The sequence below is a fragment of the Zeus faber genome, assembly GCF_960531495.2.
Source record: "Zeus faber genome assembly, chromosome: 9".
In the NCBI taxonomy this organism is placed as follows: domain Eukaryota; kingdom Metazoa; phylum Chordata; class Actinopteri; order Zeiformes; family Zeidae; genus Zeus; species Zeus faber.
In genome coordinates this window covers 19,926,936-20,071,114 of record NC_137197.1, presented here as the reverse complement: position 1 = coordinate 20,071,114, position 144,179 = coordinate 19,926,936, and the positions used below count along the sequence as shown (strand labels likewise).

Here is a 144,179-nt window from a genome sequence, read left to right as displayed (position 1 = left end):
CCTGTGTCTTTGACAGTTCTCCAGTGAACTTATTATGCCCTTTTCATTGTGAAGAAATTCTCCTCCCGCAGTCGTCTTTTATCAAAATCATTTCCAAGCTCAGAGCAGGACGAGAGAGAGAGAGAGAGAGAGAGAGAGAGAGAGAGAGAGAGAGAGAGAGAGAGAGAGAGAGAGAGAGAGAGAGAGAGAGAGAGAGAGAGAGAGAGAGAGAGAGAGAGAGAGAGAGAGAGAGAGAGAGAGAGAGAGAGAGAGAGAGAGAGAGAGAGAGAGAGAGATGGAAAATTGAGCTGCTCCGTCATGCAGCAAAGAACAATGCAGCCATTCTTTCAACCTTCACTCCTCCATCACTCCAAATGTGAACAGATATAAGCTATTGATTAATGCCTCTCAACTATTCTCAGCCTGGGAAATTTAAAGCCTTCACATTGTTGTTTAGGGGAGCGCAGCTATTTATATATATATATGTGTGTGTGTGTGTGTGTGTGTGTGTGTGTGTGTGTGTGTGTGTGTGTGTGTGTGTGTGTGTGTGTGTGTGTGTGTGTGTGTGTGTGTATCTGCTAAAAGGCCGACAGCCATGCTCTCTGTCGTGTATTTCTCAGCGTGGGGGGCAACCCTCCTCCAATTTATGCTCGGGTCTCTTAACTTTCCGCAACGGGCTCTTCCAAAACCTCATGACAGGATATTTTACAGCCTGTGAACTCTCTTTCCAATTGGTGGGGAGTGTCGCGTGTCTCGCTGTTAATATATCTGCGCTGAAACTTTATTTTAAAAGTTCAATCTTTTTCAGCCCTGGAGCAGTTGTGTGGTGGTGCATAATATGTAGAGTGTGTAGCGCTGAAGAATGCCTCGCTGTGTTATAAACCATGCGGTCTGTTGTGAACGTGAGTACTTGTACACTGTGTTTATTTATTAATCACTGAAAGTATAATAATGTAAAAATATTCACTGCGTTATGAATATTGTTGATCATATTTTGATTATGGAATTCACATGGTATGGGGAAGTGTTTTGAACTTGCTACATATATAGCATATATACATATATAGTTTATTTACATATTAATAAGCAACCTATTCAGCCTTGATATTTAAAGAATAGATAGAAACAATTAGATAGATAGAATTGGATGGAAACGAATCATAGAATATGCCATCCAAGAAATTGCATTACTCTCGGAGGGGTTGTATTCAATTGTAAAAATGTAAATGTTTAATATTGTTTCTTAGTCCTCGTGATTACTACCATGTAAATAATGTAAGACACAATTGCAAAAAAGCCAAATTTGGAGCTGGCGAGTGTTCCGCCTCCTGAATGTGTGTGATATGAAGCACATGAGAAGTCTCTCACTGTGCCTCTATCAAGCTGACGGGCGGCGGCGTGAAGAAGTGATGCAATAGCTTTTTCGCGGATAAGGATTGGACGCTTCAAATTTCCTCTGAAGTGCCGTATTCATTTATTCACAGTAAGAAGAAGCGCCTTCTCCCCACAGATTAAATGGGAGAGCACTTCATTGTTTCATGCTCTCTGGTAATAAAGAAAAAGGTGGAAGTGTGTATCTATGTGAGCAGGTCATTCCTAGTGAGACCATTCTGCTCATTGTGGAAGCCTATAGTCTTGAAACAAACATACATTCCCGCTGAAGGCAGGTAGGGGATGCTGTGGCAGAAGCCGTGTGTGTGTGTGTGTGTGTGTGTGTGTGTGTGTGTGTGTGTGTGTGTGTGTGTGTGTGTGTGTGTGTGTGTGTGTGTGTGTGTGTGTGTGTGTGTGTGTGTGTGTGTGTGTGTGTGTGTGTGCGCGCGTGTGCGTGTGTGTGTGTGTCTGTGAGATGTACGAAAACAAGGCACAAATTATATTAAGAATGGGATTTGACAGCAGGTCAATGTGGCTTTCATTGACTCTGATGCCCCAGTACATAGATGCTGTGATTGAAGCGTTAGCGTAGCATCTTACAATGGATGGATGGGAAGATGGATAGATAGAAAGATGGATAGATAAGTAAATAGATAGATGGGTGGATGGATAGTTATAGAGATAATGATAGATAGGTGGATGGGTAGGTAGGTACTGTATGTAGGTGGATGGATGGATGGGTAGGGAGAGAGCGATGGATTGGTGGAGAGAGATGACGGATAGAGACGGCTGATAGAAGGATAGCGAGAGAGATAATAGATGGATAGAGAGAGAGATGATAAAGGGATAGAGAGAGAAATGATAGAGGGATAGAGACAGATAATAGATGGATAGAGAGAGATAATAGAGGGATAGTGAGAGAGATTGTGGGAGACTACCCACAGACATGGGTTCAAGGTGGGCGACGGAGACTTTCGGGCAGTGAGGTGCCGACACGGCAGGGTTTTTATTCAAAATAATAAACAAAAGGCTTGTGGGCCATAAATCAATGTTAGTAATAATCAGCTTCTGGGTCCATCTCGAAGTCTGGTCCGCAGGGACACATCTTGGCTCCACGGCATCCTCCCTGCGAGACAAGACCACTCATAAGAAAGCTTTCCCAGCCGTGTCTGGCTAATCAGTGCTGATTAGGGGGACCCGGTACAGCTGTGTCGTGGCGGGAAGAAGCCAGCGCTGTCACCCGCAGACCGTGGCTTAACGCCCCTTCGTCTGCCACATACCCTCGCCGTCCGGCCGCCAGCCCCCCCCCATAGCGGGAGAGGAAGTCGGCCACCACCACCATCTGCGCCCCCGTCCTATGAATGACCTTGAACTTAAAGAACTGCGCCTGCATGCTGCATGTGCCACCCCTAGGTTTCAGTTTGAATGATTACGTCATCTAAGTCGGCGGTGCCGGTCCATGAGTCCCTGTAAGTCTGTGTCTGGTGGCTGGGGCTCCGAGCAGCCCAAATGGAAGCATTACAAATTGGTACGGTATTGGTATTGGTGTGGAGTAGAGAAAGCCAGTTTTTCCTTGGACTCTGGCGACAAGTGAATCTGCCAGTAGCTTTTAGTTAAATCCAGTGTCCAAATTCTAACCATGCCTAACCTGTCAAGGAGTTCGTCGACCAGTGGAATCAGATATTCATCAAATTTCGACGCGTTCACCGCGACACAGAAGCGGACCGACCCATCAAGCTTACCTACCAGTACAATGGGGCAACACCAGTCACATGTAGACTCCTCTATCAGCCACATGTCCAGCATGGCTTTCAATTCTGCCTGCACGACTTTGCTTTTATGTTCGTGCAGGTGGTATGGACGGAAGCGTACTTTCACCCCCGTCGTCATCTCCTTGTGTGGTGTATGAGGTACGTGCGTTATGGCAGGGGGGAGAAGACATCAGAAAACTGCCATTGTAACATTGTCTGGCCGGATGAGAGATGGTTACTGGAAAGAGCCGTGGTGGGATCGGTCGTTTTTACCTGAGCTGAGCCCCCCTGCCGTATAACCGGCGCTGACATTCCTGGGCCTGGAGCGAATTTTCCCATGACAAGCGTCCCAGCAGGTGTGGATTTGCTCACAGGTCCATAACATACTGAACTTCGTTCTTACTGGTGCTCGGCCCTTCCTTCCAGTTTTCCTTAGTTAGGCCCAGCACCCCCTGCTCTCCTGCTGAAGAGGAGTTCAAAGGGAGGAAATCCTGCGGAGGCCTGGAGAACCTCCTGCACTGCAACAAACAGAGGGTCCAATTATTAGTCTCAGTTACGGCTATCGTCTTGCACAAACTTACCAACCATGTTCTTCGGAGTGTTATTGAACCGCTCCACCAGGCTGTCGGTCTGGGGATGGTAGACGCTGGCCTGAACTGAGCGGCTGCTCAACAGCTTGTGAAGTTCCAAGTGTATGTGCCATAAAGGACGTGTCCTGGTCTGTCAGGATTTCCTTTGGAATCCCAACTCGAGAGATGACCTGAAACAGCGCTGCGCCACCCTTTTGGCCGCAATACACAAAACAATACCCGCAAGCAGTGCGGTCTAACAGCCCGATGAGGTCCATATCGAGTCTTTTGAACGGCACCTTGGCTAAGAGGAGGGGCCTGAGCCGGAGTAGTCACTTATTGGCACTTGGGAAACGTGGCGCAATATTTACCCACATCTGCCCAAATGCCCGGCCAATAGCAAAGGGCCATTAACCACAGTGGTGTTTATCATGTCCAAGGTAACTGGCCATCGGTTTATGGTGCCTGGAAAAGCATTTCCTGGCAGCGTTTTGGAACCAATTACTGGGTGACTTTTCCTGACTGTCACAGCTCACTCGATAAAACCTGTCCCTAAGTGCACCAATACACCATCAATTTTAAATACCTGCTCAAAGGCCACACCTAGGGTACCATCCAGCGACTGCTCTAGCAGAAAATAATCCGTAGAGGAGACCACTGGGACCCGGAAAACCCCTCTGCTCCCAACCCTGTAGCAACCCCTCACGACCCCTCAGCTTCACCGGGCACCATGCAACAAAACATCTCCCTACCAACCATGAGCCCACTCCCCCAGCCCTCCTCATTAAAGTGTCAAACTCTGGCCAATCCGTACCCAAAATCAGGGAGTGTGACAGGCGGTAACTAACTCCAGCCTTCACCTTATGCCTTTTCCCCTTGTAACGAATTTCAAGCCACACCATCGGATACGTATAAATATCCACATGCACACACCGAATCTCAACCCCTGACACCTCCACCAAAGCCCCAGGTCAAACCAGGCATTGCTGCACCATCATCTGAGAACAGTCAGAGTCCGGCAAAGCATGATGTCTACCCTCTTATACTCTTACCAGTATGTTGTAGGTCCCTTCCCAACTGTGGGAGGGGCCCGGCAGACCAGCGACCCAAACCACATGTCCAATCTCCATCATGTGGCAGCCCCGCCGAATGTGGTCGGGTGGGCTGCAGTGCCAGTACCCTAGCCCAGGTGTTTGAGTAGCTGTCTGTGGGCATGCAGCAGCGCTGCCCTGTGAGCTAAAAGGGGACAGAGAGGTGACAGCACAGGAAGGGGAGACAACATCCCACGGCACCACAGGACACTGCTAGGTGTCCACCCTCCCCTGTTGGAGTAAGGGGAACCGAGCAGGAAAGAAAAGGGGCGTCCTGGGACACCCCTGGGTGCGACTGAGCCCTGGACATTCCCGAGGACCCACACGGGTTGGACGCAGCGGACCCTGGACATTGTCCTCCGGGGCGCCGGGACGGGCGAAGCCGGCAGTGGGTCCCTGGGGTATACGCTGCACTGGTCCTACGGCCAGCTCCCCGTTGGCGGCGGCAGGTCAGCTGTCGGATGCAGTGACCCCCGGATATTGTCCTCTGGGCCACCAGGACAGGCGAAGCCCGTGTGGGTCCTGGGGCCAGACGCGGGGCTGGTCTTCTGGCCGGCTACCAGTTGGTTGTGGCAGGCCAGCTATCGGTCACGCAGTGCTCGGGCACCTCCTCCTCTCTGTGGCGGCACCTCCAGGCACCGGGCCCATGCAGGCGGGGCAGGGCAGGGACTGATCCGGTCCTCCCGGGAGGCCGAGGAGAGGGAAACCCCGCACCACCGCCACCGCGGGTCCTCCCTGTCATCACAGGAGCTCACACCGGTGATGACCGGCTCCATTTGGCAGTCAGGGGAAGTCACGCTAGTTCTCCAGCTCAGCGCAACCGCAGCCGTTCATATCCGGCGCTACTTCCGTAGTTGTTTTTATTAAAAATAATAAATGGCTTGCGGGCCAAAACGTGAACATAAATCAATGTTTATGTCCGTGTGCCCCCCAATCTGGTCCGCAGGTATAGGTCTCCTGCACCACGCCATCCACATTGTAAGCCCTCCCAGCTAGGTCCAAACAATCAGCTCTAATGAGGCTGATCGGCGGACCCGGTACAGCCGCGCCGTGGCAGGGACAAGCCAGCACTGTAGACTGTGGCTTAACCACGCCCCCTTGTCTGCCACAAAGATGATAGAGGGATAGAGAGAGAAATGAGAGGGATAGAGTGAGATGAGAGGGATAGAAAGAGAGATGATAGATACTTTGTTTGTCACCAGAGAGAAATTGCGGTGTTCCAGCCGCTCATATCAAAAGGCAATAATAATAATAATAATAATAAAATAAAAAAATGAAAACCCTCAAAATTAATGAATAAATAAACAAAAATTGGCATTAAAACAATAAACCAAAAGGAAGTAAAAAATTTGATATCACATCTAAACTTTTTGTGACCACTAAAGCCGGAGCTAAGATACGTAACATGACATTAGCGATGATTTTTTGGGATTTTGGGTTGGTGCTCCCTAGTTGGGTGGGTGAGACCCAGTTGGGCGATAGCACATTTTGGATCCTCCTCTGCATGTAGCAAACTGGGGAACATCCCGTTCCAGGTGAAGGTCTATGTGTGAAGCTTTACCACTCGGTGATGGCGTGTCCTCCATCTTGTTTTTTTTTTTTTGCTTTCTTCAGACTCCAGAGCGGGCGAGGGGGCGCCACAGAAGATCGACCACGCCGTCATTGGAGGCGTGGTCGCCGTGGTGATGTTTGCCATCCTCTGCGCGCTCATCGTTCTGGGACGATACTTCGCCAGACACAAAGGTAAGGATGGAGATGCAAATATCTGTTTGTCTGTCTGTCTGTCTGTCTGTCTGTCTGTCTATCTATCGAGATTTGGTACACTGATATTCATGGCTCAGATGCTCTGATGACCTACTAAACTGGGGGTTCTCAACCTTGGCTTTGGTTTGACAAACGAGGCATAGCTTTCAGGGCTGGTTCTGTCAGACAACTTGACAGCGCCACATGCTTCCACGGCCATAATGGGCCGGCCTATTTAAGCAGTCATGATGATGGACTCGTCATGATGATGGAATTCCAAACCCATCCAAATTCCAATGGGTTTGTTGTTACCAATGGAAGTTGTTACCAGTTTTTTACACCTTATGAGTCGGTGGATTCTAATTCCTGGGTTGATTTGTTCTGCGTAGGCACCTACTTTACCCACGAGGCCAAGGGGGCGGACGACGCAGCGGACGCGGACACGGCCATCATCAACGCAGAGGGCGGACACAACAACACGGACGAGAAGAAGGAGTACTACATCTAACATGGAGAAGCCAGATTAGGGCAGTGGGCAAGCAGGCGTGTGAGAGAGAGGGTCCCGTAGGAACATCTGTGTCTAACTTTGGGTGAGGAGGGAGGCGGGTGAGAGAGGGGGTGAGGGCCGTAAAGAACACAGAGAGAAGAACGGAAGATGAAAGTTTAAAAAAGAGGAGTGCTGGCAGCAGAGCAGAGTGTTTTGAGTGCAAAGTGTTCAAAGTGTCGTGGGTTTCTCCTGTTCCAACCTTTCCTGGACTGCCAGGGCCTATTCTGTACAGTTTGGTTATTTTACAGACTATTTTGTGCCTTGGTAGATTTCTTTATAGTTCTTGTTGTTTGTTTGTTGGTTTTTGTAGTTTTCTTTCATCCATCTTGACCTTTTCCCACAGATGTCCACTCGATGGTTTGTTGCAGCTGCTTTGGAGGAGATGCAAGGTGGTGCTTTCTCTTCATGTTCTGCTGCTAGAAACAACTAGTTAAACAGAGTAGATGCATTTCCACAGTTTTCCAGTATGACACACTTTTCCCTTTTCCCCCCAATTCAGCCATCTTTCCAGTGTCACATAGTCAATTTCTTCCTCTGGTACCTAGAGATGTACGGAGCTTCTGAGCTGTATCGAACAGAATTGTTGACGTTGACGTTGGCACCCATTGTCTTCAACCAATGAACCATTGTGTTGAAGTCCGGCGCTCCCCTTTTCCTAAGTCTATCAGTGGTATTTATAGGTATTGAACTATAATCCTATAAACTATAATCATTTTCCGGTAAAACACATTGGTTTTTAGGACTGCAGTGACCTATCGGCAATCTCACATAACAGATTATTTGCACTTTTGGCAATAGACCAGATGAGCGAATTGGCCTCGCAGATTTCTTTAGAGCATTTAAATTAATATAAATGATTGAACGTAGCAGCATCATTTTTAAAGGGGACCTATTATGCTCTTTTTCAACAAGTTAATATAGGTCTCTGAGGTCCCCAAAACTAACTGAAGTTATTGCTGTAAAATACCTCTCAGATTATGCATTCTAGCCATTCTAACATGCCTCTATAACCCCGACTGTTCCTGACGTGCTGTTCCACTGTGTGTTGCTTTACGCCATGCCCCAATCCGGAACGGTCGGACCTGGCCAAGATGGCGGCACGCATAGACACTTGACGCTTGACGCTCTCCTATTTCGGTGCTCTTATGCGTGTGTTTGTTTATTCGTCAGTTTGCCAATGTTTAGTTTAGTCGTGCGAATCCCACCTACAGCCGCCAAGATCTTCTGATCGTAGGATTACTGTGTAACCGTTACGGCCCTTGCGAGTGAACTGTTAGCGCTTGCTTGTGCTGAACGGCAAAAGAAGAGCACAGCACAATTCTTTATTTAAGTACTTTACCTTCCCCTCCTCTGCAGTTTTGTCACGGACATTTGGTATTGATTCCTCTTTCTTTTAAAAGATTTGTGCTGGTCCAGCCATGGGTGGAGTGGTTCTAATGTTACTGTGGGCCCATGTGACGTAGGAAGGGGGAGGCAAATCTGAACGGCTCGTTGAATCACATGTTTGCTGAAATAGGCAGCTCACAACAAACAGACTGGGTTGTCTCATTTTACAGTGTGTGTGGGATAGTAGGCCCATCAGAGACCCAAATGTAACACTGAAAAAGGTCCCCTTTACTATCAAAAACGATGCATGAACCAAAACCATTGCAGAGAACACAGCCCCCTGTGATGAGAACTTTTTTTTTTTTTTTTTTTTTAATCCGATCGGATAAAACGTCGACGCTGCCTTTTATTTTACATTTAAAATTTTTCACACAAGCGTGGACATCAATTGCAGTTCTGGCAACACGCACGTCACAATTGCACTTTCATACAGAAAGGCAGAAATGGCAGCAACTTTGGCTTTTACAGATTTCCGTCCGTGAAAACACGTTGGACCAATAAAATCCATTGTGACTAAACGGAGGGGCAGGAGAGTCGGCCCGCACAGGAAATGAAATCTCTCTTTTCATTGACTTAATGGATAAAATGAAGAGGTGAAAACACTAAATGTGACATTATTTTTTTAGCCAGCGGCTCCTTCGGTGGCAGCCAGACTCTTATGGGCTCTGTGCTTCTTCGTTGCAATTTTATTTGGGTGTCACTATGAAAGGGAAGGAACAATAAATGTGAAAAATGAGCAGCAGATCCAGTAGTTTTGAATCTTACGGAAATGTAGACTGACTGGTTCATGATGCATTAAGTTATATTTGTGTCAGTTTGACGTTGTTTTCTCCACCATGACTGTTCATAATCTTACAGTCGACATGACTTTAGGTCGAGAAAATACGAAATATGATATGAAGTAACTCCAAACACTATGTTCCTGCTTCACTTCCAGCAATTTTGAAATGAACACACTCCTCCTCTGAATTGATCCGTTTAGTTTTTAGTTTTATATTATTATGGTTTGTTATTATTTTAGTCTTTTTGGAGACTTTGGAGAAAGGAACTATCTTTTGGGTTGAATTTAATATATTGCAACATTTATTTCAATCGACCTTGGGTGATCATCATTTCTTGTTTTTTAATTATTTTACTTGATTGTCAAACGTGCTTAATGGGGAAAAAAGACAATTGTGACTGAACTATTTACTTTCAGCAATGCTTAAGACATTTATTTTAGTTTTAATACGAGGGACAATTTGCCGGCTCATTAGACTGCTTTAATGTTTCATTATTTGTTTTCGTTTGTTTTGTTTTTCGCCCTGTCTTGCATATACAATTACACCCAAAACAATCCTTAGATATTAAAAAAAAACAAAAACATTTTTTCTTTGTGCTCTCTGTAATGACAAGTTACCCTATTTCCAGGGCTTAACAGGTCATTATGTGCAGAGGTTTCCCTAGATGTGTGTAGAGCTTTAATGTTTCATTTTTATAACGCTGAAACCTTTATTAAGCACCGTAGACCCCCAAAAACACATGAAGATCGCACCATGTAGGAACTCCGTGCATGCTTAACGTCCCTGACACGACCATAATAAATATTAACATGAAACCCTAATGGAGTTACAGCTCTGAAATTAATATGTGAAGTGTAGAGACAGCTTTAAAAGGTAAAATAATCATGATAAAAAGATAAGTTTATTATCTTTTTGGTTGAATAAAAACAAAAAAAGGGGGGGGGGGGTAATTGTCGCCTTAAATCGCCCGTTACAACAAGAGCAAAAGACTGAAGGACTTTAATGAAGTGCCTTCTTTGATTTTGGAAACCCGTGCTCATTGTCATTTCCTCCTCCACGCTCTACATCTTTCTATTTCTACACTTTAATTTCGGGGGTCGTCTATAATAATACCACACATTACTATCCGCCAGAATAATTTGGATTTGAATTATTTCTGATTTGATTTGATGCTTCCATGGCACCACACACGCACACACAGACACACACACACACAGCTAAATCGGCATTCACCACTGTGGGGCTTGAATTTATATTTATTTGGTTATTTTTGGGGCTTTTATATCCCCTGGAATAACACCACAGAGGCAATTACGGTTTCTAAAAATAATTATCAAATAAAACATTACATTGATTTTTATCTTTATTTTCTGAGAAAACAGTCCCACACAGCAGAGAACTGCATAAAATTCAAAAAATAAAATGAAACGAGATATTTCTCTTGAAGGTCAAGTCAGCGGAGGGTGCAGGTTGGTTTGTTGGTGGTCCGGGAGCCATTCTAATCTGTTTTGTTTTGTTTTGTCTTCCGTTGTTGTTTTGGGAACGTGGTATATTTGGTATGTTTTATTTCCACTCTCTCAGGTTCATGAGTGTTAATAGTTGTGTTTTTGCATCTCAGGTAGAATGCAAATCCCCAAAAAAAAAAAATAAAAAAAAAAATTAAAAAAGACCCTAAAAACATAATATACTGTAGTGTAGTCTGCCACACGCTACTGGAAAAGTGACAAAAAACCAACAAGATGTACATGTTTTGTTTTGTTTCTTCTTTCTTTCCTCAGTTGTACATGTTTATGTGTTAATCTTAATATGGTGCACTGTTACGGTAAAAAAACGTTGGATATTATTATTTTGTATAGACCTAGCTCACGAGAGAGAAAAACCTAGATTTGTTAAAAGCAGACGATATCAAACGATTGTACAGTGGGTGTCGACTTCTTCCATCGTAACACTTTGCTTGTACGTTTACAGCTGTTTCTCCGCCGTACTAGAATGTGAGCGCGAAAAAAAACAACTAAAAAAAAAAACTAAAAATGTTAGAACATCCGTTGGCTCTTTAAAAGTTTGTATCCATTGGAAAAATAAATCCGTCCATTCCTCCATCCATTCGTTTTTTCCTTAATTTTTTTCCATAGATGATGATGATGATGATGAGAAGGTGTAACTTTGTCTGTGACATTAATTACGTTTTTATGATGAAGGATCAGTAAACATGTCTCAAAATATTTGGGTCAATCCATATTTTTCTGCCCAGGAAGGGGGGGGGGGACAAAGAAAAATGCTTGGTCGTTTTGTTTTTGTTTCTCCTCGATTATTATTTTTATTTAAGCCCAGACAAGAGTTTTATTTTATTTTTTTATTTTAATTTCATTTTAATTTACATTTTTTTGTTTTGTTTTGTTTTGGGGTTCTTTTGTCGTGAAGACAAACATTCCTCATCTTACCTTCCATATTTTGTATTGGTTCACAAACACAAACACATTTTTACAAAAAAAAAAAGAAAAAATCAGAAGAGTTCTTGTCTTAATAAAAAGCTATCAATGTCTAAAGCGTTGGCGTTGTTGTTGTTTTGATTTTGCGGGTGGTGAGAAATAAATACATAAAAAGAAAACACCTGACACGGAAGGGAAATTGATTTAATATCGGCTCGGATCAGTTATGTGGAAGGACGAGTCAAAGTGTTGATGTCATCAAAGATATTCTCACTTAGTATTGAAGTATTGATGTGTTCTTTAATGCAGTATATATTTGACAAAGTATAACAAAGAAACTAACATAAGTAAAATATCAAATACCTCAATAATGATCATTTGACTATTGGTGCTTTAATAACACATTTTACAGGACGTATTTGAGAAACGATCATTATTAATGTGGATATTACTGTATGGCCAAGCAGGGTTGCATTATTATTATTATTATAAGTTGCATTATTCTACTATAATGCTCCTTGAAGACAACATGTCACTATATCTTGATATTACAATAACCAAAATCCTCATATTGAAAACATCTGGTCTCCCATCAAAATATTATTCTAACGATATATGGCCCGACTGACTATTCATTAAAATATTGGGCCAAATGTGTTAAAATTTGCATTTCTACTCAATCTGGTTCATTTTGTTTTAATTGACTACAATTAAAGACAGCATTTGTCATTGTTCTGGAAGAAGCAAATTTGAAAATATTGCTTTAAAATTATATTTCCTGAACATCTGAGTAGATTTCCCACAGTGGGATGTGTTTGGCCATGAGCTCCTGGTGGCCCATCCCGGGGGCTGGGGGCTTTGGGCTCGGGGGGCGGGGGGGATTTTCTTGCAAACAGGCTCCTGGTTTGGTCCACATTGGGAACACGAACACTTTCAAAAAGCTGAAACGGTGCAGGACGAAGCAGCTGAAATCAGTTTGACGCGTTCGGTTCATCTCCTGCCTCCGTGCGCACAAAATACATCCCGATGATGGATCCTCCTCCACACACACCTGCTGCAAATTTTGCTTCACACAGTTTAATGTTCCACGTGAAGGGAGGTTGAACTGATCAGCAGCCGGCCATCCCTGCGCCGTTTCGGAAACGAATTCACTTTGATTTGATGTACGACTCGGATTGTAAAGACGACCAAACAGAACGCGTAACAAACTTAACATAATTGAACGACGACCGCTCCCGTCGTTTACCTTCATTTGGAAAAGGTCCGTTCCAGGCAAAAGCCAACGACATCATTCAAACCCAAGTACGGCCCCGAGTTTAACCTTCAAGGCCAAGCACTTTGTCTCTTCCCTTTTTTTTTTTTTTCGGAATAATTGAAATGTAATGTTTGTACCTCCGGAGACGCCAGACTTCACAGGCGTCGACTGTATTTATTTTGGGGCATTAAGGGAGATTAACCGGCCGAGAGGCGCAGGGACGCCGCTGCCGCCGCCGCCACCGCCGCCGCCGCCTGCGCTTGTCAGGGCGCTAATGAATCGAACGTACGTGGAGGTGTGACGTTTCAGTTTGATGCCATTAATTACATTAAAACGTTCAATTTTGATTTAGAATGCCATGTTTAAGGGTAATTAGCGCGAGGCGGCAAAGCGGGAGCGAGTGAATGTCAGAGCGCGGCCGGGGCTGAGTCGCTTAAATGACGGATAGAGATTGATGGCGTGGATCACTCGGTTTGGCTGATGTGTAATTCAGTGACGCGGGCGGTAAATGGCGAGCGGACAAAGAGGGAAAAGAGGCGTCCGGGGACGGTGCAAAGGCAACGGGCGGAGGAGAGCGACAGAAGCGGGTTTGGGGAGGGGAAGCGGGTGGGGTAACGGGTCATTTCCCACTGAAGGTGTTGAAGCGGTCGTATCTTACGGTGACGTTGGTCTCTGAGTGCATTTGGGTGGAGCTACAACAACAACGCCTCACTTCCCTGAGAGACAAACGCCTCCGGGCACCCCCTTCACCGCGGGTTCAACCCTCTGCTGCACCCAGGACACATCCCTCCCCTTCCGGCTTTTTGTCAAGGCTTCACAACGTCCTCCATGCTGGGTGTAGGAACACACAACCTCAACTGAAGGGTTGGTGGTTGATGTTTGGTGTTGGGTGGTTGATGTTTGGTGGTTGGTGTTTGGTGGTTGTTGGGTGGTAAGTGGTTGATGTTTGGTGGTTGGTGGTCGGTGGTTGATGTTTGGTGGTTGGTGGTTGATGTTGGGTGTTTGGTGGTTGGTGTTGGGTGGTTGGTTGGTGGTTGGTGTTTGGTGGTTGGTGGTTGATGTTTGGTGTTTGGTGGTTGTTGGTGGTTGATGTTTGGTGATTGTTGGGTGGTTAGTGGTTGATGTTTGGTGGTTGGTGGTCGGTGGTTGATGTTTGGTGGTTGGTGGTTGATGTTGGGTGTTTGGTGGTTGGTGTTGGGTGGTTGGTTGGTGGTTGGTGTTGGGTGGTTGGTTGGTGGTTGGTGTTTGGTGGTTGGTGGTTGATGTTTGGTGTTTGGTGGTTGTTGGTGGTTGATGTTTGGTGGTTGTTGGGTGGTTGATGTTTGGTGTTGGGTGGTTGATGTTTGGTGTTGGGTGGTTGGTGGTTGATGTTTGGTGGTTGTTGGGTGGTTGGTGTTTGGTGGTTGATGTTTGGTGTTGGGTGGTTGGTGGTTGATGTATGGTGGTTGTTTGGTGGTTGATGTTTGGTGTTTGGTGGTTGGTGTTGGGTGGTTGGTGGTTGATGTTTGGTGGTTGGTGGCGAGCCGAGCCGACCGGGCGCGTGAGAGGAACAGGCGAGCGAGGCGCCGTGCAGCCCACACCAACACGGCTACGTCACCGACTGAAGAAACCTGGACCTCCACTCGTCCTCCTGGAGTTCCAATACCTCTATGTTTTCGCATTTAGTGCTTATTTTTCATTGCAAAGTTGTCCGTACATTTTGTTCAAGTGCCATTTTGAACGGGGAGGCAGGACACGGGACTAAATCATTGACATTTTGTTAAACCTTGACATTAAAATGTTTTACATTTTGAACGGGGCCTGCACTAGTTTTTGTTAAAAGATTAAAATAATAATATGAAATTGAAGTTGTAGTTCCCCCTATAGGCCACCTGGGATGAGAAGGGTCATTGAGTTCCAGGGGCATGTCAGGAACCCCCGAGTCCAGGAGGCTTTGATTCCGTTGGTTTGTTACTTTTTGAGGTCATTTCATTCAAATATGCTCTTTGTTGCAAAGGCCTATTTTCCTGGTTTTCCTTGTTTTGGAATTATAAATCAGGACCTGGATTGACACATCTACGAGAGCTGTGACAGAGTAAGTGAAAAGCCACGACATTCACATTTTATTTATTCAAACATTTAATAATTAAGGGAATGAACCAAAAATGAGCATATTATCTTAATTTTTATATATTTAGGTGGGATTCCGAAGCTACCACAGCAGGAGGGTTAGATAACATGATTTTGAGGCAAATAATCAAATTTGGAGAAAAAAAAAAGTAATGTGAGATACTGTACTAATGAGAGGAGGTGGGGATTCAGGCATGAGACCATCCGATACTTTGAATTCTTGGGCGTGGCCAATCGTCTAATTCTGGGAAAGGCAGACCCCGCCACCAAAAATGTGAAACAGCCTATCGAGGAGCACCTAAATACATTGAATGACAGTTCCTTATAAAGTACCAGCCCAATAAAGTATAAAATCTGAGATTTTCTAACAAAATAATCGAATGGATAACCACTTAAATGATTGTTGGAGAGAGTTACAGCTGTTGGTTAACAAAATGTTATATATATATTTTTTATTATTTTTAAAGGGGACCTATTATAGTCCATTTCAACAAGTTAATATTGGTCTCTGAGGTCCCCAAAACATGTCTTTGAAGTTTTTTGCTGAAAATACCACTCGGATGATGCATTCTAGCCATTGTAACATGCCTCTTAATCCATCATGCTCTGTTGAAGTGGGCGGTGCCACCTACCTCAACAGAGCGTAGGAGGGGGATGCAAATGTGAACAGCTTGTTGTATAACATGTTTTCTGAAACAGGCAGCCCACGACAAACGAACTGGGTTTGTCTAATTTCGCAGTGCGTGTTGGTAAGTCCATCACAGACCCAAACCTATGTGCACAAGCACCGAAAAAGTACGTTTTTCATAATAGGTCCCCATTAATGTTAACTCCACACGTCAGCTGTTTTTGTTTCTCGTTAATTAATGAATATATTTTGCCATCTCGACAAATATAGGGTTAACCAAAATCTATAAACAAAAGCGATAACCAGAAGAACATTGTCTTGGTCCACTGTGTCGGGGGGGAAGTGGGCTTAATTGAAATGCGTCGCCGGCCTGTTAATCTGGTGTGAGAGCGGTGTTTGTGAGGTGATTAAGTCTGAGCCTGAAAGATGCTGCGAGCAGCACCACGGGCGCTGGAAGCAGCGGAGGCAGCAGGATTCAGATTCATCACAAACGGAGCTTCACTTTGGGGGAGTTGGGGCGGGGGGGGGGGGCGTGACTCCTCAGAAAAACAACAAAATGAAAAATGAGCGGTTCTCCTCTTCCTCTTCTCCCAAAAAATGATAAATGACGGACTGGACTGATGACTGATGTGCTGGGACAGAGCTTTCCAGCGACGTCCTCGTCCGTGTTTCTCGGTGACATGTTGAGGTGACTGCTTCCTGTCCGTCTGCACCTTTGACTTCACATTTGGACACATTTTAGAATTCTACATGCTTTTCTAACTACATTCACAACAGAATCTTCACGTCTTTTGCTCTCATCTTTTCCCACAAAGTTGAATGATAATAATAATATACATACAATAATAAACATAATTACTTTTGTTTTATGATTTTTTTTAATTTACAACCCTTTTGAGTATGGAGGATTGTTTTGTGCCATGGCTCGTGTGGGATACAGATGTCCTTGTTTAAGGTGTGAATACATCAGATTGTCTGTCCCAACATATCCCAACATATTTTGAGAGGGGACATTTTTACTCACATCCCGACTTTTTGCGATACTTTTTGCACTCCAAACAGGAGTTTAGAAGAAGATTCATTCTCATGGCTACCGACACACACGCACAGGCACGCACACACACACACACACACACACACACACACACACACACACACACACACACACACACACACACACACACACACACACACACACACACTTCCCTGTTACAAGTGTCCATCGCTGGTCAGACGACGATGTTCTCCATGTTGTTGGTGGTGCTCCTTGATGACTGATGTTATATGGAGGACACCCCATGTGAGCACGGGGAGAACATGCAAACACAGAAAGGACCCTAATCAGGAGATAACCCACCGGAGCACGACACCAATGGCGCCCCAGGCGGGAATCGAAACCAGGACCTTGCTGTGAGGCAGCAGTTCAATGCACCGTGCCCGCAGTGAGACGCATGGGATATTTTTTTTATTTTTATTTTTTTTACCATATGATTTTGAGGGTTCCCATATCTCATTATTTTTAATTTGTACAACTGAAGTGAATTACACCTCTCACAAAAGTAAAAATGCTGCTTTTAATGGTGGAACATGTAACATGTTCGAACAGAGTTAGTAACAGCAATGCATGGACATTTATAGCTTTTTTGGGGGGTAATAAAATGCTGTGAGTAGCCGTGGAGAAGCCAAGGTAGTCTAACTGAGGGAGACAGTTGCTCGGTGAGCATTACCTCCTCAATAATTAATCAGTCTATTTCTACTTGTTTAATTACTTAGTTAGGTAATTAAAAGTTACATGTTTTAATTAAATTCACATAAATTGAAACTCAGCAGAAAACAAAGGCATAAAGGGATGTAATTCATTAGCTACCTTGAAAACTTAAATTGAATTCCATTTGCGAGTAGGTGGATGAGTTGGGGAAAAAAACTGAAGGGTTATATTCTCTGTAGAGTTATTCTCGCTCAACAATGTGATTGCTACGATGTCACTGTGCTTAAGTATGAATTCCAGTTCAGTTTGCGCTACAGTGACGATACCAAAGCTTTGCTATTGTTTATTTGATATCATGTTTAAGTTTCGAGTTCCACATGTAATAACAAATATATTTATTTATTTTCAAAGCAAACACGTCTTTAATCCTCTCAGTTCATCTGAATTAATGTAGTTGTATGCATTTATATAAATATAGTATCAGAATCAGAATCAGAATCAGAAATACTTTAATAATCCCAGGGAGAAATTACTTAATTAGTATGCTATGCTACACTGCACTACTATATGCTATTCCATACAATGCAATATTATGCTAAATAATACCACACTATGCTATACTATACTATACTATACCATGCCATACTATACTATGCTGTATTAAACCCAAGGTGGGTCCCACCTACCTTTGGCTACAAAAACTTCTCAGAAGAAAATACCCCCTGAGTCAGCGAGAGCGGGGGCGGGAGATGACTCATCGGCAGACAACCCGGCATCTGACACCGGAACAGAACAGACAAGTTGGATGTTGAGCAGACCTGAGGCTGCAACAACTGCAGCAGGACACAAGCTCCATCGTTGCATATGCGGTTGGGCAAAGGTTACCTCCACCACGGGCCTGAAAATACATCACAAGGGTTACAGGGGTGCCTGAAGGAGGGGCAACAGGGATCTCGCATCAACAACTACTTCCTGAGGAGCAGGTCGAGTCAGTCGACTTAAGTTCAGCAGCAGGGCAAAAACCAAAGTCTGCAGGACATCAACAACCCTGTCCCAGCAGAGGAAGAGCCGGGCAGCCCGAACCCAGCACATCGTGAGCTGCAGCGGAAAAGAATACCCAAGGGCGAAAGCCACTGATCAAGTGACCAAAGTCCTGCGAAAAGGCAATTTGGAAAGAGGTCAACCCTGACCTCTACAATATCAATATGCTCAGAGGCACCACCATGAAGAAGTCAGAGAGAATAGGGGAATTAATTTACAGCTATGGGGTGGTTCGGTTTGGAACGGTAGAGAGGAAAAAAAACGACACCGATCCCCATTAAGTCCGGGAGGCAGAGGGAAAATAGATTGTGTAGTCAGAAAGAAGAGGCAGCCGAAGAACCAATAGAGGAAGCCACAGAGTAGGAGTAGGAAGTCATAAACTTGTTGCAAGCAGACATCCGGAGCCGGCTTTGCGACACTGAGGAGACCTGAGAACCTGGTTAAGAAACGCAGAAAGATGGAACGGACGAGGACAAGCTTCTACAAAGATCCATTCAAAGTGTCTCTTCACAAAGGAGAAGAATGGAAGTCTCTGTGTCAAAGGCAGACCTGAAAAAACATCTGCAAAAGTCCTGCACAGACAAGCGACACCACAAAGAGATCACCCTCCCACCATCTCTAGTTGATGCTCCGGTGAATGGATTGGTGGCATAGCAATCCATTCACCAGAGCACCAACTAGATATCAGCTCACCCAGATGGAGTGAACTGGAGAAAACTGTGCATAGAGCAAGGACCTCATCAGTTTCAGGTCAGAATGGAGTTCCATACAAGCTCTAAAAAAATGCACCAGATGTCCTGCCAGTCCTCTGGATGCTCATGAAGGTGATATGGCGCAAGCAGGAGATACCAACATCATGGAGGAGAGCCGGAGGAATCCTGAATTCCCAAAGGAAAAGGATTCATCAGAAAATGGCCAATTCATGGCCAGATCAGTCTCCTAAATGTCGAGGGCAAAATCTTCTTTAGATTGGCGGCTCACAGGCTGTCAGGATGCCTGCAAAGAAACCATCTGATTGACACATTAATCCAGAAAGCAGGGATCTCATGATTCTCTGGCTGTCTGGAACACACTAGCACCACCTGGTTTCAGATCCAAGTCGCCAAGAAGGATGGAACAGATCTTCAAGTGGTGTTCCTGGACCCCGCCAACAGCCCTCGTGACCTCCTCTGGACTGCTTTGGACTTCTTCAGGGTCCCCGTGGCTCTCACAAGGCCTACTTCCAGGACGTGCAGCTATGCTTGACAACAGCAGACTACACCATAGTGTAGCTGGAAATGGGAGTTATGGCCGGCTGCACCATCTACCTGCTGGCCTTCACCATGGCCATGGAGGTGATCATTAGATCATCTTGATGAGTGGAAGGAGGACATTGCATAAGTCCTGACCTGAGGCTGCCGCCTGTCAGAGTATACAGTACATGGACTACCTCACAACACTCACCACCACCAAGGCTTGTACTATACGGCTGTTGAGAAAGCTTCAAGGGAACATCGAGCTGGCTCAGAACAAGATCAAGTCGAGCAAGTTCAGAAGCATCTCAATTGTCAAAGGGAAGCTGTCAGATTAACACTTTTACATTGGCGATAAAAAGATTCCAACAGTCTCTGAGAAGGCTGTGAAGTGCCTAGGCTGGTGGTACAACGCATCCCTCAAAGACATGGAGCAATTCGATTAGGAGGGATGCCATCAGTGGCCTGGAGCGCATTGACAGAAACACACTCCCTTGCAAGTTGAAGCTCTGGTGAATGCAATTTGGGCTCCTTCCACGCCTCATGCAGCCACTAACCCTATATGAAGCTCCAACCTCGAAGGTGGAAAAGCTAGAGAGACTGATCAGCTCATCCACAAGGAAGTGGGTGGTCTTTCCAGATGCCTCGGAAGCATAAGGCTCAATGGCAAAGGAGTCCTAGAGCTACCTATTTCCCGTCTCTCTGAGGAGTACAAGTGCACCAAAGTGAGACTGGAGATGATGCGAACCAAGTCTAGGGATCCATTTGTAGCCCAAGCTGTCCCCATCCTGGCTACTGGGAACGAACTGAAAACCATTAAAAGTAAAGCAGCAGGCAAAGGCAGGGCTCAAGCACAGCAAGATCGTGGGCCGAGTGCAGCAAGGGTGGAGTGGTCTAGGTCTTGGGGCCAGCACACCAGCCTGGAACGAGGCTACTAAGTCTCAGAGACACAGGCTTGTGGTTCAGGAGGAGATACGTCAGCAGGACGCAACAGCAAGGTGCGCAAACGCCGTTGCTTAGGCAAGGCAAGGGATATGGATGAGATGGGAGGGAGTGGAGAAGAGAAAGATCTCCCTGAAAGAGCTGTGGGAAATTATGACATTTAGAGCGAGCTTTACCCTCAAGGCTGTCTATGATGTCCTGCCATCTCCAAATTATCTCAGCCAGTGGTACGGAGAAGATCCCACATGCCGACTCCAGCAACACTGAACACATCCTGGTGATCTGCAAGACCAGCCTCACTCAAGGACAATACACCTGGCAGCACAGCCAAGTGTTACAATGTCTTGCAACAGTGCTGGCAGGCCAGCGGATGTGTGTCAACGCCTTTCCTCTTCCTTCATCCCCAAGGCCGGCAACAGAATTTGTCTGGGAAGGTGAGGGTCAAGCCAGATTCGCCACATCAAGACCAGACAATGGGCAGCCACGCAGGGCACGTAATTGGAAGATGGTGACAGACTTAAGCCAGAGGCTCTGCTTCCCAGCTGAGATCGCTGAGATTGCATCAACCAATCTCACACGGGACTTTGTGCTATGGTTGGCATTACTCCATCTTGTTTACATCATCAGGCTCATAGTGCCCTGGAAGGATGCAGTTGAGGAGGCCTAAGAGCGCAAGAAGCCGAGGTATATTGAGCTAGCAGCTGATGCGCAACAATATGGCTGGAAAGCAAAGGTCAGAGCGGTCAAGGTAGGCAGCAGAGTGTTTGTAGCCACATCAATGTCAAAGCTACTCTGGGAGATGAGTGTGTGGAAAGCCCCACCAGCAAGCAGTCTCCAGAACTGCTGGAAAGGGTGAGAAAGGACTCATTCTGGGCCATCAAGTGATTAGATGGCATCTAGGGGGTGAGTTTGCGATGCCAAGATTCACTGCTGAACCCTCTGGAGGTGTCATGGGCCTACCAGCGAAACATCAGTGAAATTGGGCACCCACTTGATAAGCCAGAAGATGCCATCACTCTCTTGACCCGCAGAGTCTAGGTAGCATGTCTCACATGTGCAATTAATGATGCAGTGTGTAGAATTTCGTGGCATCTAGTGGTGAGGTTGCACATCACAACCAACTAAATACCTTTCGCCACAGCGGTGCAACATGGCAGCCTCCGTGGAAGAGACGGTGGCCGCAAAACTTGCAAAAAAGGCAAAAGTGCATCTCTAGAGCCAGTGATTTGTTTGTCTGTTCCGAGCCACTGTAGAAACATGGCGGTGAAACATGGCAACCTCCATGGTAGCATAGCCCCTCCCTATGAAAATAAAAACAGCTTATTCTAAGGTTACAAAAACACAACATTATAAGTAATAATTATAAGTCCATTCCGTAAATTCTACACACTGCACCTTTTTAGGGATATTAACATATAGTCCTATATAACAGACTATACTATACCTTAGTAGTCCACATTTCTAGTATACTATACTGTACCATGCTATACCATACTATATTGTACCACACCATACTATACTATACTAAGCTATACCATATTATACTATGCTGTACCATACAGGACCATACTATACCAGATGTTACTATACTAAGCCATGCCATACTGTACTATGCCATACTTAACTATAATATACTATACTATATAGTATAGAATGATCGAAATCTGTTCTATGGTATTTCTGCACAAAATTCTTTAGTAATACTATGGTGCATTTTCATGACTTAATGTAAGAAAACCAGCAACACTTTGACCAACTTCAAAAGGAGCTGAAGAGATTTTTGTTTTGTTCTGTCAGGCACTAGATCAGTATGTGTCCCAGACATGTTAAATCTGAGAGCGGCACAGCAGTCTGTTCAGCAGTTGGTCGGCAACTAATCGATTGATTAACGGCAAGTACTCGAAAGTTAATTTAATAACTAGAGTCTAAAAAGTTCATAAATTAATAGATTAAAACTGCGATTGGCAGTTATCCTTGCAACCCATCTTCCTTTTCTATTTCTAAGTTCTAATTACTTATTCAATCACGCTGCATTGTCTCGCCGCTCTTCTGCGCTGCCGTTGCAACGCCGTTCAGAAAGGTGACTTTTTTTCTTCTCTATTCCAGCATTGCCGAGAATTGCCGCAGAAATAGTGACGTCTAAATTGTAATACTGTTTCAAATTAAAAAAGAAAATAAGTTTTCCCAGGTCTTCCCTTTTGACAAATTCATTCAATTCAGGTTCACATTGAAAGCTAATAGCAGTTTTTATGCAGTAATTTAAGAGCACTTATTGTTCGTTTTCCATTTTAATACACTACATTTTATATGTCGTTGTTGAGTGGTTCAGAGAGAACTGGGTGCTGGTAATTCTGCTGTATTAAAATATTCCCATCTATTGAGAGCATTTCCAATTCCAAAAAAAATGCGACTCAATATATTACATTTTCTAGGAAACGCGCCTTGTTTTCTTATAATATATAAAACATGGCATGTGGCTCATAAATGCATTCATCAAAGGCTTGAGAAATTTTTTTTTTTTCTTAACTTGTGATGTTTTGGGGCGGCGGATCAATCCACTCCTTAGGATTTTCTTTTCTCCAATGGATTATTGGATTAATGGATTAATTATGTTAAATGCACTAACGTGAGCCTTCAAGTACTGCATACTTTCTGTAAATTTACAGAATGACTATCAGCCTTTTTCTGCTTAGTCACAACAACTCTGCTCTGAAATGTGTCGCTTCTAACAGTGACTCATCGCATCCCCTGTGCTACAGACTAGAATCTGACCTAGATGACATAACCAGGCTTTCCAAAAATGGTGATGTCCGACCAGATTCCGCAATTCCGCTCTATAATTTCTATCCAGAGCAGAAAGTGACTCGAGAACTCCACTGATCACACAGTAATGTTAGATGGCTCCCTAATAGTGGCAAAAAAACATTAAATGGGCAATCCATAACATTGTCTGTGTTGGGTGGATTGTTGTTGTTGGACTTTTTTATTTTTCATCTCCAACATCCAGGCTTACCCTTGCATAGCATAGTATGCTATAGACTGGTATGGTATATTATGGTACAGCATGGCATAGTATAGTATACAGTAATATGGCAAAGTACAGCATGGTATTGCATAGTATAGTATACATAGGTATGGCATAGTATGACATAGTATGGTAAGGCATGGTATGGTATAGTATGGCATAGTATTGTACAGTATAGCCGAGTTTGCTACAGTATGGTATGGCATAGTGTGGTATCGCATGGTATGGTATAGTTTGGAACAATATGGTATAGTATGGAAAGGCCTAGTATGGTATGGCATAGTGTGGTATGGTATAGTTTGGTACAGTATAGTATGTAATGGCCTAGTATGGTATTGCATAGTGTGGTATTCCATAGTATAATACAGTATGGTATAGTTTTGAACAGAATGGTATAGTATGGCAAGGCCTAGTATGGTATGGCATAGTATGGTACAGTTTGGTATAGTTTGGTACAGTATAGTATAGTATGGCATAGTATGGTATTGCAGCATATGGTACAGTGTGGTTTGGTATGTCATAGAATGGTATAGTATGGGATTGGGCGAGCTATGCCGTGAAACAAAGAAATCACTCGAGATGGAGCGTTCTTTATGAACTACCGCCCGTCTCCCATACACTGCACGACAAACAGCAGATTCCATTTATTTTTCATCAGAATTCCTGAGGCCATAACCCGCTATGTCAGTCTACGTCATGGTCCTGTTGTCATCAGTAAAGGTAGTCTATGTAGTCCGTCACCCCCCAACACAAACAACACAATCGAACATAAACAGAACATCCCAAACAACTGAAAACACATAATAAAACTAAAATGGCCACACAATAAAACACGATATCCAGACCCATAATCCTTTGCAGTGAACAAAACATAATGCCGTGGCCCACCTCCTTGGGTCGCTACATAGCCCCCACCTGAGGGGTCAGTCACCCACGACGACCCCATCACCCAATACAAAGTCTGTGAAATGTCAGTTGGAGGCGCTGACAGACTGGTGGCTGGTGTTCCACAGAGGATGCCTCTGTGGGCGCAGTCTCAGGCTCAGGCATGTCCCCAAACACCAGGTCCACAGGAGTCCGAAGTTCCCGCCCGAACATGAGTGCCGCAGGTGTATATACCGACTGGACGACCACAGCTGTTGTCCTTCTTTCTCACTAGGATGGCCATTGCTGCCCACCGGCTGTCTTAAGGCTTGTCACTCCCGCAACAGCCATCTCCTGGATCTTTTCCTCCCCTACGCGATGCTTGGCCAGGGCCAGACTGTGGGGCCACAGGGGGATGGGTAGGGATGAGCCAGTGTCGATGGAATGCTGGACCAACCCCGTCTGCATGCAGTCCTTATCTTCAGCGGCATCGAGGTTGACGTTGTCGTCGAGACCTTCAGCTTCTTACACTGTTGGTGATCGAGTCAATCATGGCTACGTTCCCACAGCTGCTGGACGGCCGCACAGGTCTCAGTAAAGGGAAGAGAGGGAGGCGGCAATGTAGAGGACCCCCCCATGGCTGGCGGTGATGTAGGGGACACCCTGGCAGCTGGCAGAAATGTGGAGGGCCCCTTGGTGGCTGGCAAAGATGTGGAGGGCCCCTTGTTGGCTGGCGGAGGCATAGAGAACCCTCTAGCGGCTAATGTGGTTCGGGCAACAAGATACCGGCGGTAGTGCTCTGGCCGGGGTTGAGCTTTACGGTCTCCGAGCCGATAGTGAGCCGATAGGGGGCATCTTCACCTGGACGCCCCAGCAGGTCAGCAGGTCCAGTCCAATGATGCATGGGTCCTGGATGTGAGCTAGCCAGAACTCATGCACCATCTCCTGGTCTCAGACGCGGGTCCGCACTGGTTTCAAGCCCTTCATGCTGGCTCTTTCCCCCATCGCATCGTCGTCTGGACAGCAGTAGGGGACCAGGCTGAAGAGGGTACCCCCCCCATGGTGCCCCCAGGATTCCTGGATTGACAAGGGTGATGTTGGACCCGGTGTCCCCATGGCTTGGTAAACCTGGCCATTGGGCTACAATCCACGTAGAGGCCCCTAGTGTGGCCAAAGCAGCCCACCAGGGTGCATCGGCCTTGGAGGGGAGTAGGGTTTTGCGAGCGGGTACCTACACTCAATGGGCTGCTCTCCTGTCGTTTCCGGTGGTTGACGGAAACAAGGCTCGGGTGCCGGTGCCGGGGAGTCACAGGCTATATGACCCGGCTTGTAACAGGGATAGCAGCGGTTGGTAGTCATTGCTGGGACTGGGGTACTAGGGATGACCAGGTAGACTCTCTCCATCGTCGCCCTCCAGCTTGTTACCGTTGTATTCTGCTTCTCTGTGTGGTCGGGACGAGGGTGCCATCGGTGGGGTGGCTCGTCCGCCGGTGGGTGAAAGTCATCTGGTTGTGGTGGGTGTCGACTGGCCCATCCGGATTCTTCTCTGTACGGCTGGTGGATTTTCAACAGCAGCTGACGGCGTTGCAGTATCCCCCCTGGCTACCGGCCAGTGACTGATTTGGGGTTTGCTCCCATCTTGCACTGGAAACTCCCTCTGACTCAGTCGAGATACACTGCCGCCGTGGGGCCGGATGACCTGTCAGCCGGTCCATCTCCCGTGTAGCCTAAGCTATTCTGTGGGGCTCTCAATCAATTTGTTCCTTCCCACTTTTGACACCAATGTGGCGGGCTATGCCGTGAAACAAATTAATCACTCAAGACAGAGCATTCTTTATCAACCACCACCTGCGACCCATACACCGCACGACCAACAGGGGCAGCTTCCATTTATTTCTTACAACCAACAACACGCATCAGAATTCCCGAAGCCATAACTGGCTACGTCAGTCACTTGAGATGGTGGAGATATTTTTTCATCCCAATTCAAATTCATTCATTTTTAACAACATAACTAAATAATATTGATTTCCATTTAAAGATTAATAGAAGTCTCCCCACCTCCACCCCACAACAGAGTTCTTATTTACTCCTCAAACTCGCCCTGTAGTTCAAAATGTTTGATCTTTAACTCGGCTTCACAGGTCATAGAATTGCGCCCAGGAGTCGGGTGTCTGAGCGTATTAAATAAATAAAGGTCCACATCGGGCCGTTTGCATTTGAGAGAGCACATTGAACTGGTGATTACTTTTTAAAGCACCTGTAGTCTGGGCCACCGCCGCATTCTGCTTCTCAGAGTATTATTCATCAGCTAAAGGTCAAGAGCATTATTTGCAACACAAGCTGAGACTCCATTGTGCTGCCGAGCAGATTTGGGCGCGCTCGGCCGCTCTGATGTGCATGTGAATGTCAAATTAGAAAAAGCAGGCGAACATACGGGTCCATTACTGCAAGTGATCTGTGTGTGTGTGTGTGTGTTTGTGTGTGTGTGTGTGTGTGTGTGCTTAAAATTAATATATTTTTTTTATGCTGCGGTCTAATCACTTATTTAATCAATAGGCTTTGTGTCCCTGCTGTTCTGAGGCTCAATCACTGCACTCAGACCTGAGCTGATTTCTTTTCAGGAAACACTCATGTAAACATCTATCTCCCGCCCCCTAATTGTCGATTTTAAGTAAAAAACAAGGTCCTTTGGGTTGCCCTGGTTAAATTATATCAGTAAAAGTATGTTATATAAGTAATTATGTGATGTTTTGTATTTTTGATTGTTTTCTTTTTCATTGCTTATTGGCTACAGTACAAACTGTACAACCTAGTAAATACATAGCATTTTTTATAACCATAATTTATGCAATTTGTGTATGGGATCTCATTATATATTCTGTATATTTTACATATTTCACTATTTTGTTTTACTTTTTTCCGCTTTTTGTGTATATTTTGCAAATTCTATTAATTTTTTTAATTTTTACTTTTACTTTTTATTCTATTTTATTACTATTATTCCTTTATCCGAGACTGTTGAGCTTTGTTGTATTGCTAATCATATCAATAATCCATTAAAAACTCCTAGTACATGTAAATACACCTGGAGAAATAAAGTCAATCTGATTCTATTTAAAGAATCCTGTGGAGAGCTTTAAAGTAGATATTGGCATTTATTTATTTCACTCTTGTATGAATGGCTTCCACCGGCATCAACAACCTGGACTATTATCTATAATTTCTGTGTCTGGTCTATAAACTCATGGTCTTATCGACTTCTTTTCCTCTGTCACAAAACGAGGCAGTGGCGGAAATTCACTTCAAAACTGAACCTCACTTTAAGCCTTAAATTTTAGTTTTGACTGATTTGATAATTAATGCGCGGGAACCCTATTGCTTTTGCTAATGAAAATCTGACGTCAGTAGTCTTTGGATGTCATTGATCCGCCACACTCACAAACAAGATGAATAAAATGTGTATTCGGGGCAGTTCCGACATGCCATCGCCCAAATTTGATCAGATAGTTTAGTACATAACTGTATTGGTTTTTTTCGCTACAACATGCGAGCATGTGCAAACGACAGCTCGCACAGGTCACATGATAGCATTGCAGTCTAGTGATTGGTCAACAACCGGGTCCTCACCAAAACGGCGGTTACGGCGTCAGAACTCTATGGATGTCATTGATCCGACGAACCAACAGACAATCTGAATAAGATTTGCATTCCGGGCAGTTCCAACATCGTCATTGAAGTTTCATCCAGATCGGTTGAGTATTTTGGATGGAGTTTGTGATCAGCAATCGCCACCTCACCAAGATGGCGCCACGTACAGCACGCACGCACGAGTTGATGGAGTACACAGATCAGGTGATAGCCATGTAGTTTACCGGGAAACGGGGCTCTCCGTGAATCGTTGTCGGCTCCAATCGGTCTGCTGGCCGACTGGACTTTCAGCTGAGTGTAATTTGTCCTTGTTTTTTGTCTGATCGCAATTATCCATGTGCCATGGTAATAATCTGTGCGTACATGCGCCAGAGGGAGCCGGCTGTGGGCTCCGAGGACACGGGACACACCGGGCTTTTTTTGTGTCGTTCAATTTGCAAAAAGGAAATACATCTAAAATAATAAAAACACACAGTTTTTATTTGTTCCATTTGGAGAAATGTGAAAAGGAGCACGCGCAGCGGAGTGGAGATGCGTATTGGAGTCTTCGCATTTAGTTTATTTTCTTGCAAATAACCTGCAGGTGTAAAGCAACTGACTTCTTTGGATGTAATGTGTATACTGTATATAGCCTTAAGAAGACTGAATTCACGTGAAGAAAGTCCCATTTTGATCCAAAGACTTGAGGTTATTTACTTATAGGTTTATAAAATACATTATTATTGCGAAGGCAGTTTTCGTGTTGATTTACAAAGTGAATCCAAGAGGTTCCCCAAAATAGATTCATAATCGTGCTAAATAATTGTGATCACAATATTGACTAAACTAATTGTGATTATCATTTCAGACATAATCATGCAGCCCTACTTCAGAATGGTAACCGCCGTTAGTCGTAGTCGTAGGAAACGCACCCACAGCCACAAAACACCACCCGATCATAGAATTACACTGTAACCAGGACGAAGGAACCTCTGCAGTCACAAAACACCCCGCAACAGAGAACAAAAGCACACTCCTCCATTTAACTTTAACGAAGGGGCGACTACCCTGGACCCTGAGTATTGCTGCCTGCAGCCATATTTTGTTTTTGTTCCGTTCCATGTGGCAATTTGTTAATGCCATGAGTTCATAATCACTTTCGGAAGTCTGGAAAACTCTTAATTTGTCTCAACAGGAATCATTTTCAGTCGGATATATTAGACTGAGAACATCAACGATTAAGAAAGGTCATGTATGTGCTGTAGATCTCTGGTATACAAACACGGTTTTTATGGAGAAAATGGAGAAGAGAGAAATAATGAACCATGGTGTTATTTTTTTGTATAAATTGAAATGTGTTAAATCCATTTGCTTTATATAGATTTACAGTACGAGGGTGCTTTCCTCTGTTCAAACTGTTCTTCTGTATGTGGCCTCCTAATTATCAGCACAGGGGTTTAACATCAGATCCGGTGTGGTGTTGTGTATGTGTTACCATGGCGATGCAGCTTCTTTGAATCGGTGTTAATGCGCACAGAACAAATTAATGTTTGGAGGTGGAAATGTACTCCTTGCTATGAACCATCATAGCAACACCAGGGATTTTCAACTGCATTCTGCTGTTGGGCAGATTTTCAACTTGGCTTTTATTTTTTCTTATGTTTAATTTTCAACCAGTTTGGGGTTCCAACCAATCAACATGTTTTTTTGTTTTTTTTGTGGCTACATTTGCACAATCACTTAAATATTTGAATGTTACCAAACTGTATTTTTGGATATTATTCTCTCAGGTTGTTTTGTTCTGCTTCTGCATACCCATTATGTTCGGTAGCCTTTTCTCACTTGAATAGAACTATGAAAGAGAAAATGAGCAGATTGTGATTGGTTGAGACGGCAGTGGGCGGGGTTACAGGGAAAACGGACTCTTTTTATTGGAGGACTGAAACATAAGTTTATTGCCAACCATTTTTTTTTTTTTTTAAAGGGCCCTACATTTTACAGCCTTTTTTCAGTTACTATAAATAAGAACACAAGCGGGCGGGGCTACTCCTTTTATTGGAGAACATTGGGGGAAGGACTTTTTTTGGTTTATTGCAACAAAAAAAAGGGGGGTAGTTCCTAGGTTCCATACTTTTCATAACCTTTTTTTCCAGTTTATACATTAGGTTTGTGGTGGATTTCTTTTTGGTTCATTGCTAACCTTCCATCGTGTTCAAAGAGTCTGCATTGGTGTGCAGGCCACATTTGGCCCCCGGGTCACCGGTTGAAAACCTCCACCTGATCTACTATTGCAGGACTGTACAAAACTATTTTTTACCAATGTGTTTAATGGGACTACAACAAATGTTATTCAAAGAGCAGTGATTGCTTGTGACTATACTTGTATTCCTGGGTTTTATTTACATTGCATACAGTGTTTTCTCTAAATGGAACCGTTGCAGGGCCATTATCCTGCAGAGGGAGTTTCCTGCAGCAGGTGTTCCTGCATTATTCCACATACAGGTGAGTTTCCACCCTGCGCAGTTCCACTCGACATGATCTAATGTTGGATGGCAAACTGGAAGGGACAGAGTTGGGAGAGCCTTTCCTCCCACAATTCATTGACAAATAAAGACTTTGCACCTGAAAGGCAACATGTCTCACATGAATTACAATGTGAGAAAAGATAAATAATAATAATAAAAGGCAGGTGGCTGTCTAGCAGCAAAAATAAAATGCTGAATAATACATGCATGTGTCTGTGATCCAGCAGATGCGATAGCACTATCGAAGGATTGCTCAATTGCTTCAATGTAAAAAAAGCATTTTAGCGGGCGGCCCTTCTCCCTTTCCTCAGGTCCAGTCTGCCATAAATAATTTTTCTTCCACCTTCACATGCATAAAAATTGCAACTTGTTGGTTATGAGAGCGAGCGCAGCCTGAATGGCAATGTGGCAATGAATATACAATGGCTGACAGAGGGGGAACGGGGTTCACAGGCCTTCTAATGGTTTTAACACAGAACGGATACTTCAATATTAAATAATGATGACTGTTTTATAAACCACAAGCATTGCTGACAACACCGGCGAGATGATTTTTTTAATATTAATCCAGTCAATTAACTAATTTTCAAGCCACCAATATTATGTCAAAAAGTGAGATTATTTATGTGTCACTAGGGTCGGACCTCTTTTAAAGTTAAGGAGGGATTGAGGATGTGTAGTAGAATAGCATTTGTTTTCTTATTTTTTTGCACATTTACAGACAAGTACTTTGCAAATACAGTTGATAATTACCTTCCCCCCAAAAACTCAATAGGAATATTTTTTAATCAATTGGCGGCTCAAGGTTTTGACGAAAAAAAAAAAAAAAAAAAAAAAAAAAGAAGTTAAATGGTCATTTAAGATGCTAATTTAAAAATCTCAAGCCCATTTGGAACGAGGAGGAAATCTGATACTGGCGTAATACTGCCCCCTGCTGGTGGATTCAACAAAATGCCCAACCATGAGTGCGTTTAATAAGATCTCTTTATTGTTCTGTTAGACTAAAATAAAACATAAATATAGCTTTTTTTTTTTAAAGAAGATTCTCATTTTACAGGATTTGATTTTCAACACGTATAATCAATAAATACATCTAAAATACCATTTGTTAGAGGGACCCCCCCCACCCCGCCAAAGGAAGAACGTATTTAGTGACAAACCACAAGAAATACAATTTTGCCAATGAATGAAGTTAGTTTTATCCACGTCTCCAAAAAAAACAAAAAACACTCATTCGACATTGAAAAATACCAGATTTTTAAGATTTACTCTGTATTATTCAATGTCTCCCGTGGGCTAGATAAGATCACTTCCCTAACAGTTTACCACCAAAAAGTGCATCCACAAAAATTGAAAGCAATGTGCATAAAAAAGTCTAAAATTATCGTCAAACAGGCAATTCGTTTAAGCATGGGTTGTCAATGCAAAAAAATACAGTACGTTAGGCAAATAGATTTTGTATGGATCATTTATACAAATATGATTTTTATTTTACACACTGATTCCGTTTTAAAATTATACTTTGAACCCAGTCTTTACAGTTCCTGGTCATTTCATATCGCTAATACACAATATTTAAAGATGACTCATCATCGTCACCCCCCCCCCCCCCCCACCAAACACGGTGCTAACAGCAACTCAAGAAAAAGCGCTTTAAGAATACCTACAAAAGATTAGCACATTCCTTCTGCGTTTCGGCAAAAAATGATTTACCACTCACGACAACTTAAGTGCTATTGAGGGTATGAATTCCCTCCATTTACACATCTTTTCAGTAGTTGCCCTGGAAAGGTTTGAAACAAAAAACTATATAAAAAGCTATAAACACAATTGTACGGTTGGATGTGGCAGGGATTAATAAAGTGCTGTTCTGGTTTTTGGCCCCAAAAAGACGAGATGGGTTTTCGGGTGGGTCACTCGTAGACCCCGGCCTCGGGGCGGACTCCTCCGGCCTGGTACAAAGCTCCGTGACCCAGAGCCCGGGACAGAAGTCTGTGCTGCTGGGGAGACATGCAGCCGTGGCCGGGGAAAAACCCGGCGCCGGACCTGGAGGGTTTTGGGGAAGCGTAGGAATAGCCGTCGTGGCCGAGGTGCGTGGGCCGAACCTTGGTGCTCTGCGTCCGTCTGTGGGGAGGGACGTGGGAGGGGAAGGAGCCAGGCTGCGGCTCCGGATCCAGAGGGGATTTGGCGTGGGCATGGTGATAGCGCCGGTTTTCTTTAATGCTCTGCGATCGACAGGGTCTCCTGGCGACGCCTGGCGGTTTGGATTGGCCGGTGGAGGCGGTGGTCGGTATGGATACGTTGTTGTGCTGCTGCTGCTGCTGCTGCTGCTGGTGGTGCTGCTGCTGCTGGTGGTGGTGCTGCTGCTGCGGCTGCGGCTGCTGCTGCTCGCGGCGTCGGGAGCGGCTCCGATTGTTGTGCTCGGCGTCCTTGGGGTTCGGGACGCTCCTTTCGGGAAGCGACGGGACTTTGCGGAGCTGTGGCTGATGGTGCAGCTTCTGGGTGAAGGAGAGCTCCTTCATCTGGACGGTCCTGAAGACGCTCTCCTTCCTGGGCGGGGCCGCCACCGGCTCCGGAGCGGCGCTCGGTTCCTCCCGGCGTTTGTGTCGAGGCGCAGGAGACGACGCTAGGTCTTCGCGTTGGCCGTCCACCCGGTCCACAGAGAGCAGGCAGGCGTTCCCCGGGTCGGACCTGCTCCTGGTGTGCAGCACCTCTCTACCCCTCACGTCCACCGGGGAAGATGGGTTCTCGTACGGGGACGTGGTGGGACTGGTCGCTACGTGCCGGTACCTACCTTCCTGTCTGACCGGCGGGCAGACCCATCTGTCGAAGCGCTCTAGGGAGTCTCTGGCCTCGTAGAAAGCCACGTCCCTGTCCTCCAGGAGAATGTCCCGGTCCGTGGGAGACGGGTGGAGGTAGTACTCCGGCCTCCCGCCGTCCCTGGTGGAGCGTAGGGTGTAGGACTGGCTGTGTCTGATGCCGCTCGGCCGGTACGGGTCGACGTAGTAGTGAGAGTCGTCTGCCGGACCGACTACGTCAGAGTAAGGGCTGTAGTGGTACTGGACACGCCCGTTCTCAAAGTACGGCTGAGGAGAAGGGTGGAGGTCCGACTGGACCAGCCAGCGGTACCGCGGCGTCCCTGGGGTGGACGGCTTCTGGATGTAGAACATGGCGTCTGGGGGAAGGACCTCTGTGTGGCTGACGTGAGGAGCGTGGAAGGAGCGGGCCCTGCGCATGGCCGGGTGTCCGGCCGGCCTCTCGGGACCGGACCTCTCCCACCCGACCGGGCCCTGGTGGTGCCGGGGACGCCTGTCGCCCTGGCAACCCTCCTGGTACTGAGGCGACAGCGGGTGCTTCAAGCCTAAAGTGCTGTACCGGCTGTCGGATGAAAAGGTGTTGGTTGAAAGGTGTAAGGGCAGAGCGTCGGGCCGGGGGACGCGAGGGCCCGGCAGAACCGACTGACGGGGAGCGGTGTAGAGGACGTCCTCCACGGGGACGTAGCGCTGGACCGGGGACGGCCGCGGGAGAACCTCCTCCACCGAGGCCGGCACGGAGGTCTCGGCCAGGACCGTCCGGAAGTTGAAGACGTTGACGTGGTCGGTGTTGACGTAGACGGCCGGCGCGGACGGGCTCTGGGCGGGGCGGAGCCCGGGCTGCGCGGGAGCGGAGACACCCACATTGTGGTAGGCGGGCTCCGTCCGAGGGGCCTCCGGCGCTCCCTCCCTCTCCGTCCCCCGGCAGCCCTCGTCCGGGCTCCCGGACCCCAGCGGGCTGACGTTGGGGCTGAAGTTGCTCACCGTCTCATGGGCGTCGCCGAGGTTCGAGGCGGCCGAGAAGTGGGCGGGGCGGGGGCCGCGGCGCTCCTCCTGCCGGAGGTTGAGGACAGAGGGCCGCAGCGGGGGAGGGGGCCCGTCCCGGTGGCCGTGGGCGCTCCTCCGCCGGCGGGAGCGCTCGCTTTCGCTGGCCTTCTGGGCGGACTGGGCGAGGGCCAGCGCCAGTTGGCGGGCGGCGCTCGTCAGGGGAGGATGAGGAGGGAGGACAGACACTGAACTCATAAGTCTATCTGCTCCTGGGGGGGGATAAGACAAACAACGCTACAGTATGACAGGACAAACAACGCTATGATAACACACGATGGGACAAGACACGAGAGCTGGCATAAGAAACTAGAACACAAATATTTACTCCGCTGCACAAGGACGCGGCTCCCGAGGTGAACGCCCGGGGCCGATGACTAGGCTTTCTGTTCCGCTTGTAAGATAAACACTCACAACGACACGTGAACGGGGAGTCCGCAGGGGTCCGAGAGCATTTAAGATTACAAGTCATCGCTCTCTTGTCCAATAAAGGCAAATATTATGAATTGGGTAGAAATGTGTTGGGATGCGTATTACAACACTTTCCTTCATGCCACGCAGCCAGACAGCATGAGGAATTATATTATTACACCAATAATTCATATAATTATTTACTCTCCCCAGAATATTTCTCTCCACGGGTATAAAGTGAGTTCTAGGGTTTTATTACATAAGAACATTTCCAGAGCTAATAAAAACCCGATGTGATAAAAACCCTAGAACTCACTCAAAATGAGTCAAGCTGTCACCAGAGTCAATGTAAAATGTTGACTCTGACGACAACTCGACTCATTTTGACAAAAATAGAATATGGAGGAATAAAAGCAGCCAGAATGTTTGTTGAAATTGAGACCTCATAAATTAACGTTTAATACAATATCAGATGTATAAAATTAAATATACGTTAAATACAAAGGTAAGGCCAGGCATGTGTAAAACTGATTTTTTTTTTTTTACTTATATACAATATTACATATAAGTTCATTCAGTGAGAGCGGTTCTGACCTGGGTCGGGGAGGTTCTGTGCAGACTGGCTGAGCTCGCTGAGGGCGGAGGCCTGGCTGGGGGGGCTGCGGGGCTCATGGGACGCCCCCCTGCCGTCCACCTCCCCCGCCGAGCAGGGGCCGGGGGCAGATGGCGCCCCCCGGAGGCGGGACGTCTCGGCATCTGTCGGCACGGAAGCGACCTTCGCGGACCTCCTCCTGAGTTTGGGCGACAGCGCCTCGTTGACCTTCCTTCCGCTTTTGGGGCTGGAGTCTGGAGACGGCGAGCAGCAGATGGCTTTGGCGTCGCCCGGCTTCCACCGCCCACCGTCCTTGCCGCGCTGCAGCCCGGGCGTGGCCGTGCACTGGAAGGACATGGGGTCGAAGTCCAAGCTGGAGATGCCCGGCGCCGGGGGACAGAAGTCCAGGTCGTCCTCCGGGTGCCGGGGCGGCGGCGGAGGGGAGGCGGGCGCGGGGCGCTTGTCGTTCTGGGCGTGGCCGCCGTGAGCCGTGGCTTTCCTCGCCCCCGCGGCGGCGTGGCGCCGGTGGTCCTTGAAGGAGGCGGAGACGGCCTCGCTGGTGGAACAAGGCCGAGGGGGACGGAAGCGCCGGGCCCCGGCTGGGATCGAGGGAAACCAAAGCGTGGGCAACGATCAGATCAACTGTGCACTCACCCAGGCACTTAGAGTTAAATATTCTACTTTCAAAAACCTTTTTGAGACAAATTGAAAGAATCGTCTATGAATTACATGATTTTATGAACTGAACATTTTTCCGCAACTATTACGTTCAGCGGTAGATTTTTAAGGTTTTATAATGACGGAAATGTAAAAAAATATATATATATAAATACAGACAAAATATTTACGTTGAAATTTAGACCTCATAAAAATCCAACTTACTGACCTCAATTTGTCAAAATTGAATTGAGTACTTTTGAAGGACCTGCAGACACCCTAGAATCACTAAGCACACTGATCAGGACGGAAACACAGGGTGCAGACTCCTGCTAGGGAGATAAACAACTATAAAACAGTAAGTGTCGTGAGCTGGGATGCCTATCTAATGCAGTCTGGCGTTTTTGGAGCGGGTTCCTCCTCCGGGTCCACCTGACCTTAATCCAAGCTGTGGGGGAGTTTGGATTAAGGCTCCACGGCTCCTTCTATATTTTAGAAAAGTCTCTGCTTTCCGGGGACTGGAACCGTGGAGGCAACACTGATGCAGCTGATTACACCCGTTATGATTCACTAAGACGCTAAATCACCATTAAGACCTCTCACCGTCCACTTTACTATCCAAGATGCTCGTCCATTCGTGTAAAACATGAACCTGCTCCAAATGCCAGGATGCATGTTTTATACAATTATATCCAAAAACAATACTATTACCCCCCCCCCTCCATAAACCATAATAATAATATAATTACCTTCCATATTGTGCAGCGATGTCAGCGACTCTTCACTTTTGGTGGAGCGCAGTGTGCCGCTATCTCCTCTTCCACCTGGAGAGGATTGGAGGGTCATTCATTATTTTATCTAAAGGAGACTTAAGAATTCTGGAAAGTTGGAAGAATTAAAAAAAAAAAAAAAAAAAAAAGCACTTTTAAAGTCAACGACAGTATGAAGGACATAGAATAACATTGTAGAGACGAATCTAACGACAACATAGTAATGCATAGTTATACCTACCTGTCCATCCTCCGTGCCTATGTTACTGTATACCCACAGACATACTAACACTGCCCCAGATATACATTTTCAGCTTAACGCATCCTGTTCATAAAATCATTCTGTATATTTTCATGTATCTTTTAAAAAAAACCGCTTTATAGCCTCTTTTATGTTAATTGTCCATCCTTCCCGCGACAAATTCCTCGTATATGAAAATGTACTTTGCAGAATAGATAAGACTCATCCCTGGAGGGAAATCGCAGCGTCTATTGTTTTTAATAATAACAACATTGGAATAAAATAAGGCAGGATCACGGGAAACAAACCTGAAGGACCGGTAAATCAGAATAATGACAGTAAACCTCAAAACCCCAAAGGAACAGTAAACACACATCTCAGTATTAACACATTGGTATTTTGGGCCGACCTGGCAGCGGGATGCTCTTTATCTCGTTGGGTTCGCTGGGATGACGCTTGAGCTTCCGCTTGGACACGGAGTGAGACTTTCCCAAATGGAAGAAGGAACGCCAGTTCCCAACGGGAGACTTCTTCCCCCGAGCAGGGGCTCGCTTACTGCAGACACACAGGGGAACACGGATATTAACCGCAAAGTACAGCCATCACTAAAACAGACAGATATACATTGAGGAAAAAACAAAAATGTTAACATGATGAATTATGGCTTTTCATTCATTATTAAGATTAGAGCGCTGACAGTGTTTATCCATATTTAACTTTTTTTTTTTGGATTACTTTTGTCGTATGAAATATATTGTAGAACTTATTATCCAAAACATACAATCATATATTAATAATAATATATAGTAATAATATTGTAGATAGGAACTATATATATCAAATTGTATTTTCAAAAATAAGCATCATAAGTAATATTGTGAAAGATCTACAATGTGATATATTGCGGCTCTCATCTCCAATATATTACTTGTATTAAATGTACAAGTGCTGTACCTGTCGGTGGGGAGCTCTATGACGGTGTGGAACTTCCCGAGCAGAGCCCCGGGTCCCTCCCCCACCTCGATGTAGTCGCTGTTGGGGGAGTGAGGGGTGAGGCAGGGTGTGGTGGCGGGTGTGGCCAGCTGGGCCTGGGTGCGGGCCTGGGCCTCCTCTAGGGACAGCAGCTTGGTGGAGGGGGACGACACCAGCAGGGACTTGGGCCGAGACAGGGTGTTGCTACCTGGAGGCGATGGAGCCGTCAGGTCATTTCTAAAACTGATGCATTTGTAATAATAATTCAATCCAAAAATAAAATTAAAATATGATTAATTCTGATATAATCAGTAATAAATATTGCATGTATTTATACCCACAGCCAAACACCAACAACCCCTGCCATAGCCTCGATGTATTTTGTATATTTCTTCTAATATTAGGCTGATAAGCTTTTTTTTAATGCTACTTGCCTATACAGCAACGCACCAATCCTTACCAAGGAAAATGCTCTTGGCCAAAGAAAGTTTGAAATATATAATATGCAATGCTGAATATCTGCACTTTGACCAGTAATGCACAGGCAGTTTTGAAAGTTCACTGAAAAAGATTCATTCTTAGTCTCGATCTGTTGATTTTTGACCTAAATGTGAATTGTAATATATTTTTTTACTATTTTCTTCTAAATTTTGAGGTTTATTGTATATTTCCTCTTTTTAAAAATTTTATTTTTATTTTGTTCTATTACTTCATTATGCTGCAACACCACTGTTTATCCATTTTTATATTTGTGGCTGGCTCCAAAATAATATTAATAAAAAATCTGAAAATTTGTCACTGTCTCATTGAAAATGTGGAGACCTGATCTAATGGATGATGGTCAAATGGACCTAATGGATCCAAAAAGCCCATTTTTCCGTTTCCATCCTATTCCTTTATGAATTAAAGCGCTGAGGCCTACCTGTGCTCTCCCGTATGATGGCGTTGAGTTTTGGGCTGAACAGCGCCTCTGTGTTGTTCAGGATGAACTCCACCACCACTGACTGGATCCGCACCTCCATGAACGCTGCCGTGCCGCTGAAACAGGCCGACTCGATCTGCCTGGACCTGGAACACACACACACAGCATTCTGACCCAGTTCACAGCCTGGAATCCACTGGGAAATAACCCAGTTCTGTGTCACAGAACCGGCCCCCAAGTGGGAAACAACATGGCCGGTGCTAATTTTAAACGAGGCAAAAAAAAAAAAAAAAAAAAAAAAAGTAAAAAGGCCTGGTGATACGGATGCGGTTCGGCGCTCACCTGAGCAGGTTGGGCGCCCAGACGATGGCCAGGTTTTTCGTGTGCATGTTGGTGACGGAGCTGAATGTGGCCAGTTGGGACAGATGCCTCATGAGGAATTCTAACGTTCTGTTGGGTAACAAAAAGAAAATGTGATGAAGGATGTTAAACTATCCATTTCTTGAAGATACAACATACATTGGACAATGTGTGAGGACTGATCAGTCTTTGAGCGCGTCTGTACACTCTTGAAATACACAAATGCAGATGAAATACCTTCAGTTACACTAGTGCCCCTATTTTTCTACTTGGTATGCAAGTTTTTTGTTGATATTTGACTATCATATTATTATTATTATTATTATTATGATAAATTAATCAAATAATTAATGTCACTAATGATGAAGTATTCAACTCTAAATTTCACATCTAATTCAGAGTGTCAGGTGCTGGTAGAGACTGAAATGTAATATTTTTTAAAGACGAGCTTTAATACAAGCTTTGAGTTTTTTTGTCTCAAGAATTATGTTCAGCGGCAGGCTTTACGTTTTTATTATAACAGACGTTGGCACTTGTAAAAGCGGAATTCTCTATTGTTGATGGAAACGGCTGCAGAATCAAAATATAATATCACTGGTCCACATTTCAATGCAAATGGTGTCAATATGTAATTTAAACGTGTATATGAATAAAATAGTAATAAGCAGCCCTAGTTAGTTCCTTTAATTAAATGTATTTTAATGATTTATTAAATTACTGACTGCAATGCTGTGACGCCTGAGTTTACTTCCGGGGATTAATTAGGCTTTATTTTAAATAATAATTATTTATTAATTGTTTATAACATAAATAACTTAATAATGGCACAATATCAATATTAAACAGTATCAAAGTATTGTACATCATCAGATGAGCTAGTTGTAGCTGCGGCCACCAGGGGGCGGCGCCGAGCAGACCTGTAGTGCGGCGGCGGCAGCTGCTGGATGACGTTGTGGATCTTGACCAGCCTCTCCTCGTCCGTGGCTGCAGACACCGCCTCCTGCATGGACGAGATAAGAAAAGATGGCAGCTCTCGTATATGATGACACCAGAATTTACCTGCATATATATATATATATAAATAAATAAAACACACGTTCACATCAATTTGAGAAGCAGATGAGTTGGGAGTCGAAAGGAAAAATAAAAGCCCTTGGAGGAGCAGGTTGGGCTCCTCGTCCCCACCCCCTCATTTGAACACCCCCTTCTTTTCGGAGGACACTGTTTGCTTTAATCCCCTGCTTTGTTTCAGCGTCACATGGATCCCTGCTTGTTCCTCGAAAGCTCAGCTTAACGCCACTGACCCCATTTTTTTTTTTTTTTTAGAGAGAACAGCCACCTAAAATCTTCTCCACTGAAAAAATAAACGGCTCAAAAAAGAAAAATAGGTTTAATAATAATAAAGCACAGTTTTTACAATTGATCCAACTTCTTGATTGACAGATTTTTGTTTGACCACAATTTCTTGCATTTCTTGCATCTGCATCTAGGTATCTAGCTGGTCAAGACGTTTTTATTTGGAGGGGGGGGGGGGTCTTTCATCATCAGTTGATAATCAAAAGTCTTTAGCTCAGACTTTTTTCTCCCATTGTGAAGTAGTTTTTGTGTGTTTTTCCCCAGTGTTAAGGTGTTGTAAAGAGTTTTTTCATTGAAAGGTTGTTTATTTAGTGTACAATTGTTGTAAAGTGCAGTTTTTCCCCAGTGTAGAGTCGTTTTTCCAGTATAAATGTGTTGTTAAGTGCCCCCCCAGTGTAAAGTTGTTGCAAAGTGTGTTTTTTCCAGTGCAAAGCTGTTATAAAGTGTGTTTTCCCCCAGTATAAAGTTGCTGTAACGTGTATTTTCCCAGCGTAAAGCGGCTGTAAAGTGTTTTCCAGAGTGTAAAGTTGTTGCAAAGTGTGCCCCCCCAGTGTAAAGTTGCCACAGGTACGCTTTTTAGTGTACAGTTGTTGTAAAGTGTGTTTCTTCCCAGTGTAAAGTTGCAGCAGAGTGTGTTTCCCAGTGTAAATTTGTTGTAAAGTGTGTTTTCCCAGTATAAAGTTGTTGTAAAGTGTGTTTTTCCCCCAGGTCTTCAGTCAGTAGTTAACAGTTTCCCCTCAACAGACATGTTGCTCTTGCTCACCGAGAAGCGCTCGTAGAGCTGGTAGGTGAGCAGCGGGTTGGGCAGCTCTCTGAAGTAGAGCTTGCACAGGGATCCCACAGAGTGCATGTCCTGCCTGAACCACTCCCTGGTCAGCTCAGGGACCTGCTCACTGTCAAACTCGTGCCTGGAGAGAGAAAATAAACAAAAAGTACCATAAAGCCCTTTACTGCGTTGTTTTGCACTGATTACTGCGAAACTAACTGAGGAAAAACACCACGTAAACCAATGCAAAGAGTTTTAAACCAAACCTCAGGACACCTGCAGCTTTTGGCTTCACCCGACTTACTTTTGTTTGCAATTTTCTTAATTTATGTTTTTCACTCCTTTGCTGCAATTTACCTGTAATATGTTATTATTAGTTATTATTTAATCATTATTTTAATTATATAAATTGTATTTATTTATAATTCATTATTTTTTGTAGTTTATATTTTGAAACGGACGGCTTCTGCCACACCAACTCAACACATTCTGGAGTTTACCGATTTTATTTTGAAATGAAGGCACAGTCACGTCTCCTTTAAATGGAGATCAACAACAACACTACAAAACCACCTAAAAAACATCCAAAACTTTTTTTACTTAAAAAAAAAAAAAAAAAAAAAAAGTTTCGGAAGTAGCTGAGAAACATCTGACACGATGAACCTAAAATCTACCGATATCTAATACATACAGAGAAATGGGGCATAATCTTGCCAAGCATTCCTTAAAAGATCACACAAAAGGAAATATTGAAGTTAAAACCATATATTAAACAAAACCCCAGTTTCTGATGCTGGTATACATCCGAACACAAGGAAGATTTTTATTATTATTTTTTCCTGTTTCATCCTGACATTTATAATTTGGGACGTTAGAGCCGCGCGTCATCAGTCTCCCATAACAAATATCTAGGAACCAAAGGGAGCCTGCACGGAGCCTCAAGCGACCACGGGGCAAAGGGAATGCCACATTCCAGCGTCATCATTCTTATTTGACACCTAACGTACCCATGTTCATGAAGCTCCAATCAAAAGCGCTGATCAGGGAGAAAATTAATGAGAAAAATAAATATCAACCAAGCTCAGTCAGGCGTGTGAATGGGCCAGTGAAGCACTGTTTGAAATAATTTTTCATTAGGATCACTAATTGCTTAAAAAAAAAAAAAAGTGCGTATCCGCCTACAGCCTTCAGCATTTATGAATCATTAAAATGTTAATACTTGTTCCCACTGTGCCTCTGTGTATCCCCTGAGCACTAGATATTAATATTACACACAACACAATATTCAAAATAAGCACAACATTTTATCATTAAAGTATTCTGTCATAACAGTTTTATTTTATAATAATGAATATTAATTTCTAAAAAAACCCCAAAGGTTCCCAAACCTGAGTTTCTGGATGTTGGAGGAGATCCCAGAGAGTCTGTAGATGCCGTCGACCACGCCGTGCTTCTCTATGAACTCAGCACAGCTCCTCACCACCTGGGGCACTGCGGAGCAAAAAATACAACATAACATATAGTAAAATTTAAAAGAAATTCAAATACATATATTACAATATGCATTGGTGACCCCACCCCAATCAAACCTAACGAGGATCATTTGAGCCGTCTCAATGTAAATTCCACCACATCCACTGACTCCCTTCAGTTGTACACATTGACAACTAAGAAGAATAATGAAATATTAAAGTGGAAATCCCTAAGATTATTTTGGTTTAAAAAAGATCCCATATTTGATCATTTTTTTAGCTGGCACTTCATAAGAAATGACCATTCAATGTGTTTACTTGATGCATGTGCTCCTCTATAAGCTGCTTCTACATTGTTGGTGGCGGGGTCCGCCACGCGCAAGAAGTGACGGTCAGCCACGGTGAATTTGAATATTTTAGAGTCAAGTCAAGAGAAAAGCCAGATGTTGAAAAAATCTAAACAAGTTTCAATGAAATTCTGAAATGTATCTGAAATATATTTATTTTAAATTTATCTTTGGGCTATTTGTGCATATTTAGCAAATATTATTGTATAATTATATATATAATTAAAACAATTATTGTACTCAATAATAAACCGATTTTATACCCAACACAGAGCGACTTACGGTTTTACACTTTGAAACTACTCGCACCTCAGGACCCCACAGATATCAACAATTTCAAAAGAGTAGTTCCGACCTTCGTGTCCTGAGTTGAGCAGGTACTCTCCCAGGTCGCAGCCGAAAACGCGCTCTTTGAGGATCCCGCGCTGCCGCAGCTTCTGAGGCGGAGGACGAGACTTCATGAAGGACCTGAGGAAGGTCACCAGCTTCCCATGCTTCTTACACACTGAGGGAGGGGGAAAGAAGGATAATACAGTAATGAGAACCAAAATTAAAAAAAATAATAATAATAAAAATGAAATATGCAATACCTGAAAAATAAACAAAGAAATAAACTACACCCAAATAAATAATAATTATATAAACCTAGGAATAACTGGAAGATGGATGAAAACGGCAATACTGTATATAATAAAGTAAAACCCCACAAAAAAACAGAAAATTGAACAATAAACAATAGGAACTCTGTACCACCAATTCAGTCATGTATTGTTCACTGTACATTTTAACACTACAGGTTTATTGTATATTGCCAATTGTTTCTTGTTTTTCATGATCATTTATTGCAATTATTGAAAACATTAACGCTCAGTACCTGGTTTTGGCACCGAACTCTGGACTCCAGGAGGGATCTTCTCATTTATCAGCTCAACACAGTCACACGGGAAGAAACCAACCTGCATGGTTGGATGGTGAATGAATTACAGAGGAGATTGGAGCGAAGGGTTTGCATTTAACTCCATTTAATAACAAAGAATACGATGCAGTCATCCGCACAGCGGGGGGTCCCAAAGTAATTCTCCCCAATTTCATGTGTTTATAAGTGGTCCATGGTCATTTTTCCCCTGAATCAGTTCTATTTTCATGCTGGGAAGAACAACCTTTTTCGGGAATACACTAATTTTAACACATGATTATGGATTTTGTTCCAATTCATATTCATGTGGATTTTTTTTAACCAAGATTTGACTTTTAGGAAGCTCATGCCTCGATCGCGACCGCCCCCCTGTGATCTCCGGCGACCCCCCGTCGGGGGTCCAGCACCCCGTGTTGGCAAACACTGATATACAGCAACATGACGTGTGGTTAACTGTTTAAAGCCTGGTCGTTTTGGTGAGACATGGACCTGAAAGCCGTGCTTCCCTCTCCACCAGCCGGTGTCTTCTTTAGGAGGCATGTCGATGACCGACACGATGTCCCCCACCTGGATGCAGAAATTACATACACATAAACATAAAATCTATTAAAACAACTGCCCGATTCATTACATAAATCGGGTGTCGGAGGGTTACATTTAGTCATTTTTAAGACAACGTTTAACTAAAAATACGACAGATTTTTCTTTTTTTTTTTTTTTTTTAAAACAAACCGTCTCTTTTATTATATTAAAACGAATAAAGTCGTGCAGGTGAGGAAAGTATGAGGTGCAGGCTTGGGGTTTTAACACATCAGAAATATTGACTCTGAGGCAGAGGAACTTCACTGATTTTGACAAAAAGACAAAACATTTATATTGAATAAGTATACATTTGATAATTGATGAAAATTGATGATTAAAGGACTTTTATGGCCCGATACTTAAACCCCATAAAGATGTAAGAAACATAAAGCCATAAGCCCTGGCCCAGTGGCCCCACAGTGTATTCGGAACTGAGTAACAAGTTAAATCCACAACTCTCAAGTTAGAGCGTCGCTCTATTATCTCAGGGCCGCAGGTTTTAAAGGCAGCACCCGGCCGGGAGAGACCGTGGCAAATTTTAACTTTGTCAATCCCCCGATACAGTAAACGGCGTCAAATCAAAAATAACGATCAATTCGCTAAATGTTTGTTCTCTAGTTTCGATGTCGTCACCTCGAAGGTGAGTTCGTCCGGGGCCTGGGCGGTGTAGCGCTTGGTGACGTGGGCGGCGGCGATGGCGGGGACGTTGATGGAGGCTTCCTCCGAAACCAGCAGGTGGTTCCCCTTGTTGTCGATCTGGAGACGAACAAAGTTGAATAATAAATAATAAGAACTTTTTTTTTTTTCTTTTTTGTAAATAGCTTTGTAAACAACTTCAATGGTATTGTGGATATTTGTTTAGTATGATTCACTTGTACGTATGTTGACTATTGATTTGTGGATAAATAAATAAATATAAGAAAAATAATAATAATCATCATCATCATAATAATAATAATCACAATAATAATTATGATAACAATAATAATGATATAGAACGACTGGAAGTGAGTGTGATCAACCTCCATCCAGGTCAGGACGGGACCACAGTTGATCTTGTTGTCGGCGAGGGAGGAGAAGTGGGCGAGGTAGGCGGCCAACATCCTGCTCACACTCTGCAGGAAAGGGAGGACATGGAGCAGACACGGTTGAGGGCCAAAATTATCACCTTAGTCTAGGACTTTCTAGTCAAAACTAGGTAGCGCCAACTAATTAATCTTTGATGTAGCCCCTTTATCTGCTTACATTTAGAATTTTTCAACAATTCAACTTTATATAATAAAGAAATATATAAAGGTAAAGGGCTTGTGCACTAAGTGCCACTGCTGCGGCTCCACCAACCACGTCAGTCGTGCAGGGTCAGCTCGGAGCCACGCAGCATTTCTCTGTTTTTGCTTTTGCTTTTTGATATTTTTTTCAACTGCGCTCTTTTTTAATAGGAACACGTGATGGAGCTGTTCTTTTTTTTTGTCAAGTTTTACAGTTTTATGTTGCGTTGTTTGTTTAAGTTGCCGTCTCCTGCCACTGGAAAATGTTTCCCCCTCCATGTAAGAGATAACCTATGCTCCTCCCTCGCTGGGAGGTGCCGTGACTGAAAAGGTTCACAAAGCGAAAGCACACAGGCACTGCACTGATTGTGAGGTTTTATTTCAATAAGTTATTTTACGATTATTATTCATGTGTGAAATATACTGTTTATACCTGTTCTATGCAAAAATAACTAACTATAGTACTGTTTTTTTTTAGTTTTTTTTATTGTGAAACGTTTTTAAAATATATATATAAAAAAATGTGTATTTCCTCCCCTCCAATCAGATAAACTTATGCAAATTATAACAACCCACCAATGTGGTGGGTTATCCTGGTCATTTGTGGCAGACTACTATAAAAACATTTTTTACACCTTTAACTTTATTATTAATCTTTTTTTCTTTAATATAAAGATACCAATACCGTACCGTTACCGTGGCAATAAAACCATGATACATACCAAACTGTGAGCCCACTGTACTGTTGCATTCTGGCGAGTTTACCAAGAAAACAGACCTGACGTCACGGCAACACGTGGTGCGTTCCCTTTGTATATATATATATATATATATATATATATATATATATATATATATACACACACACACACACACACACACACATACACACACACACACACGCACACACACACACACACTTTGGGACCCCCCACTGTGCGGATGACTGCATCGTATTCTTTATATATATATATATATATATATATATATATATATATATATATATATATATATATATTTTTTTTTATGTCAAAAAACGCCTGTCTTCTCTTTCGTGTCGTGTCCACAACCTAAAGAAATCCCCCATCCATGACCAATGTCATGTTGGCAACGCCGAGCCGTTCACCATCGCGGCTTGTGCATTCTGATCATAAAAATGAAATAGTGCGCTCCGACTCAAATATGATCAATTTTGCAATGTGTCCAGTTGACATGTCCACTAGAGGGCAGAACAGACATCAGCAGCTTGTGAAAAGTGCTTGTCGCAGATAAATAGTACCAAACAAAAGTACAAAACAAATAAAAAATAAAATAAGTACAAAAAAATGGTTAAAGTGACTAAACAACCAACGAACGTGACTCCAAGTGTTGTTTAGTCACTTACATTATTTCCATATTTCTTGTAATTGTTTTTCCCAAATTCTTTCTTTTGAACAGACATACAGACAGACAGACAGATAGATAAGAGTTATGTAATATATAAACATTTTATTTTTTAGAACCAGGTGAACCCGACTCCAATACAATCAAAAATTATATATATACTGTATATGAGAACTATTATTAATACATTTAAATATGAATACATTAAGAGGTAATACTATATAAGGAAACTTGTCGAAAAATGTAAGATAAAGTACGATAATAAGTAGTATAATGCTAACACACCTGCTCGGGCTCCCTGAGGGTGTGGCGGCGGGGCAGCTCGCTGAGCTGAGAGAAGCGACGGTCGAAAATACACAAGTGCAGATGTTTGTCCAGGACCCGGAAGTCCTCGTACGACCTGGTCACCAGCCACGACCGACCCTGGAGCGGGGAGACACCCCGTGAGGACACATGCGGGACGTCCCGTGGGACTCTCTACACAAACAAACCATATCTGACGGAATGTGATGTCATTTCATGGACCTGGCAGCAGATCTGGACCAGGAACACCAGCTCCTTGGAGTCCACGGACTTCTGTCCCTCAGCCTGGTCCTCTGCAAAGGACAGCTGAGAGAGGGGGAGGGAGGGAGGGAGGGAGGGAGGGAGAGGGGGAGGGAGGGAGGGGTGGTGGTAAAGCTAAATGCAATATTGAGGGGAAGCGTATTTTAAATAATGGACAAGCCTCTCTGTACGGCACGTGACCTAGTCAACAAGGAGGGCGGCATGTGCAACTTTTACTTTTTCATGAACCTGTGAAATCACCGCTCTGTTAAATAAATAAAGAAGAATAAAGTACATGGTCATTTATATCCTATAAATCTAAACCAATAATAGTAATAATAATAATAATAATATTATATAGATTGGTTCTTTAAAAGTGCAGGGAGATTGCAGTGTCCCACACGGCTCGCATCAAAGACATCAGGCAGTCATAACAAACAATCAAATAAAAATGTGAAAATGAAAAGCGGCAAAACAGTATCTGGGAGAAAAAAACAAAACAAAAAAAAAACTGTTTTATGGCAGAATAATGGAAAATAAACCTGAGGAATTCAAGCATTAAAACAGGATGTTGACAATAAAATGAAGACACTAAAATGCACAGTAAACAAAGATTAAGGTTTGTATTAACACATTCAACGTTCTGGTTGTTGTAAAAATAGAGTTGGCTCAATAAAGTGCGTTTCTCACGACTCAAAGCACTTTGCAATCTCATAAAAACCGATCATAAAACAACAAAACGTAAAAAAAATCAATTATGATTTACGAATGCATAGAAAGTCAAAGTAAGGCACAAAAGATGAATGAAAGAAAATGTAAATAAATAAATAGGAACCAATTTGTCCTGTGCGTACAGTCACACTTTGTGTATTCTGTATATTTTCATAGTGTTATTTTTGTCCATTTCAGTTTTGCATTACTGGTCGTTTTAATATTATTTAATTATTTTACTTTTCAGACCATTTAAGCTTTTATTTCCCCCTCTCTCCAAGACAAATTCCACGTATATGAAAACGTAATTGGTGGAATCAACTGATTCCGATCAAAGAATAACAAACGTTTAAATGAAAAAGACTCTCCATCAACATTTTGGATTGTTTTGGCGTCTAGACTTCCTCCATCTTGGAATCATCATCTTGCTGCATCTCTCTCTCTCTCTCTCTCTCTCCCTCTCTCCCTCCCTCCCTCCCTCCCTGCAGAATTAAATGAATAATAAATAAACTATGAGCTGCTGCGAAAACCACTCCACATTCTGGTAAAACACAAAAAATCTATATTGCATCTCCACCTTCTCCATGATATTCCACAAACCCCCAATACAACAGATCAAAGCTCATAAAGTGATGAGGAAGGGGAGGGAAAGGGGGTTCAAAGCCCCAAAAAACCAGAGGGGAGCTGTGGTTTATTTCTGAATCGGGAGACTATGTTACACAACACATAGCGACCTAGTTTAGCAGAATATTACCCAAAAACCAGCATCAGACTCTGAACACATTTGGACAAAGGTCCCGACAGGACAAAGTATTATTATTATTATTACTGAGCAAGATGATTTAAGTGCTTTAAAATAAATGACTCCGCCAAAACTACAATAATTCGTTATTTAGATCCGTTTAAAAGTCAAGGTCATGAATCAGTTTCGCATAAGAAACAGGAGCACATTAAACATGGAAATGACAGAAAGAAAAAAACACCCCCACGCACCCCCAAAATGAAGAGCTTAAAAAAAAAGAAAAAAAAAATACCCTGCATACCATGACAACACATTCCTCACTCCACAAAAAAAAACAAAAAAAAAAAAACGCAGACGAATCCAATGTTCCAGTTACCTGCCATTAGAACATCCACCCACAGCAGGACGAGCGGGCGGAGCGGCTCCATCGCCCCTCAAAACTCAATAACCCCAATTCCTGTTCCGCTCATCCTGCCGCCAGAGTCAGGAGCGAGGTCAGAGGGAGAGATGAAAAGAGAGATGGAGAGAGAGAGAGAGAGAGAGAGAGAGAGAGAGAGAGAGAGAGAGAGAGAGAGAGAGAGAGAGAGAGAGAAGTGCCGCTGCTCCGTCCCTCCATTCAGCGCACAAACTATTTTTATACAATAAAAAGAGGGTTCGCTTCCCGCTGTTTCTTACAATTCTCTCTCTCCTCCCTCTGCCTCTCTCGCCCTCCGCCCGCTCCATCCACCCCCACCCCCACCCACCACCACCCCTCTCCCCCTCCCCCATTGAGCTTTTAAAGACGCTCAGCCCGGGGACTCCCCTCGCATAAAGTGCAGCCCTGTTACGACGCCGTTATTGTTTAGCGTTTTTTATTTATTTATCATGATTTTATCATCATTACATAACATTACATAACGTCATTTAGCTTTTGTCCAAAGAGACAGAGTACATTTCATGATCAAACTTCATATCACAGTCACAGCCAAGCCTTCTCGAGGAATAAGCCGCATTAGTCGAGTCAAGAGTCATTTTTCATTTCAATTTTCACATCTATATGTATTTTTCCCTTGGTTTCTTTTTCCATTAATTATTATTATTTTTGTCTCTTATTGAATTCCGCATTTGCTTTCAGGGTTTTGTTTTCCAGTACATCAATGTATTAATTATCATACACAGACCGTGTTTTGTGAGGGATTTTTTTTTTCTTTGATACTTGGAGTACTTCATACTAAGTCATTACATGATTAAATGATATAATACATATATATAATACATACAATATAATACATATACATATATATATATATATATATATATATATATATATACACATATACATATATATAATACAAAATGAAAGAATAGGAGGCGTGCTTTATCTCCCTGCGAACCTCAAACCCCGATTCCTTCCTTTCGTTTTCATTGTTGAGTCGAGTGATTTGTATGGAACCACCGTTTGGATTTTGTTGTCATTATTTTGCACATTTTGGGACGGTTCACCCTTCAAAACAAACGAAAAAAAACACGGGGACTTGGTTTATCGGCAGCAGCATCCCGTCGCTCTCAGGTGGAGAGGTCTTTGCGTTCATGACAAGAGAAGGAGAAGAGGCAGAGAAACCACTGCGCCCAGGACACATGAGACCCGATCTGATCCCAGACCCTCCATGCCGGAGCAGACACGACGTGGGCGTCGCCACGGGAACAAAGAGCCTCTCATTTTTCCCCTCAGGGTGAAGTCAGGAGGCAACCAACAAACTCCACAAAACAATAATAAAATAAATAAACCTTCATGCATTTTACACAAAGATAATGTGCAATACGGGTCCTGATGGAAGAACTTCTGCAAAACCCTGCTGTGTGTGTGTGTGTGTGTGCGTGTGTGCGTGCGTGCGTGCGTGCGCGCATATATGGCGTCGATACAGCGCGTGCAGCGGGAAAAGCGGGGTCATATTCTCTCCGGGGATGTGTTTCTATCCCGGTTCAGCCAGAGGATCTTCTTCCTGCAAAGCTTTTCAAGGTCACGGAAAACGGCTTAACCGCTTCGCTCCCTGATGCCGCGCTGCACGACCAAAAGCAGTCTGGGAAATTACGATAGGATGGTCCGTTATCCCACATAGAATACAGCAACGTTGGAATTCATTATCTGCACTGCTGCAGTCCAAGGGAAAAATACATAAATAAATAAAAATATGTATATATGTGTGTGTATTATATATATATATATATAGAGAGAGAGAGAGAGAGAGAGAGAGAGAGAGAGTCCTCCTATGGACCACTGTTGGTAGGTTCTAACCACTGCATAATGGAACACCCCACAAGACCTGCTTTTTTGGATGCTCTGACCCAGTCCTCTAGCCATCACAATTTGGTCCTTGTCAAAGTGGCTCAGATCCTTACGCTTGCCCATTTTTCCTGCTTCCAACACATCAACTTCAAGAACTGACTGTTCACTTGCTGCCTGATATATGCCACCCCTTGACAGGTGCCACTGGAACCAGATGATCCATGTTCTTCACTTCACCTGTCAGTGGTTTTAATGTTGTGGCTGACCGGTGTGCATATCATAGAGGGCGAACGGCTCACTGGCTCCCTCTGGTGGCCAGTCGCCCACACTGCACCGAGAACTTAACCAGGCGGTAAACACACTTTCACAAATGACTGACTAACTAATTCTGCTCCATTTCTCCTCTTTATTACTGTGGAAAACAAACTCTTCCTTCCCTGCCAGCAACTCCATAAACAAGTCATTCATGTCCCCCATTTCTTTATTTATTTTTCGCGAAAGGACTCACTAAATCCAATAACAGCACATGGAAGTTTTTACACAACTAAGGAAATGTCCACATGTTCAGCAGGTCAGATGATTATGAACAGAACCATCAGTGAATGGTCCGTGAATTAATTAAAAAATCACTGTGGAAAAGTTAAACCAGCAAATATTTTGAAAGGAGGGAGGCTGATCCAAGTAGGTAAATAATTTTAAAATAGCCTTTTTAATGCCAAACATAGCAATTTTGCCGGCAAAAATGCTTTGATTAAGTAATATTTTTTTATAACTATTTACTATTAATTTTATAGTATGCTTGAGTATTAGAATCTGCCCACCTGCCTTGCCAGGGAATAAAGGAAGTGAGCTGTGACGTGTGGAGTTCTTCCATTTTTATATTTCACCCAAAATGCTTGAAATTCTTAATGCAATACACTCTCTCTAACATAAATGCACACACACGTCTGCATCATGCATTCACACAACAAGAAAAGCACTAAATTAAGATATGCCACTACAAACTGACTTAATCTGCCCAAAACTCCATAAACAACTCTACAGGTGATTAACAGAGATGGAGAATGTTCTGTGCATAGATAAAAAAATTATGATACGGCACAAACCTAAGCATATATTGAAAAAGCGGGAGGTTGAGCCAAGAAAATTATTTCAAATAATAATAAATGTAAAAATTGACATATAATTTTAAAAATAATGTATTCAAATTTTTTCCTCGTATATTTTTAATTATAAAATATCCATTTTTGACAAAGAAAAGCCATTCGTCCTGTAAAACAATTAAACAAAAGTGGTCAGCTTTCCACTTGCAGTCATTGTAAAAGATTTTGTTCATAGTATGCTCAAAAGTTTCTTTATTTGATGCATTCTCACTCTCACACCCACACCCACCCACACCCACACCCACACACACACCAAGAAAAAGCCAATATCAAGCTAACTACGCCAGTGACCCAAGAAAGGACTTTCTAGAGTGGCTTTCACACATCCGCTTCAACCCTGAAATGATCTGGACATTAACCCGGAGGAGCTGTATGTGTGAACGCAAATGTCTGAATAATTTGGACCGGACATCGACCGGACTTCACCCAGCCAGCACCCTAGTACAAAGCCTGTGTAACGTCCCATTGAGCGGTACGTGTGAACAGAGCAGGCGATTGTCCGGCTCATTCACAGCGAGCGAGTGTGTCGCGCGCTGTTGACGTCTCTATCATGCGCCAGTTATTTACCTTCGCGCGGATCTCGGTGCACGGAGCGTAGCTGCTGCGTACTCCTTTCTGCCTTCTTTATCATTCCTTTCCACTCTCATTTATATTACGTCCAAATACTTAGTATCGACGCAAAAACACTCCTGATAAGTCGGTAGCCTCGTCCGCCATCTTGGGTGCGCCGTAAAACTCTGCAGCGTCACTGCATCACGCTCGGCCTCCTGCGCACTCTCCCCAGGCTCCGCCCACATCGTCTTAACCAAACGGATTATCTCCCCGGTGGCGTAAACGCGTCCGACGCGGACAGTCTTCGCCCGCGTGCTACACGTGCGAAAGCAGCTTAGGAGACACAAAAACCCTCCATCCCATCGAAAACCTGCTCGATATCATCATCGGCTTTAATCCAACTAATAGACGGGGATCTGGGTTTTACACTGAGCGGAGGCGGGCGCGGGCGTTAAAAAGTCGGCGGATTAGCCCGAAAGAAAACAAAAACAAAACAAAAAAACAAAAAACTGAATGAAACTAATGAATTGCAATTCATAAGAAAATAAAATAAAATAAAAAACCTCGTCAAAATATCAAAATGCCGATCCTGAACCAGCATTTTTTACCGCTCGTAAAATTCATGGTGGAACGCCGAACTGTGTGAGTCGAACCGAAGAGGGGGGGGGCGGGGCGGCGCGGCGCTCACCTGGACGGAGCCGAAGTCCACGGTGTCATAGTGGAAGTGAGCGCACTCGGCCAGGCGGGGGAAGTGACCCCTGGGGAAGGTCAGCCTGGAAACACACAGAGGAGCCGCTCATCAGTATTCCACTGGAGGAGGTGGGGTCAGCACGGGAAAACTCTCACACACACACGCACACACACACACACACCAGGGAGAAAAGAGAGCAAGAGAGGGGGATTAAGAGAAGAGGAATGAAAAGGGAGAAAGAAACAGTAAAAAGACTCAAAGAGAGAGTGTCAGAGAGAGAGAGAGAGAGAGAGAGAGAGAGAGAGAGAGAGAGAGAGAGAGAGAGAGAGAGAGAGACAGCGGCAGAGCTCCTCCCTTCCCTGCCCTGGATAGCAGGCCTGGTTTACAGCCCATAATAGTCCCCGGGTTGTCATGGGGAGCACCTACTTCTTCATGTTCTTGACCTTCATGCTGGCCGTGCTGCTGCAGGAGCGCAGGAGGGGCTCGGCCGGGTGCTCGCCCAGCTCCTCGTCCCCGTTCTGACGGATAAAAATCAAAAAACAGAGCCGACGTCAGACAGAGCCCATTTCCTGGGGAGCCTCGTCAATCCTCCCAAATAATATATCCAGAGTTACGCTTAAGTGCCTTAAATGCCACAACAGCCTTTAAACATGTTACAAGCTTTGCAATCTCAGATAAATTTGATAAATGTCGATGGGGTGGATGAATAAGTGTGTTGCCCGTGCCCCGGCAGCGGATGTCTCCCGTGGCTCCTGCGCAACGTCAGCGCTGGTGGCTTCCAACGAAGGCTCCTCTTTGGTCGCTTCAGCAACAGGCCGCGCGTCTCTGCGAGATACAGAAAGGGAAACGAAAAAAAAAAAAAAAAGAGAGAAAGAAAGAGGGTCTTGTTTCGTGTTTTTGTGGAGCCGATGACATTGTTCTCTTATTTTCCAAACTGCGTGTCATGCCGTGGAGAACCACCAGAGGGCGCAGGTGAGCAGAACAAAGGCTTTACATTGTGGGCCGTGTCTGGAATCGTGACACTGCACCAGTGTGGCCCAGAAAAAAATATATGTAGATGTATGTATGTATGTATGTATGTAGTCAGGTTTTGGTATGAGGACGCGGGGCGAAAAACTAAAAATAAATATAAACACAATTAAATATATCCTATTGTTCGATTCTATTGAAGTGGTCACCAGGAAAGAGCGTAGGCCTGTTTGAGCTTGACAAACATGGCTTGTCACATTTATTGGCAGTGCCACGGTGGCTTTTGTGTGTGTGTGTGTGTGTGTGTGTGTGTGTGTGTGTGTGTGTGCGCGCGCGCGCGCGCGCGCGCGTCAGTTAGAGCAAAGCCGTCTCCTATTCAGACACACATAAAGGCATTTAATCCACAAGGGAGTGTTTTCACTAAAGTTGTGGTTGAAATGTGAGTCGGCGCAGGAGGGCGTGGAGCGGGGGAGCCGAGCCCGCTCAGCCCAAAGTTTAAACAGCGACGAGGCAGAGAGGAGGAGGAGGAGGAGGAAGGTTTAGATTCAACACCACACCGACTAGTGCAATGTAGCTGTAGATTTAAATATAAAATGGCTATAGTGACCTAACCTACATTCTCTGTTTCCCCGTCCAGCATGAGGAAACAGGGAAACGCACATACCCCATAATCCATCCGTGCACACAGGTGAGTGTGCACGCGCACACACACACACACACACACACACACACACACACACACACACACACACACACACACACACACACACACACACACACACACACACACGTATGAGTGACTTACCCTTCAAGGACGTCACTGCCACTTCCTGGTTCCCCCCGGGGTCCTGAGGCAGCATCCTCCATCACCGCGGCAACCAGGCATCCAGCCTCCATGACGAGGGGCCTTACTGCAACAGCCCGCTGAGGAGGACCAGAGTGGGAGGGGAGAGAGAGCGGGAGAGCGAGAGGGCGAGCGAGAGAGAGAGAGAGAGAGAGAGAGCGGAGGAGGAGGGATTGAAGAGAGGTGGGTGGGTGGAACGAGAAAGGACGGTGTGGAAAAAAAAAAAAAAAAAAAAGACGAGTGGACGGAGGAATCTGGTGTTTGATGACATCACCGCTCAGCTCGGAGCGGCTGGGCCCCGCAAACACCCCTGATGCAGAGATTGTAGGTTTTTAGGGGGTTTGAGAAGCTTCTCGGTCACATGACGTTCATCTCAATGCAGCGCTGAGAGATTTAACTATCTGATACCTGCATAATAACCCTATTTGCTTTTTTATTGTCTTGTGACTAATTTATCAAGTACATTGTAATAACCTTATATACCTGTACTTTATTCGGTGAACTTTGTATATTCTGTATTTTCTTGTTTTTCATATTTGGCTATTTCTGTTCTGTATTTTTCAGCCATTGCATTTTTAGCTATTTTAAATTTTAAATTTTATTTACTTATTTTTACTTTTTTCAGACCGGGAATTCATATCCGACCTCATAAAATCGTACAAAACCGCTGTTTTGTTTGATTCATAAAAATAATTAACGGAAATATCACTTCAGCGCAAATTGGCGCAAAATTAGAGCATTTCAAACTAAATGAAAATATATACTTTAATTCTCTTTATCCTATGAAGCAACAGTCATTTCTAAAAAGGGTTTCCAAGATATTCTGGGCCCCGTTTGTCAAGAAGATCAGATCTGATTCTGACTTTTTTCTTTTTGCTGGTATCAGCCTGGTACCCACGCCGGCTTATGTTTTATCTTGGGAATCCAGCACATTGGGCCTCGGTGCCTCATGTACAAGACCTTCTGAATCTTAAGGAGAATAGTCCGGTAAAATAAAGGGTAAAAAGCTAAATACATAACATTTAATACTTGGTATTGGACCTGCGCTGTCTCCAGATTCAACCACACAACAAAACGCAAAGGACAACAATAAAATTCAATATATAAATTACAAATAAAACTGCGATGGGCACAGTCACCACAGTCATTTTCAGGTAAGAAGAAAACTTTGGAGTTGTGTCTTTTGTTGTTGTATTTGTTGGGCCCTCATATGAGGGAAGGTCTTCCCGAACCGCATCGCACCGTGTTCAGTAAACAACCTGGAGGAATGTCCTGATGGTGTGAAACCAGACTCCTTCCAAAGCCAAAGCACGTCTGCAATCCTCCCAGAACCAGTCAACACACTGGGATGAGGGGTGATAAGACTGAGGCCAGGGAACGTACCCAAAAAAGATAATAACAACAACAAATCAAACGCTTCACAGATCTTTCCCCCTCTCCCTCTTAACTCCTTCGCCTCCACGGTGAATCGACAGTTGGAGAGGTTGAACAGGATTTTATTTTAAAACAAAACGTTTGCAGATGTGGGTGGGTGGGTGGGTGGGTGTTTCCCAGCGGTTGCGATGGCCTCGCGCGCACCACCGTGTTGCTGTTGCTTCCACCAAACTGTGCTGGCTCAGCAGAATGCCGCCGGGCAGAACCCCGGGCCAAACCGCGCCCTGCTCCCTCCACTTCTTATCGCTTCAATATTCATAACCTCGAGTACGAGTTCACCCTGGGAAACACCAGAAATTCCTGTATTTCAGCAATGTCAGGCCAACTAGGGCTGGGTATCGTTTAAAAATGTACGATACCAGTACCAATACCAGTGATACCGATACCAATGGAGTACTTCATTCCATACCTTTTACACATGGTGTGAATGGAAGCACTCAGCTGCGTAAAATGCCACCACTCCTCCCCATCCGAATGATTTTTACACAAATACATTTTGAAAGTGTTCCAATTATTTAAATATTTATAAAATAACTGTACAATGAAGTATTTGGGCAGTTTGATTTGAAACCAATAGCCAGTACAGGAGGAATGATTACAGGGAGGAAAACCTCTTCTAGCGTTTATTAGGACACCTGGCTGTTTGAGGACAAGACTTGGAAAAACTGTGAACCCGTCCTTGAACAGACTGTTGTAGCTGCTGCTGCGGTAGTGGGCCAATCCCACGTCGCGTTAGAGCGAAGAACGCTTGTGGTGATTGGCTGGCTTGTAGCTGCTGCGGTAGTTGGCCAGTCATACGTCACATTAAATCAAAGAACGCTTGCCGTGATTGGCTGCGAGCAAAAGCATACGAATAGTTATTCTTTCTGGGTCTGAATACAAAAAGAATTGAATGCAGGTATCGTTTCACTGGAGATATTTCGACACTACTTGGTATTGGGTTGTTTCAATCGATACCTTAAAAATGTATTGAATACCAATACCCAGCCCTGCACCGTACTGTGCATTAAATCAGTGTTTCCACAGCAACATTTTTTACAATTAAATGATCTCACGGTGACACAACTAAAAAACGTCACAAACCCATAGAACTGTGCTTCTTCTTATGACGACCAGGTCATAGCAGGTGGAGCACGACTCGCAAGCGATTTGGCCGTCGCGAACAAATACTTTTAAATGACTCTGGTGCCTGGAGTCTCTCTGGTAAAAGGGGAGACTTAAAAACTGAAAATAGATCCTGAGAACGCAAAACGTCATTTGACAAAGAGTTTTGACATTAAATGATTCATTTGAGAAATTCCGTTCGCGGCTCAGAGCCGAACCGACTCTTCTGACTCATGGTTCACGGGGTCCTCCCTCGCTCACCGCGCGTCACACCGACTGAACCAAGAGTGGTAAAATCAAATGACTCTTTTTACAGGGTGACTCGTCAGGAACAAATAAAAAAAAAATAGTCAAACCTTTCACCACAACAAATAGTTCTCACTTTGAGTCAAACTTGTTTCGACGGACACAGAGCTGCGATTCTATCTGGAACTGATGAATTGGTGAAGCGTTGCAATTTTGATCTTGCAGCACAAGAGCTAACTTCCATTACGTATGTTTGTATTTTAAGTGAAATTTGAACCATTTTTGCGCCACACCCGATGATCGTCATCTTCATCACCTGGTGCACCAGCGTATCAAGGCACAGTGGTAGAAAAACACTGTACTAGTTATGGGATTTGGGCTCCTATGATGTCATCATAGTTCCTATGATGTCACAGAGCCCGGCAGCCGCTCCGTGTTCCATCCCATCGGAGAAGCCTGTGCCGTGCTATTAACTGATCAGTGTAATTGGTGCCTACCAGTCCAACTTAAAAACACGCAATGAGACGATCCCAACCACCTACTCGATACGATACTTGTCAAGACAAAATGATAGTTATTAAAAGCTATTCTCTTCATCGTCGAGAGGCGGAGGAATAAGAAATATTCTCAAAAGGCACAATCACAATGTACATCTGAAAAGAGACTGTCCGGCGAGGGGGGGGGGGGGGAAGGAAACATGACTAGGCAGAATCAGAATCCCTCCCTCCGCCACACGGGTTCATTTAAAACAAACAAAAAAAAAAAAAAAAAAATCACAAACACTTGCAAAATAGATCATTTTAGGGGGTCAGATGTCCCCGAATAGTCCACCACACAATCTCCAGCCGTCCCTGAGATGAGCGGCTGGAATGAAGCCGATGACACAGAAAATATGCAAATCCTGCATCTGATGAGGAGGAGGCGGAGGAGGAGGAGGGGGAGGAGGGGGAGGAGGACCCCCAGCTGATCCGGGGGGGGGAGGAAGGCATGTTGCATGCAATGTAAATTCCATATTTGATTATGATTCAAGTAGGATACGGAATTTGGACTTCCGCACCGATTGCGCCACATATATATGAAACAACAACAAAAAAGAAAAAGGCGAGATCTTCGGGGAGGACCGCCAGCTGAAGCCCAAGCTAATCTCACAGCGCAACCGACCCAAACCCCAAAAGTTCAAGAACAGAATCCTCCCCCAAATGGATGTTTTTGAAAGATTTGGACGGATATTTTTTTTTTGGGGGGCGCTACGACGGCGGCCACAACGGTGTTGAACGTCTCTACCGCAACGCTCGTTTTGCAGGCTCTGTGCCTCACACAGAAAGGGCCCTCTGCGAGTAAAAATCTATTTTGGATAGAACTATAAAAAAAAACAAAAACCAAAAAACTCTGTGTGACTGAGGCACTTTGAAGGGAGGATGATGTGCCTCTGATGTCGGGAGACTGCGACAGCGCTGCACGGAGGAGCGCCGTCTGATGGCCTACATGCTATTCCGGAAGAAGAAGAAGCAGAAGAAGAGGCAGAAGAAGAAGAAGAAGAAGAAGAAGAAGAAGAAGAAGAAGGGGAAGGAAAAAAAACCCCAAAAGTAAAACAATCTGGGGCAGTGAACGCAACCGTTCACGCTGCTCACGAAACGAGACCGTGCCGGAAACGGGGCAGAGCAGGTTTGGCACGCACGGTGAATTGGTGAATTCATGCGGCGATTCGAGAAGGGTCACCGGCGGAAGAGAAGAAGCGTTCAGAAGACGTTTCGAAAAAGAGGCGTTCGACGACGACGTAGTTTAAAAGGCGGCGGGGGTCACGTGATCTGTCAATACGACGGGACTACTGTACTTGGTAAAAAGTGGGAAAAAATACAAATAAAAAGTTGAATAAAAAGTGTTTCATAACGATCGCATTCTGAGCTGTGGAATGCAGCAAGTGCCACAGCGAGAGAGCGAGAGAGAGAGAGCGAGAGAGAGAGCGAGAGAGACTAGGGTTGCCATGGTAACCTCTCCCATCCATCGTCACTTGATGCTCCTCCAGACTGAGGATGAGGAAGCAGGAAAAGGGGAAAAAGAAGCCGTAGGAGGAGGAGGAGGAACCTATGATGAGTGGGTTTTCACATTACATCACCCCTGAGTAACCTCAACAACTACTAGTACTACTACTACTACTACTACTACTAATAATAATAATAATAATAATAAGCCATAACACATAAAAATCTGTCAAAACTGGGGAGAGCAAACGTGTTGACTGTGGCTTTGTAGCTGCTTCTTGCCACTTCTCAAGGTGTGTGTGTGTGTGTGTGTGTCTGTGTGTGTGTGGGCGTGTGCACCTGTGCACGTGTGTGCGCGCGCATGTGCGCCCGCGCGTGGAGCGGAATGTGGAGGAGGACGGAGGAGGAGGAGGAGGAGGAGGAGGAGGAAGAGGATGGGATTTGGACGAAGAGGACGGGGGCGGGCGGTGTTGTCACAGGATCCTGTAATCTGCTGGAATTCTCCTCTCCCCGAGTGCGATTAACTTTATTTAATCTCACACTGACGCGGCGCGGCTCAACCTTTGTCTCCCGCGGCATCAGCAACGGCTGAAGGACGAAACGCGGGGAGGGGAGGGACGGCCATGTTTCTTATGATGTGGGTTACGGGAGAAAAAAAACAAAAAAAAAAAAAGGACCCATACATTAAATCAGCCTTTTTCATAACTAAAGCCGTCATTTCTATGATAATGCTCCTCAAAGTATCCTGTCCACCGTGATACTACTTCTTTGGAGGGGAAGCAAGCACCGCCGTCCACGGTATGAAAGAATAGACAATAAAAATAAAAGTACCATATCCTACCTTCACGGCTGCAACGGCTAAGCAGGCGGGTGGAACCGGCAAAGGGCAAATTTCCACCATTTCCGTACCGGTGAGCTTAGACACTTGTCACCGGACGTACACAACCGCCAACAAGTAGCCATCAGGGCCGAGGGTACACTGAGCCTCCTACACACCAAGGACCCTCAATCTGGTGCCTGTTGGGGCCCCGGACCCCAAATGAGAATGTTTATTTTATTATTAAATATGATTAAGTCCCAACTCCCCTCCCTGTCCACCCTATAAGGCAGGGAGATAAAAACACCCGTTACAGTAAATGATCCATGCCTATTAATCGATTTTTGCTGGCGACCCCCGGGAACCTCTTGAACCGGACCCCATGTTGAGAACCACTGAGGTGTAAAGCAGCATATGAAATCCGGGCTGCCGAGGTGCACCCCGCTGGCCTTTCAGGGAGAAGTCTGTTTTGTTTTCGTTTTCTGGAATTTGACGTAATTCTCTCCTCCCGGGGTTGAGTGGTTTTCAGGTTCCACCATCACACTCTGACCCGGGGCGATGACGTGACATCAGCCCCTGCGTGGATCTGGGTGGGAAACTATCGGCCAAAAACTAAGTTCCAATAAAACAAAACACACATGTGTATGTGTTCAAAAATAAAAAACCCTGGAACCTGCGGGAGATGGAATCGGCAGAGAACCGGAAGTTGAGGCGCAAACTTTCCAGCAGGTGACGGACGGGTCCACCCCACAGTGACCCCGCGGGCCTCCGCCGGAAAACACGTTCCCCGCAAAAATAACAAACATATAATGTATTTTTATATTTATTATATTTATTTAAAATTGGTTGGATTTGTGTAACCAATATAAGTTGTCACAGTATTACAGTAAAATACATATATTGACGCAATTTCTAAGCTCTCATTATATTATATGTATTATATTTTTAAAAAAAAGTTTATTTTTATATATTTTTCACTTTTTAATTATTGTATTATTTATTTAAATGTACAATTAAAGATGTCAAATATGAAAATCGATATATTGGTAATAATCAGTAAAATCCAGCATCAGCTCATTGATATGGCCAATTGGAATGCATGTCAAAGATTCACAGCCCATAATAACATTGCACTTTTAAACTCCCCCTGTGTGTGTGTGTGTGTGTGTGGAGAGAGGAGTGCTGCTGACTTGTTTGCTCATGTGTGGGGGTATTTTAACAATAGTACAAAGGTCATTTTGACAGGCTTCATTTATTTCTAGTCTGTCTTTTTCCCCCTTCGCTGCAGGTCCTCTGAGATGCTACATTAGTTAGGAGGCCTTTAATAAAAATCATTTTATGATATTGTATAGTGGATCTAAGTGCCTCACTGTCGGGGGCTAGGGGGCTTCAACGCCTTATATTTGTATTCGTCCACTTTAGAGGAAAGAATATGCAACAAATGACGTTGCTATGGGAGTACACTATAGTTTTTCTTTCCTCTTTCAGTTACCTGATTCACCCCATCCTCCATCTTCTCTGTGGTCAACACTTACACCGTGTGCCCAGCGGTTGAACTACAACCAATGCAGCCTTGAGAAGAAGAAGAAGAAGAAGAAGAAGAAGAAGAAGAACAACAACAACAACAACAACAACAACAAAAAGAGACCAAACACAAATTCTAACCATTTTCTTCTTTTTTTTATTATATCAAAATACAAAAATTTGAGAGGAAAATTTCATATGGGACTAAGCATTTGAAATGATATGGTGACATGAATACAGCACTGCTTTCATATTCTCACAGACATGCCATAGGTAGAGCATGGATCATGTGCTGGGTCCACGTCTACGTCATTTTTAGCAATCATAAGTAAAGCCTGTGTGTGTGTGTGTGTGTGTGTGTGTGTGTGTGTGTGTGTGTGTGTGTGTGTGTGTGTGTGAGTGTGTGTGTGTGTGTGTGTGTGTGTGTGTGTGTGTGTGTGCGTGCGTGCGTGTGTGTCTGACTTCTCGATGGAGCGTGGTCGCTGCGGCTCGCCCTGGTCGAGTCGCAGGTGGAAATAGCTTCGGAGTGGGTCATAGATTTGTACCTATATTCTGAACAAGAAGAACGTTTCATGGCAGTTGAACATGGAGTAGTGAGACACACATGACAATCCCAGACAATAAAATAATTCCCTGGACAGCAGTGGCGACAAGAAAACCAATACAAGTCTTGTACATAAGGCTTTGGTACAGCACCATACATTATGAGTTAATTGCTCACAAAAAAAGTTAAAGTGAAGCAAAATACCTGATGTAAATGACAAAAAAACGACATACCATATAAATACAAAAGTAAATTAAATTAAATTTTAAAAACACACACACCAGGTTATCTTGTTGTTGTTTTTTTTTAAGTTTCTTTTTTTCTAAAGGAACAAAAGTAAAAAGTGTTGTATGTTCCAGCTTTGAGTTATTTACATATGAACATGGTTCAATTCAAAAAGAGCAAATGACGCGCGCGCACACACACACACGCACACACACGTACAGAAAGAAAAAAAACAAACAGAATACACAATGTAAACGTGGGATTTACAGCAAGATTTGTGAAATGGATGAAAAATGAGATGAAATGTGGTTAATTTTCTTCCTTTTTAAGCACTACTTGGTTTGCTTGGGCATGGGCATTACAGTAGCTTGAACAGTCAACGATGTAGTGCTTATTATAGCCTACGGTAATAATACATTCTAGTTTCCCAGTGCTGGTACACATGAAAAAACAGAGAATATAGAAAATACTACATATCCTATTTTTATGTTCCAATAACAGCCAGTTTGGATGTCCAATGAATGATTGCTAAATAGGTGTTTGTATTGTCTTTACATGCAAGATTAATACAATAAAATAAAATAAAAGTTGTCTCTAAGTATCATCCTACCAGCACCTAGTGATGCACTAAAAAACCGTAAGCAGAAAAGCTGGAGAAAAAAAAAATCAAAAATAAAAACAAAACAAAAAACTGGATCTAACAGTACCTCCAAAGCAGCCCTCTTGAACACTGTACATGTTTTTGTTTAAAATGCAAAAGAGCCCGGAAGACAACATACATGTATAAAAACCTACGTCCAGGAGGATGTGTGGGTAATAGCTTTTTCCCCAAATATCTGCACTAGTCGGAACAATCAGCATTTAAATACAAATGTGGTCTCTGTGAGTGAGTACTCGTGGCTCTACTGTACAGTACACGTGTATTTATTGTAAAAGATGGTAAATGAATAAAAGTTATGACCCTGCTGTGGTGTGCTTGAAACATTGAGCGTGTATTCAGTACGACTAGTCCCAATTCGCGTCACCGCCGGTGATTAATCGATCAATCGATCGATCGATCGATAGTCAAACATGTTTTTCGCCCTCGTGATTCATTGATAGGTCAATATTCTCAATATCAACACGGATTTAATCCATATTTACCGACTTTGGACAGAGGGTACCTTGGAAGCACAGACAGACGTCGTACACGCACGCACGCACGCACACACGCACGCACACACACACGCACACACACACACACACACACGATAGAATAGGTCTCAGTATTATAGTTCACTGAAAAGCCTCCATTATTTATTTATTATTATGTTTTGAATCTGTTTTGAAATTTCTCACCGCGACGGTTCGATCCCGATCTGACCCGGAGGGCTTCGAAGAAGGAAATTGTAGTCGTAAAACAGATAAAATAAAAAATAAAAAATAAATTAAAAAAATTTAAAAAAAAGGGACCTATTCTACTCTACAGCACCACAGAGTTAAACATAGCACCAAGTTGTAATAATGTAAAAAGCAACTAGGACCCTAACACCACGTCTCGCCGTCGCGCTAATGTAAACACCACGTCGCGTCGTAACATGACTATGACCGTGACCGTGACATGTCTGTGGCTCCTGGGAAACAGCTCTCCTCCCGCCGCTGGGCGGCTTTCATTTTGGGGGGTGGGTGGGGGGACTACACCCAAAGTGTCAGTGTGTGTTTTTGGATGGATCTACATGTGTGTGCTCATTGAAAATGGAGGAGGAGGAGGAGGGGGGGGGAATACTGTATTACTGTGTTATTACTGTGTTATTACCGTGTTATTACTGTGTTTCTCGTTCCAGAAAAAAAGGCTATAGACTTCTTACACTTCTGCTTCTCTAAAGCTTTTTTGTTTTCTTTTTGTTTTTAGAATTGGCATTCACATACTATAACACCAGAGAGAGGATACTACTCGACTTTGTGCAGCCAGCGGGCTATGGCAAGAATACATCGTACGGTAACTAACATTTAGGTTTTATTTTTCTTTCTCTCTTCCTTCCTCTCTTCCTTTCTTCCTTTCGTTCTTTCTCAGGTAAAATGACGTCTGCTAAAGTATGACAACGAGGCACCTCAAAAATGTTTCATAAACATTTCCACTTAAAGCCGTACAAGTAAGCAAATATGTGTTTTTTAAAACTTTTCTATATAATCTAATTTATTTTTTCTCTGGAAATTCCTCTCGACCTCCATTTTCCCCCACATATCCATATATATATATATATATATATATATATATATATATATATATATATATATATATATATAGGTATGTGGAACATCTTCCTGTAAAACATGGTTGATTTATCTTTACAAATACAATACACACCATGTACAGTACATAACAAATATAGATTATTATTTTTTCTTCTTCTTCCTCAATATCTTACACAAAACCAATTCTTACAGTAGAATAAAACGCGCCCGGGCGTTTTCCAGTAGCTCAAACAATCGCTTCCTCGCGCCAAAAAGCGTCTCGTACCTCAGAGCAAAGCCCGATTCACACCGGATCCGGCAAACGAGGGCAAACCGGAATGTCCGTTCCCTCCTATGGGAAGTCGGGAGCCGCGCGCCAAGAGCTGCGACGCGCAACTTAAGCAACGACCCAAAGTGACACGTCAAGTTTGGATCCAAGGAACTGGATTTAAAGCTAATAAGTCACGTGATTAAGACGATTTTATTACTTGATGTCAGCGTTATTAACGTTAACACTGGATCGTGGCACCGTATTGGCTAGCAATACATCTCTTTTTATAATAAGTGAATTGTGTGTATTTTTATTTTATTTTTTTTGTTCGCCCTTTGCCCGCCCTATATTAACCCTGCAAAGCCCGAATAAGGAACAAGTGAGAGGGACGAGCTCCGTGGAGAGTTGACCAAAAACGGAACGAAAGATGAAGCCGTTATCCATCCGTTGGGGTGTTGCGGATAGACAATAGCAAGCACCGGCATTATAAATGCAGTCCTTAAAAGGGAGCTAAAAGAGGATGTTGTTCTTACAGCGGTGGGCTTTACAGGGTTCAGGGAGTTTTAAACTCTCCTTCATAGAACATGGTCAACGTCCAGCTGCGAAAAACAACCTCTCCCATGTTCTCCGACATATTTTCGGATGCGACAGAAAGGCAGGCGCAGTTCACCCGGCGGCCACTAGAGGGGAAGGAGAGGAGTGGGGGGGGGGGATCCGAGTGTCGGATGCGATTACGGATTCGGTGTGAAGCGCACTTAAGCGGGGAAACAGGGGGGCTCGGGGCTTTGATTTCGTTCATGCGGATTTTCGTCAGAAAAAAACCTCTGATTAGCAAAGTATCCGACGCGAACCTGTCTGATATGTGGCTTTTTTTTCAAACGTCTGGATTTGAGATGAAAATAAAAGCTTAAAGTATAACAGTCGTAAAAAAGATGCGGTAGCCATCAGAAAACAAAGGGAGCCGACTGGGAAAAACTTGGCGGGGTATCAATGACAAATTGTTATCCTCTCGTCGAAGGGGGTTCATCGCAAAATAATTTGGATTTGGAGCGTGCGCTATAAACCGGCCCGGCAGCGCGATCGATGGGGGGGGGGGGCGGCGATTGGGGGTCATTCAATGTACTGTGTCATCTGGACATTCAATTCCTGTACAGCAGAACATACATTCAGCATCGGTTAGTGTTTTAAAAATCAACAAACACACAGAGAAATAGCTAGCAAGTAAATATACAAGTTGTTAAGGAGACAAACAGTCTGAATGACCACTGTTTCGTCCTCTCCTCCGCTTACATTTCCAAGGAACGTTTCCCTCCTTCGACTCCGTAAAGCAAAGAGTCAAGTACTGTTCTAAAAAATTGCTTTGAATAGAATATGAATGAACAACCTTGATTTCTCTTTTTCTTTCTTTCTTTCTTTCTTTCTTTCTTTCTTTCTTTCTTTCTTTCTTTCTTTCCCTCTTGCATGAATACATATGTACAGTGCTCCTGTACCGTTCCACCTCCGCACCCCAAAGCGCCAGTGTATTTTTTTTAAACTCGGAACAACAGATTATTTTTTTTCTTCATCTCACACCGTTATAGATTTGTTCGATTATTGGAATATACACAGTCAAAGCAGGTATCCGTTTAAAATATATATATATATTAAAAAAAAAATAAAAACTATTTAAAAAAAAAGAAATGAAAGAAGAAGAGCTATTCATCCTCTGCAGCATTCTCACTCACATGTCCTTGGCAGAGAAAAACACAAATCAATTATTTTTGGGGAGCACCTCGGCTCCTCGTAAAAAAGACAAATATGAAGAAAGGCGAAGGAAAAGGCAGTTGATTCTTACGTCGAAAATAACAAAGAAAAAAAAGGCCCGAAAAAAAAAAAAGGCACCGAGACCGTGCCCACGTCCACAATTAGTCTTTTCTTCTTTTTTTTTTTTGAAACACATACTACGTTACACGACACGATTCATCACCCTGTTCTAAACCCTACGAGCTGAACCTCTTTTTTTTTTTAGTTATTTTTTTTTTTTTGGAGCGTGAACATTTCCCAAAAAAATCGACTTTTCGTATGAGATTGTAGATTAATACTCGTCGCCGTAATAGGATGCTCTGATGACATGACCAAACACACGGAACCATCAAGCACTTAAGACAACAGTCTTCTAATGGTTTTTATATTATGAGTATACCATGCTTGGCATTACATAAGTAATCAAAGTAAACTAAATATGCAAGTTAAGAGCGATAATAAGAAAAATTAAGCCGTTGTCCATCCACTTTGTGAGCGTGTGGACGCGCGCGCGTGGTGCGACACCAACCTTTTTTTTTTTGACCATACAGTACTTCAAATATGTATTGTAAAAAGGTCAAGTACGTACAGTATACCACAAGAATTACAGCAACTCTGCGTTTACTCTGAGGTATATTTTGTGATAAGAACCCTGTGTTAGATACTGACGCTAGTTGTATTGTAGGAAAAGGTAGAGTCATCGTGTCCCTGTGTGGACGCACCAGGCTGAGCAGGACGCTGTGCCGCCGAAACGCCCAAAAAACATATGGACGCCTCCATGACGGGTGAGTGGATTGGTTTCTCTGTTGTTGTTGTTGTTGTTGTTGTTGTTGTTGTGACCTATTCAACCAACACATATTTTTATTACTGTAAGAGGAAACTTTAGTCTCCTTGATTACTAGTTTATGTACAATATATATTTTTCGGAGCTATTTTTCTTTTTCTTTCAGGTGAAATCCCCCTAGTGGGGGGGGGGGGGGTAACTAAGAAATGCGATTGTTCTCGTTTTTTTTTTGTTTTTTTTGGAAATTATTTAGAAAAGTCCCAGTGACAGGTTTTTTTTTTTTATAATCCTTGAGGATTCAGCTTGATGTTTGTCACCGTCGTCGTACGCAGCCTAAGAGTAGTGTATTAGCTTCTCAGAGAGATCTGGGTTGGGTTTTTGGGGTCGGTTGGGGTTGGTTTTTGGTGGGGTGGTGGTAGGGGTTGGGGTGGGGGGCGGGGGTGGTGGTTTGGGGTTAGTGGTGTCCCATGGCTTGGCCTGTCTGCGGCCGCTAGGGGGGAGGGTCCACTGCGGGTCAGCGTAGGGTTCCATAGTTTGCGCCCTCGCAGTCCGTGCCGGCCAGGATGCCCGTCTGGTCCTCCGAGGACCGTCTGCGGTGCAGGAAGGAGGTCAAATACTGGTAGGGGCTCCTCCCGCGCTGCCGTCGCTCCTTCTTGTGGAGGGGGCGGTCCACGGCGCCCTCTGGTGGCGTCTGGGTTCGCTGCTGGGTCTGAGAGGGAGACTCACCTGGGAGAAACACAGCGTTAGAGGAGCCGATGAGCCACGGGGGGGGGGGGTGGTCGTGGCCGGCGGCACACCCTGCTCGCAGCCGCGGCTCGATCTGTCGCCGGGGGTCTCGTGCAGGGGGGTTCGCAGCCTTTATTCAAACCGGGGGACCCTCGGTTTCGTACGCGCCAGGCCACCGAAGCACAGATTTCAATGGATTTTGTCTCTGGGATCCCGATCGAAGAAGATTCTTGTTGTTTTATCCGGTATGATGTAGTACACATTCCATACCTGTTTATACTGTAGTTAGGGAGATGATAGTGAAACTATGATCAAAACAGTAATTATTGTATATTTTAACGGTGCTCATGTCTTGTACATGAAATAATGCGGTTAAAGATTAACTATAAATAATTTCCTGGGGACCCCCAAGAAACCTCTGGGGGTATGTGGACCCCACGGCTAATTGGTGACTCTAAAATGGTCTGTGGTCTCATTGAGGGTGTCCAGAGGCTCCAGGATAGGCTCCAGCCGTGAACCCAACCAGGAAAAACGGGTAAAGAAAGTGGAGGCTTCCCTGGAAGTTCCAAGATTGTATGTGTTTTGGAGAGTTGTGTCGTGGTCGGTAATCATTGATTCATTGATCATATTGAATTGTACCAACGCTCGAAACCCTGCTTGTAATTGCTTTGACTAAATATGTTTTAATTTGCCTTCTTGGCCTTTTTTTTTAATCCTTTTTTTCCCAAGAGAGCCAATGAATGTGGAACTCCAAATAAGGGCATATACGTCACACAGCCAGGGAAGGTGGAATTCCAAACAAGGGCATATAAATCACAGCAAGGGAAGGTGGAACTCCAAATTCTCCAAGTCTCCAAGGGCAGACAGATCACAGCCAAGGTGAGGCTTCCCCACCGGTCGATGAAGAGTGAGGTAAGGAGAAAAAGTTGCTACGATAGTAAAACTAGGTGGTTTATGATGGAATATGGTTATATATTCGGTTGTAAGAGACAAAGCACTAGTGTCTGATATACTGTAGCTCATTTGCCTGGAAAAGTCACGCTTCAGAAAAAATTTAGATTGTCCATTAATCTCCATCAGGCTCTCTCTGGGTCGTGGCCAAAGAGTACATTGGCGGTGCGTCACAGTCCGACGCTCAAATCGCCTGATCTCGGAGAGAGAGAGGTAGAGGGACTGGTTCTATGGACCACAGAACAACTTGGTTTTGGTCATTTTGATGATTTTGGTGAAAATGAGCGGTGTCCCCCATTTAACTCCCGAGAGCGAACATCAAAAAAAGTCCCATACGTTGCCACGTCCCATACGTGGCTTCACATGTCGTCTCGCTGAGCATCAGACTAACCTGTTCTCCTTCTGGAGGTTGTGTTGTTGTTATTATTGGCAGCCACTCCCTTGGCTTTAGTGACACATTGGTGTAGCAGTTCTTGTAAATTCTCAGACCCGGCAGGATGACTAGACGCACCTAGAGGCTCCCTGGGAAGAGGAGAGAGGACACCAACACAGCTTTACAAGCAGCCAGCAGCCGGCGGCAGAGCTCCCTGCTCATCTGCAGAAAAGCCAGAGCGAGCTTTTCATTCCATTTCCCAACAGGATGTATCATCTGAGTACTTGCAATTAGCCCTTTTCACTAAGACGAGCATCCATTTCTACCTGTATTAGTAGACAATTCCAAATTAAGAAAGAAAGAGCGGATGAAGGAAAGAAAGAAAGAGACAGTCATTCCACTGACATGAGCTTGCAGCGAACTGTATGAAATTATTTGCTTTAAATAGGAACATACTAAACAAACATTTAATTAAAGACCCAATCCGGAATTCAGTGATTTACATAGAAAGTCCTACAACTTTGAGATCCTCTCATAGGAAAACATTTGAGGATTTGCAAATTTCATAAACAATATTAAACCATGCATCATTTAAATGCCTTTAATAATTATTTTAGCTGTTTTATTAATGACAAAAAAAACAACAAGATGATATTGAGTCAATTTAAATTCTACCTAGATTCAAGATTGGGTCTTTAAGTCATGATGCTTTTGGTAGTTTAGGTCAAACTATACTAAACCCATAAAAGGAAAGCAATGCCCCAGAAAATAAGAAGTTTTCCTTCCGGGATTACTATCTTTCACTATTTCCAATCCAAATACTTTGCTTATGGTTTTAATATTTTTTTTAATTGCTTCAAATTGCAAATACAAATAACCAGTTGTCTTTTCGTTTTATGGGTGTTACATATACAAAAAAACACTCTTTTGTCATTATTTCATTGATTCAGAAATCAGAAAAAAAGTTGAATATATTGATTTACTAAATCAAATTATAATCACTATTAAGAGTTCAATTTGTTTACAAATAGTTTTACCTCATACAGAATATGTGTGTTTTGTTGTCCGTCTCACATGGAAAAATATACAAGTAAATTAGTAATGCGAACAACCTCAAAAACACACATTCATGAGGTTAAATCGCTCAATGTGCCTTTCACAGAGCAGAATACAAGAGGTTCAGAACCCGACTTAACGTTTCATTAAAGGTGCAGTGTGTAGAATTCACGGAACGGACTTGGCAGAAGTGGAATATAATATTCATAAGTATGTTTTAATTTGTGTATAGTCCCATGGAAATAAGAATCGCTGTGTTTTTGTTACCTGAGAATGAGACGTTTTTATCTACATAGGTAGCGTTTACATGTTTCTTCTACGGCAGCCCAGAACGGTCAAACTCAACACTGGCTCCAGAGAGGGGCCTTTGGCGTTTTTCACGAGTTTCGCGGCCGCCGCCTCCTCCGCGGAGGCCGCCATGTGGCACCGAGGGCTGTTCCGTTGGTTGCCATCTGCAACCTCACCGCTAGACGCCACTTAATTCTACACGCTGCACCGACGGGTCGGGTTTGATTGTATTGTTTCGGAAGGCACATGAATGGGGAACTTTAGAGAGAAGCTGAAACTTTAGAGAAGATGGCCGCCATTTGTAACTGTGGAGAGAAAAATTAAAGAGGAATTAGCAGAGAGGGAGAGAGAGAGAGAGAGAGAGAGGGAGGGAGGGAGAGGAGGGAGAATTGTGACAGACCTGGACAAACAGAGCACATTTCAAATGACCAGCGGCCACAGTGTGTGGAATATATCGAACATTTGAAGAGACATGAACAACGCACAGCACACGTCCATCAACATAAAAAAAACAAACAAACAAAAAAAAAAAACACTGCGCACAGAGGCTTCACCATGCTGACGGGAGAAGATGGCAGGAAGAGGAAATGGCCGTTAAAGAACAGTCACATGACAGGAAGAGGAAATGGCCATTAAAAAACAGTCACATGACGGAAAAAACGAAAGCACTTAAGACGACAAAATGTGACGAAGAGAATTTAGTCGGAGAATCGTTGTTATTGTTGTTTGGTCGTAGAGAGAGAGATATTTATAGAGAATGCATGCATGGCATTTTGCACATGGAACAAGACTTTAAAGGGGAATACTCCAATCTAGATTTTTTTTTTTTTTTTTTTTTTTTCCAGATGGGTCCTCTCTTGATTCAAGACTTTATTTTGAATTTTTTGGGGTGCAGGGGAAACGAAACCCGCGTTCCCCAGAGAAAGACTCAAATCCTACTACGACTACGACTACGACTACCACTACAACTACGACTACTCCGCAGTCCAAAAAAACCACTGCCACTCGTTCTGCCCGGACTGCAGGCAGCCCACGCGGCGGCCAGGCGGCCAGGCGGCCAGGCGGCCAGGCGGCGGGCGTGTCGCTGTTGCCTTTTTGGAAAGTGTGTTAATAGGAGAGCGCGTCTCGTCTTGCAATGGTTATATCTAGACATTGACTTGAATCCAGTACAGAGGCACAACCCAAAGCGATTCCCCTTTAAAGGAGAGAGTGATCAGAGCCCTCCCCCTGCTGAGCCCCTTCCCTCTCAGACATGGCTCCAACCCTTACCTATTGCGGCGTAGGGGACCGGGTCACAACAACGCTGCCCAGATAGCTGAGATCAATCAAAAACAAATGAGGTAAGACCCTTACCCTGGATTAAAGAAGCAGTAGTTCTATGCTACCTTCCCGTAAAAAAGGGCCCCGCCCCCCCAACCCGACAGCTTTACTTTATGCTAGGCCGGCAGCAGCCACGGGGGTTTGGGGGGGGTATGAGGTGGATGCAAAAAGGGGGGAATAGAGGAGGTGTAAAAAAAAAACAACAAAAAAAAAAACATGTTGTAAGCATTATGGGAGAGAAGTGTATATGCGCCTCAGGTATATTTGTTTGTATTTCTATGCAAAGGGGGTCGATTTGGATTCTTTAACATGTTCAAATAATAGCAGGGAGGTTCATTTGCAAAATGTCCGAATATAATATAATAGGTACTAAGTACAATGTGCTATAATGTTCTATGACTGTAGATAGGGCTCTGTATGGAAAAAAAGAAACAGAAGCAGAATATTAACTATTATTTTAAGCATTACAGTTTTACTTTCATGAGGCCATCGCGGCACTGTTTGCTTTTTTTAATAACCAATTTCAAATTTGAACAACGTTAAGGATAAAATAATGATAGATCTAGAATGTTGGGGTTGAAATAGTTGAAATAGACATAAATACTGCTACTAACTGTATTTGAGAGTTGAGCTGTATTGGCTTTTCGTTTCAAATGCAATCAATTAGTTATACTGGCATTCTTGATTAATTACACAAATAAATGTTTAACACTAACACTAAAAGAGCTTCAATGTAGAATTTGAGGGTAAAACTCAACTTCCACACGGAATCAGGTTAAGAAAGAATTTGAATATTTCTGGACCAATCAAACGTGTGCTAAATGCAATTACATGCTTTCTGCATATTATTGTCTAATATGCATCATTGCTATGGTAACAAAAAAAGTCACAAAAAACTTGATAAAATTTGGAATAGAGAGGTGACTATGGCTATTCTCTACTGGAAGGATCACCTACCCTGAGGCGGATATCTGGAGCTGAGAGGGCTCTGAGGGCAGCATCTCCTCCTCTGTCCTCCTCTGGGACGGCCTCTGCCCAAAAACATCCCTGCCCTCCGAGGGGGGAGAAGGGGACTGGGAGGGGTAACTGGCGGCGGTGGAGGCATAGGACATGTGGGCACGGTAACTGGGGCTGGGCTGCCTGCCGCCCAGGCTCTGGGTGGGCGAGGCGGACATGGAGGACCTCCGGGAGAAGCTAACGGTGGCCGAGGGCTGGAGCGTGATCTCGGACATCTCCAGAGACCGCGAGGTGCGGAGGATGCTGGGGCGGGGCGGGGGCCGCACTAGGATATCTGGGGAACCCGGCTGGGTGCTGAGGGGGCTCTGGGAGAGCGGAGAGAGGCGAGAGGGCTGGAGAACCAACGGGGGGAGGCTGGGGTCCGCCCGGCGCCCGGCCCTCGGGCTGAGCCAGGACTGAGGGCTACTACTGGGGGCTGTGCTTGGGCTCCCAGCACGGGCTGCCGGGTCAGGGTAAGGCAACACTGGTACACCCACACCGTGGGACGTGTGTCTGAGCTGGCCGAGACTTTGGGCCTGTTGCATAGCTAAACGCCTAACCGGAGGCCCCGGAGGCCGGTCTCTGCCTGGGGGAGCCACGGGGACCTCCAGCTGCAGGAGTCCAGGGCTAGTTGGATCTGATAGGTGGGCGAGGTGCATGCGGCTGGAGGGCAGAGAGTGGGGAGGATATGGGGGAGGGTCAGGGAGGTCCTGGTGATGTAGGGAATGGGGAGGCGGGTATATGAAACGTGGACCCTCGATACCCAGAAACGGGAAGTCATGAGGCTGCCAGCTTTCGGGCGAGCGAGGGGCGGGGCTGTGTGTGTGGGTGAGAGAATGGCCAGAGGCAGAGTACTGATGGTGCTCCATCTCCCCACTCTCCTCCGGGATGGAAGGGTAACCAAAGGGCCCCTCGGCGGTGCCCGGGGGGGAGGACAGAGCGGAGCTGCGCGGGCTGATGTCAGGCATGTAGAATGGTGGCGGGATCCCTGATTCACCGCGGCTGCCTAGATAGCCATAGAAAGGGCCCTGGGGAAAGCCCCTGTAGCGGGACGCTGGGGCCTGCCCCGAGGCATGAAGCGCGCTGCCCTCCGCAAAGCTCATACCTTCCATCGGCCGGTGGAGTCGGGGGCTGTAAGTGGGGGGCTGGGTAGACTCCAGGCTGGAGGACGTTGGGGAGAGCTGGGGCCGGAGGGTGGGCATGATGGGGGGCAGGGGCCCGGGGTCAAAATCATTCTCCTCGTCTGACTGCCGGAACTCGGGGTACATGTCGGACTCCTCGGCGAAGGGGAATCCCTGGATGCGGCGCGGCAGCGGGCTGGTGTCCATGACGAAGCGGCCGTCGGGCCCACGGCTTATCAGCTCGATGGGCGTGGTGACCTCCGCCTCGTGCTTGGACACGCTGTACTTCTTGCTGGCGATGGCGCGCTTTGTCTTTTTGTAGAAGGAGAGCTCTTTATCCTTCTCCCGCTGGGGGCTGGGCAACTTGCGTACGTACAGGCCTGGACCGTGGGAGCCCTCCGAGGAAAGAGAGCGGGGCCGGGACGGAGGGGAGCTCTCCGGGCTGATCTTTCCTGAAGACAGCCTGACGGAGAAACACACAGAAGCAAGCCGCCGACATTACACACGAATCACTTGATGAGACAATGAGGGAAATGAGCTGAAATATTTAAAAGGAAAAGGGACAAACACAAGCCAAGCAAGCTGACCACGGAGACACGAGATGACACGACACAAAGCGATGGCGGTTCACCAGGCAGCCGTAATGAGCTGCGTGTTTTGTTTTGTTTTTTTCCCCGACGAAGACCGTCTCAGCGGCATCCAGACAGGCCGGCGGCCCTGTGAGCCGAGACAGAGCGACGGGATGGGCGGAGAACAGGCCTCGCAACCATGACAACCCTTCTTCCCGGCACTGATCTGAGGCCTATGAGCGTATACGCTGCAGCAAATGCTGATTTGACGCCGTCTAACCAGGCCTCTTCTGTACGATTTATGATGTGCCCACACCAGGAGCAGAATAGTCCACCAGTTGTATGGCCGCCGCATAAGTATACATTAAAAGACATGTATTTAAGAGTGCATATACTGTACTGTACATGCAGCTGAGCCAATACAGAGTTGAATTTTTCCGTACAGTGTGTGGAGGTAAGGGCATGCAGTTAGGCCAGGGGTACCGCTACAGCACTACAGCATATTCAGTCGTCAATTCAATGCATTAAACCATGCAGCCAAGCCAGTGCAGCGCAGCACACTTTGTATCATGGTGCACTCACAGCGGGCTGGCGGGCGGGGGGAAGTAACTGCTCCTGGCAGGTTCGTCCCAGCAGGGCTCTACCCCTGGCAAGGGGGTGAGAGGAGGCCTGCGATGGGAGACAAACAACACGGGCCTGGTACATCTCTGAGCTACAAGACAGCAAACGGGAATCCCACCGGAGGAAGGACTCAAATATAGGGACGCAAATTCTCCAGGTCCGCTCAAAAAAAAAAAATAAAATAAAATAAATAAAAAATTGAATAAAAAGGAACGGTTCGGTTCTGAATGACGTTAACACATAAAACACTGATTCTTTTTTTTTTGGGGGGGGGGGGGGATATTTATCTGCAGTCGTACACATACACAGTTTAAACACAGACAAGACACAGACAGAGCTGCTATTGTACAGTACACAAGGCTAAATTAAAGGTAGCGACTATCAAACACTGCGAGAAGCATGCAGGAAGCGGACGGCTTTTAAGGTTAAAGAATACACGGATGGATCAAAAATCAATACAAACACTGCGGCATTGGCACTCTAGATAATGTGGCTGAAACGCTGACTCTGCTCTTCTGAACTCTATTTTTCTTTTTTAAGCCTCGTGTGATCCGCTAGAGGTTGCTGCTGTACATGTTCTTTAAGGGACCACACCAGCCTCAAATTGGGTTTTAGCCCGTTTTACTAGTCAGCACACACATTTAGCATCCCCCCCGACCATTTTCCTGAGGGTAGCTCACATTTTTAGAATTTGTAATATTGGGGGTTTTTTTGTGAATCTGAACGATATGGTGAGGAACAAAAAATCGAAGAAAGTCAAGAAAAAAAAATATTCATTAAGAAAATTATAAAAATATATTTAAGAAAATAAATCTCATGGTCTCACTGAATCATCACTGTAGCACATCAGTTTGTGAAATGTATTTAATTTGGCTGTAGCTGTTGAATCAATCAAATTGAATGATTTATTTTTCTTTATTTTTTATTTTATTTTTTTTCACAAAATACGAAAAAATGTTAATAAAAAATGGGTAATATGAAATGTGTGCACTGACTAGTTAACATCCTAACACTCAATTTAACCCTAGTGTCCTTTAACATCTTCCGAACAGCTCTCATCATCTACTATCAAGGTCTTGCTTCATCTCTTCATTTTTCGTGGGGTAGATAAGCTGATCTAACTGCTCTGGAAACCCAAACAAAGTTCACAAACCCTCTCTTTTTAGAAAGAAAGAGAATTTATGGACAAAGTGCCTCTCTGGAGATACAAGGGTTTTCTTGCCTGCCCTTTAAATGACAATTTGGATGTTGCACAATGCCGCTTAGCTCCCTCGAGCAGATTTCCAGTTTTGACCACGGCTGAGAGGAGCTACTTACGGTGACTCGATGCTTTTCCTGAAGTGTGTCACCGACAGCGGAGGGTCTGGAGGGAGAAACAGATAAAAACATTTTTATATATATATATATATATAAAAGTTAAAAAAAAAAAAATTATATGTATATATATATATTCATAAAGTATATTTAGTGTTATTAGAATAAAGTTTATTCCACCAGGTACATTTCACATTTACTTGGAATTTGTTCTGGTGAGGTTTGGTTTAACTACAGATGATTTGCATTACAAAAAAAACAACCTCAACAACCCCACAAACAAAAGAGAATAAAAATAATAATAATAATATTAATAAAAATTAATATAGCCAAATTAAAATAGCCAAAATAAATAAATTAACAGAAATAGATATATAACAAAAATATATACAAATATACAAAATTTGAAACTTTGCACAGGATAAATATAGGGTATAAACTATAAATACTAATTATAATTACTACAGTGTAATACCAGTGTTATTGCACATATATTATTGCACACTATGCTGCTAAGAAATAACAGTATATTATGACACCCCGCTGTGTGTGTCCGACCTGGTTTGCGTTTGAGTTTGCGGCGATGCTGCTTGTTGACGAAACATGCGGCGAGGGTGCTGAAGAGAACGGCCGCAGCCAGGAAGCAGATGGTTGCCACGACGCCGGCCACCACCGGCCGGGCCAGGCCCTCGTCGGCCACCTCGGCGGGGGCAAACAGGTCTGACGTGGGGAAAGGGAAAAACCATTAACTGTATGAATACGGTGTTAAAACATGTGTGTTGTGTAGTGCGACGCTCATGCTCTGATTTGTCCAAAAACCGACCTGTGCTGGACACTCCCACGACGTTGCTGCTCTCGCTGATGAGGTCGTCCATGACGGCCATGACGCGGAACTCATACCACGACTCCTGCACGCAAATAAAGTCGATTCGTTGATTTAAATGATTTATTCAATTGATATATTTATTTATTTATTTATTTATTTTTTATTTAAATTTTTGCTATTTATAAATGAACAAACTCATTTAACAATTTAACAAAATAAGTAAAAACAAAACAAAAAAAACCACCCTCTTATGATTTGTAATATTAATTACTATACATTGTAAGGTACTTTATAGCTCTACAAGGACGCTAACTTTCTGTATTTGTGTTTTTAGAGAGGTTGCTATGACCACATTGACTCGGTCTCTGTTTTCTTATTAAAATGAGAATTGAAGATAGAGAACGGGTGAGAATCTGGCAAAAAAAAAATACCTTGTTTACTTGTTTCGTGGTAAAGTCTACAGCTGCAGGTGAAATGCCAGTGCTTATAAATGGTTTTGAATTAAAAAAAAAGGCTGGAATAGGAATTTTTAAAAAAATTATGTAAGTATAATGTTTGGTTTTAATCTTTAATCTCTAAACGGTGATGCTCAACCCTTTTCATATCAAGGATCCATATCAAGAATTCTGTACCCTTAAGATTTTGTCTCTGGGCTCCCAAACAGGGAAGATCTGGTGAAATAATATAATAATGATGAAATGTCACTAATGATCATTTTGCTGTGGACCCCCTAGAACCTCTCGAGGGACCCTTGGGGGTCCACAGACCTCCCGTTGAGAACCACTGGTCTAGAAGGTATTACACATGAAAAGTTGGACTACATACAAAAACAACATCAAAACTGTAGGTCCAAAGGAAAATTCTAAATACATTACATTATGAGGACAAATTATCCAAACAAATTAATTGGTTCAAAGCCACGTACAATAAGAACAATATTCTACAAATGACCTTAATCAATTGACCAAAAAAGCTTAAAATGAACAAATACACGGCTAGATAATATTCTCTTGGGTATTATATTCTTAAATGCACACTGCTTTTGCACATTGAAGCCCTACACGTATTTATTTATTGTATATTGCCAACAATTCCGATTATTCTTAGGTTTATCGCATATTTCATTTTGCATATTTGCATAGTTTATTTTTAAAGTTTTATCTGTATTACTTCATTATTATTGCCTGTTTTTTAACCTACACCACCTACAAGATCATTTTTGGACCGTTTACAATGTAGGCATTGGCAGTCGGCTGAAGCTGTTCTCTCGATGCCGGATCAATGAAAAAAAATTCCTGATGCCAATCACTTTGGTGGACTCCCAATAACGGAAAATGGAAAAAAGAAGATTGATCTGCAAAAATAAAACAAAAAAAACAAGCCAGAGTTCCCCTTTAAAGAGCAGAGCCGGGCGTGACCTGGACGAGGTCTCTGGCGATGAGCTCGGTCTCGGTGGCGGGGATCAGGTCGTCCAGCACCTCCCAGCGCTCCCCCAGACGGAACTCCATGATGTAGCGGTCCACGGGGGAGGAGTGGTTGGCCGGGGGGAGCCACGTCAGGAGGACGCCGTGCTGCGTGCGGTTCGCTGTCAGGCACCGTGGTGGAGTAAGAAGCACCAGTGGTTCTGGGGTACTCAGAGGAGTCCCTGCCAAGGAGACACGTAGTAGAATAGTGAATATAGTAGATATGAATATGGTAGAATATAGTAGATATAAATATAGTAGATATGACTATGGTAGATGTAAATATATTGTGTACATGAATATAGTAGATATATAAAAATGGTAGATTATATATAAATATAATATATATAAATATAGTACATATAAATATAGTATATATGGATATAGTAGATATCAAATTGGTAGATATAAATACAGTAGATATTAATATAATATAGTAGATATTAGGTGAACTCCATGCCTTGGCGTTCCTTTGGATTGTACAAAGCCTTTTCTCTCTATTTGTTTAAGTAAACAAGTACACAAAGTCCCACAATTTCCACACAAACAGGTCTGATCACAATTATGCAGAACTTTCTTGAATTTCAAAAGGGAACCGTACTTATTCTCATATGGCATTTGTTGTAAGACATAACCTCAAAATCTCAAATTACAATATCACTAGAGGGCAGCATATTCTATACCAAAAATGCTGATTAATTAGGGGTCCAGCCCGAAGGCAGGAACACTTTTGTTTTTGTTTGGATTTTTATTATTATTCTCCTAGTCATTATCACCGGTCAAAGTGTCTACTTAGAAACCGCTGAGCCAACCGACACAAATGAATAATAGTTGTATTCGGGGCAATCCAGACATGTTGTGGTCCAAGTTTGATCCACATCGGACTTTATCTGTAGGAGTAGTTAGTAAAAAAACAAAACGCGTTTCTGTCACCTCTGTCGAGTGAGCGGAGGCGACACCAAAAGGTGACGCGAAAACACCGCAGACTACTGACCGGTCACAGAGAACCCTTACTGCTTCATCACTGCAACGTTACCGGAGCATCCGGGCACGGACTACCAGACTCACAAACAGTTTTACCCTCAGGCCGTCAGGCTTCTCAACCTGCAACATCTGTAGTCATCTCTGTAAATCACCACAACTACATGTTCATATCCACCAGCACTCCTTCACTTTATATCTATATCCATATCTTGTGCAATAGACTGACCTATTTCTGTTGGAACTGCAACAACGTTCCAATTACTTTAGTTTCCGTTTTTGGATTATTTTTCTTATTTTCATTTTATGTACATACACTGTGACCTCTTGCCCCTATTTGTAAAATCGACTCTTACTCTTTTTTTTTTTAATATTCAACTCTTATTTTATTTAAAAAAAACAAAAATTTCCTCCTTATATTTGCCTTGTTATTTTATCTTTTTATGCCCACTACTCAGTTGTTGCCTGTCATGCACCAAGAATTTCATTGTACCGAATTGTGACCTTGTGTTGTACTGTACACTTGACAAATAAAACACTTTGAACTTTGAATCTTGCATGACATGTTGGTGTCATTCGAATACGACAGTAAATACATCTACGATAAAAAATAACCGCGGCAGAAGTTAAGCCACGGTCTGCGGGTGACAGCGCCGATTGGTGGGACCCGGCTGGAGGAGCCGTCTTGCGTGTTGTATTGTCCTGCAGTGAGGATCGCGCGGTGCCTGCGGGGCCAGATCGCGAGACGGACCCCGACGCCCATTTATTTAATTGTGGTTCGTGTTCTCGTTTCGGCCCGCGAGCCTTTTGTTCCTTCAATGCTTTAATAAAAAACCCCGCCGCGTCGGCACCTCACTGCCCCGGAAGCCTCAGTCCCCCCTCCCTGAAGCCGTATCCGCTCGGGCAGCGTCGCCCACAAGAACACGCCGTTTTTATTGGTTTTGTTTGGAGAAACGGGGACGCGCTGGGATCGCTCGGATCGCTGAGCAGAGAGATCAGTGAGCGGAGGTTTTATTTAATTTTTTTGAAAGGTTAAAAATACGCGAGATTCACGGGAGTACATTTCAACGGGAGGACAGCGGGAGAGAAGCGGAGGGATGACAGGTACTGTATGTGATCGACGTCTCAAAGGAGGCGCCGGTCCCCATCCGGGAGCTCCCGGATCATGTTCCGGCAGAATCGGGCACAATTAAGTCATGTCATATCGAATGGTTGGTAATAAATATTAACCTTGTATTAATTCTTCAGTATTGTGAACAGGGCTTGTACATCATTTCGTCACACACGTCACACCGACTAACCCGGACCCCGTGCATTACTGCCTGCAGCAATATTTTTTATTGTTATTGTATATATTTTTAGCTACTGTAATTGTCTTTTTTTTGGGGGGGGGTGTTTGATGGTTTATTGTTAATTTTAGGTAAATTTTAGGTGGTTAATATAATTCTAGCTTCTAGTTGATATATCTATCTATCTATCTATCTATCTATCTATCAGAAGAAGAAGAAGAAGAATATATAGACCCGCAACTTAATTTCGGGACCCCCACTTCATTGCGGTACGTGCAGCAGGTAGCGCTGCGTGGCCTCCACCCACCTGCAGTGTTTACTGTGACGACCTCGCTGAACGGGCCCGTGCCCAGTTTGTTTTGGGCCAAGACGCTGAACTGGTACTCGGTCCTGGGCTCCAGCCCCGGGACCAGCAGCCACGTCAGAGCACCAGACACCGGCATGGAGTGCCAGTCGTGAGGCCCAAAGTCTACCCTCTTGGACCTGGGGGGCGGAGAAGGGGACCGGACACGGGTTCCGGGGGAGAAACCGACTTCATTTCAGGAAACATCATCGCAAAACCAGAGCGCGGGGGCCGGACGTGGCGGTTGTGGCTTGTGATGCCAAGCGGAACGCATTGTTGCTCAAGGCTGTGGATCTGTTGGATTGGATTAATTCTGGTCTCGGCCGGGTTTGAATACGTACGGCATAAGTCAACAGATTGTTTGAGAACATCTTCATTATAACAAACATAATATGCAAACTATGTGGAAACACATGAGGAAACATTTAATTCCACCTGTAAACGCGGTCACTTCTTGTTATTAAATCACCCAGGGGCCGGTATCGATCCCTGCACCGGGAAACAGATATGATCACGTGGCGTAATAGAAACAAACGCGGCCGGTTCTTAATTACCAACGCAGCCACTTAAGCCGCCGCGCACGTAAAAATTCCTCCCCTGTGTTTTTGTCATTTCGACTAAAATCCGCCCTTCAACCAGCGCGGTAAACTATAATTTATTTCCCCTCTCTTCGGCGCGAAACTCACTCTGGCAGATAATAATCGGCCTTAACTGGATAATTAGTAACCTTTGACTAACACATTTGCACAATGGCACGGCGTTACCGTACACAGTCCTGCGGGTTTTTTTACTGGCGGCGAAATCTGGCTGCGAACGGAGCGGTAAGTGGCCATTCCTCAGGAGAAGCGACAGAGAACGCCGCCGAAAACGTGTTCTTTCCCCCGCTCAATCAAACCTCGGCCTCCTCAGGAACCGACCGCCTGGCGCCGCGTCCGCCGCCGAGAACGACCCCGCCTCGCGCTCGGCGCTACGGAACGCGCAGGAAAAGTGCGACGGTGTACCGTCGCCCGTGGCTTTCCCTGAGGAAACCCCTGGGCATGAATTATGCACGTACATATCATATGGACATAAATGCTTAACTTAATACGCAGAGAAACCCGGCGTGTCAAAACAGCCCCGCGGTAGGATAACAGACAGCTCGCGCGGCGGCGTGGTGGGCGAACGGCGCAGGCATCCCCCCCAAAGTGTTATTATTATGGATCTGAAGCGGTCTGGGGACACTCACACTGGGCCGTACCACACGGAGAAGGTCTGCTCGAAGCCGCCGTCGTAGCCCGCCTCCCAGGACACGTTGGCGGAGGTGGTGGAGGGCGACACGTGGATGTTGCCGGGAGCATGTGGGCTGGTGCCTGCGGAGCGCAGGGTACAAAACAGAGACTTGTAAACGCGCGGTAAAGCCTTCGCCCTTTATTGCACTACACACCCTCGGAGGGGGGGCTCCAGGCCTGCGTGCTAGCTGCGTTAGCGCAAAGCAGGGCCGCGGAGGGGATCGACTAGCCTAGCTCATGGGAAAACGGGGAAATCCGGCATCTCCGTGCATTTGACAATTTAAAGTTATCAGAGCGATATATCTCATGTCTGTATGACAAGTCCTAATATAAACATACAAATGAGATCTTAGTTTTAAATTCAGCTACATTTGGAATAATCATAAATTATAATTTGTGTAAAAAAGTGAATTTCTGCATTCAGAATGACAAAACTATAACTGATATTGTGAATCCACCCCCACCCCCCCACCCCCCCCAAAAAAACTGGAGTAGCCCTTTGAATGATCAGAATTGAATCACCCGCAATGGAAATAAAGCTTTAGGTACACAGAGAAGAAATACAAAGTGACGAAAATCCCTAAAAGAAAGCACTCGTGGTTACAGGGTACTGTATGTAAGTAAATGGAACAAAAGCCGGCGGCAGCGTTCATTGATAAAAAATTTAGTTTTTCAATTTTCTTTCATTTCTTTTTTTTTTTTTTTTTTTTTGGTCAAATCTTTGGCTTGTGAAGAGCTGTTTTTGGCAGCCGCATCATGTCTCATCACTGACGCTGTTTTAACAAAGCTCCAAGTCTTTTTATTCCACTTTTGTTTTTTGTCTTTTCTCGCGCTGAACATGGGACAACCGGGCGCCGCCACCGTTTGCTGATTGATCCGTCCTCCTGCGTTATTGGAGGATGGCTCGGCCCGCCGAGCGGCCGCTGGAAGGTCAAGGGGAAGGGAGCGGCGCCCTGCAAGCGGCCGGCGCCAGCTGTGCAGCGTGGCCGCCAGCCAGACGCCGGGATTAAAAAACCCCCAAGCCGGACCTGAGCCGGCCCTGGACCGGCACGGCTCTTTGCACCTTCTCAGCAGCGGAACCCCGGCTGCGGCGGAGCGACGGGATCAGAGCCCCTGTCGGGACGACCGGAGCACTTTCACTGACCTACTGACCTGCTACCGATTATACTCAAAGATAACGGAGGCGTGTTTACAAAGCCATTGCGCGGCTTTCGCGGCCACTAAACCGCCCGCAAAGAAAAAGAAAAGGCGAGCGCGTAATTCTCAAAGCATCCCCGCAAACAAATCCGGTGCAAAATTGGCCCCTTTCTATGCAAATGAGCCTCGTTGCAAATAGCGTCCAATTTGCAAACACCGGCGCTAACAGCCACACGCGGTTAGAGACGCTATAACCGCCTGCAGAGACCTGGTGGTGACTGCACGAAACCAAAGAAAAAGGCAAAAAACGGGCAGCGGAGCACGATCGTCTTCAGAGAGCTGGTGCAACTGAATGGCATTTATAAGGGGTTTCAGGCCCAGACTTTCCAGATATGTCAATTAAATTTTGACATTATGATTATTATTGATATTCTTTTAATTATTATTATTACACAGGCAGCAGTCGGTGGTTTTCAAAACGCACTCCAAAAGCAACTTGTTGACACTTTGAATAATTGTACAAAAATGAGCTAGAAACGTTGACAGAAACACTTCCATAATTCCTTTTAAACTCAAAGGAAGTCGAAAAAAACAATAAAAGTTATAGGGAATAGCGACAATGGTCCAAATTGGCATTGAACCAATTTCTACTTGTTAACAAAATGGTTCCTTATTAATCATATATATATTTTTAATATATGCTTATATACAACCTTATATGCAACCTGCTGCTTATAAATATCAATACATTTATATCAACATATTGTTCACGAGAGGAGTTTATTTATACTGCAGACACTATTTACCTTCACCCAAGGATGCAAACACACGTATGATGAAATAAGAGAGAATACAATTCTGGGAAATTATATTTGTTATAAAACTACACCAATTATATGTTTTGCTATAGTAAAGGATAAAAAAAAAATTCAAAGCTATTTACAAACATAAACAAGTCACTTGTTACCTTTAACAGTGCAGGTTTGACAGTATAATGGAGAGTACCCTTAGTGTTATAGTTATAGTAAAGTATCATATCGGCCACAATTTATTTGACGTCTCATCAAATGCTGAATTCATCTCGTAATATAATTGTGGCTTCCAACATTTCACAACGACTCTAGATTATGCAAGACATCCGAAACATTTATATTTATTTTTTTACTTTCAGAACTTCCTTGCCCTCCGCGAGCGTACCTGTCAAACGGCGAGGCTGTCTCACGCTGCCCGTCTTTATAGTCAGTGCTCAGACATTCAAATCCCAGGATTATGATTTTCCTCATTACAATGGATCCACATCCAGAGGAGGGAGGAGAGACAGAGAGTGTTTCTTTAACCGACCCGACCCGGCGACTGTGTCCATAAGGAGGCAAAGAGCCACAGGGGGTCGCGGCCAGATTTAATGAGTGAGTGGTGGAAAGTAACAAGTACAAATACTTTTTCCGCTTGGGTACATTTTTTAATCGTCTGCGTTTCGTGTATTCGGTTTCAGGCCTGTGAAGACGGCCGTCATTTTAAAAATCTGGGTTTGCATTTGTTTATATCAAATTTATATCATAAATTAAAGTTATATCAAAAGTAGGCTGGTGTAGATGCGTGTCGTACTGCAGATCTGACCACTGCTTTTACTTTTAACACTTTAAGAACATTTGAGAGCGAGTACTTTCTTTCTTTCATCTATCTACTATCTACTACTACACCGACGGACGCAGCCATCAGGAGCAATTAGGGGTTAAGTGTCTTGCTCAAGGACACTACAGCATGCTAGCAGGAGGAGCCTGGGATCAAACCAGCGACCTTTAGATTATTAGACGACCAGCTCCACCTCCTGAGCTACTTGAGTCATTTTGCGCCCGGGGTATTTAAAAAAAACCACGTGTTAGCAACAGAGGATGACGGAAACAATCCGTGCAATTTGAGAAAAGGAAAGAATGGGGAGGAAGGGGGAGGAAGGGGACGGACTGTCGGTACCGATGACGAGGAGTCGTGTGCTGGCAGTGATGCTCGTGACCACGTTGGTGGCGACGCACTCCCATTCCCCGTGATCCTCCTTGCTGAGCGACAGGAACTGCAGGCTGCCGCTGGCCAGGACGTTGTGCTTACTCTTGCTCGGCTTCCCCACCTTCCGGGAGGAGAGGCGACGGTGAATAATTGCAAACAAAACAAGCGGTGCCAGGGCTCTCCACCGAGGGGGTCGACCTCATCCCAACGCTGTCGATGCAAACGTGAGCCCGCTTCACACCGTGTTCGGCAAACGGCGAGAACGAAGCGGAAGTCCGTTCATTCCTATGGCAAGCTGGACTCCGAACACGAAAACCCGCGTTGCCCAATTTTTCCGTCCGATCGTCGGACGTTTTTGTTTTTTTTGGAACTGGGCTTAATACGAAGTAAATAAGTCCTGTATAAAGAATAATCACATTATCGTTAGACGTCACAATATGAAAAAAATCTAAAAATCTCTTTTTGTGCAAGTTTTTTTTTTACATTTTGCAGACTTGTAATCAAGGGAGCTCTAAAGGTCCAGCTGAGCAAACTACTCTCTGTTCTGCAAAAAAAAAAAAAAAAAAAAACAGCTCAGATATGTTCCCTGACATTTCGTGATGCGAAACTCGGAAGCAATTCATCCGACGGCCACTAGGATGCGGAGCCGACGGTGGGATGCGGAAACGCATTCGGTGTGAAGCAAGCTTGGGAGAAGCCCTGTTCACACCTGGGATTAAAATGCGTCCTGGGTGATTCCATCACAAGTGGACGGCTGTGGATACAGATTTGGAGAGCCACAGATAAAATAGAGAGCCGAGATTTGTAAAAAATAAAATTAAAAATTACACAGACATTTCTAAAAAAAATCGTCTTTTTTATTTTGAATTCGGAATTTGTGTTTATTTGCACATTGGGGTCAAACCGAGACACAGGCTGTGCTGCGTTGAGAAGCAGGTGCGAACAGCGGTCTATCTCCCCTGGATCTAGACCTGATGGGGGCAATCAATTCAATTCATAATAATTAATAATAATTCAAACCTTTCTCCAGCTGATGGTGGGTATTTCAGGGTCTCCAGAAGCAGCACAGGGAATAACAAGCTCTCTCCCAGCCTCCTGGCGGTACTCCCCCCCAGGCCTCACATTAAAGTAAGGGGGATCCTGGACGCACACACGCACGCACACACGCCAAACGCAGACACACACACACACACACACACACACACACACACACACACACATGCACGCACACACACGCGCACGCACGCACGCACACAAATTGCAGGTTCACTGTGCCCGTAGCATTCAGATAGATTTAGCAAAATACAATACACTAAATAATACACTGTAAAACAAACAATAAAAATAAACCTACAAATTTACCTAAACCTGAAAAAGAAACAACAAATAAGAAAAAAATCTCAATGTACAATTAACTTGAAAAAATTACAATACACCTCCTGTATATACAATAAAGCTAAGTATAAACAATAATAAACTATTTAATAGACCTAGAATAGAACAATAGACTTGAAAAACAAAACAATAACAAAGAAAGTAATTAGCAATACACTATAAACCTAACAACATAAGAATAAACCTCTGAATATACAATAAACATAATAACAAACAATAAGAAACAATAAAAAAATGCACCTAAAAGTAAGCAAGAAACAAGAACAAATTGGCAATATACAATAAACCAAAGAAATTACGTAAAACAATAAACCTCAGTATCTACTATTCACATATTTTGAATCTCGAAAAAGGAGTGGTGCGACTATCATACTGTACATAGATATACAGCAGATACAGAGTGAACCAGGGTGGAAAACTGGTAAAAATGTCGGGCGGTACCTTTAGCACCAGAGTGGCAGGGGGGGACATGCCCATGGTACCCAGGGCGTTGTAAGGCACGCAGGTGTAGGTGCCCAGGGAGTCTTCTGTCGCCTCGGCCACGCGGATGCTTCCGTCTGGCATCTGGCTCCAACCAGGGTACTGGGAAAACAAAAACAAGGGGGAAAAAAATAAAGCACAGCCACGTCAACGGGAGTCGGCGCGTGGACCCGCGGACGCCTCGTCACACCGACCTTCTCCACTCGGAGAGGGTAGCCATCTTTCTCCCACTTCACCGCCGTCACGGGTGGGTTGGCGTCCACCGGGCAGCGGATCACCCCTGGCAGTTTTCGTGGAACGTAGATCACCGGCGGCATGTTCATAACTCGGGCTGGGTCTGGGGGGGGGGGGTTCAAAGGTCAGGGGGAAATTGGGTACTGTAGGTAAGCAACACAGGTAGGGTCCCCATACTAACTTCTAGAAAGCTGCAGCCGAGTTGGCAACCGTCAGGGGGAAATTGGGTACTGTAGGTAAGCAACACAGGTAGGGTCCCCATACTAACTTCTAGAAAGCTGCAGCCGAGTTGGCAACCGTCAGGGGGAAATTGGGTACTGTAGGTAAGCAACACAGGTAGGGTCCCCATACTAACTTCTAGAAAGCTGCAGCCGAGTTGGCAACCGTGCGTCCGCTGTTGGTTGCCAAAACCGACACAATGGTGGCCGAATTTTAATGATGTCATAATTGAGCGATATTGATACGATATAATTATCACACATTTTTCAATATTGAGAGAGTGACATCAAGAAAGGCGGAAATATATGAATGAGCGAGGTTGTAGGTTTTGGTCGCATTTGCCATGTTTTGGTTTTTTTTTACCAGATTTTAAGGTAAACACTGCAATCATCAATCATCAATTAAATTTATTCACGTTTTAAAAGTTTTGCTCAGATGCTTGATAATTACATTTTCAAGTTCTAAACGCACGCACACACGCACACACACACACACACACACACACACACACACACACACACACACACACACACACACACACGTGAAAAGTGGTTGCCAACGGGGGAACCAGACTGCTTGAGAGGGTTGACAATGGCCCACAGCTGGTTTCCCGGGGCAACTGGGCAGCTGCTAATGTTAATGTCGAGCCCTGAAAGCGACCAAATAGAAAGGTTTATTCAGAGCCATCTCTCTTTCCTTTCCATTCTTTTTATTTTTTTTTATATTTCAGGTTTCAATTAGAACACCCGGGGCTTGACCGCAGACGCTGCCGATCCTCAACTCGTCCTCGTACTGTATTTACAAGACAAAATCTGCGAATTTCGCCAAATCGGCAACAACGGCGTTTTCCCCTCATCGCTCCCAGCTTAAAGTGCACAAAGGTCACCGCTCCAAAGGGCTTCCATACAGGGAGCCCGGCGGCCACGCCGAGGTAGGACCTGAATCACAGAAAACCCCAAATAACTTTGTGACATCATCCATGGAGGATGCAGAGAAAACGGCTTAATCGGTCGAAAATGATGCAATATAAACCCAAAACGACGCCCCCCCCCCGAAAGTTAGTCCCGTCTCCACACCGCACCCGACCTTCACCATCAGAGGTGACGGAGCGTTGCAGTGTCGGGGTGGCGGCCTGTGCTGGGAATTTTCGGCAGCCTGTGACACATGCAGCTTCTGTACTGCGGTTCCTCCCTCCCTCCCTCCATCGTCCTCATCCTCCATCCTCCATCCTCCTCCTCCTCGCACGGTGCCGCCGCCGCTGCTGCGGCTGCGCCGTCGCTCCGCCTCTCCCCTCCCCTCCCCCCACAACCGCGTTGCCACGGCAACACTCACACTGAACAGTCAGGTGTGCTGATGCTGAGGGCGAGATGCCGAGGCTGTTGCTCGGGCTGCAGGTGTACTTCCCGGCGTCCTCCGGCTTCACCCGGAAGATGATGAGCGTGCCGTCGATGAGGATGCGCACCCGGAGCTTCAGGTCGCTGCAGGGAGGGCGGAGAAGGACGGAGGACGTTTCGCCAGGAGGGGAGGGAGGGAAAGAGAGGAGAACAAGGGTTTGGGGACAGTTACACCAATCGGCCATGAGGGGGCGGCAGAGAGTCAGAGAGGAGTAAAAGCTCAGATGGAGCAGTCAGATAAATCTGTTAATTGGTATAATCAGCCAACGTTACAGCCCTAATGTTTTCCTCCATTACCACTATTTCAAATGAGATACTGATTTTTTTCCTTTTTCCGAGGGATAGTACATGCTTTTCACTCCATAAAAATGACAATTTCAAATATCTTTCCCACAAATTAATTTCATGTTTGGACAGAATATCCGACGTTGAATCCAATTGTTTGTGACTCCGCTACGCACATCTGATGGATCTGTTTAAAATACTGCATTTATCTGGCAAAAGAGCAGCATGAAATACAGTAAAAATAGGCCTTTGGGGGGGAAGAATATAGTGCATTTCATCTTTTTCAGTCTGCGTTCTCGTCATTCTTTCCTCCTTTTTCCTCGACTGGAAGGCATGTGTTTTCACAATGTAAGGATGTAATAAAATTAATCTTTATTTAAATAGTGCTTTTTAAAACATACAGTTACAAAGTGCTTTAGGAGCAGCCAGGTGGCATAAAACAGATGCAATTGAAGAAAATTTTAATCAGCCCAAGTGGGCATACAAAACAAAACAAAATAAAATAAAATAAAATAAAATAAAATAAAATAAAATAAAATAAAATAAATTCAATAAAAATAAGACATAGTAAGAGCCCACAAAGTAAGAAGCAAAATTAAAGGTCCCTGAAAGCACTCTGCTGCTCTCTGTGGAACTACATTTTTGTTTTCAGATTCATCTTCTTATTTGCTGTCACTTGTTCTTAATCCCTATTACCCTCTGTGAGACACCCCCCCCCCCCCCCCCCCCAAAAAAAAATTATTTAAACGCCCACGGAGCTGGCGGCTCGGCTTCAGATCGTCGCCGCGTGAGAGGTATACGATGACACAAGGCCTGAGTCATGTGACGCTGTCATCGGAGCGCACTAACCCGCCTGGCACGCTGCAGACAAACCCCCGCTCCTACTGCCTCTGGGGCCACACTAAAATACACACACGCATACACACGCACGCACACACAGGCACGCACAGGCACACACACACGCACACACACACATACATGCACACACACACACACACACGCACACACACTCACACACACATATGCACACGCATACACAAGCACGCACAGGCACGTGCGCACACACACACGGGCACACACACACGCACGCACGCACACACATACACACACACACACACACACACACACACATACACACACACGCACACACAGGCACGCACAGGCACGCGCACACACACACACACCTAAGCACACATACACAGGCACACACACACACACACACACACACACATATGCACACACGCACACGCATACACATGCACGCACACACAGGCACGCACAGGCACGCGCGCGCACACACACGCGCAAGCACACGCGCACTGACACACACGCGCACGCACACACGCACGCACGCACACACACACCACCAGACCGCAACACAAAACGCTGCTGCATTAAACGCTTGTGAGCTGCCAGTGGAATAATTTGAATTTATGAGTCCTCGTCCTCTCACTAACAAACCTCCCACTCCCCTCGGTATCTGAACAGCACCAGCGCAGTATCGACAGCATGACTTTACTTCTTGAAGTAGACGTTGTCCTCCTCCCAGAACCAGGTGTAGGTCAGGTTGCCGGGATAGGCCTCCGCCTGGCAGGTGAAGAGTGCATTCTGGGAAATGTTTACAGTGATGTTCTCCGGCGGGGAAACGATGTACGGAGGCCCTGCGGAAATCAAACGCTTTTAGTCACAGGGCTGTTCAGTTGCGTTTCCAAGCTGCTCCCGGCTTATAGGGGGTCTGACGAATTCAAGATGCAATTTACATGGTGGAGAGTGTAGCTGCATTTGTAAAACACAGGAAAAAAAAACAAAAAACCAAACCGCCTTCACATTCCTCAAATGATCTCCATCCATTTATAAAGGAGCTCGAAATGAACGACTACACTTATAGATGACATTCCCTCCGGTGTAAAATTCCTAAATGCACACGGCTTCTGCAGATGCATATGGTATACATTTATTCATCCTGTACAGTATATCACCATCTATATTTATATTTTATATCTAAAGCCATAATAGTGACCACACTGCCACTTAGCCCCAGATATGACCTTTTAACTTAATGAATTGTCCTGTAAAGCACTTTGGGTGCCTAGAAAAGCAGCCACTGTATTAGTATTGGTAATTTATTTGTGCATGGAATCACATTTTGTATATTCTGTATATTTGGCAAATTATTATTATTTTTTGGCTTTTTTTATTGGCTATTTTCTTTGCAATTTGGCTTTATTTGTCGTTTTTGTTGTTGTTTTTTTTGACTGTTTTTAAAGTAACAGACCAATCTTTTAGCACAATAAACACCTTGTACTTAAAAATTATTCTGATTCTGATAGTCACCAGCCTGACCGAGAGGTTGTTGGTTCTTCAAACGCTACAAGTATTTCCGAAACGAATACAACTAAAGCTCGTTCCTAACCTTCAAACATATTTAAAGGGCCGGTCTGCGTCGATGCACGGGCCACATTTGGGCCGGCGGGCCGCCAGTTGAGCAGCCAGACAGCCCTGGTGTAGGGAGCGAAACACCTGTGGCTCTAACTCCAAGAGCACTATCAAAGCACCATAGTGGTCTGCCAAAAAACGATGGTCTCCTCGTCCTCCGTTAAAAAGAAAGTGGAGTCTCTCACTCCCTCTCTCTCCCTCTCTCTCCCTCTCTCTCTCTCTCTCTCTCTCCATCTCTTTCTCTCCCGCCCTCTCTCTCCCCCCCTCATCTCTCTCTCCTTCTCTCCCCCTCTCTCTCCCCCCTCTACCTCTCTCTCTCTCTCTCTCTCCTCTCTCTCTCCCCCTCTCCCTCTCTCTCCCTCTCCCGCCCTCCCTCTCTCTCAGCAGCAGATCAGAGAGAGCGCACTTTGCATTATTTACAATACATCTCCACGACCCCGTGTGAAAACGCCACTTTAACCATAACAGTCGTCGCCGGGCCGACCTGACACGCGCTCCGGGTCGTAAAACGTTCGGGATCCCCGTGGCAACGGCGGATCGCTCCGAGAAAGAGCACAAGCAGCCATGAAAGGCAAGGTGTCTGGAATGAGAGGGTCCAGACGCACAACCTCCGCTTTCTGCCTGGGCTTCATCGGCATCAGTGGGAATCCGTCACAGTGGGGAGCGGCGTGCCGGCGCGGGGGAAATGACTCTTCGGGCGTCAGGTGTTGTTTTGGGAAGGATTGTTTAACTCGCTGTATATACACAGTCAGACATTTTTCTCCTGCTGGAATCATTTTGAGGTACAACTCCCGAACATGCAAACTCCACACAGAAAGGCTCCCATTTGGGAGATGCTCCGGGCGGGTTATCTCCCAAACAGGAGCCTTTCTGTGTGGAGTTTGCATGTTCTCCCCGTGCTCACATGGGGTTCCCTCCACCTGCCATCAGTAAGGACCCCCACCAAAAACAAATGGTGCCCACTGCTCCTGGCTGCCCCCCCGGAGGAAGAACAAAGCCAGGATGGGTGAAATGCAGAGGCCACATTTCATTGGCCTTCACCCAAAGCACGTGTGTGTGTGTGTGTGTGTGTGTGTGTGTGTGTGTGTATGTGTGTGTGTGTGTGTGTGTATATACTGTACATATGCATGTGTTGTAGTGCGGTCTTAAACTCTTTTAGGGAGGCAGAACATGTTCTCACTAGTTTTTTTTTTGTTTGTTTTTTACCTATGATTATAAGTTTAGGCTCTTATATTACTCTATATGTTATTATAGGCTCTTTGTATATGTGTCTATTTTTCTACATTTGGTCATTTTTGTGTTTTTTTTTTTTCAGACTTTTAACTTTTTTATGGCAATTACGTATCTGCTCACTAATTCACCAATCTTCACCACGACAAATGTAAAATTAAATTAAGGCCAAATAAACGGATTCTGATTCCGAAACCTTTTTTTTTTTTTTCTTTTACTTTACAGTTCTGCGTTTACATCTGCACAGGGATGAACTGTGCGTGCGAAGTAAGACAGGTCGGGGGAAGGAACTGCACAAGGTTTGTACCCGTAAATGTCAAGGACATCCTCCTGTTGTCTGTTTTTATAGAATTTTGCATATTCATTCCAAAATTCCGAAAGGGACTTTATCCAAACACGAAAAGCCATAAAAACGCCGCCTGCTAAACACCGTCCGCTCCTCCAGAGACGCTGCGTCCAATCCATGCCGAGTGCAGGGCCTGGTTAATGGACCGGAGATGGACAGCGATGTTCTCACAGACAAACCTTGTTGTACACACACTCACTAACACACACACACACACACACACGGACGCAGGCATGCACACACACACACATACGCGCGCGCGTCGCAGACAAGATTATTGACTGACAAATACAGACCCGCTGAACATGTGACCTACAACAAGTTCACATAGCAGTTCTATGAAACAGTTAGTGGAGGCCACCGAACCCGTCCAAACAGTGAAATATTAATATCATATATAATAATGCTTTAGTGACAGAACATTATACAGTACAAGCTGTATAATGACTGTAGATATAACCTGTTATTAAAGGCTACATTCGCCATATTTCAACTAAGGCCTTATTAAAGTATTGGTTCCAATCATTTATGCTGTCACTGTTCAAAGCACCACAAAGCCTTTACTATAGAGAAACTTACCACTCTGCCGCAGCTCCCCACTGTGCTTAAATCTCCTTTTATGAACTCACAATATGGACTGCATTTACATAGCGCTTTTCTAGTCAACCACTCAAAGCGCTTCAGAGAACGTGCCTCACATTCACCCATTCACACACGCATTCACACATCGATGGCAGCGGCAACCGTGCAAGGTGCACAACAGCTCATCCAGAGCAGTCAAGGGTTCAGTGTTGCTCAAGGACACTTCGACATGCTGCCAGGAGGAACCGGGGATCGAACCAGGAACCCTCTGATTATTACCCTCACGACGACCCGCGCTACCCCCTGCGCCACCGTCGCCCCAATATTATTGTAAACAACACAGTCGGACAGTCCTCATTTGTTATTCAGAGAAGGAAATGTTTGCAAGCCGTGCATTTTATCAAGGTTGAAATCAGAGTTTTATCGACTGTTCTGCACATGACTGCGTCCACGTTAACGTAGGAGACTAGAAACAGGAAGTTGTGTTGTTTTCTCCCGGTAACCTGCTGTGGCCAATGTTAGGCTTTGGATGTACTTGCAAAAGTACTGCAATTGCAAAAAGGTAGTTCTAAAGGAGACAGGTTCAAAGATTGTTAAGAACGCTAAGAAACACCTGAGTAAAAGTTTCCTGTTTTTGACAAATGGATTTAACATTTCCTTAAAGGCTTAAACGTTTGCCCCGTTGGACTGCATCCAAGCGCAGTGAGAAGCTGCAGCAGAGTGGTACGTTTCTCAATTGTAAATAAGGCCCGGGCTGAAAAATACCGAACATATCCTTTGAGATATCTATCTATCTCCATAGAACCCTTTCGCTCCCATCTCGTATTTTTAATTTTTCTTTTACACTGCAGTTCCTAAACCCTCCCCCGAGTCTCTTTCCAGCGTTACCTTGGACCAACAGACGGGTAGTGTGGAGCACCTCTCCCTGGTCGCTGTAGGCCCGGCATGTGTACGCCCCTCTGTCGTCTCTGGTGATGCCAAGGATGGCAAGACTGCCATCGTGGACCTGCGAAGCCAAGCGACCGGGATCAAAAATAAAAACAACATACGTAGCATGAAATGAAAAAAAGACTAATTTCTAGCTGAAAAAAACGAAATAATGAAAAAATTTCAATGTCTTTAAGTTGCAGGCCACACCCACCAAGCGTATTCTATCTGCATACGCATGGTTTATACAGTCAGTTTAAGACACAAAATGACACTGAGAAAACCCTGATTTTCGTTGCAGTAACCTTGGAAACTTCCCATGTTCCCCGTGCAGGAGAAGCGGAGGAGACGCAAATAAGCGTTGGAGGTACACGTCAACCAAACCCTAACGGAAAGGGGGGGAAAAAAGCCTCATACATTATGCAATGGGCTGTACAGCTGTGTCCGTAGTCACACGCGGTAGCCGTAGCCACGCAACCGGGATGGGAACCAGGCTACGCCCGCCCGCCTGTTTGCTCTTCTTTCTCCACACTTTGGGAGGCATCGCCGGGGCGTGTCCCCCCGGGGCCACAGACCATAGATCACTGTACGGGACTGTTGACAAGGTGGCTCACTCTCCCTCCTCTAGATACACAAACCAGCGGCTGCAGTCGATGCCGATGGAGTGAGATGGAGGGCTGGAGACGTAAGAGGGTATTTCATCATAAAGGATACTGTAAATAACACACTTCTTTCCATCATTCCAGAAATATACTGTCTGTCTACAGTTCAATATCTATAATTTCATCATATAGTTCAGAATGTGAATTTGTTGATACAGCGGTGCTTACTGTTCCCTTTTGAAGCTCATGGCCATTCTGTTTACTGTTTAGATTTTTAGGTTTATATTTATATTGTTTTTTGTCCATTTTGCTTTGGTTCATCACACATTACATTTTTTTTCCTCATCTATAGAAACATTTTCCACTTCATTGTTCACTGGTTTATTTTATTAGTTATTGTTTATAACCAAATCTTTCCCGTTTTTTTTGTGTCACTTATATTTTCTTATTTTTTACATATTTTTTTATTGTTTTTCTGTTATATAATATTATATTTGGGTCATATATTGGTGTTTATCATTACGTTTAGTGTATATTGTCATATTGTATTCTACACAGTTAACTGTTATTTTTATGTTTATTTCGTCCATCACTTTATTATTAAAATTCTTGCCTATTCGATGTTTCCCTCCGGGGATGATAAAGTATCTATCTACCTATCCATCCGTCCGTCCGTCCGTCCGTCTATCTGCCTGTCTGTCTGTCTGTCCACCCGCCTATCTATCAAACTGTCTGTCTGTCTGTCTGTCCACCCGCCTATCTATCAAACTGTCTGTCTGTCTGTCTGTCTGTCTGTCTGTCTGTTTGTCCGCCTATCTATCCATCCATCTATCTATCTATCTATCTATCTATCTATCTATCTATCTATCTATCTATCTATCTATCTATCTATCTATCTATCTATCTATCTATCTATCTATCTATCTATCTATCTATCTATCTATCTATCTATCTATAATATAGAGAGGACCGTGCAAAGGATTCATTTGCAAAGGACACTGCACCTGTTGCAGTAACGCAGCGTGATAAACAGAGTCAAGCTCTGACACATGTGACCGGCTCCGGTGACAAATCTGTCATTTCCAGACTTATTTTGGGGAGACAGGTAAACAATGAAGGGAAGTGAATCGGATGGTGTTCTGGCCAACAGCCTGCACTTCACTCCCTTGCACACTTCTCGTCAAACCGAGTCTGAACGGAGGGAGGAAAGGTTAAAGACAAAGAACGATATGGCTGATTGAGTGGAGGAAAGTCTTGCAGAAGAGAATTAAGAGTGAAAGGGCACTGGATAAAAAAAAAAGAGTGTGAATGGAGGAAAGCAGAGGAAGAGGCGGAAGATAAGGGGGAGAGAATGAAAAGGAAAAGAGAAGTGTCTGTCGCGTCACACTGCACCATCAACGTAGCGTTTTTAACATAGCGCTGTGTTAGTTCACCTTTCTGGTCCAATGATCTTATTGATTGCACTCATTTAAAATGCGAAATCGTAAAAGTGAACTTGAAATGAACATTCCTGCATTGTTTGACCTCTTGTTCTTCAGAAGAGGCATTTTTCACATAAAGTTGTGTTGCTTTTCTGCGTTAAATAATCTCATTGCCCAGAACAAAAATGCACTGGAAAGGTTATTGTGGTGTGGGGATGGTGTGGTTTGAGCAGCCACACCTGACCTGGAGCTAGGTAATTGGGGACCCAGGATCAGAGTGGAGTAGAGGACGCATAGCTGTTGCTCCTTGGTTGGTCTAACGAGCAGCAGGTAAAGCCCCCATCCCCACACTCACTCATGAGAGAGGAGCCCTGTCATGATCTGTGTCCATTGGCTCCAGGGCTTGTTCTATCAAGCCCCCTCTCCACAATAAACTTGTGTGTTTTCTACTACCCTGTCATCTGTGGCCTGTGCCTGAGGTCTCTGAACACGCCACTTGGAAGCGCCTGGTAGGCGAAAATGCCACACTGAACAGGGACTCTCCGGCACGGGGAAGGGACACAGCCGCCGACTGGCAGCAGCACCCGAAGCTGTTCGGCGGAGGACCGGGGGAGAAGCAGCCGCGGCAACCACCACAGGTATCCGCTGGCAGCTAGCTTCTCCGCCCAGCAGCCACCGCTGGAACCATCCAGCAGCCCAGCAGCCAGGCCACCCCTCCAAGCAGCCCTGCAACAGCCAAGCCCGACCACGCCTCCACCAGCCAACACAGCAGCTCGAGGCCCCACGCTCCGGAAGAGAGAAGGGGAGTCTGCATCGACGCCGTTGGGGAAGAAAGCCAGTGGACCATGCTGTTCCGGGGAACCAGGTCCCCTGGAAGGGGATGAGTAACATTTTTATTTTGGACATTTGTTGGTTTAAGGTATGGGAACCCTGTTTAAGAGTCTGGTGTTTTATTTATTTTAGGTATAGTGACCCTGTGTCTGAGTCTGTATTTTAGATCTATTTTTTCTTTTTGGTTCCCTGCTTGGTGGGGGGTGGGGGTGGGGAGTAGGCTTCGGCCAGGACTTCTCCCTGGTCTCAGTTTGGTGTCGGGGGTATTTGGTGTGGTTTGAGCAGCCACACCTGACCTGGGTCTAGGTAATTGGGGACCCAGGATCAGGGTGGCTGCATACCTGTTGCTCCTTGGTTGGTCATACGATCAGCAGGTAAAACCCCCACCCCCACACTCACAAGAGAGAGGAGCCCTGTCATGACCTGTGTCCATCTGCTCCGGGGCTTGTTCGACCTAGCCCACTCTCTACAATAAACTTGTGTGTCTGCAACCCCATCACTGTGTCTCTCCGCTGGAGGGCCCTGAAAACGTCACTCGGGTGGCACGTGGTAGGCGAAACTGCCACAGTTATCAATCTGACAAATAATAAAAGATCAAATATCCAAAATCTGAAATATATTCTTGTGTTTTTCCGCACCAATTGTGATCGGTAGATCTTGGCCTGTAACTTTGCTGGAGTGGTGATCTCGGGCCAGAAAAGGTTGATGAGCACTGATCTAGAGCAGTGTGTCTCAGCTGCTGTGAGAACTTGCCGGATGTGCCGTGAATCTTTTTTCCAAAATTCCACTTTAAAAAAAACGAAACAAGCTTTTGTGTTGCATTATCAAGATTGCAATTCTGCACTAATTCATCAGTTTCCAAGATGGAACAGCAGAACTAGGTTCACTATTCACAGGGATGAAAGGTTTGAGGCCTCTTTTTTTTTTTTTAATACCGTTCCTCGAGTAAGAGTCGTCCCATTCTCCGATTCCTTTCTTCCTTCGATTCAGCTCGCGTGACGCACGGCGAGCGAGAAAATGACCGTGAGCGAGGCACGATGAGTCAGTTCAGCTCCGCGTTGTGAATGGATTCTGACAAAAGTTCCGTCCAAACTATTTATGTCGGTGGAATGAAAAGAGTATATCAGTCACATTCAACATTAATTGTGCCAAACGGCCTTGGACTTTAACTTACGCCCCGGTTATTATTCTCAGCTTGTGAAACGAAGTTCACTCACAACCCCCTTCACTCTTTCTGCCGACTCACTGAAAGGATTTGCTCCTGAGTCTTGCATCACTAACTCGTACTCGACCGTGAGAACGAGCGCCGTTCTGCACGTTTCTGACGTTTCTTTCGGCGGTTCAGGGGATGGCGGTGTGCGATGCGGGATTATAACATTGTTGGGGAAAAAGCGTGCCCCGCGCGGCCTGCTTGTGCGTGCCGGCGTTGGGGGGGGGGAAACGGCGAGGCTGGAGAAGCCGGGTCCCCGTCGAGCAGCAGGGGGAGGGAGAGGGAGAGAGGGGGAGGGGGAGGGAGCGAGGAGACCGCGACGGTTCCTCTCGCCCGCATTCTTGCCTTTCTCTGCGGCATCTCCAGGGGAGCGGGCGAACGCGTCCGCGCCCCGGCTGCCTTCCGCACACACGAGGTAAAGGGCTTTGCTTTGAAACCGTGTGTGTGCGCGCGTGTGCGCACGCACGCGCTCCTCTCTCCTCGTTCCCCAGCCTCCACCGGACGAATATCAGCCGCAATTATGAGAGTTCTTATGAAAAAGGAAGTGGCTAAGAGGATAAACGCGGCTCCCTCCCCGAGCCGCCGTCTGAGCGAGGGAAGCGAGGGAGGCCGGGCCGCGCGCCCTCACGAGCGATATTCCTTTTCGCCGTAACATTCGTATTTGGGATAATATAATATTGATGCAGCGGGAAAAATATGAATAATGCATGAGGATGTCGTCCGGTCGTTTACTACAGCGCCTGTGTTTAAAGAGAGGCTTCTGGGGGGGAAGGAGGCATGAGCGAGAAGGAGTGGCCGGACGCCGTCTCGGCGGCGGGTGGAGCTGCTCTACATCGTTAACAGAGCCTGCAGGAGCGCCAAGCTCTGTTTTATCAGCCACATTTAAGGACGGACGGGGGAGGCGGAGGAAGCGGAGGCGGCCGCTGCTCCGCACGGCTCGGCGGAAAGCGTAACTGCAACGACTTAAAGTGGGAGATCCACCAGGTGCTCCGTCGGGTGGGTTCCACCGAGGCTTTTTATGAACAACGCATTTTCTACCCCTCCCTTAAAAAAAATATATATATATATATATATATATATATATATATATAAAACCCGTCCATACAAAGTGCAAAAATGATATAAACGCTCTCATAAGCATTCCAGGCCGGTAGGGTAGGCACTACCCAGTAGGTAGGCAATAATATCGCATAAAACTCACAGAAGAACATTAGGAGCGTGCGTATTGAGCTTCTTCATAATATTCATACACAGCGATGCACGGGCGCCATTCCTAAAGCTGGAGAGACTGGAGCTGGAAACACCACGGACAACGCAGCGGGGCGTCGGCCAATCGCTGGCGGGTTCCCGACGCGCACGCAAAATGCGAAGGCTGGGGTCACGGCGTCGGCGCTTCCAAGAAGCTCCCTTTCACTCGGCCGCCCCGGTGCAGGGAAAAGAGGAGTTTCGAAAAACCTCCGCCCTGGGAGGCGTTTTTGAAAAGATTTTACGTTACAGTTCCTCAAACGCAGTATTCGCGCGGACAAGTCCCATTCAAAAAAAAATTTACATCTATACATTGAGAGACTGGCCACAACTAGCTGCGCTGCTTCGTCGAAATTCACCCCCAACTGACGTTCACCTCTTCTCACTCTGGCGGACGCCGCCACCAGGAATGCAAAAGCGGCACATAGAGGAGCACGTGCAAAACTCAAATACGTCGCAGGGCTGCTCCTCAAGAATCGTCGACTAAATAAAGTGTACATGTATGGGATCACATCAACAAAACAGTCTTATGGATTCCCACTTTCACAACACACGACGGTCCGAACAGACAGAAGTCACAGTGCGGTTTGACGAGCCTCTGGCCAACACCAGGCCCGTCGTCACCCAAACCCCCATCAGCTAAACCGCCACAGCCTCCACAACACTGAGGTTGTCGGTGATGGTCGTGGATGCAAAGATTAATCACCGCTACGTCAGAAATAGTTCATCAACTCGCTACTTAAACACATCAGCGTCACGCGGAGCTTCAGCAGCGAAATCAGTGCCCCAATGAGCGCTGACCCACTTTTTTTCGGATGATTTATTACTACATCTTCTGAGGAATATTTTAGCAGCACTAAAATAGAATAAATGAATATTAGCCCGGCGGAATTAAAGCACCCCGGGTTTTTTTTTTTTTCTAACTCCGAATTTATCGGTCCAGACTTTCCCCAAACAAAAAAAAATAATAATAACATAACTACACATTAATAGGTTATCGCGTTTCGGAGTTTTCTTACGGAATATTTGGTGTTGGTGACCAGCTCCTCCCCCTCACGCAGCCAGCTGATGGTTGGTTTGGGGTTTCCCTGGGCGGAGCAGCTGAGCTGGGTGTTGCCCCCCTCCTTAGCCTCCACGTACTGGGGCGGTGTTGCAGTGAAGGAAGGAGGGGCTGGAAAAAAAACCCCAAAACATTAAAAACAATCATCAAGTAAATATTGCAATCAAAGTATGATGAAATCAAAAGTTTTATTAACCTATTGGGCGAAAGTATAAAGCGAAGTATAAATATTTTTTGAAGAATACCTCTAGATCGATGAGGATACTTGATGAAAAGATGAGATTCGACAATCAAGATGTTACGATAACCAAAATCCCCGAAGATATCTGGTTTCATATCACAATATTGATATTATATTGATATATTTCCCAGCCCCACAACACGTATATATATATACTGTATGTACAGTATATATGTATATATTACAGTATATATACAGTATGTATTGATATTCTAAAAATGTTCCAGTTGAACAGAAAAAAAATACACAAAATAAAGAAGAACAGAGTGAAGAAACATGTAATGGGAAAAAAGTATATAAAATATATCCCTCTTTTGTATTTTCTATATTTTTCCACATTCCATGTTCCAAAAAGACGTATTGAAGGGTGTGACGTTGAGAAAAGGGTCCATCAGCATGAAGCCAACATTCATTAACGAAATCACAAAATGACAGACTAGTTGTTATGGTACGTCCAAAGCTCACGTCCAGACAGGGAGCACACAAATATAAAGAACATGGAAAAGGCGGACCCCGCCACCAACAATGGAAACAGCATATAGAGGAGTGCAAACATAACGCAAACATATTCAATGGCAGTTTCTTTGGTACCAGCTACATAAATATGGGATAAATATCAAATGTGGGATTTTTTTGAAACACAATAATTTCACAGATTACCACTTTAATGATGTTGTTTTTAGGTGTTTATAAACACCTTGTGGGACAAGTGCATTAAACATAGAGATTTTTTGTTTTTTGTTTTTTCGGAATGTTTCCCAGCTTCCCTCATATCCATACATTAAACTCGATGCTCCTCATCTGGGATTTCCGAGCTGACAAACTGCAGCGTGGAGTCTCTGGTGCCCCGGCTGCTCTCAATATTTCAAAGTGATTTTGGGGAGGCTCAAAGTGCCTCTGTGTCTGTGGTTTAAAGGGAGTTATGGCGGCACAAGTGGGTCATTGGCGGCCAGTGGGAGTGGTGCCACGCTCCAGACCGCTCCCAGGGCACCTGCACGCCATAAACAAAGGGAGCCAAAATGCTGAGTTGACCGTTCCAAATGTAAAATACGATAGAAGGAAGAATATATATACTGTCGTTTTTATATCACAGTAATAATAATATCCTTTATGTGTATATCACCGTTTATACACAACCTGCAACTCAAAGTGCTTTGCATCAATAGAAGGCAATAAAATAGTAATAATAAAAGGCAAACAAGCTAAAAGCATTTCATTATAAATAAGTGAATTTTATACTCAATTTTATTTTCGGGTCATTGATTTAGACCTTGAAGGATCTTGAATTCCTCAGAAAATGATCTTCAATCATTATTTCTTGAGAATAATATAATATATTATTTATATAATATAATATAATATAATATATATATTTATAATATAATAATATGATAATATTATTATATTATATATTGTGGATATCATGAGGTGTCTAGGCTCAGGATCCACATTTGTCCTTAGTCATTAAGTCACGATCCAAAAATAATTTAAGATTTGAACCCCTCTGATTTCAAATGTATTCAATTTTATTGCGTAAATTCAGAATGTTTTTAATTTGAAAAGGTTGAGTATAGGATGTGTAGTATAGGAAGTGACATTTTTCTTTGATTTAGTCTCACAACAGCTGTATGGTTGCGTGACCCGTGGGCGTTAGAGTCACTACATCCACATGAAACAGTTGGAACCAGTTTTTCAAAATAAAAGTAAATAAAACATATAACAACCTAACATTATAGTATTGTTGGTTTAGGTTCAAAAGAGATGGGGTATGATGGATTGGGGATCTGTTCTTTTTCATTGTCATTTTAACTATTTCATTACATTCGTTTTTATCGTTAACATTTCTTATTAAATTTATACATTTTTATTTTAATATATATTTTTTTCTTATTCAATTATTTTCTTCTTTTTTCTCCTCTTTAAAGTGGCAAAAGGAGCCAGTACAGTCTCCACTTTTATTCTATGTTTTCTTTTTGTAATACTTTTTTTTTTTTTTTTTTTTCAAAAACCAAAAGAAAAAGTAAATGCTGCATAGTCGAGGAGGTATCTCCATGGTTGGTTCGGGAGGCCTGGGAATTGTTTAAACAAAACACAGAGACAGGCTTCACATTCTCGCCCTACTTCCCACAGCTCCACTTCCCACCGATCCACACCGTCCGTAGGTTCATGTCTCACATGCACACTGCAGGGAGACGCCCTGAATACCAGGAGAAGAGCTTGGCCTTTTATTTCATTTACCACTTTTATTTTGTAACTCGGTTTGTCTGTTGTTTTAGTAAGTTGCTGAATGGTCACATTTTTTTTCAGAAATGTCATGGATGGACAGACAGACAGACAGGCAGGCAGGCAGGCAGGCAGGCAGGCAGGCAGGCAGACAGACAGACAGACAGACAGACAGATAGACAGATAGATACTTTATTCATCCCCGGAGGGAAAGTGCAGTGTCAGCAACAGCTTACCTCAAATAGGTAAGAATAATAATCACAATAATAAAAAAGTGATGGAATAGAAAATATAAAAAAGACAATGGCAATATATGGAAAATGTGGAAACATACAATAAACAAAAGGTTAACTGTATACAATAAAATATGACAAAATTATACACTAAATGTAATGTTAAACAAAGAAATCTAACCTTAATATACGTTATATTTTACCTATAAAACCTAAATATAATATACTTAAGAAAAAACAGAGAAACAAAAATATAGAAAAAAAAAATAGAAGTGACCCAAAAGTAAAAATAAATCAATAAATCAATAGTAAATAAATTATTCTTTCTTTCCACTGGTTAAACATCCACAGGAGCCACAGACTGTGATGGAAGCGAGGGAGCTTCCAACCTCTCTGATGCTGCTCACTTCCCCCCCAAATCTCTGCAAAACTCTGATTAACATACCGCGGGATTAAGAAGAAGAGAAGAGAGGAGCGGAGAAGAGGAAAGGACTTAAAAGTGAAAGTGTGAGGAGGAAAAAAAAAAAAAAAAAGAACCCCCGCCGTCCCCCCGCCCCCCGCCGCCTTTTCTGTTGGAACACACAACTTCTCCCTCTTCCCTATTTACTGCAATCCCTGAAAAGCTCAGTGATCGCCAAACTGCAGCAGAGCAGAGAAGGGGGAGGAGGGGAGGAGAGACGAGACAAGGAGGAGAGGAGACGGAGAGGGATCGCACAGAGTGGCCTTACTGTCTTTTTTCGGGCACGGGGCCCCGCCATCTGACACCTGCCACCGAGTGGGCATGGATCCCCTGTCCACTTGGCAGGAAGTGGCGGCCGGCGCACAGGAACTCAAAGCAGCAGTGTGGCAGTGTGTGTATTTGTGTGTGTCTGTGTGTGTGCGCGCGTGTGTGTGTGTGTCCGTGTGTGTGTGTGTGTGTGTGTGTGTGTGTGGCCAGAAGATGGTGGCACGTGTTCCGTCCCGCTCAAAGAAAGTCTTTTAGAGACGACGGAAAAAAAATAAATAAAAGGAAAAAAAAAAAAAAAAGGCTAAAGATCTCAATATCAAACTCTCCCTTCACAGAGACCCCTCTGAGAGCTTCAAAAAATACCCCATTGGGAGAATCGACATAAAAAAAAGACTGGATCTAAATATCACACTCCCCTTCATAGACACTCTAATAAACATCCTTCCATCGGGAGGATCGACTCAGAGAAAAATGGCTCCCATTTGTTGAACCTATACACACTATATTTTAAGGTTTCGACCACTTGAAATGTGCGTTTTAATTCCTTAATTTAAAGGTCGGAAACCCCAAAAATAATATTGAATATTTTTTACCGATGTGGGCTTTTTTTTTTTAGCTGATCCAATGACTCCAAGTGCACTGATGTTTATTTTTCACAGTGTACAACAGTCTTTAAATGCAGATAGTAGCACCACCTTAGAGCTACATGGACACACCCACTAGGGTACGTGTGTGAATGTGTGTGTGTGTGTGTGTGTGGGCGCGTGCGTGCGTGTGTCTAACATTGTGTGTTGTTGGCTCGTTAAGACAAGTTCCATGTTTGCCCTCATGGTCTTTTAATCTGCCAAATGTCTGTGAATTTGTGGGAAAATGGCTTTTTCACCGATAGCAAACCTTCATGGAGGGCACGGTGAACATGAGAGCAGAGCGAGGAGCGGGAATATTGACGAGGTGTGGTCAGGATATAAGGCGAGGCATTCATCTTGACACAGACACACACACGCACGCACACACGCACATTCGCACACACACACACACACGCAAACACACACACAAACACATACACACAGAGTCACACACACACACACACACACACACACACACACACACACACACACACACACACACACACACACACAATTTAAGTTGCCAAGCGTGACGCGGCACGGGAAGCACAGGGCTTTTTTTGTTTCCTTCAATTAGGAATTAAATACTATTACTAAATCTAAAATAACGCTCGAATTCACAAAAGCATTGCGCGGCTTCTGCGGCCGCTGAACCGGCCCAAATGACAGAAAAATCGAGCGTCTAATTCACAAAGCACCAGCAAGCGGTGAAAAACACCTCCCACTGCGCGGCCACGTAAATAGCGTCTCGATGCGCCGCTGCAATTTGTGCGTATTTAAATGAGGTGTGATTCATGCATTTCCCGCAAAATCTGCTCCTTTCTGTGCAAATGTGCCTCCTTGCCAGCGCCAATAGCCACACGCGGTTAGAGTGAAATCATTAGGGTCTGCAGAGAGCTGGTGGTAACTGCGCGGAGAACAGCACCATCGTCTCGAGAGAGCTGGTGGTAACCGAAGAGCATTTTACAAGAGGCGTCACGCCCAGACTCTCCAGTGATCTGTGAAATACATTTTGACATTATAATTATAATTATTATTATTGTCCCGGCGTCCGAAGGCGGCGATGCCTTGAACGAGCAGCAGTCGGTGGTTTTCAAAACACACTCCAAGAGCAACTCGTTGAAGCTTTGAATAATGTATCGCACAAAAAAAGGCGGTACAAACGCTGACAAAAACGGTTTCATAATTCCTATTAAACTCGAAAGCTCTACGCTCCGCTCCTTCCCTCTGCATTTGGGGATGGGTGGGGGGGGACACGAGATTCGCCAACAGGGGGCCATTGCACCCCAATGCCCTCAAATGCGTAATGAGGAGGGAGTGATCAGAGCAGGGCGCGGAGAGTGGAGCGCTTCCCCGTTTTCCAAGCAACATAAATAAAAACAGTGTGTTTTTATTTAAGATTTATTTACTTTCCTACGTTTCCTAATTGAAAGAAATAAAAACCCGGTGCCTCCTGTGCTGCGTCTGCAGAGCCAATGATGAGCCCATTTTCCTCCTTCTCTCTGCCATTGACCTGCCTGTGTTCTGTGTTTTCGGGAACAGTGACGGGCAACAAAGTAATCGCAGGGGAGGAAATATATACAGTACGTAGAATTTAAAAAATAAAATGACTTTTTTTACTTATTTGTTTATATTGTCAAATTTAATTTCTATTGCTTTCCTACAAATTGATATTGATGATTTATTTATATTGATTGCCGACATTACGTAACAATCATTGTGATTTCTCTGAATTTACATCTTCTTGAAATGTGCACGGATTATTCAATTGCAAATTGTGAAATGCAATGTTCAGCTGCCCCTTGAGTCCAAATGTTGCATCTTTATCAGAATGTCAAGCAGTGAGATAAAAAAATTAAAAAAAACATCACTTTGTCATGGCCGCGATAACAATACGTCAAAAACTGATTTTCATGACATTTTTAACCCCACATCTCGAATGAGAATATTCCTCCACCCGCAAACTAAAGTAACAGCAATGACCACAAAAAAATATGCACAGAGGGAAACTAACAAGAAAAATGTTGACAACAGCTAAAACAAAATAAAAATGAAAATAGAAAATACAAAAGATACACTGTACGAAAATACAAAAAGTATTCTGAAACGCACCCATTTCCTGCAGCGACTGCAGCGTTTATCCCGCACTGGCAGCCGTGCAGCGGTGCTTTCATTTCATTCAGATGCCTTCCAACCCGTAAACATGTACATTTCATTTCAGAGTTGATAAAAACTCGGTGGGTATGGCGGTGACAGTTCCGCTCGGCGCTCCACACCAGCGAAACCTCCCACATCATGGGGGGGCTGGTGTTTCGAGCCGCCGGGGCCGTCCCGGGAAATGCAAAGTTGCAAGTTTTTTTTTGTTTCTTTTTTCCGCCTGCTCATCAGATTGATCGCTCCCAGACGACGGGACGGTCCCGACCGGAACCGCCTCAAACAGGACGCCATCAAATCCCTATTCCCCGCTATCCTAAGCAGCCAGGAGTCTTCTGGATCAGCGGCCAATCTTAAACACTTATCCTACTTTGTCCCGGCACAGGAACCACAACAAAAAGCAAAAAAAAATAAAAATAAACGCAACAAACAATATTAAGAGAGGAATTGTTATTCATTATTCTTTGTTTTTGTTGTATACCCGAAATACACCATCGACATATAGTGAGACACAGCAGTCTGACAAAAGACTGCTGGACGTGTTCTTTGATGTCAAACTGTCTTTTTTTTATTATTTACATTACTGATTTTTAAGTTGAATATATACATATGGTATATGGTACTGTATATATAGTTGATAATATACATGAATAAGTGAAAAAAAATATTACTTTGTGTATTTAGTGTATCCCTGTATCACACCGCCTTGCTGAGCCGCTGTAAACTTTGAATAAAGTATTATCTAGACAGACAGACAGACAGACAGACAGACAGACAGACAGACAGACAGACAGACAGACAGATAGATAGATAGATAGATAGATAGATAGATAGATAGATAGATAGATTGATAGATAGATAGATAGATAGATAGATAGATAGATAGATAGATAGATAGATAGATAGATAGATAGATAGATAGATAGATAGATAGATAGATAGATAGATAGATAGACAGACAGACAGACAGACAGATAGATAGATAGACAGATAGATAGATAGATAGATAGATAGATAGATAGATAGATAGATAGATAGATAGATAGATAGATAGATAGATAGATAGATAGATGGATAGATAGATGGATAGATAGATAGATAGATAGATAGATGTGGCTGCTGAATTCAATGGAATACCTAAAACACCAAAACAATAAATCCAGATGCACATGGTGGAAAATTCCAGGCTCCGAAATGAACCTTGTTAATTTGTTTCCATGTTTTCCCTTCCTCCATCAGCACTCATCAGCTGGACCTCTGGGTTCTGGGATGGATCTAATGACCAAATCCACACGGTCGACTCAAAATCCCGGTGTGGGACTTTCAAATTTTCCGGACTGGGATTTGGGACTTGGGTTTTTTTGGCCCGGGGGGGGGGGACTCACCGTTGACGGTGAGGTGCACCCAGCTGCCATTGTGGAAGGTGTCGGAGTGCTGCTCCAGCATCAGGACCCGGCACTCGTACCAGCCCTGGTCCTCGGAGCGCACGGGGTCGATCTGCAGCGACGCCTTCCCGTACAGGGAGGCTCGGCCTGGGAGAGAGGGGGAGAGGAAGACGTGGGCCGAGGGATTAGAGCCTCCCCCGGAAAAACCTTTTCCCCAAACGCTGACTAACAAAGCCGTTTGTTGTGAACCCGGACCGGCGCTGGGAACTTTGAAAAGATTCAGGTTAAGCACATCTGAGCGGTCTTGATACGAGTTAAAATCTGAAGGGAGTTCTGAATTGTACAGTTATGGAACGGGACTCATTGACTTGATTGTTTTTTTTATTTTTATTGACTAGGTCAAGCAATCGGGTTTATAAGGCTCCCTGTTTACCACCCGATGGGGAAACATAAAAATGTTATAAAACACAAACTAAAAGGGTCTTGTCTCCTGTCAAAGGTTCTACGATTACAACGTTCCACAAAAAAAAAGCTTTCAAAACAGCTTTTCCCAAACGGGTTTCGACCGGGATGCTCCGCTGCGGCTACACAATGACGGAACAAACGCTGCGCTCCCTCTTCTACCTTTCTGCTCCTTATTTCCTGTTCAGTGAAGAGAGTTCATCAGCTCAACATACCGGTTATAATTATAATGACAATAATTCTCATTATTTGGAACCCATGACAATGTTCTAAAATAAGAGCAGGCATGTTGAAGTAATCGTCAGATGCCTTTTAAAAAGGATCTTATTTAGCACCTGGGATTCAGAGAGTGTAACAACAATATCATCCCAGTGTATTACAGCTTTTATTTTTGATTTGAAAATTGACAGAGCATACTTTTATCTTATTTATTCATATTAATATAATAACAATTTTTGTGTGTTACTGCATAATGCATTGAATTAGTACATAGTCATCTTAAAAAGTTGTAACTGCTGCAGTACGCATTAAACACTGCATTTATGTAGATTATTACAAAATGTGGCAAGTTATTACAAAATGTGTGTGTTATTACATAATAATGATCAAATGTATGACATTGTGGCAGGTTATTTCAAGCTGCAGGCTCTTACTGTATAATAAAGGACACGTTTGTTGCATTTTTGGCAAGTTATGGCAAACTGCAGGTGCTATTAGGTCATGAAGTTCAAATTCATTACATTTTGGCACGTTATTAAAAAGTGCAGGTGTTATTACATGATAAAGGCAAAATATCCTACATCGGGTCAAGTTATAACAAAGTGCAGATGTTATTGCATGATAAAGGTAAAATTCAAAACGTTGTGGCAAGTGGCCAGAGGAAAGCTGCCCCTCAGAGAGTAATAAATAGTAATAAGTTATAGATAGTAACATAATAGTAATAAGTAATAGATAGTAATAAATAGTAATAAGTAATAGATAGAAATAGATAGTAATAAGTAATAGACAGTAATACAAAATAGATAGTAATAGACAGTGATAAGTAATAGATACTAATAGACAGTAATAAGTAATAGATAGTAATAGATAGTAATAAGTAATAGATTGTACCATAATAGAAAGTAATAGATAGTAATAAGTAATAGATACAAATAGACAGTAATAAGTAATAGATAGTAATAAGTAATAGATACTAATAGACAGTAATAAGTAATAGATAGTAATATATAGTAATAAGTAATAGATTGTACCATAATAGAAAGTAATAGAGAGTAATAAGTAATAGATAGTAATAAGTAATAGATAGTAATAAGCAATAGATAGTAATAAGTAATAGATAGTAATAGATAGTAATAAGTAATATATGGTAATGTAATAGATAGTAATGGATAGTTATAAATAATATATTGTACCATAATAGATAGTAATAGATAGCAATAAGTACTGAAAAAGATATTTATTCATCAATTCATCAAGCAGATTAAATTAGAAGTATTTGCTGCAAATGCTTAAAAGCCCATCCCCCAGCACCAATTTGACAGCATCCACCTCAGCCCCTCCACCTCTCGGGTTGTTTTCTTATTGTTGTTCTCATGTCAGACCTCAGGATAAATTGGAATCGGACGGGGAGGAAGTCACGTTCAGGGAAGTGGAGGTGGTGGAGTCTTCTTCCTGGGCTGAGCTGTCCGTCTCCCAGCCTCCAGCCCAACGCTCTGACGGCCCCACACGCCAGGACCATTTGCTCCTGCTCCGTTTGACGCCTGTTTCCGACAGTGGTTTTTTCTTATTGTTATTATTTTCCTTTTCCCCCCAAAAACTTTCAAGTGTGGGGGCACAGTAAGTCCTGTGGCTTCACGTCTGAGAGCCGGGGCTGACGCATTGAAGGTGGATGCGTGAGCCCCATTGCCTCGGCTTCTCCTGCACCGTAGATAGGAGTCAATGGACAGACACACCACCCACCACCTCCACCTCCACCACCTCCACCTCCACCGCTATAATTTGGGTAAAACTGACTGTTTTTCTGAACAGAAATGCAATAAAGCAGAGTGGAGGAGGAGGAAGAGGAGGAGGAAAAAAAGGAAAAGGAAGCTTGTCTATAAGAAGTCAGGTCTATTTTTTGCCCTGGATATTGAAGAGCTGATGGTGCTGTGGGTGGAGTAGCTGGTGTGAAAGGTACAGTGATCGACCTCGACTCTTATCTGTCAAGCGCTGCAACGGTGCTGCTGACATTAGGAGCCAATACACTCCGCGTACACGGCGCGTACACAGCGCGTACACACTGCGTACAGGCTGCGTGCACGCTGAAGCAAGAGTAACAGTAATTTATCCTGTGCATGGTATCGCATTTTGTACATTCTGTACATCTTTCTGTACTTTTTTGTATATATTTGACGATTTAAATTTTATTTTTATTTCACTTTTTTATTCGATTTTATTCTCAGTTTTTTTTCCCCCAGACTTTTTAAATGCTAATAGCCAGTAGAGACATGCACAACACCTCACCATGACAAATTCCCTAGTACATGTAAATGACCGGGGCGGAATGAACTGATTCTGATTCTGAGGATGTCGAAGCACCGGACTGTGTGAGGACGAAGCGATGGCGGAGATTCTCTTTCCTTCGGGGAACTTCAGAGCCGGTCAATTACTGAGGTTTGAACCGGGATCTTCTGACTGATAAGACAGAGCTTCAGCTGGAACAGTATGGAATACTTCAATTGGCTGTAAAATACCTCCTTTTTTTAGGTTCAGTATCCCAATGCAGGCTAATAAGATAAGGGTCGGGCGGGGCTGGTGGGGCTGTCGCCGTCAGGAAGTTTTAGTTGAGGCTTTATCGTCTGAAGAAGTAGACGAACTCCATTTGACACTTTCTGCCGGAACAACGCCCCTTATTTATTTGTCGTTCACGTTTCGGTCCCAAAGTGTCCATAGGTAAAACTATATGTTCCAACATAGAAACAAGAAAATAACGTGTTCTTGTGAGGCTGCTTGGAGCCACATGGAGTTCTTCCACTTTTTGAGATTTTTCCTCCATTGCACCAGTTGACGATTAATTGTCACACAACTAGTCGATTAAAAAATTCTATTGCGTTTTCTTTCATGATCACAATATAAGCTTAATATGGCATAATAATAATTATTGATTGATTAATAATTTTTTTATTGAACAAAAACAAAAAAATGGGTATAGTTAAATTTCCTCAACTCAGCTGATAAAATGCAACAAAATTGTCATTTTTTATTATATTGGATTAAAATTATCCTCTATTCCCCCAAAATATTTCATTTTTATTTCATTTTTTTATCTCCATCTTAATAATAAAAAAGAAAGTAATAATAATAATAAACTTTATTTACGTGACCGCATGTATGTAGCTATGGCGGGCCAAGGGGGCGTGGTCAAGCCGCCGCTGCAGACCGGCGGTGCGGGCTCCCATCCCGGGGCCGCTCAGCTGCTGGGGATCAGGTGAATCAACGGAGGTGCTCCGCTGATTCGTCCAAACTCGGACCAGGAAGTCGCTTAGGTTTTGCTTTTCCCCGCAGTGAGAGCGATGCGGGTGCGGTGTGTATGATTTTCCCTTTGGCCCACGAGCCACATTTTTGTTAAAAAAAACTGTAATAAATACACACCAACCGGCGCTGTTTTGCATTCGCCTGCCTCCATCGTTTAAAAGATAAATCACAATGAACAATAATAATAATAATAACTAAACAACTCAACATTTTTTTTGTCAATTTTCAACATTGTGCAGAAAGTTTTTCTGGCTCCATTTGAACCAAAAAAGTTTTCCCGGAGACGCGAGGTGATTACTTTAAGAAACAGCTCATCCCAAAACGGGAGCCACGCTGCCATAAAACTTCACAAGCCACATCTCACATCTGAATTATTGATCGCGTCTTTGCGGAAATAGATGTTTTATAAACGCTGTAATTTCCATTTAGCTGCGGGACAAACTGGCAAAAACTGAAAGAGATGCGAAATCATGTGAAAAGTTCATCTCTACAAGCAAAGAAGACGAAGAAGAAGAAAGCCGCCACCGCCGCCCGCCATGGGAAAGTATACAGTTGCACTAATAAAAATGTCTGGCAGCTCCCTCCCAGAAGTATGCTATACTTCAATATGGATCTGAGAGCAGAGTGGTAAATACAGCGCTCTGCATCAGGACCATAATAAAGACCAACAAACCACCAGACCCAATCTGACGCATCTTAACCGAGCTCTCCCCCCACTCCTTTACCCCGATGGAGCGACTCGCCCGTGTTGTCCTCGACAGAAAAACAGAAATGTAAACAATCCCATAGTATTTTCAGAACTTATTGTGCATAATCTCCGTGTGCATTGCCATGATATTTCACTGCATATATGTATGAACGTATGTATATGTATGTGACAAATAAACCTCTTGAATCTTGAATCTAAAAACTGCAAAATATGCAAGTAATGCCTTGTTCAGGCGACGGGATATTTGCCCGGATCAGGCAGTCCCAGACAAATGTCTGAGATCGGGAACAAAATGCTCCACATCGGGACAAAATGCTTCAAAATGCTCCAGCGGATCTTGTCGTTGGAAATAGCATCGGGAGATCGGCGACACAAGATCTTGGAGTTTTGAAGTAGTACGGGAGGTCAATGACATAAGATCGTGTGGTTTGAAATAGCTTAAGTCGTATACGCGATCAGGAAACGGATGAGTGTGAATAATCTTGTTGTAAAATATATTTACAGGTATGTGATGATAACCAAAAAGAAAAATGGAAACACTGCTGTTAATTAGCGAAGATGACTTGAAATACTGAAATGCAACCTTTGCTCTCTAAAAATATCAATACAAATGAGTGGAGATCATTTAGACATGGCAATTGAAGCCTGTCCGTCTCCCTCTCTTTTCGTGGTGATTAGTTATTTTCTCCATTTTGGAAGTTTAGGGAGAACCCGTATGTTTTGTATTCAATAAAATCCTACTTTTTTTTTTTTTTTAAACCTATATCTCAGTTCATGTCCACTACAGTATGTTACCAGCCTCAAGGTCAGAGCAAAATATTCATTGTGAGATTCACGTGTTGCAACCCTTTTCCAAGTCCAGAGCAAACTCAAACCCAAGTAACATTTGTATCTAAGGTTAAAACAATGAGGCAATAGAAGTAAAAGGGTGCTCCGAGCTCTGGGGTCTTTTTGGAACAAAAAAAACGTGTCAGTCCTGTCCTGTCCTGTCCTTTCCTGTCCTGTCCTGTGGAAAAGTGTCTTTTTTGTCGACATCAGAGGGAACCAACCTTATGTTTTAGGGGCTCTGCGTGTAAAAATAGCCTCAGACTGTTTATTTGGATGCCAGGAAATAAAGAAATAGAAGGTCGCACAAGTCTCGGCTGAACGCTTGGCAACGTGACCTTGAGTATTTGGTAAATAAACAGAGCATGTGAGAGAGGCGACCTGGCATGTGTATTCTAAGCCTAACTTCTCCTCCGCGGGTTTGAAAATCCTTCTTTCCTCCTCCATCTGGCGGCGCGGAACACAGATTTTTTTTAAATAATTGTGCGGCCGTTTTAAGTGAGTGAATAAAACATTATTGCACATCTCATACCGTCAGAGGTTTCTTGCCTTTCAGAGAAGACTTGAATTGAACTTTTTGAGACGGTGAGTGTTTGGATTCAATTTGGAATAAATAGAAATAATGAATGAACAGAATAAAAATAACTACAATTAAGAAACATAATAATAATAATAATAATAATAATAATAATAATAATAATAATAATAATAATAATAAATATAGCTGAAGGCAGCAATACACAGGGTCCATTTTAGTTGTGTAAGTGACAAATTACATTTTGAAGATTTTCCGTAGTGAGGTCAAATATTTGTATTTTGTAGCCGTTACAAGTCATTGAAGTTCTGTAAAACCCATCTTTTTATATTGTAGCTAATTACAAAATTTCCATTTTTTTCTACTTTGGTCATGGCAGTCACCATACTGTTGTTGGTGTAGCTGACACGGAGGTCATAAATTGGCCTGTCATAAATTGTCGCTGGATGGCGAAATTAAGTAAAAATTATTAAATTCTAGAGTGCCACTGATGTTGCAGTAGTGTTTATCCTTGAGTTGGAATCTATTACAACGAGTGTGGTCTTCATGGTCATTGTCGAAACTTTCCTGGCTTCCCCCTCACTTGATGCACACATGTTTGTTTGTCAGATTAGTGGATTTTATTATGAGCGTTATTTCTAACGATTCCTCTTCTGGGAGTTTGACGTCACTTTCATTATCTGCGACTTGTACGTGGGATCTCGGTAGAATGATCATGTTCTTTGGACTTGTTAGAAAGACACGGCCCTCAGCATCTTCATTTGGTTTTCCCAAAGGCTGAGCTTCATGACCATCGTCACGTCACCGAAATAACACTCTCAGTAATTCTCTGTCTTCGCCACCAACATTGACTATTTTTGTTGACAACGGCATCTTGTTGTTCTTTTTCCATTCCGAATAATTTTGTATTATATTCAAGGTTTGACCTAATTTTTTTACAGCATCTGGGTGATGTTGGCTGAGTATTGATTGCTTCCTGTCATTGATAATTAGCCGTTCTTTATGTCCTTTTGCGTTTTTTGTTTTTCTGCTTTCCGATGGTGTTCAATTTATGAAGACTGTAAATCATTTTTCTGTCGATTACATTTTCGATAGGTTACAGTTCCATGAAATCCGGAAAGCGTTGACGTCTTTCTGTTACTAATCACAATTTCATGGGCTCTAGTTTCTAGGACATGAACGCATCACTCATTCCCACAGTCGGGGTGGACTCCACTCGATGCGGTCACGAGTTTCTGTGGACAAAAACCGGTGAAAACGGTTGACGTTTTAACGTGATTATTTACACGTATTTACATTTACAATTTTTTCAGATTCGTTCCGAGAATATGGCCTCATCATGGACTCGCCGATTTTGTATCTTACGACTTCCGCAAATCCTGCAAAGTAAGGAGGACCACAAGGCCACGTGCAGCACGGGGTTAGATCCGAATAGAATGTCTTCATTTACAAAAAGACCAAAGAGATAAAAAATCAATGGAATGTCCCCGCAGACATCAACCAGGCAAGATGGTACACTCATCCACACACACACACACACACACACACACACACACACACACACACACACACACACACACACACACACACCTAGCTTGTAACCTCTTACCACTACAGAGTGATGGACTCTTAACCACGCACCGCGCACTACGCGAATGGACACTCAGAACCACAACCTGCACACTTAGAGTAAATTGGCTGATGATGTCACAAAGCGTCTGATTCTAAATCTCACCCGTGTCGGTGAGCCACGAGGGTTCGGCGACTTTCGGTTAAATTTCCTCGGTTTTTCACTAATATCCGCTCCGTATGTCGATCGATTTGGATGACACTCGAACCACGAGATGTCTGTGACGTATCGGTTCTAACGACACCTCAACCCCGTCCGTGGCTCCAGCGGTCGGTCTGTTCCCGACACTTTCAGCCCGGAAAATTCAGGCGAAAATTATAAAAATCCGAAAGATTACAATAGGGGAACGCCCCTACGGGATGGACGCCTATTCATAATGATAACAACAACAATAATGATGATGATGAAAATAATAAAATAAAAACAAAGGTAATAATAATAAAAACGATATTACAATTATATGGGTATTTCAAAAAAACATGTAGTCTACACAGAGTATACGTGTACTTTATAACCAGTTTTTACATGGAGCTAGCTGTAACATTAGGTCACATTAAGTTTTGCAACAACTATTGCAAACACTGTGAATCTATTCCAAAAAAAAAAAGGTTGTGGTCACGGAGATCGAACCATGTGAGCAATACAGCACCACGCCGGGGATCATTTCCCGGCGACCCCGGGTCTCTGAAACAATACATAAAGGCTAAAGTGCAGCGTGGCCTTGGCTCAGAGGCCATACGAGGGGAAGCACATGGGATCACGCAGAAAAACAAACTGGCTCCTGTAATCTGGCTTCTCTGAGAATTAGGATTGGGGCTAAATGTACATCGCACATTAACGCTGTCGTACATTTTGCTGGGCATCCGTGAAAGCACAGCTCTCGGCCAAAACCTCCTCATTAGGTCCAAAGCGCTGAAGGGAAATCTATAAATAACAATTAAAATGTCGGGAAAATTTGATTAGTAATGCCGAGCGACTGCCCCAATTTATTTATGCGCTGCTGAAATCCACATAATTAGTAAACACAATATTTAAGTTTAAGTGGAGGGTGGAATGAAGCGTCTTTTTTACGTCGCGTCTTTCTTTCCTGCCGTCGTCTGAATGTGCAGCAAATTGGTTAGCGCAAAACGTACCGCAAAACATGACTTCACCGAGCAAACTCGAACCTGCGGTGCGTTCTGTACAATTTTAAATATAAGAATCAGGTATCGGTTTCCAGTTTTATTTTAGACACACTGTATATAGTGTAATGGTATTCAAACTTTTTTTTCTGATTAATTATAGGGCTTACTATTCTCCTTTTAGATTTGGAAACTTTAAATAAATTCATCAAATTTTAATTAGTGCTTTGAAAGCTTAAAGTGAAGACTCAAACAAACTCAAATAACTGAATTCATATATATTCAAATTAAATATTTTATTTTATCATGCTGCAATTCTTTTGTGCCCCACTAGGGCGGCGCCACAGTTTGAATACCAGTGGTATAAGTCAATTTTCCTTCTTACCAACAGCTCACACAAGGAGGGTAGAAACAGAAGTAAACACGTAAATCTTTTATTTTCTCACACCCTCTGCAGTTCCCCCTCTCTCCCCACTAAGGCGGCGCTACAGGCTCCACAGTCTGACTACGAGAGGTTGAAGTGAGTCAATTTGCCTTCCTACCAGTGTACTCGGGGTCCACATGAGGAGGGTAGAAACGGAAGTTGATGAAGAAGGGGATAGGCACTCCGAACTTGAACCACTCCACCACGTAGGGGGGCTGCTGGCCGTCCAGGGGAGGGGACACGTCGCACCCCAGGATCACGCTCTCTCCGGCGCGGGCCGTCACAAACCGAGGCTCCTCTCTCACTCCGTGGGCACCTGGGAAGGAAGGAGGGAGGGAGGGAGGGTAGGAGGGAGGGAGGGAGGACAGAAGAAAGGAGTCTCTTCAGCACTGGGGAACAAAGCGGAGGAATATCCCGCTGCACGGGCTCTCTGCAGAGCTTAGCAGAAAAAATGTCATTACAGCAAAGTATGCAATTTAAAAACAATGATCGGCGTGGAGATTCAGGCCCGTCACGAGAAAAAGTAAACGTGCAATGAGCAAAAAAAAATCGATTCGGTTTAGGACACATTGAGCACCTGTGTGAGCTGATATCTCTGCATTAACGAATGCATGTAAATAAACCCTATCCCCCGTCTCCGCCCTCCTTTTGCTTCCCAGATCTATCGCCCGTATCCGCCGCTGGATGCTTGGCGGTGAGCAGCCCGCCACGGGGGCTCCATTGATCGGAACCGGCCGCCGCAAAAGATGAGCCTTACTATGAGCGCCGCCCGGGGGGGGGGGGGGCACGGACGTCCAGGCACGTTGCCCAGCGTTGACCTATGAGATGACTGAAAGGTCGGCGCACCTGCCTCAGCAGAACGCTCGCTCGGGGAATGGATTTTTCTCCGGCTGCCACCCCCGCCTTCCATTGAACCCCCTGGAATTCCTCTGTCAGGGCCCGGCGAGCACGACTGCCCACCCTCTGGGGGGGCGGCGGCGGGGCGGGGGGCTCGCTTCGGGGATCAGGAAACATGCTGATGTGTCACCCCAGAGAAACACCAGCTGAATGACTTAATGCGTTCATTAACGGGCTAATTTGCACCGTCAAGGACCAGGTCGTACAGAAAGGCCGTATTTTTATTTTTTGGTGGGTTTTGCCTTTTCGGAGGTAAAGCAGCGCCGCGGAGGCAGATACGGCGACATTACGTTCCGTGTGCGACGTGCTGTAGGTGGCGTTTTTTCTGCTTCTCCGCTTCCCCGTTATCACCGTTGTGTGAAATGAGAATTGTTACCTGACCGACTGCCGCCGCCACCACCGCCACCGCCGCCACCGCCGCCACCGCCGCCACTCTCGGAGAGGGCCCAAATCAAGAGCCACATGTTGGAGAGCGCCCCGACTCCTCCCCCTCGGGGCCATATGCATCGGGTGTTTTTACCAGTTTATTCCGCTTGATCCTGTGCGGTGGAGTTAATCCACTTTACTCGATTTAGCCTCCGCACAGCTTTTGGATACAAACAGAGCAGATTTTAATCAAATTACGCTTTTTTGTGTGTGTGTGTGTGTGTGTGTGTGTGTGTGTGTGTGTGTGTAAAGTGGAGATGTGGTCTGCCGGTCACGGGCCCTCTCTTGGAATCCAATCTGCCATTGTTTCTCTCGAGTAAGAAGTGGGAGAAGGAGAGAAAAAAAAAAAAAAAAAAATCTGTGGCTTAGCTTCAGCATCCAAGTCCAACTCAGAGAAACACACATGATCCACTCAGCAGCATATGACCATTTAACACGACTGGGATTGGCAAAACCAATGTTTTTTTTTGGACGCCAGTCTCCAGCCACACCGCACGGGAGAACAATGAGATTCACATTGTGTAATAAATGCACAAAAGTACTGGAATGGAGCGAGAAATACCTTAAAGTGCCTTAAAATCTGTTTTGTCCAAACGGGCGAAACAATCCGCAGCTTGAATGGAACGACTCCAAATGGAAATTCCTTTTTTCACAAATAACCTGAATTCTGCGACGTTTTTGTTTGACGCCTTGTTTTTTCGACATATTATAACATTGTCAACATCAATCCCCGTGAAATGTTTTCACCCTGTTGGCAGTTCTATTTCCCAATTCTATTTGCTTTACAGACCCAACGCAGGATGTGATAGTGTGTGTGTGCACCCGAACCAGCCAGCGATATATTAGATGGATAGATATTAAAAAAATTGAAATAAAACTTTTTAAAAAGTGGGAAAAGGGAGAATGCTCTTCCACGGGATATGTGTTTTTTATCTTTACCTGCGGTCGTGATATGCACCGTACACTGTGGCTCCGTGGTAGAAAATGTGGAAGGAGCACACTATCACCCACTCCACTACAAATCACACTGCCCACATTGTTTGGTAAGTAGAGTCACTTGACACAACACACAGACCCTCGGGGCGCAACAGCGTGCGCTCCACAAATCCACTTTTCCACGCAGACGCTGCGGATCGCGGACGTTTGCCGGCGCTCACGTTTCCACCGGCGTGTTATTTTCAGGCCTCGGCGGGGTTTTTTTTTTTTGGGGGGTTTTTTCTTGTTTATTTTTTTTGACAGAGAAAATGACCGTCAGGGCATCCACTAATATACTGCCCGCCTAATAATTCTCCAATCCCTTTACAGGGGGGATCGTCACAAAGGAACGGTCTGGCGGAGGCCCGGTCACCGCGGTTTCCCCCCCCTCTCCGTGTTCATTTTCTTAATGGAGACACAGTGACCCACTGAAGTTTATGAAGGATTTATGCCCTTGGCAGGAATAGATTCACGCTCTCGACGAGACGCCGGTGGAAATCCTCTGGTCTCCATCTCCAAATGTACAATAGTTGTTTTTAAGGGGTCGACGCATAAGAAAAAAGGGGGAGAAATTAGCCGCCCGGCGTAACTTTGGAGCCGTAAATGCCATGACAACTCAGGTTACAGAGTGCGGGGCCCAGAGAACAACTAAAGCAGCTGATGCAGAAGTCTGTGGAGTGGGATCAGCATTAATCAGACATCCAATAAATCCCGAGGACCGCTATCTTTTATGAACGTGTGTATATACTTGTGCATACAGACGCATATATCCCAAACGTATTATTTACCGCCGTGGTGACTATGAATTCCTGGCGGGCACCGTTTCACTCAGCGGATTCCATAGTCTGCACCTGTCAGATAAATTATCCAAATTGCAGGCAGCTCATGTACTAAGTACAATACAGAGGGAGTAATCCTTCATTGTTTGTCAAAGGTTAAATGGGCAGGTTCGCTGGAAATGCCACTGCCAGTTAGTCATGCCCGGAGCATTCCCTTCTGTTTCGCTCACTTAGTCAATAAAAGACATCTGCTCCAAGTCGATCCACATCTGTCCGGGCGACCGTGTGAATCATCTCGGACTGCGAAGGGTTAAAAGGAGGGATTTCGACCCACGGGCTACGAAAAAGGCTGACGAAGGTCTCGCGGAGTATGGAGCCTCCGGTGATCATCACTGGTTTTTAACGTGGATAAACTCCCGGGGGGGGCGGTTATATCCAAGCGGAAGGAAGCTTTTGGTGTTTCTACAGTAGTGGGGTCCAACGACGTCTCCCAAATTGGGGGGGGGGGGGGGGGGGGGGGACACATAAAACAATCACTTGGTCCCATTGAGCTCTGTAAAACAATTCTAATTCTATGATCATATATTTCCAAAAACTGTACCAATGTTTTTTTACGGTAAATAAATAGCGAAATCCATCAGTTGAGTTCAGGAAAATGAATGACGTTTAATGTGAATAAATGGCTCTCCTTCATAGGGTGGGTGTGTATTATTACACTACCGTAGGCTTAGAGCATGGTAAGGGCATGAAATGAACAAAAAAGACAATTTAATTGTTAATCGCATTTATTTGTATGTGAACATATCGCCGACGAAATGAGCACAATCTTGACATCACCAATTCCATTGTCCTCTTCGTGACACCACCACCATATTTAATTATGTTGACGTAATATTCATACCATAACATGAATAATAACGGTGTAAAGCTAATATTGTAAAACACAGACTGTGGTGGTGGAGACCCGCATTGGATCGTGCAAAAAGCACAAGGCAGTAAATAGTTGGTAAAAGTCTTGACTGAGTACTGGGGGGAATGAGCGTAGTTGCGATGACGAGAGTGTGAGCCCTAAACTGTGCTGGACAAAGCTTAAAACGCGGAGGATGTAATGGAATATAGACTAGACTCGGGTGGAGATGGAATATCAAGGGCATGCAGCCACTGGGCTGGACGGCCACTGACAGGGCGGTAATTGAATGCCAGCCCACATGTGCTGAAGGTCACTTACCCGTGGTCCTGGTGTGTATGTGCATGTCTCTGTGTGTGTGAATGTGCGGGGGGGGGGGGGTTGTATTTTGTGTGTCACTTTTTGTAACAGGGTCTGTAAAATCACATTTGAATCACAACACTGTGCATCTTGGAAGCCAATGTACAGCCTAAAATGCTTTGTATGAGTGATACCATGTTACCAACCCATGAACCATAGCCTGGACATGGACCATACCGTGGACACGGACCGTACCGTGGACACGGACCGTACCGTGGACACAGACCGTACCATGGACATGGATCATTCCGTGGACATGGACCCTACCATGGACACGGACCATACCAAGCACCCAACCATAAACCATACCGTGGACCATAAAATGGACACTGAACATACCATGGACATGGACCATACCATGGACTATACCATGGACATGGGCCCTAACATGGACACAGACCATACCGTGGACACGGACCATACCATGGATGTGGATCATACCATGGACATGGACCCTATCATGGACATGGACCATACCATGGACATGGACCATACCATGGACACGGACCATACCATGTTACATACCATGGACACGGACCATACCATGGACATGGACCATACCATAGACATGGACCATACCATGTTACATACCATGGACACGGACCATACCATGGACCAAACCATAGATCATAACATGGACAGTGACCATACCATTGTCAGTGTCCATACCATGGACATTCTACCATACCATGGACATGGACCATACCATGGAAGATACCATGGACCGCACTATGGACATGGACCAAGGACTTAAAAACCTACAATGCAAATACGCCCACATCCATAAAACTGGCGTCATGTCATGACCTCTGGGAGTTGTTGGAGACTACACATACTAACAACGAAACTACATGTTTAAACACTTGCAGAAAAATTCAGCAGTGAACGACAGAGCAGTACCACAGATAGAAATAAAACACCAGCAAACAGCCTGGAAACGACGGGCAGCTTATGTGACTCAAAAGCAGTCACTTTCACATCTCGCCGCGTGTCAGACGGTGAATCGTGCACGCACCCGACGCCACAAAGGTCAGCCGGCGCGGAAGGCCACGGCGGTAAACTGTGACGGGCGTTTAGCGGCGGCGCTCTGGGACAGAGGAGGACGGGGTCGTTTCACGCCCGCGCACACGCAGGACGCTCACTTTGGAAGCTCCGGCGTGGGGTTGTTAGCGTCGCACCGCGGCCTTGCTCAGGGGGAAACTCCGCTGGTGTTGCGGTAGAGTCAGGGTGGTGGGGCGTTCTTCAGGTCATGAGAACATTTTGTTTCATGTTTGTAGTGATCATTAGCCACCACTCTTCCGCTTAACTTATTTTTCCCTCTCTCCACTTCCTTTAAGTAGCAGGATCATGATCCAGTGATTCCCAACCTGGGAAGCCAGACCCCAGAGATGGCAGGGGGGTCATGAGGCTTTCCCGATTTGAGGCATATGTTGCCGAACAGACAGATATTGGTTATTGGAATGTTAAGTCAAATATATATACATTTTAACCAAATCCGTAGGTTGTATATAATGTATTGTACACACTAGAAACCATCAAAATGGAACCAATTCAGACAAAAACCCTAATAAATACACAAGAGATTTTTTTTTTCTATTGCGTCTTTTAAATACAGCAGGAGGGTCTCAGATTGAATCAGTTTAGATTTTCGGGGTTCAACACTTGGGGACGAACCCCTACCCCTGCATATCAACACTCTTTCATATCGCTGACGAGGCTTTGTGTGGTCAAAGTCCGCAGTGCAAATGAGAATTTACCGAGCGCTGACAACTGCAACAGGCCGCCGAGATGCACCGACCGGGGCCCCTGCAGTCCCCCAGACCGATGTGAGAGCGGGGGCTGACGGTGCACCCCTGGCTGCCTGCAGACGGAGCTTCCCCCGCCGCTCAGATCTGCACAAACACTCCGTTTCAAGCCTTCGTTCTAAGGCGGATCACCAGACGTAGAATTGGCTGATATGCTGTTTTTGTCAAAGTGCATCACCTGATATCAGTTATCAGAAACACGGTATCATATTTCCAAAGTGATATCGGTGCCCTACCCGCTTTGACAAAAGGGTCCTCCGAACGGCTGAACGCATAATAGCCAGTTATCAAGATTGGCTATCTGATAACGAGTCTCTGGAAGCTAAGTGAGCAACGTTGAAAAACATAATATCAAAATATTTAATATTCATTGATGTCACCATATTCAAAAATGTTGAAAGATATACAGCATTACATCAAGCATCGATATAAATGTTCAAAATATTCATGTTAAGTTCCTGCTTTTGTTACATAAACATGTGATTAAATCTTCAACTGCCTTTTTAATGAGTGTAGTCATGTCTTTTTTCTACCCCTCTACGCTCTGTCCATGGCAGCTCGCGGCGGCCTTCAGCCACAGGTGACCTCTGCATCGTCTACTTTTACGTTTCCATGAAGCATTCTACCTGGAGTGACCGCTCCCCTGTCCTCATTTGGGAATCTCTTTCACGGCACCGTCACCCTACAAACTAGGAAGCCCCAATTTGGCGAGCGGTGAACGCGCCGATGCCCGGTCCGGCACGGGGCGCACGGACCAATACAAGAGAAAGATGGGAACAGGCTTGGTTGGCCAGAGGTCCTCAGGACAAACTAACAGCGTCGGGCGTGTTCTCCAGCGCTCCTTTGGCAGCAGCAGCGGCATCAGGTCATTCAGATTTTTTAATGCCAGTAATGATTCAGTCATTTTTAGTGTTTCCCTCTAAGATTTTTTTAGAGCGACAATAAATTCTTAAGCCTTGACCCGAAGGCATTTGAAATTAATTACACAAAAGGCCATATGCTGCTAATACTGCTTATTAGATATTTAATACGGCCTGTTAAATCACAAACTGTGTTTATTTAGCATCAATGAATCACTTACTGTGGCGCATCTTTAAAGCGCTGCGTGGACGATGAAGGCGGTCCTGCGGCTTGCGCCGCGCTTTACTGTTAAAAACTTAAAATATCAAGGGCGAGCTCCAAACAACACTATCCTCCATTTACTCCCATGATGTGTTCATTCATCCCCTTCCCTTTTATCTGCTCCTCTTTCCCTGATCCTCTCAATGCAGTGACTAACTCAGCTCAGCAGACATACGTACGTAGGTCTTTTCATCCCAGGCCTTATCAAAATGTCGGTTCCCTTCAGTCGTATCCACAAAAACACTACCGCCGTCTTTTTTTTTTTTTTTAAGGTTTTTACTCGTTAAAAAGGTTTACACTCCGCCGCAGCTTCCCCATGCCGTGCAATGGGGCAAACGCGTTTCTCCTTTCGGAAATGGATACGAACCCCATATTTTATTGGGCTTTTGGCGACATCCGGTACTAACGGGAGAGAGCCGAGAAACGGGAAGCCGCGTTGCTTCCCATCGGTCTTTTCTAAATGTTCAAACACTTTAAACAAAACGTGGAAACATCTGCCCCGTCACACTGGCACAGTGAGGAGCTGTGTTAACACTACTAATATTACTACTACTACTATTACTACTATTACTACAACTACTACTACTACCACTACTGCTATTACTACTACTACTACTACTACTACTACTACTACTACTACTATTATTATAACTACTACTACAACTACTACTACTATAACTACTTCTTACTACTACTACTATTACTACTACTACTACTGTTACTACTACCATTACGACCACAATTACTAATAATAATAATAATAAAAATAATAATCATCATCATCATCATAATCATAATAATAATAATTGTTCTAATCTTTTCATGAAGCCTTTTCCTGAATTTAAGCTTTAATATTTCCAAAGCTGTGATAGCAGCTCCACTAATACAATGAAACATATCCCTAAAATAAATCCTAAGCAAACACTTAATGTATCTAATACATACTGTAAACTGTACTGTATGTATGGCTTTCCCACAACCCTGCAGGCTTCATTTGCAAGAAGGCTCAACTGGGACTGAACTGGTTGGGGGATGAGCGAGGCGGGTGGAGGATGGGTGGCGCGGGGCATTAGTGGAGAGATATGGCACATGTCCAGCGCCGGGTTGGCAGACGTCTGCCGACCACTGCTAGAGCACAGGGCTTTTCTGAGCTGGGTTTGTAAAGCTCTACTCTCATGTTTGGGAGGAGGCATCCCGGGCAATTCAATGAATAAAATAAGATACATTTAAATTCATACGGAGGAATAAGAACAGATTTTATTTTATTTTTTTAATGTGAAAGATCATTTAACAGAACAAGTTTCTCCCGATACACAAGACGTGGTATATGTATGTGACTGACTAATGGGAATGGGCTGTTTGTGACTGACATATCATTTGTAAATATCTGTCTTTTAGGTGGCTAATTCCAAAGGCTGTTCCTAAAAAGCTGTTTCAATCCCCTGAAAAGAATTAAGATAATCTGGATCAAAACACATTGTAAATCCATTCATAATACAAGTCAGGTGGAAATGGGGAAAAATCTTCAAAGAGCCAGAGTGACTCCAGCACCATCAACCCACAAATTCACTGTTTGTTTTCCCCCGTACGAAGTCGGTAGAATAAAGTGCGTGTGCCAGGAACCAGGAGTTTACCAAATGAAAGAAAAACAAAAACGTGATATGACTCTGAACAGAGCAGAGGAATCTGAATAATTCCTCTCTAAACGAACCCCATTGACGTCTGGTTGAATAAAAGTGGCAGAGACGGGAGACTTGTGATATAGGGATAGGGATGATAGTCACATCACACACTATTACGTAAATCCCTTCTTGACGTCTATCTAATTCCAAATGGACGCTTGGTTTCCAAAGGTGCAGAAAGACCAATATGTGCTCGTATAACATGGTGCCAGGTTTTGAAAAAAAAAGTTGTGGAGATAGAAAATAAATAAAAACAACAATGAACAGAAAATCAAGGAAACAACGTAACCAACCAGCTGTTTAGCCATTAATGCATTATGCAGACAGACAGACAAACAGACAGATAGACAGACAGACAGACAGATAGATAGATAGATAGATAGATAGACGGATAGACTGCATTTTTTGTCATTGCTGCAACACACGTGCATGGGGAAATAATGGCCTACACAGGTCACATGACAGCATCGCAGTCTTGTGATTGGTCAACAATCGGGACCTCACCAAGATGGCGCCGCGCACAGACGTGTGCTGCGACGGAGAAATTCTTGCGCACATGCACTAGTTGACAGAGCACACAGATCCCCACACACAGTTATAGTCGTGATGGGACTGTAACTAAAGGAATATAAGAGGCAAACTCTTATTTATACGAAGTTACAGAGTGACAGGTTTTATTTTATTACTATTAACCTTCATTATGTTTGAAAAACATTAAGTTAGAGTTCTACCAGAAGAAAATCGGATTAAACAAAGCGCAAGCGTATTAAACATCACAAATATATATACGCTTCTGAGGAAAACTGACACGTACCAGAGTAAGATCTACAAAATAAAAACCCAATATCATCACTGTCAGCATTGATAGACATTCCAGAGATATCATTGTATACAATCTTCCTGAATTATTATTCCTGGTAACAATAACCATAAGCAATTACATAATACAAGGAACGTGTATTTATTGTCTATGTGTTTTGAAATATTTTTATTCTTTTCGCGTTTTTGGTGTATCCCACTACACACAATTTATTTGATTATACTGTATATCTTCTACAATTTAAGTCAGTTAAACCACTTACCTTTATATATTTATAGGTTTACAAAATACATTATTATTGTGAAGGCAGTTTTCCACTGATTCATAAAGTACCACAAAATTAATTCTGTTCCCCAAAATGTATTAATAATCGTGATCACACTATTGTTGAAAAAAATCGTGATTAATCATGTCAGCCATAATCATGCAGTGCTACTTCAGAATGATAACCGCCGTTGGTTAGAAAACCCACCCACGGCCCCAAACACCACCCGATCATAGAATAATGGAACGTTCACACCGCCGGCGACGGGGCGCTGCAAAGCGACAGGCTGCAATGCATTTCAAACAGAGCTCGGCTTCATGCAGCTGCAGGGGGCAGAGCGACGAGGTCACCGCTTGACGGCGACAAGGAAAGTTGAGCAGGTTTAGACTTTATGCAAATGAGCGGCGCGAGCGCCAGGCGACAGCCAATACTGGGGAAGGTACACTCTCAATGGCGTTGATCCTTGGAAAAATGGACGCTCGGACCACTGCGCATTGTTCGTGATTTGGCAAAAAAAAATGTATGAAAAACGTTCCTAGAACAATTGATAAAATAAGGTACACGTCATTTAATGGTTCTTCAATAAGGACAATTATTTGTTTTAAGGGACGGATGGCAGGATTATTTACATAGTTTCTTCGAGAGGGCATTTATTTTGCTCAGTAAACAAATTATTCAGGGCAGTTCCAGCATGGCGACGTTCAAGTTTTATCCAAATCGGTTCAGTATTGTGGAAGGAGTTTGTGATATATTGACATGTATATTTATTCATACATTTATTGACAGATTTATTTATGTATATATTTATTGACATATATATTTATTTATACATTTATTGACAGATGTATTTAGGTATATATTTATTTATACATTTATTGAGACATGTATTTATGTATTTATTTATTTATTCATTATTCATTCGACCCAACCAAGTGGCACGGCTCTGGGCGGCATGCTGTGGTCCACATTTAATCCACATCAGTCTATATTTCATGCAGAAATAAGTGAAAAGCTCTGGAGTTGTAGAATTGTGGAATAGTGGGAACTGGAAAATTTGCAATTGCTGTCAATTCGAAATGATGCTGCGTCTTCGGTAAACTCGGAAAAATTTAATACGTACCGAACGCGACTTAACTGGACCCCGTGACCCCATATCTTGAATCAATTTCCTTTAATTTGTTGCATTGGTTGTTGTGAAATGGAAATGTGAAATACTCTTCTCTGCATAACAGACCTCACTGCCAGTACAGACAGACGCTGAGAACGGCTCTGTTTAGCCCATATGGGGCAAGTGACTAATGGACTTTTATTTAAAGTTGAAGCAAAAATCTGGAAACTTAAGTTTATACTGCCCTTCCGTTATTTTAGTATGACATTCCTGCGGCCACGCAGCAAGAGGTAAGGAAAAAAAAGTGTGGATGGTTATTTAGGAACAGAAACGAGACGGAGACAAATTGTCTCATTCAAGGGGATGCAACAAAACGCTGAGATAATTTTCCCAGACAGGCAGAGAGAAAGAAAAAAACCCCAGAGAGACAGTCAAGCTTTGCAAAATTCCAGCGGTGTGTAAGATCCTTAAAGGGATCAAACTCTGCCTCAGCACCGGAGGGAGGTGGGGGTGGGGACCATTAGATCAATGACTGGCAGCTCTGACACCTCCGTGAGTAACGTCCAAACCCTGCGCCCCATCGCTCTTTTCTTACGGAACCTGTCGCGCAAAAAAAAAAAAATTTAAAAATAAACCGCAGACAAGTGAAACGCGCCGAGCCTCGGCTCTCCACGGCAGAGCTGGGATTTCCAAAGGAAAAAAATATATATATACTAAGGAGTCGTTTGAGAGGCTGGAAATCAGAGATGGAAATAAAACATCTGGTTTAAAAAAAAAGAAAAGACGACTCGATAGAGAACCGGGCGGGAGCGGTTCTGCACTCGCGCTGCCTACACCTCCCCTGCACCCGATGACCTTAATTCTTTCAATTATCATTCAGAACAACAGCAGGGCCGCACTCCCCGACCCCATCACCGCCCCCCGCCGCCTCCACCGCCACCACCGCCTCCACCACCTCCACCTTCCTGGAGCTCAGAGCTGGAATTTAGTCTGCGGGTTTGCCAGTTGGCCCGGCGTCCCTTGTATAAATGGGCAGAAACATGTAGATTTGGTTCAACCCTTTCCTCTGTGGCGGTGATTCTAAAGAGGACCGTCACATTGGATGCGAATTAGGCCACAGATTTAATTGTTATTTTTGTTGCTTTTATGGTTAGATCTGACTTAGTCCCGCACGGACACCTGCCCATACGCCGGTTATGGGAGATAACAGCGAAACTAGGATCCCAACAGTCGTTGTTGTACGTTCTCTCACGGCGCTAACATCTCGCAAATGAAATAACAGTGAAGTTTGACGAGTTATCATTTTGCTGCGGACCTCCTGGAGCCTCTCCAAGGAGCCCTGGGGGCCCCCGCGGACCCCACTTTGAGAAACACTGCTCTGCGGACCGGCGGGAAGGGACGTCACACTCGACGTCATACTTTCACTCTCACATTCACATGTTCATTTTATATTGTTGTGTAGGTTTTCATGAACAAATTTCACATTTTGGTTATGATATTATTTGAAACAGTTCCCTCAAAATGTACATCTGCCCTGGAGGGGCGGCCGCAGAATTTGCGTCAGCATATCCGGAACCAAAAGCAGAAGAAAACTGTCTCTAAAAAAATGCCTCTACACAACATCATGTGAAGACGTTTACCAGCCACTTCATTTCGATATATGTGCGTCACTCCTATGACAGCAGCAATCCTAACCCGTATAAATGCACTGATTGACAACATGTAATACCAAAAAAAGAGTCAAACTACGTCATAACTATGTCCAATTATTTTTCTCATGTCATACCATGGATCACGTTGACATTTTGTCAAAACCAAGTTGGAATTTCTCCATCGGGCGTCAAAGCACCGGTCGATCTGTGGCATAATTTGGAGCTGCCGCCCTAACCGTGGTCCAAAACTGAGTTGAATCCCTGCCATGACCATGAATGATGCGCAGGAGCTTCATGAAGCCTTTCATTTACAACTTTCACACTCGGGAACCCTTATCCTGATCATTCCCGTCTGAATTTGCCGTCTTCACTCGACCCCGGGGTGAGGCGGGAGGAGGGAATGATCCATTGTGTTCGTACCGCTCCCTGGGGCAATTTATCGGGCTATTCGTGGCTAAACCCTAAAAGTCTCTTTTCATATTCGATTCCTCCATTTCCAGTCCCCGTCCGCGCTCCAACCCTGGCAGAAATGACCGACACCAGGACAACTTTTCATCCGGTGCTTGAACCTGCTCCAAGCCTCTCAGTGGCAGGCCAGTGTCTACGCGGGGTCATGGAGATCACTTTCCAGGCGACAGCGTGGCACAAGTCTCCCTCCTCTGGACACGAGTGGGAGAGCAAGGTTATAAGTGCACGAGCGGATATAAGGCGATAACGAGGGAAAACCGCCAGGTCGCAATGTTGAATTCTTCAGGAATCGAACATCCAGTCACTCACTTGCGTCAGCGCGGAGCCGCTGTACAGCTGCGGCCGGCCATACAGCTGTGTGTGGGCAAGCGGCTGCTGACGTTTTCCGCGATGCATCTTCAGCATGCGAAGTAAATAAACGCGGAAAATTAATTCCGGGAAAAGTCGGAAACTTTCATTTTGAGTGGGGTGGTCACACCTGTGTGAGGAGCCGGAATGGGTCCGCCGGCTGGACACAGCAGCGTTGCATACCATTCGACTTCAGGGGTAACATTATTTCCATGGTAACCACATTTGGCTGTATTTTATCCATTTTATTTTTTTCTTCGCTGCACAAATAGCGGTCCGGGTCACAGCATTTAGACCCCCAATAAACGGATTCTATCTGTAAAAAGCATTTGATCACTGATCAGTCATTCTGGACGTTGAGCAACGGCATCGCTGAACTGACTGATCCGCACATGATTGAATGATCCACACTACGATGGTGCATACCAGCGCAAAACCCAATGCATTTGCAACCCCCCCCACCCCCCCCCCCCCACCCCCTAAAATAAAAATTAAAAAAATCGAATTATCCAAGGCAGAACTTTCACGTGACGTGAGATATGCAGCCATTTGTTACGATGAAATAGCCAACACCGCACGTGATCCATCATTTTAAAAAAAATATATAAATAAATAAATAAACACACACACACACACACACACACACACACACACACACACACACACACACACAGGCTATGCAATGAATGTGATGATTGTGATCCCCCCCCCCCCCAATTTTTTTTTTTTTTTTTTTTTATTAATAAAAATAAAAACCACCCCATCAGGAGGAAACACCAAGCACCACAGCATCCCCACATATATTGCACTTCAACTCACCTTGAGCGGCCGTTCCTCTGGTGCTGAATACACTTGCTATCAGAGCGGCCACATACCAAATCATAGTACTATTGCCAAGCAAAGTGCCCCGTTCGACCAATCTGTCATGTTCGACCTTGCGCCTCTCTGTCTGTCTATCTCCTCGGCATCCCTCTCTCCTGCTCTCTACATTCCCTTCATCCCGTCTTCTCCTCCTTCTTCTTCTTCTTCCCTCCCCCGTCCTTCTCCCATCCGCATCCTCCTCTCAGACGCACAGCACCTGCACCGCCGGTTGGAGCAGACGGAGCCGTCGTTGTACGGGAGTGATGCGGGACTCGCGGACGACTCGTTCTCGGCGAACGGTTCTTTTTTTTTTTTTTTTTTTTTTTTTTTTAAATGACTCAGGAGTCGGGAGTCGCTGACTCGGGCGAGCAAGTGCGCGGTTCCTCCGACTCACAAAGCGGCAAATAATTACCGACGACTTAATTGAAGTCCAAGGCAAAAAAAAGAAAAAAAAATCAACATATTCGGTGTGTATTCATAGTGAGTGGGACTGATTTACCCTTTCGTATTCCACCAAAATAAACAATTGCGAAGGAAGTACAGTGTTTATGTGATTCGCACTTTCGGCGTTTCTCCGTGAAAATGAATGTCACCGTTGAATCTCCATCCATCCCCATAAACAAATATATAGATAATGTTGACGGAATCAAATGACTCCGGTGAGGATTCCATTCCACATTTCCATTCATAACTCAGCGCCGACCGACGGAAGTCCTCCCTCACACGGATCACACGAAAGAACGACTCTCTTTTGGTTTTGTTTTTTTTTTGAGGGGGGGGGGGGTTAATACCGAGTGAGTCGTCCGGAACCGAATCTAAAAACAGAGTCGAACCTCTCACCACTATTGTACGGCCGCACGGCGGGACACGCAGCGGCGGGCCCGCCTCCCCCCCGCCCCCTGATTGGCTGCCCGTCGACGCTTTCGGGCGCGTGCATTGGCTGCCGGTAGCGGCCCCGCGCGCGCGCGGACGACGGCGGAGCGGGGAGTCGCGCGCGCGCCGACCAAGGTGAGTTGGCGCGTGCCGTAGTAGCGGAGCCGCAGTATCATGCGCACTGACGGAGAGGAGCCTCGTGCGCGTCTTCCAACGCCTCGCCACCACGTGGAGCCTCGTCACCCCTTCATGATCACCCCCTTCATGATCACCCCCTTCATGATCACCCCTTCATGATCACCCCTTCATGATCACCCCCTTCATGATCACCCCTTCATGATCACCCCCTTCATGATCACCCCTTCATGATCACCCCTTCATGATCACCCCTTCATGATCACCCCCTTCATGATCACCCCTTCATGATCACCCCCTTCATGATCACCCCTTCATGATCACCCCTTCATGATCACACCTTCATGATCACCCCCTTCATGATCACCCCCTTCATGGTCACCCCTTCATGATCACCCCCTGCATGGTCACCCCTTCATGATCACCCCCTTCATGATCACCCCCTGCATGGTCACCCCTTCATGATCACCCCCTTCATGATCATCCATTCATCTGCACCTTATTAATAACGCGCATTATTATTATGATTGTTCTGATTATGATTATGGTTCTTATTGTTGTTGTTGTTGTTGTGATTTATAGTAGTAGTGGTGGTGGGGGTGGTGGTGTCAGTGGCGATAGGGGTGGGTGTCTCTATGCGTTATGGAGGGTGGAGAAGCAGATTTGATCCGCTTCCACCACCCATCATCCCCAGGCCGATCGGGACGAAGGCTCCTTCTCGCCCGCCTCGTGTGTGATGGGTGTGGCGACGGATGCGATATCTTTTTTTTTTTTTTTTTTTTTTTCCCCCTGTTTCCTCGCCAACTGCAAACGCCAGGCGGCGGCTGCTGCTGCTGCTGAAGCTGCTGAAGCTGCTGCTGCTGCTGCTGCTGCTGAAGCTGCTGCTGCTGCTGCTGCTGAAGCTGCTGCTGAAGCTGCTGAAGCTGCTGCTGCTGCTGCTGCTGCTGAAGCTGCTGCTGCTGCTGCTGCTGCTGCTGCTGCTGAAGCTGCTGAAGCTGCTGCTGCTGCTGCTGCTGCTGAAGCTGCTGCTGCTGCTGCTGCTGCTGAAGCTGCTGAAGCTGCTGCTGCTGCTGCTGCTGAAGCTGCTGAAGCTGCTGAAGCTGCTGCTGCTGCTGCTGCTGAAGCTGCTGAAGCTGCTGCTGCTGCTGCTGAAGCTGCTGCTGCTGAAGCTGCTGCTGCTGCTGCTGAAGCTGCTGAAGCTGCTGCTGCTGCTGCTGCTGAAGCTGCTGAAGCTGCTGCTGCTGCTGCTGCTGCTGCTGAAGCTGCTGCTGCTGCTGCTGCTGCTGCTGAAGCTGCTGCTGCTGCTGCTGCTGAAGCTGCTGCTGCTGAAGCTGCTGCTGCTGCTGCTGCTGCTGCTACTGCTGCTGCTGCTGCTGCTGCTGTTGAAGCTGCTGCTGCTGAAGCTGCTGCTGCTGCTGCTGCTGCTGCTGCTGAAGCTGCTGCTGCTGCTGAAGCTGCTGCTGCTGAAGCTGCTGAAGCTGCTGCTGCTGCTGCTGCTGCTGCTGCTACTGCTGCTGCTGAAGCTGCTGCTGCTACTGCTGCTGCTACTGCTGCTGCTGCTGCTGCTGCTGCTGAAGCTGCTGCTTCTGCCACTGCTGCTGAAGCTGCGGCTGCTTGCTGCTGCTGCATACTGCTTATGCATGCTGCTGAAGCTGCTGCTGCTGCTGCTGCTGCTGCTGAAGCTGTTGCTGCTGCTGCTGAAGCTGTTGCTGCTGCTGCTGAAGCTGCTGCTGCTGCTGCTGCTGCTGCTGCTGAAGCTGTTGCTGCTGCTGCTGAAGCTGCTGCTGCTGAAGCTGCTGCTGCTGAAGCTGTTGCTAATGCTGAAGCTGCTGCTTCTGCATGCTGCTGCTTCTGCATGCTGCTGCTGCTGCATGCTGCATGCTGAAGCTGCTGAAGCTGTTGCTGCTGCTGCTGAAGCTGTTGCTGCTGCTGCTGAAGCTGCTGCTGCTGCTGCTGCTGCTGCTGCTGAAGCTGTTGCTGCTGCTGCTGAAGCTGCTGCTGCTGAAGCTGCTGCTGCTGAAGCTGTTGCTAATGCTGAAGCTGCTGCTTCTGCATGCTGCTGCTTCTGCATGCTGCTGCTGCTGCATGCTGCATGCTGAAGCTGCTGCTGCTGCTGCTGCTGCTGCTCTTGAAACTGCTGCTGCCTGCTGAAGATGCTGCTTCTGCCACTGCTGCTGAAGCTGCGGCTGCTTGCTGCTGCTGCATACTGCTGCTGCATGCTGCTTATGCATGCTGCTGCTGCTGCTGCTGCTGCTACTGCTACTGCTGCTGCTGGCTGCCGCCCTCTGCGCACTGCACATGGCTTTGTGACCCTGCATCATAAGCCGCTCACATACGCTCACACACATACTCTCTCTCTCTCTCTCTCTCTCTCTCTCTCCCTCTCTCTCTCTCTCTCTCACCCTCTCTCTCTGAATTTAAGGGTGCATGCACAGATACTGAGATGTCATGCAATTGCGTTTTGGGCTCCTTATGAAAATGGAAGTTGCTTCGATGCAAATTGTGTAAATGTCTCCCTTCTTTGTGTTTTGGGGGATTGAAATAAGCAATGGACATGCAGACACGTCTTTTAACCGAAAGGCAATCCTCATTTGGTACATGCTGTTGTCTTTAGTCTTATCCACCATCATACGGTTTAAAGTATTGTTCTTGGCTGGCTCGTTTATTCTTAGGCTATTGTATTTGCACAATAGGGAGTCATGGGACACATGGTTAATGTTTTTTTTTTCAATCATTAAGTTTTGTTTTTTTTGGAATTGGTTTATTCATAACTATTTATATACTGTACATAAATAAAAAAATATATTAATTGATTTATCTATTTGATAAATAAAGTGCATTTAATCGTGGCTGATCTGGTTACTAGTGGAAGCATATATACTGTAGCAGATGTAAGTACCAATTGGTGTCATACAAGGGAAAATATGCGCTTAATTAAAAAAAAGGCATATTACAACATAAATGCAAAGAGCTGGAAGAACAGTTGATAGCATTCATGAATGTTGACAGTTTCCTTGATGGGTCCCCCGAGCCGTGCCACAGAACTTGGTGCTTTTCAACCGACAGGACTGTGTCTTCCAAAAGACCCAGAAAACGGTTGTTCACGTGTCATCCAGTCTGTTCCAATGCCAAGTGAAATAACTTCATCTGCAGCCAAAGTGGCCAACCTTCGGGAGGCTGCAGGGAAGCTTTTTCATGAGCAAATCTAGCCGGATAGCTCTTAATCCGATTTATAATTTATTTCCAGAGTATTGAGGCGTCAGTGGTTGTGTGACAGTCTGTATTTTGTAGAAAGAGCACACTGTATGTCTTGTTTCAGGGGCAGACAAAGTGCACCCGGATGCTTTTTGTCATTTAGTGTTAGTGGTGGGTGCACAGGGGTGCTGTGACCGCTGACAAGGTCAGTGGGTGCGTTGACATGCGCTTGAATCAGTCGATCACGATCAGATGAAGGCAACATTGCCAATATCCCAACTGTCACGTAAACACCTCGCCCCCATTATCTTAGTCGAGTTAAACCCGAAATAGGCACAAGCGCGACCCGATCAACAGACCTGGATTCCTCCTCAATCGTTCCGTTTGTCGTGGCGTGTAAACACCTGAACACAGATATGAACGGCGGTGGATCCAAACCGCGCAAGCGCCGCAAAACCCAGAGATTCCGCCGCAGATATCTGACCCAGAAAGAGTTGTTTGGGCGGATGAACAACGGTCACCGTGGCAACCGCTGGTAAACACACACACACACTTTTGGTGGGAGAGTGAGTTTTATGGGAGCTGAATGTAGAGAAAATTTGGATCGATGCAAGAAGTGAAACCCCAACCCCACGCTGCCTACAAGCCCAAAGTCTCTGCCTCCAACCTCAACCCCACCTCGGCTCCATCCCCAAACTCTCTCTGCCTCCAACCTCAGCTCCATCCTAGGTCCAACATCCTAGGTTTTTTATTGTACAGGACCACCACTAACCCCCCTCTTTGGAGAACTATTTTACCATGTTTGGGTCTATAAACAACTGATCACTACTCCAAGAGGGGGAGATTCACCCAAAAAATAAACATAGAACCAAACAACATGTACATGGAAAAACATGAACATAGAAACATCGGACGACAACATTTATCGAAAAAACAAGAGTTAATTAAGTCCAGGAAAACTGGAACAGCAATTGGTCACGTGGCCTCTTCTAGTCATTGTTATGGCAGTAAAGGAGGGAGAAAAGGAAAGGGATGTAACCAGGAGGGTGTTGGGGTGTGTTTAAAGCAGGTGTTGGTGGTGAATGTGTGTGTGTGCCTGTGACGAGACCGCCTGTATGTGTGGAGGGGGTGGAAAAGGCCCCAAAGATACCCCTGAGTCCCGCAGCCGTGGGGTGTCTGTGTGGAAAAGCCCCGAGCACCCCGCCCTGCAGCCACAGAAGACCCCCCGGCCCCCAGAGAAGCCAGCAACGGAGCAACCCTCATGCCCAGCCCTGAGGTGCATAACCCAGTCCCAGGGAGCAGTGTGACCTGAGGCGCACACATACAACCCACCCCCATGTGCAGGCACAAGACACAGCCGCAGGCGCAGCACTCAGGCCAGGCACGGACCAAACCCGGACTAGGCCCCACGCTGACAGACCGACGTCCCACCTGAACCGCCTGCCCCGCAGGCGAGCCGACAGGACCCCCATGCCCACCCGCGCCCCACTCAAGACCGAGGCCCGCCCCACTACAGCCAACCAGATGCGAGCCGACTGGGGCCCACCGGCCCCCGCACCAACCCAACAGCACCCCGCCACCCCGGAAAACCCCAACGCTCAATGTGTGCTGCTGTTGGCAATTGCCGTTTAAATTGCCAGGTGTGGGGGTGCGAGTCCTTCAAGCAAATCAAACCCGAATCACGCGCACCCCTCCTGCCCCGCAGACCCTGGTCTGGTGCAGTGTTGTTCAGAGTAAGATTTGTGTGCGAGTCTATGTGTTTTAGGCTAACCACCAAACCATCTCATGGGTACCATCTGTTTCCACGGTGACACAAACATTACGTAATGGCATTTGTTGGCTTCATGAGGTACCAACACAGAAAGAATTGGGGTCTTTTTTTTCTTTCCGTCAGCATGTGATTGCTTTTTGTTCCAGAATAGGGTGACAGACTGTGACAGAGAATAGATACAGAGGGCTAAAAATAATCTCAAATCATATAAAAAAAACAAAAACAGAGCAAATAAGAAAATATTACCACAGCTTCAACAAGCAGACTTTTGGGTGCGAAGAATGAGGTCACACAGTACGGGATAACACACACACACACACACACACACACACACACACACACACACACACCTGCACGCACACACACATGCACACCCGCAAACACACAAATACAGACATGCACTCAAATGTATACGCACACGCGCACACACACACACACCCACCTGCACGCACACCGACACGCACACACACACACACACTATCTATCTATCCAGCTATCCATATAATCTATCTATCTATCTATCTATCTATCCATCTATCAATCTATCTATTTATTCTTAAGGACAGATATCTTCTTTCAAGCAGTATTCAGATGTTTAAATTTACACTCTAACAAAGTTGTGGAATTAAGCCATTTTAGGATGCAATGATTCATTACATCCTTTAAGTACTTTTTCATAGGACGCAGGATTCCTGCATCCTTTGGAAAAGTACTTAAAGGTTTTTCGTGTTTGAAGTACAAAGACTTTAATCACTGACAAAGTGGTGGGAGAACAAAGTGTGTGAGGAGATATTTACAAAGACAAACAAAAAAAGAAGCATTGCCTCTGAAACCTAAAGGAGGTTACATTTCATTTCAACAACCCCAAGACACCTCAAATCTTTATTATCCCCGAGGGCACGGGGGAAAATTCTATTTGCATCAATGTAAAAAATGTTGAACACGAATACAACAGTAACCACACAACGTTCCCTTTTAACGGTTGTATTGAAAGAAAAAGGAGCACAGCCAAGAAGATTATTTCCCAGACAAATTTTATTGATAAATGGTGTGGGGGTTTTTTTATACACTAAACAACCAGGATTTTAATCCATTAATCCATTTCTCTGTATTAAACAAGAAAGAAAACAGCATCATGTGTCTCATTCAGTCTTTTAGTCTCCTCTCAGTCTCTCTCTCTCTCTCTCAGTCACACACACACACACACCCTTCTTGCCACCCATTGCCATGCCACCCTCACACAAATTCGTGCAGCGTCACTGATACCAGAATAATGTGTAGTAATAATAATAATAATAATAATAATAATAATAATTATACACAAAACAAAAGAAAATTGTATTATTGATTTATTCCTTTATTTATTGTTATTTACCCAAATGTATTCATTAAAAGCTGTCTCTATAACATGTAAATCAGCGTCCTCCTCCTGTGTCTCGTGGTCTCTCAGCCAAGTTGTGAGGTCTATTTATACTTGGTGTTAATTGAGCTCTAGGTTCAGTGTCTGCATTGTGTGTTCCCATATGCAGCAGCACCTTCACTCCTAGATCTGCAGCACAGTTTGGGCTGGAAGTTGATTTATACAATGGAAATATTCAACATTCTACATACCTTACAACACAACCATTCCAGCCAGATTTCAGCAGTGATATTACTGTGGGATGAAGCTGTCTGCATGTGTGTGCTGCCCCCCTCTGTTGGCCTCAGAGTCCTGTGGCACACATTTTTATTTACCTAGTCAGCGTGTTTACAAATGGAGACATTTGTAAATTTACTTTTCTGGAAAAGATTGAATGGTTTGAATGTTTTAAGAGTGTACGAACTTCAGAAAATAAGACAAGATAACATTATCCTAAAAATAAAGCAATAAGATAAGTTACTGTAGGATAACACTTTATTGATCCCAGTAGGGTAATCCAAGTGTTATTATAAAAAAAAAAATTAATGCATTTTTTGACAGCACGCTATCCTTGTTATATATCTTATCAATTGACACAAATATTATCCTCATACATTGAATCAGAATCAGAATCGGGTTTTATTTTGCCAAACATGCTTTCACACATGTAAGGAATTTTACTCCGGTTTCACAGTGACTCACACTGTACCCGCATTCAACAATCAACATACAAACTAAATATGCTAAACATACTACATATACTAAAAATAACAAATGTACGGATCATTTATTGCACAGTGAACATGGCTGTGGGTGTGTACGACCATATATGGTCGACAGGCGTTTCCCTGACGACAGGCGGTAACAGGTCACGTGGCTTAATGGTTAATTGTCTATTGAAGTGATGGGGGAAGGAGCCGTTCCTGTGTCTGGAGATTCTGGTGATGGATGCAGGGCTCTGAAGCACCTTCTGGAGTGGGGTGGGGTTCAAAGACGTGACGGCCAGGCTGCCAGGGGTCGGTGACCCGGTGACGCGCCGCAGCCGGTGTGCGTCCCGTTTAGAGGCGGTGCCAAACCGCGCGGTGATGGAGGTGGAGGGGACGGACCCAGCCGTTCCTGAGGCGGGCTGACCTTCCCCGGCTGGCTCGGCTCGGCCCTTTTTTTTTTTTTGTGATGGAGACGATGTCAGTCTCCCGCTACCAGCTTCCTGGGAGATTGCAGCTCCCAGGATGATAAATAATGAATAACTAAGCGGTGTATTCAAACAGAAAACACTTTAATATCGGGACAGCGGGTGTAAAGAAAAAGGAAAACAAAAGACAATCTCAAAGGTCACCGATTATGAAAAACTCACCCTTTTCAGTGCTTGTGCACGCACATTTGGGTCTCTGATGGGCCTTTTAACACAAAAAGCCGATCACATTTGGCTCCCCCTCCTACGTGAAGTGGGGGTTAGGGTTAGGGTTATTCGAATAATACCGCCCCCCATCTGAGTATCTCCGCCCGTGGCTTGAGAACTACTTTTGTGAAGGTGCGCCATTTTTTCTCACAAGTGCCGGACCCCCCGCTGGCATTATGTGGAAGCGAAGAGCTAAGCATGGGAAGTGCTCTGCTGTTGGCTGCACGGACCAGCACAAATCTTTCAAATTAAAGAGGAAATAACACCAACTGTCCAAATGACAAAACTGCAGACAAGGGAAATGTAGGTATTTCAAAAATAATTGTGCTGTGTGTTTATTTTGCCGTTTAGCACGAGTTAACGCTAATAGCTGAGCTAATATATTAGATGTTATTTTCTAGAAAGTTACGGGCGTCACTTGCTGCAGGATCCACAATAACGTTTACGGATTTATGAACTCCATCTTATCAACACTTCTAAATAACGGGAGAGTTAAATGAGAGAACGGGTGTAATTTGAAAATTACATTTAATGCTAAAAGGACGATTTAAATTTTTATTTTGTTATAATTTAAATTTGGTGCATCAGGATTAATCGTTAAACCTGAGGTTAGGTTTCGTTGGCTTAGTCGTGACACCATATGCTTTTAATTTATTGTTTTTCTTTCTGTTCTATCAGTTTATATTAAAACACCTTG

General features: G+C 44.5%; 3 protein-coding genes across 3 annotated transcripts in view; 1 reads left to right on the top strand and 2 right to left on the bottom strand.

The window, feature by feature from the left end:
• The window catches only part of cadm1b (cell adhesion molecule 1b), a gene marked incomplete at both ends in the record, with an annotated part of 159,919 nt that extends 152,907 nt beyond the window's left edge, over window positions 1-7,012 (top strand). Inside the window, 2 exons of the mRNA XM_080006687.1 lie at window positions 6,376-6,504; window positions 6,894-7,012. Coding sequence (XP_079862813.1) covers window positions 6,376-6,504; window positions 6,894-7,012 — 248 coding nt within the window. The remainder of the gene's footprint in view (window positions 1-6,375; window positions 6,505-6,893) is intronic.
• Window positions 7,013-32,520: 25,508 nt separating this feature from the next.
• arhgap32a (Rho GTPase activating protein 32a) lies at window positions 32,521-56,013 on the bottom strand (the record flags this gene model as incomplete). Its single annotated transcript, XM_080006685.1, has 22 exons — window positions 32,521-32,861; window positions 33,000-34,676; window positions 35,470-36,066; window positions 36,874-36,948; window positions 37,545-37,690; window positions 38,090-38,315; window positions 39,030-39,175; window positions 39,372-39,479; window positions 40,307-40,389; window positions 41,509-41,653; window positions 42,900-43,002; window positions 43,686-43,835; window positions 44,205-44,286; window positions 44,736-44,813; window positions 45,462-45,584; window positions 45,851-45,943; window positions 47,765-47,902; window positions 48,005-48,088; window positions 54,145-54,229; window positions 54,574-54,665; window positions 54,867-54,972; window positions 55,922-56,013. 22 exons carry the CDS (start codon window positions 56,011-56,013, stop codon window positions 32,521-32,523), a joined length of 4,770 nt encoding a protein of 1,589 aa, XP_079862811.1.
• A 13,388-nt stretch (window positions 56,014-69,401) lies between these two features.
• On the bottom strand, window positions 69,402-134,732 carry igsf9ba (immunoglobulin superfamily, member 9Ba; the record flags this gene model as incomplete). Its single annotated transcript, XM_080006411.1, has 21 exons — window positions 69,402-69,613; window positions 70,956-71,086; window positions 74,559-76,181; window positions 76,870-76,956; window positions 78,226-78,271; window positions 78,781-78,942; window positions 79,046-79,130; window positions 80,467-80,693; window positions 83,089-83,264; window positions 84,350-84,473; window positions 87,501-87,651; window positions 88,551-88,670; window positions 89,367-89,507; window positions 89,600-89,742; window positions 91,191-91,336; window positions 93,057-93,198; window positions 97,020-97,137; window positions 103,387-103,538; window positions 111,017-111,163; window positions 120,354-120,551; window positions 134,669-134,732. The coding sequence occupies 21 exons, from the start codon at window positions 134,730-134,732 to the stop codon at window positions 69,402-69,404; spliced, it is 4,395 nt and encodes a 1,464-aa protein (XP_079862537.1).
• Window positions 134,733-144,179: the final 9,447 nt, after the last annotated feature.